This window comes from Phyllostomus hastatus, unplaced genomic scaffold (genome assembly GCF_019186645.2).
Source record: "Phyllostomus hastatus isolate PE091 unplaced genomic scaffold, TTU_PhHast_1.1 phas_contig_98, whole genome shotgun sequence".
Lineage (NCBI taxonomy): Eukaryota > Metazoa > Chordata > Mammalia > Chiroptera > Phyllostomidae > Phyllostomus > Phyllostomus hastatus.
Window position 1 is genome coordinate 3,617,637 of NW_025333999.1, and position 116,813 is coordinate 3,734,449.

At 55.2% G+C, this 116,813-nt stretch overlaps 2 protein-coding genes across 6 annotated transcripts; both read right to left on the reverse strand.

The window, feature by feature from the left end:
- Positions 1 to 576: 576 nt before the first annotated feature.
- Positions 577 to 93,226, reverse strand: NFIX (nuclear factor I X). Of its 5 annotated transcripts, none has more exons than XM_045852855.1 (11): positions 92,833 to 93,226; positions 65,060 to 65,591; positions 21,059 to 21,121; positions 20,722 to 20,796; positions 20,009 to 20,129; positions 18,726 to 18,862; positions 15,973 to 16,095; positions 13,927 to 14,102; positions 8,447 to 8,594; positions 6,274 to 6,365; positions 577 to 1,824 (listed from the first exon to the last, which is right to left on the reverse strand). In XM_045852855.1, the coding sequence occupies exons 1-11, from the start codon at positions 92,857 to 92,859 to the stop codon at positions 1,810 to 1,812; spliced, it is 1,509 nt and encodes a 502-aa protein (XP_045708811.1). In that variant the 5' UTR covers positions 92,860 to 93,226; the 3' UTR covers positions 577 to 1,809. The 5 variants fall into 5 exon arrangements, with proteins under 5 accessions (XP_045708811.1, XP_045708810.1, XP_045708812.1 ...); XM_045852854.1 differs by lacking the exon at positions 92,833 to 93,226 and adding an exon at positions 65,953 to 66,072; XM_045852856.1 differs by lacking the exons at positions 15,973 to 16,095; positions 92,833 to 93,226 and adding an exon at positions 65,953 to 66,071.
- Positions 93,227 to 105,013: 11,787 nt separating this feature from the next.
- Positions 105,014 to 107,112, reverse strand: DAND5 (DAN domain BMP antagonist family member 5). Its single transcript, XM_045853595.1, has 2 exons — positions 106,786 to 107,112; positions 105,014 to 105,259 (listed from the first exon to the last, which is right to left on the reverse strand). Exons 1-2 carry the CDS (start codon positions 107,110 to 107,112, stop codon positions 105,014 to 105,016), a joined length of 573 nt encoding a protein of 190 aa, XP_045709551.1.
- Between the last annotated feature and the right edge of the window lie 9,701 nt (positions 107,113 to 116,813).

Consider the following 116,813-nt stretch of genomic DNA (forward strand, 5'->3'; position numbering starts at 1 on the left):
CTTCCAGCTGGGGAGGAGGCGCCCTCCACTGGTCCCCTCGGCCCCAGGTGAGGGCCCTCTTCCCTTCCCCTCCTTCCCTTCCCTGGCCTGCTGGGGGCCAGCCTCACACACTAGATTCACAATAAATAAAACCCATAACCCACCCCTGCGGTGCAATGTTGGGTTGACTGACTTTCGGAGGATCCCGACCTGTGCTTTGTGTTTTCATACAATTAAGAAAGAGAGAAAGAGAGAGAGAGAGAGAGGCACAAGGACTTAGAAGGGGTCCAAGGAGGGTAGATGGAGGGAGGAGGGAGTAAGGCACAGAAAGACAAGCCAGAGGGGCCAAGTCACACCCGGGATCTGGGCTGGGTGTGTTCCTGCTCCCCTCCCTCCCAGGGGGGCTTCTGAAAACCCTCTGGACAGGCCCCCAACCTTCCCTTGGGGGAGGAGGGGGCTTCAGTGGAGGGGGGAGCTACTTCCTGTGGTGTGTTACCAAATTGTTCCCAAGTTGCTCAACTGGAGGAGGAGTTCCCAACTGCAACAGCAGAAGACCTGAACAATTAATGCCCCACCCCGAAATAAAGAGTAAAAACATTACAGCTGAAATCCAGAGAGAAGTGGCCACAGGGGTGGTGTGGTGGGGAAAGTGGGGGGGAGGACAGAGAAAGCTCCAAAACACATTTGAAAAAGGACGACACCCAACACCCTCCAAAGGAACTGAAAGTGGGCCAGCAGGACGCCTACCTAGCACAGGTGGCGGCTCTAGCCGAGGGCAGCGGCGGCTGCCCTTCCTCCTCGCTTGGCTCCAGGTCCCCTTTCTCCTCCACTCTCCCGGCCCGACCACAGCAGGGCTGTCTGCGTGAGGGGCAGGGACCGATGGGGTGGCACAAGGGCACCTGCATGCGGGCTGGGGCGTGGGGGTGACCTGGGGCCCGTCTCCCCTCACTTAGGCCATGGCAGGAGGGCAACCTTGCGGGCCTGCCTGTGGAGGGAGGGAAGTGTGGAGGGAGGGAAGAGGGGCCTGTCCCATGCTGGGACGGACCTTTGAGAGCATTCTTTTTCCTATGGACTGTACAGGGAGGTCTGGGGTCCCAGGGAACTACCCTTGCAGCTCAGGATGGGGTGGCAAAACACCCTCCATTCCAAGAACACGAAACTAGCTCCAGGGGAAGCCCCCTGCCCACAGCGAGTGGGGCTTCTAGCCCAAGGGTGGGGCAGGGGGACTCCGAGGCCACCCTGCCTCACCCGGTTCAGAGCAGTGGATGGAAGAAGCCAGAGGCAAGGCAGGGAGGACGGGCAGGCGGGGTCTGGAGGGGAGTGCCCTCTGGATCTGCACCCTTCGTCTTTACAAGCTAGTCCTCTGATCCCCCTAGTGAAGCTCTGGCCCCAGCCGAGGGTGGGGTTCTCCCAGGAAGGGCAAGGGTGGGGGACAGGCCCCTTCAGAACGGTGCTGGTTGCTTTGTTTGGGGATTTTGTTCCTTTCCCCAGAAGGCCAGGATGGGATGGGGGAGGAAGGAAGTTCTGCTGCATCCTTTCTTTCTTTCTGTCCTCTGCTTCTCAGTCCGTTTTGCATGTTTCTTTCTGCTTGGCTGCTGGTGCACAGCTCTAACGGGACCTCTTCTGAGGGCTCTCAGAGAACTGGGCTGCTTCGGGGGGCCTGCAGGGGTCCCTGGGCTGGAGGAGAGAAGGGCTGAGTGGCTGATGATGTCTAATTTTTGCTTTTCGGTGGGGCTGGGCTGGGGGATTTTTTTCCACGTCTCAAAATTTCTTCTCCCCCCGTTTGAGGAACCTCTTCTTTTCATTTTGTCATTTCTTTTGTCGATCTTATCAGAGGAACCAGGACTGAATCGGGACAAAAAAGAGGCAACATTGAGAACAGCAGGGGCAGGCCCCTCCTCACTCCCACCTGGCCCTGGGACTGTGGTACCCCGGGCCCCTGGAGGGTCCAGCCCCAGCAAAGCCAAGGACACCAACACTCCACCCAGAGGTACAGCCCCTTCTGTCAGTCTCTCCTATGGGAATCCTGTCCCTTGAGAGACCCTGCCCCCCAGTGCTAGCGTTCAGCTGGCCTTCCCTCGGGCACCATGCCCAGCGGGTAGGACCCCCGTGGCTGATGCTGGCACAATCATAGACCTGGGATCTGGCCATGTTTCCAATTGTTTAGGTTTTTGTGTGGGTCCTGGAGGGTGGGGAGGATGCCAGGCTGGAGCTTTTGTCCCTAGAGGGGTTTGGGGAGTGGGGTGGGGGTGGCCAGCTTCTTGCTGAGTTTTCTTTCTGTCTCTTTGGACTAAAAGCAAAAATTCCCGTCTGTATACCACAGCCAAGGTCCCACAGGCTGAAAGGCTGGCAAGAGAGGGACACCACATGGCTTCAGTCTCTAGCAGTGCTGGTGCTGGGGGAGGAGGCCAGCAGATACACACCCGCCTCCCTCACCCTCTACCCTTAAGGCATCGATTTTCAACCGCTGTGCTGCAAGAATGTGTAAAGCATGCAATACCTGACTAGTCAGGGACACTGACTTCTTTTCCCTTAGATTGTCAAATTAAAAAGAAATGACAATAGCCAATACAACAATAGCCATCCAGTGTGAATGAATCAAAATTATACCTATTTTTTGTCAGATTGGCAAAAAATATGCTTTTTGCTGTGCCGAAGAATTTCAGTAACTAGTTTATGTGTGCCATGAGATGAAAAAGGTTGAAAATCGCTGCCTTAAAGCTATAGCCCTGGAAAGGACCTCAGGCTCCCTAGGGCAGGTGTCGGTTCCCTCAGGGTGACAGCAGGGGGCGCCACATTCCCACAAAAGGGCCTTGGTAGCCAGGAGCACAAAACATACCCAGGGTGGACACCCCTTCCCCTCTCCCTATGGTGGGATACCTGGCAATGTCCTTCACCCAAGGCTCTGGCCCCACCTTGTGGCCAAAAGGTCGGATGTAGGGCATTCTCCTCCACATCTACAGTGCCTAGCTATGCCTGGTGGTACCCTTGGGGCAAAATGGGGGTTCCTGAAAACGCATATTGCCTCTCCCAGGCTCTGGGTTACAGACTCAGATATTCACAACTAACCACAGAGCACACACCAGGACCTGACTCATTCTACCCTTGCTCCTACCCTGCACAGATGCTAGGTAAAGAGAAGGTAAGCTGACCTGCCCAAGGCCACACAGCCCATGGCTGTGCTGGGACTCAAATGCCGGGGGCAGTTCAGAGTCGATGCTCCCAGCTGCTCCCTGACCTGCCTAGGGCCACTGCTAACTCGGCACAGTAAGGGCCTCGGGTGGCCACAGCAGCCAAGTTTTCAAAAGCAGCCAAAAATCCAGACAGAATTTCATGTGAAAATTTCCAGCACTATTGAAAACACTTGTCTTGGTCACACAGGTTAGGTTTGCAGGCCAGACCTGCCCCCGAGGCTCTGACTGGGGGGGTGCCCCCTGGGAGACGGAGACCTCGAGTTTTACAGTGAGAAAAGGTCTCAGAGATCACCCAGAACTCTCTTCGACAATGGGAACATTCTCTACTTGTGCTGCCGTAGAGAACGCAAGTACACACGGCTGCTAACCACTTGAAATGTGACTAGTGTAACTGAAGGACTAAATTTTTCTCTAGTTAATTTAAATTTAAACAGCCACCCATGGCCAGTGGCTATCTTACTGGATGGTGCAACTGGAGGACATTCGAAAATGTGGGGGCTGAGGGTGTCACAGTGACTGGGGCGCTATTGGTGTTTACTGGGTGGGCAGAGATGCTGAACTTCCTGCCACATGCTGCACAACATGCAGAGACGACCTGCCCAGAGTCCGACCCTATCAACTGACTAAAGGCCAAACAGGAGGCTCACGGGAGGGAGGGGGCAGGCGAGGCATGGGGGAAACCCAGGTCTGAGGCATCCCCAGTGTGGGCAGGGGCTGGGGCGGGGGTCAGCAGCCAGCCTTGGGCATTAGTCCTGGCCTTTGGAGGTATGGGACTGCCTGGGTGAGCCATCCCCCCAATACCCAGCTGCACCCCCACCCCCGCCCTCACATCAGCGCTCTCTGGGACTCCCTTCCCAGGAGAGGCTACACTGGAACCCTACACCACTGCCATAGCTGTGAGCCTGCCCCTCCCCTTCTCTGTGAGGGAAAAGGGGATCTGGGGATAAGCAGGACATGGAAGTCCTGCTCAGTCCCTCTGCCCTTAGCAGACCAAGCCAAAGCCCCAGGCTGGCCCCTTTAGGGTCTCCTGAGCTGCAGGGCAGCAGCAGGACTACCACCAGCGCTCAGACCGGTTGGTGGAGGGGCTCCCTCAGAGGAGGACGACTCCAATTCCAGGCCTGGAGTTAGGGACAAAGGCAGCTCCAACAGGGTCCCCAGCACCTCCCCACTGGTCCCAGGAACAGGGATCTGCTGCCAAGCATGGAGTGGCTTTTCTGCTCACCCCTCCCTGCTTCCTGAGCCAGGTCCAAAATTGATTAAAACTAAGTAAAAAGCGCTGCCCAGGGAATGACAAAATTGCAAAAATTCTCTTTTCTTCCCTCATTCTATTGTTCTCTCTCCATCTGGTGCTCCAGAGATCAGCTAAAGTCACTGGTTACTGTGGAAACCGACCCCCACTGTACCCCTGGCGCCCACCCACTGCAGCCTGCCTACCCCCAGGCCCAAGGGCTCTTGGCTAGGCTTGTCCAGCTCTGGTCCCCCCTTCATCCCCCACCGCTGTACACACCTGCCTGCTCCCGGCCAAGGCCCAGGCCCCTTTCAGGAACAACAGGAAGGAAAACTTTCCCAAACTTGCCTCAAACTCTGACTTGGCCCCAATGTCCAAGCAAAGTGAGCAGAGAAAGTGCAGAAGGGAAAGCACAGGGAGGCATGAGGAAAGCTCGTGGCTGTGGTCCCCGAGAGCAAGAGAGCATAGAGAGCAAGCAGGGAAACAGTCAGAGCTGCAGGCAGCCGGCTAGCGGCGGCAGGAGGGAGGGCGGGAGCGGGTGGGAGCGATGGAGCCTTGCAGCCTGGTGCCAGCCCAGAGCTGGGAGGGGAGGCCCGCCAGAGGTCCCTTCCTCTGGCACCCCCTCCCGTCCTCTGCCAGCAGGGCTCTCCCGGGCTCCCTGGCACAGAGAGGAGGGGGCTGGCTCCAGCCCCTGCTCGGAGCCATTGTTTTTCTTCTCAACACCCCCAAGTTCAAGTTCATCTGGGTGTTACATCATGTCTGGTTGCTCTTGGAAACCAGACGGGTCAGACGTGACTCTGGGGAAAGGGGGTGGGAAGCTGAAGGGGGCTGAAGTTCTCCTCCCTCCTCTCCTTCCCACCAGGGAGCTCTGAAGTTTGTAGTTTGACAAAGTTTTTGGCTTTTTGAGGGAGAGAAAGGAAAAGGAAAAAAACAAAACCTCAAACCACACATACAAAACTTCTATCCACTAACTTTCTCTGGACTCGGGCCTCAGGGCAGAGAGGGAGCGGGAGCTGAAAGAGGTGGCCCAGGGCTCTTGGGCTGAGGTGGATTTCCCCGGGGCTAAAACCAAGGCCCTGGGCTTACAGGGCTGTGTTTTTGTAAAAAGAACTTCTACACTATAAAAGCTGCCTCTGCCCTACGCCCGAGGAGGGTGCTCCCTGTGTCCCATGGGCCCTGGGCTCTGGAGGCTATTCCCAGCCTCTTGTGGGCAGGCACGGGAGAGGGGGGCCACATGTGCGTGTGTATAGATGCCTGTGCAAAGCAGTGTCCACAAGGAGCTGCAGTTGGTTGGTGTTTCCTTGTGAGACCTGGGGGCAGATGGGGGTGGGACTGGGGGCTGCAGAAGCTTGGCAGCCCTTCTAACAGGATTCATGGGGAGTTGGGAGAGGGGCTTCCAGGGGGTAACGGGACCTGTCCTGCCCTGCCAGTCTCTGGGCATGTGGCCCACCCAGCCAGCTCTGTCCCTCCTCCACCTTTTGCCCAGCCCACCCAAAACCAGGCAAGAGGGGAGAGCTGGAGACCAGGGCTCCCAGCAAAGCAGGAAGACAGCAACGAGGCAGATGCTGTCCTCCTCCTGACTGGGCTTGCGGCTTCTACCTTTGCTTCTACCAGCCCTGGCCCAGAGCACCTCTAGCCTTGGGTCCTCGGCCACCTTCCCCAGGGCCAAGGCTGTCAGAGCTAATCATCCAATTAGCGATTAACCAGGGGGCCTGGAGGCATCAGCCTGGGGAGGCAGGTTCCACTGGGTGTGCAAACTCCTGAGTCCTGCAGCCCTGCCCCAGCCCCTTCTCCCAGATAAACCCACAGATCTTGGCCTCTTCCCTGACCCCGAGGTGCCTGGTCCCCCTGTGCTCGCTTTCACACTCCTACCTGAGACTGCTGTGGGATGTTCAGAAAGTTGCCGTCCCGGGGTCCGATGCTGACAAACCGGTTGGCAGAGGAGGCGCCTGTCGTTGCGAATGCTGTGGGGAGTAGTAAAGAGAGAGGAAAACCCCCATGAGGCCTTGCAGCCCACCTTGGCACTGCCCTTCGGGGCTGCTGAGAGAGGGAGACACTGGGTTAGACCATGCCGCCCGGGCTGAGGCTGGCAGTGGGAAGGACAGTCCGCAGGGGCCCCTTCATCCTCTCACTCACCAGGAACTCTCACGTCCCCCACCCCCAGCAGTCTGCTTCAGCCAGGCCTCCTCTTTCCTGGCCAGGGGTGAGGGAGGGGCCCTGGAGGCTTCGGCTGAGGGGCTGAGGTCCCGCAGAGCCCGTACTTCCCCCTAACCAGGCACTGGGCAGGCCAGGGACAGTCCTCCTCCCGAAGCACCCAAGGCAGTAGTACCCTTGCTTTCCACTGGCCCCCTCAGGTCTGGAGAGAAGGGGGGCAGGAGGGTGGGAGCTCTGGGAGACTGGCCCCACTGTAGTTGGGGAAGACTGTCTCAGTTGGGCCACCTCTCCAACCAGAGTAGCTAGTTGGGTGCTGCCCATTTCCTACTGTGGACAGTGCCAAGGACTGGGCCAGTGGTTTGGGGAACTTGAAGGGGCCCAAGGGAGGGCAGGGCTGGATGGGATGGGGTTGGAGAGGGGTGCAGGCGTTGGCTGCTGGATAGGGCCTAGGGGTGACACGTCTCAGACGTTCTCTTCCTCTGACCGATGAGCGAGGTCCCAGGGTCCTGTGGTACCCAGGGCCTGCGATGGGCCACAGCACAGGGGGAGGTGGCTAGGGGGCTGGATAGAGGCCGGGGCTTGAGTGTATGGGGCAACTGAGGGGCAAATGGGCCAAACGCCCTCTGTGAACTCCTAGGGGCGAGAATGGGCCCTGAACCTTCAGGGAGGAGCGCATCCCCAGAGGGGACGAAGAGGGTCACAGACAGCCTGGGAGCCCCCCACCCCCTGCCCTGTACCCCATACACCCCAGGGACCCCATGCTCACCAGCTTCTGTCCAGAAGTGCCACCCTGCAGCCTGGTCCCCGTCTCCCACCCTGCCCACCTCCAGTGACCATGACCATGACTTAATGTCTTATGGCAGATGTAGATGGGAACGTGGCATGAAAAGGATGGAGAAGGGAAAAGAACTCAAACCATGAGAGAAGGCAAGACAGAGAGCGCAAGACGAAGAAAAGTGGTGAGATGGGCCACCCCTCCCACTGCGGCCCCAGAAGTCCTGGCCTGTGGCCTGCCAGCCCCCAGAGCACCGGAAGCGCTACCCATGCCCTGCCCAAAGACGGCACGCTGCCCACCCTCCACCTCTCCTGTCGCTCACGTCGGGTCTACCTTGGGCCTCCCAACTCAGATTTTTCTCTTCCCTTGGACAAAAGTTGCCATTGGTTAAAAAAAAAAAAGAGAGAGAGAGAGAGAAAGAGAGAAAGAGATGAAGTAAGCCAAGGTCCAGAGCCCTCCCTTGTCCTTGGAACATCCAACCTGGGGAAGGAATTGAGGGAAGGGGAGAGGGATGGGAGAAAAAAAAAAAAGAGGAACAACGAGAAACCAAATGTGAGACTGAAGGGGAGGGGTCAGGGGCTGGCCTGCTGCACTTTTAGAGGCCTGAATGAAGGGGGGGCAAGGCAAAAAGGGGATGGTGGTGGCGTCGCCTTGTGGTCACATTTAATTTTCTTGGTGTGGGGGGCACGACAAAACAACAACAAAAAATAAAAAAAACAAAACAAAAAAAAAAACGAAAAACGAAAAAAAAACAGCAATCAGGCATGTAGATGACATGGCGGTGCCTCCCTGTCCCTTCCCACCCTGGCCAGCACCCTGGCCTGCGCCCCACTGTGCTCCCCCTCCCGCCCCCAGGGGCCTGGGCCAGGGGCCCGGGCTGGGAGCAGTGGGCGGGCAGGGGGGCTTGTGGTGTGCTGGCTGGTGCAACTGAGGCCCAGGGGGCTGTGTTTGGGGGGATCAGCTTTGTTCTCATCTGGGCAGAAGGCTCTGTGGTGCTCTGGGTTGGGGAGGATTTGGTGATGGGGAGGGCGTGCGGGGCTTTTCTTTTTGCAGTGGAGACTGTTTGGATGAGCCAGGACACTGGGCTTTGTGGTTTCGGTTTCATCGTCCACTTACAAGGTGATGGAGGAGTCAAGGCGGCGCCGTCTGGGGCAGTGCTGGTGGATTTGGAATCAGGCATAGGAAGGGGCACAGGTCTGGCCACTGGAGGCGGCGGCGGTAGCAAAAATGACCCCGGGACTTTGCCCTGGCCGCTACCGTTGGGCTGCGAACAACATAAATAGAGTGACGCATGAAGGCACATCACACACAGACACACGCTCCCCTGCGCGGCCACGCCAGCTCGCTCCTGAGAGCAGGCGCTCCCGGCGGAAGGTGCAGAATAGGGTCCTCTCTCCTGGGGCACAGGGTGGATGAGGGTGGGAGGCCTCAATTTGGTCTCTCTGGTGTTTCTCTCTCTTTTTTTTTTTTTTTGTGTGTGTGTGTGTGGTCCTCCTTTGAAGTTGTGGGAGGAGGAAGGGGAGTAGAGTGTCCGATGGATGGTTTGTTATTTCTTAGGGAACGTGTTTTAGGTACCAAACATGCCACCTAGCCACAGAGCAGCTGCACCTGGAACTCGCACACTCCTGAAGACCTTTTCCTACAGCAGAAAAGATGCGTCAGCTTGCCCCTCCCCTGTGTTCCCACCAAACACACGCATGTCTCCCTCTGCAGATCCCTGAGGTGAGGACTGCCATCCTCTACCCCACATCATGGCCTGGAGGGGACGCTGAGGGCCTTGCCCTCAACTCCAGCAGCCTGAGGACACTGAGGTGCTGGTCTACTTGCTACAGAAGAACATGGGAGGAAAATCCATTTGCTGCCTCTCCAGTTACCACGAGGTTCTTCGAGCAGACCTCCTTGTACAATGCTCTCAGAAGCCCAGATGCTGGGTCACCAGATCCACTCCTTGCCCTTGATTCCCTCTCATGCCTCACACTCCTCTGTATGTCCTTACGTGCATCAGCCTTTGGGCTTCCTGGGATGTAGGCACCACAGGTGAGTCAAAGGTCCTGGCCTCTCGCAGGCACAATTTCACTGGAGAGACCTCCCTGGAGTTCTGGGCATGTACCTCCCCTTGCTCTGGGCAGTGTCTCTGAGGACCACCAGCACCCTGAGCTCAGCGGGGCTGGGCCAGAGCTCTTCGTCCTAAACTGGGTCCTCTCTCATGGAGCAAAGCTCTGCCTGACCAGCGAACCAGGGTTCTCCAAGGTGGGATGCCCCTGTGCTCCTCCTCCTCCTGGTAGGCCACTCCTGTGGGACCCGCACCACCAAGTCTGCAGGTGGCCCATCTTTCTGTCATCACTGGTTCTGCCTGGACTGTGACAATGAGACTCACAAGAAGTCTCCCTTGTGCTGACAGTGTGCTCCTCTGCTCCGCACCCTTGGCGCCCAGCTCTGTACCAGGCACTTTACTCCCGTTGTATCCAATCCGACAACGAATGTGTAAATCAGCAATTCTCGCTTGGGGGCCATTCTGCTCCCCAGGGGCACTGCCATATCTGGAAACATTTTGGTTAGCACAACTTCTGGGGGGATGCGACTGGCAGCTAGTGGGTGGAGACAGGGATGCTGCTCAACACCCTACAATGACCAAGATGGCTCCCCAGACGAAGGCTCATCTGTCCAAACAGTATCAGCACTGCAAGAGGGACACCCTGCTGCAAGGGGAGCTCTACGCCCCCTGTTCACAGCTGAGGAAACAGGCTCTGTGTGGCTGAGTGGTTTGTCCAAAGCCACCGGGCACTAACTGGCACAGCCTGAAGGTCACAGCGACGTCTGACTGCAGGGGTCCTATGGACTTCCTCCAGCAGGCTCAACGACCCTCTTCTCCAAATCCAAGTCCCACTCAATAGTGCTAATCCCAGTTTGACATGGCTGGATGCTCAGACTTCTGACCCCTGAAATCGTCCATAGCTCTCACTGCATCTGACATAAAATAGGATCTCCCCAGTTTGGCATTCAGGGCCCCCATGTTGGAGGCCAGATGGGTCTCCCAGCACTCGTGCCCTTATCCCTCCTCCCCCCAGGGACTCCCCCCCAGCAAAGCGCCTGGGGCTTCCAGATACACAGCCTGAGCAGCTGGGCGACACATGTTCACTGCAGAACCCGCCTAGAATGCCTTTTCCTATACCCGTCAAGGCCCGCTCACAAAACACTGTCCCCAATGTGGGGACCAGCCAAACTCCCTGAACCACCATCCATCTCTCTCTGCCTTGTTCTTCCAGGATGCTCTTGACCTCTACTGGAGACTTTAAAGCACACTGCCACCCACGGTCACCAGTGAGCCACAGAGCCACAGAGGGTCACCTCCATGTGGCTCAAGCCTACAGCATTCGAGTCCCACTGAGTCAAATCAACTAGTCCATCCTGACGCACTTTAGAACTACAGAGCCTCACGCCCCTGTAAGCCCTGGCCATTCTTTCCATCGTCCTTCACCTCTAAGGACCAGCTTGGGTCTGACATTGTCCCTCCAAGTGGTTCTCTGGACTTCATTCTTCTGGCCCATTCAGAGGCCCCTGACACAAGCAAGCCATGGCTGCTGGTCCCCATCTGTGTCCTGGGCAGGAGACCCTTTATGTCAAGTGTCATTTTAGAAACAGTCCCTTCAGTTCCAGGCACAGGCCAGAGGGGTTTCCAGTTCTGCGAGGTTGATGTTGAGATACAAGCAGCAACCACTCTCCCTCCTTTCCATGGCCTAACAGGTCACTGTCTCATTTTTCAATCAGGGCAGGAAACTCCACAGACCACAGCCTCACTCCTCTTCTCTGGGCCATCCTGAGCCCAGGGCCCCAGGAAGCTGAGATGCAGGGCCTTTCCGGGCAGCTCTGGCTCCCAGGGCAGCTTCTACCTCTTTCTAGTCCCCAGAGCCAGTCTGCACCCAGGAGGATCTAAATCACTAATCCCACCCGATAATGCTGATCCCAGTTTCATGTGGCTGGACATCAAAACCTACTTTTTTACAACATTTGATTTCTAGAAGCAAATTCCAACCAGGCTAGGTGTCTCTGCTCTGGTTGGGTTATAAGTTGAGGTTTTTAAAATCTCAAAGTGTGACTTTGCAGCAACTTAAAGCCTCGTGAGTTAAGAGCTAGAAGTGCATGCTAGTGACCGATGAAGAGGAGGGCCTGGCTGCTCCAGCGTTGGTGGTGGAGACTGAGCTAAAACCAGGCCTGCTGATGCCCCCTGAGCCCTGCGGCCTTTCCAATGCATTTGTCTGGTGGTCTCTTCTCTCTGCCAGAAACACAGCTAACGAGGCGTCCTCTTTCTGTTCTTCACATCTCTGAGAGGTGTTTCCATTCAGCCTCAGACTTTACTGATATGGTTCTCCTTAATCAGGGCCTTACACTGGGGTCCCAAGATAGGCCATAAGTGGCACCTGGGCACCCTTCTGCAAATCATCTGTAAAACTTTTGTATGCACATATTTTTCTAAAAAGATGATCTGTAACTTCGAACTCTCGTGGAAGTTACAAATTGACTCCTCTAGCTCTGGATCAGTGGTTCTCAAAGTGGTCCCCTGAACAGAAGCCACAGCAGCGCCTGGAACTTGGGGAGAAATACAGATTCTCAGGCCTACTGCAGACCTACTGAATCAGAATCAGGTGAGGCCCAGCCACCTGTGTGTTTGCAAGGCTTCCAGGTGACTCTGCATGCTAACTACTGCTCTGAACGTGGCCATGGAGCAAGTACAGCTTAGTGTGGGCCACCCCCTGCCACCAAGTCAGCTGCAGATCCGGGGCCTCTGGCGCTCTCCCCCTCCACAGCCTGGTGCTGTCTCTAGATGCCTCTCAGACAGTGGGCCAGCTGCAGCAGGCTCACCACAGACACCCCATCTTCTCTTGGGCACAACAGGTCACAAGAAGAAACTCAAAGAGGCTGCTCCCCAGCCGAGCCAGCCTCCCTGTTTAACCAGGGTAGCTGTTTCCTCCTACCTGCAGTGTTTGTCCACAGTCTACTTGGAGCAAGTACCTGTCTGGAGGAGAGAACCTTCTAGGCCAAGTGAGACCCTAATCTTGAGCAGTCAAGTCAAGGGAGAGTGTCAGGACCCAGCCGTCAGGATGCCAAGGGGTTGATTGGCTCTCTGGACTAAACTGCTCCCCCAGGTTGGTCTCATGGATTCCAAACCCCAGCTGCCTCTGTAGGTGAGAAGGCAGGCAAGGCAGGGTTCCAGGCCTCTCTGATCCACACTGTACAAGTCCCAAGGGGCCTGGGACATGGGCTGGCACTTCCCACAGACTCTGATGGCATCTCTGGAGAAAGTGCAGTAGCTGTCAGGGGTCACATCCACTTTTCCCTGAATGCCCCTAAAAGCAAACAGAGCTTGTCCAGAGAGGTGGGCAAGGCTCTGAGTGTGCTAAGGAACTACAGAGTCAGCAAAGAAACCCTTGAAGGGCACAGAGGGGAAGGAGCTGGAAAGCAGGAGGGAAAGCAGGAGGGAGGGAAGAGGGAGTGAGGAAGCCCCCCCGCTGCCCCACCAATAATACACCAGCACTCAGCAAACGCCCACGCTGTTCAGGGCACCTGCAGGCTGCCCGCTGCTTCCCCTGGGTGTGGTCTGGCATGGGTTTCTGATTTGCTTCCCTCGTCGTGGCCCTTTGAGCAACGTCCCCACCTAACCTCTGGACGGACTGGGGGACAGCAGCTGGACATTCTCATAATGCATCATGCTGCTGGGGCTCTGGAACCTTTCCAAAGGTTCAGAGACCATTGTTCCCAACCCAGAGTGGTCCCCCAGGGACTGAGGACCACTTTCCCACTGAAGAAGGGTTGTCTCTGGCCCACCAATGTCTGGGATAATTCCTTTGCTAAGCTACCCCACGATTCTGCTTGTCAGTGACCCAGGCTCTAGAGATCATTAACAAAGAAGGGCCATGTCCCCCCACACCCTCTACCCCTCACCCCCTGCAGAGCTCCATGGGAAACCAGTCTCTCCCAGGTTAAGGAGCAGGGCTGTGCTACAAAACCATAAGTAACCTGGAAACTCTTTGTTAAGAGTCCTGCCAACAGGAGTTTGAAGTCTGGAGATACTCCTGATCATCATGACTGGGGAGGGGGTGGTGCTGCTGGCTTCTAGCATGTGGGGGCCAGGGCTGTGGCTCAGCACCCCACAATGCCCAGGACAGCCTCACACCACGGAGAATGAACAGCCCCAAGTGGCGATAGGGCCATGGTTGGGAAACCTTGCCTAGAACCTACAAAATCCTCACAGCCCTGAGGCTGAAGAGGGGCATGAGGAGCTAAGGGGCTGGGCCTGGACTGAACAGCTCATGGGTGCACTCCTGGGGGAACAGAGACTGAAGACAGGGCAAGGTGCCCGAGCAAGGCGGGCCCTGCTGCTGCCTCCAGCTCTCCGGACTAGACCGTGATAGAGCGGCCCCGGCACAATACACAGGCCCCTACCCCAGACCGGAAAGCTAAGGTGTGCGCACTGCCGGCTCTCTGCTGCTCCAGTCCCAGGTGGGCTCCCGGCTCTTAGGCCCTCTCCCTGTAATCCTGACACAGACGGACAGACACAGAGATGAGCTGTGGTGGGGCTACTGGGCCTCTCGACTCACCTGTCCGGTGGCCTGGCCTGAGCCATCTGAGCACACAAACTGCACGAACTCCTTCAGCGAGTCCTGCCCGTGGTGGTGGTGGTAGCGGATGGTTGGGTGCGTGAAGTACGGGCTCGACTGCTGGATGATGGATGTGGAGGGGAAGTGCAACGCTGACGCCGTGGCCCGGGGGCTCCCTGCATGCATGTGGGCGGGAAGAGAGGACATCAGCGGACAGAAGATGAGGTAAACCACTGGTCAGGGCACTGAGGGTTCGCAGGAAAGGGAGAACAGGCAAGAGCAGGGCCAGGACCAGGGTAAGGAAAATGAGGGGCCGTCCTCTGAGTGGAAGTTGGGAGATAGTGCAAACCAACAGCAACAACAAAAAACCTTAGTCATCAAGGTAAATAACATTTCAATGCAATATTTTTAAAAATCCAGTTGGCGAATTTGGGCCTGTGCCCCACCAGCTGCTCTTCTTTGCAAACACAGTTTGATGGGGACCAAGGCCCGGTTCACAGTGTGACGAGCAAGGCAGGTCCTGCAAGCACAGCGTCGGCCTGGTCTTTTGTTTAAAATGTCGACATTTGCTCACTGTCTATTTTTTCTAAAGTTTTAATTTTTAAAAATAATGCATTAAAACACCACTAATTGTGACAACTGAGATTCTGGGTGCCCCCTTGCATTTTGCTCCTGAGGTGAGGGCTAGGGCATGGGTGGGGCCTGGAGAAGGGAGGAGACATGGGGGACTGGACTCGCACCTGTGCGGGACGGGCCTGTGACGTGCACGCAGAGCCGTGCATCTCCCGCATGTGGGTGGGCGGGCGCCAGGTCGCTGCTGCCCAGGCCCCATCGCATTCGCACATGCGTCCTTGTGCACGTGAGCTCACACACACAATTCGCGCCCCGGAGCAGGCCCCAGCCTTCCCCAGCCAGCCCTCTCCTGCCCGTCTGTTTCCAATCAGCTCGCTTTTGCTCTCGGTTTCATTAGGGGGCTGAGGAAACTTGGCTTCTCTCTGGAGTTCATAAAAGCTGAGTGGAGCTGGGCCGGCTGCCTCCCGCAGCAAACGGCCTGGGCTCCCTGCCCCCACCTTGAGGCCACCACACCCTGCCCCAGCGCAGGCTGCCTCTGGGCTCCCAGCCAGGAGGCCCCGAGGAGGAAGCCGGGAGGGCGAACCTTGCTGTTCTCTGTGTCCTATGGAAGGGCCCAGGAGATGGTGAGTGGACACAGGGCTGTGTCCAGAAAAAGTTCAAGCCTCTTTCTACCAGATGGGTGCCAGATGGGTGCCAAGGTGAGGGAGAAGGAAGTGAGGGAGTGGTGAGGCTGAGGACTCAGCTCCCACAACTTCCTGATTCTGTCCCCTCAGAAACGCAGAGGCGTTCTCCCTGCCCAGGGCCTTCTCTAGAGATTAAAGCCAGAGAGCCCCGACGTCAGCAGCCGGCTCTACTCCCGGAACAACAGCCTAGGTGCCACCGGGGGACCCCAGGTTTCTATGAGTGCTCTTGTCAATCTGTGCCCCATGCCAAGCTGGTCTGGTGCTGGGAAGCCAGACCCTGAGCATGGCCAGGAGCTGGGAAAGAATAGCTGAAAGGAGGGCAGAGGGAGAAGCCTAAGCTTTCCCAACCACAGCTGGCGCGGGGAGAAGAGAACTGGGCAGGCCTGAGGTCTCCGCAGTCAGAGGGCGAGTCAGAGGAGGCCTGAGGACAGGCCTGTGCACATGTCCACACACACAAGCACACTCCCCGCCACACATGTACGCACCCAGGTGCACACATGCAAGCACATAGCACACCTGCAAGCACGTTCACACACGTGCACGTGGGGAGTGAGAAGCAAGTGAGAGGATGCTTGAGGACAAGGTGAGGAGGCCCAGCGGCTGGCTGGTCCTTTGGCCGGTGCTGCTGTGGAGGGAGGGCCCATTCCCTTGCCCACCCGCTGCCGTACTGGAGCCCCCTCGGAGAGCTTGGGGCTGTCGCCCTGACGGACCCTGGCCCCTTCACCTGGCCAGCTGCCCCTCAGCGTTCCGCCACCTCCCCCATGTCCCCTTCTGGGCCCCCATTTCTCACCTGGTCTGACTCCAGCAAGCACAGGCAGCGGGTGGTGAGTGAAAGCCATGCGCGGGGAGCTGCCCTGAGAGGAGAGGGCACTGCAGAAGTCCAGCTTTCCTGACTTCTTTAGAGAAGCCGGGCCTGGGGGGAGGAATCAGCAACACAGTGCAGGTTTAGCTGGGCCAGGGCGGGAGCAGGGGAAGGCGGGAAGCCAGCAGCTCACTCATTCTCCTTGGCCCTCCCGGCTGCCCTTCCCCCACAGGGCTCCTCCTGCCTCCTGTGCCCCATGGGGCTGCATCTCAGGCCCTGCGTGCAGACCAGCCAGCCCCGAGTGCTTCCGAGAGGAGAGGAAAGTGAGGCACTTGGGGCTGCTGGGCAGGGGGTGAGTGGGGTCCATCTTGTCCCCTGATGAGCACACAGCAAGCTCATGGGGCACAGACGAAAGGGTGGGACACAGGGTCAGGGGGCCAGGCAGGGCACTGGGGGCAGGGCTGGCCAGGTGAGAGCTGCCTGGGCCAGGGGCCCCAAAGGCTGGACTGTCTCAGGATGGGATGTTTGAGGGCTTTGTTTTGCTCCTGGTGCCAGAACTTGAGTGGCATTTAGCAGGAGACAGGGGCACAGAGAACACCCCTCTAGAACCCTGATGCTGCCCACCAAGGTCATCTCAGTGCCCAGGGGGCACCACATCCAAACAACACTATGACCAAGCAGGGCCCCAGGGCTGAGTCCTCTGGAGGAGCTTGTCTGGTCCCTGGGCTGAGCCTCCGAGGCTGTGACCAGGCTGGGAGGGAGGGGTAAGGTGGAGTCGGAGCAGATCTCTGCAGCTGCCATCTTTGAGGCACAAATCAAGTCAGTTTGGGGGTGGGGGGCTAGGGGACTTCAGAACAGAGAAATAAGAGCCATTTAAACGGCATAGGGAAGAGGCGGGGGAAGGATGAACTCCCAGCCGCCGCCAGAAGAGGTGTTATCTGGCGGCAGCTGTGTGCCACCTGATAGCTGGCACAGTGTGGGGGGGGAGCACCCCCACCAGCTGTGCACAGCTGTCCCCTAGGCCGCACAGCACCTCCCCAGCTGTTCCCTGTCCTGCAGCTGGGCTGCTTAATTGGCGATTTGTCTCAGCACAGGGAAGCAACATAGAAAGGGGGCAAGGAAGAAAAGAGGAAAGCGAGGAAGCTGGGGTGCCACGGCAAGAGGATGTTGGAAGCTGTGCATGCGTGGCAGGACTGCCAGAAGGAGCAGAAATGGCAGGCTCTACACAGACAGCCAGGAAAGGAGAGAGCAGGAGCCTAGAGGGGAGGGCTCCTGGGGAACCACGTCTGGGCAGAGGGGCCTGGAGGCCACCAGCCATGGCGGATGCATCTGTAAGGCACATGAGGCCTTACAGAAGCGGTCACTTAACTGAGGCCCTGGCAGGGGTGTCTTCAGAGGCTTCTCAACTGCTTTTATGCCTCCCAAGGTTCCCCAGGGGAGCATCTGAGCTGTGCTGGCCCATGTCCCCCACCTGCCTCCAGGAAACTCTGGGAGGGGCACCCAAAGTCCTATGGAGTGATGTCCCACAAAGGCAAGCCTTAATGGTGATTAAGAGCCTGCTCCCTGAACCCAAGGCCTGGAGGAGAACCCTCCTTCCCTCTTCCCATCCTCCCCGCCTCCTGAGGAGCCCAGAGCAGAAGCAGATTCTGTGTCTGGACAGCACCTCCCCACCCTTTGGCTTTGTTTCTCCCCCAGCCCAGCCCCCTGCCCATCCACTTGGCCCTTCCCAGTAGGGTCACATCTGGAAAACACCAGGAAAAGTACCACTGGGTCAGACCTTCATCTTCCTGTGTTGGGAAACAAAGCCTCAGTCCCCAGGCTGGAGCACAACAGAGGTGCCCGGTGCACACCCCGCCCATGTGGGGTTGCACCCTCTACCCCAGATGCTCACTCTCTCAAGGACATGACACAGACTGCACCACCAGTGTGCCAGGCAGAAGTGCCCTGCAGCCAGCCTCCTCACACCTGCACACAAGTGCACACACACTCATGCACATCTTCTATCCCACCTGGGCTCTCCGGTCTACCCACGCCTCCTAGCAAGCCTGGAAGTGACGGTGGCTGGGTTCACCAGGAAGGGGGTGGCTAGAGGTGGCTGGGAGACCTAAAGACAATTCTGCTCACCCTTTGCCAGACTCCGCTCCTTTCTGGGAAGCCGAGCCCTTTAAGCCAGCAGTTTTCAGCTCAGGAAGAGTCTCTCCTCACCCCACCCAACGGACATTCAGCAGTGTCTGGAGACATTTTTGGCCATCACACCTGTCAGGGGCGTTGCGCACTAGCATCTAGTGAGTGGAGGCCAGGGCTGCTTCTCAACACTCTATAGTGCCCAGGACGCTCCACCACAGAAAGTGACCCGGCCCCATCTGTGTCAGCCATACCCAGTGTGAGAAACTGCTTTACACCATGAAGACCACAGAGCTGAGGCAACCTTTCTACAGAAATCCCAAGAGAAAAAGTCCAAGAAGGCTTTGAACAGGAGGCCACGGCCACCTGCAGGGCACCAGAGGCCTCTGCTTTCCTCCTGCCATGCCACTGGGTGCTGCTGCCCACTCGGTGACAGCCCAGCTCCTCGCCTCTGCTCCCTTCTTCAGCCTGGACTGCCCTCCTCTGGAAGATCAGGAGGCCAGAAGCCAGGCAGTACCAACAGTGGGGGCACCGGTGGGAGAACTGCCAGGTAAACTGTGGGGAAGAAGAGGTTCTGGGGTGCCCTTGTGCTGGGCCAGGCCCTGTGACACCCATACCTGCATCCACATCGTTGGGCCACCCGCTGGACTGGCTGCTGCCAGCTGCTGGGGAGCGGCCTGTCCCCGGATAGAAGACATCGTCAACAGGGCTCTCCATCTCGCTGTCATCGATGGACTTGGGGCGCTTGGTGGTGCTGGAAAAGGAGGAGAGGGAGCAGGTGGGCCAAGGGCAGGCATAGATATGGTGCTCAGGCTGAGTGAGCCTGCACCGAGGGCCTTCCATGTTGGGAGCAGTTGCCTGCTGACAGCAGTATTTCTGGGCACTCACTGGTGTCCACCTCCAGACCAGCCCTGCAACCCCTTGGGCCTGCCTGATCCTCCTCCTCCTTTATCACCTTCTTGGTCCTTGATACCATCATCTATTGAAGCTGCCCAAGTCAAAGAAGTGGGCAAAATCCTCAGCTACTTCCTGGGCCACACCTTCTATTTCCCATCAGCCCCCAGGGCTGGGTGAGGTGACTGAGGCGCTCACCAGGGAAAAAAACGCCAGGGAGCGCCACAAAACTCCACCATCAAAATATTGTAAGTGTGAAAATGGTATCACATTTTACTGTAATATTTAAACAAATCAGGATGAACACCAAAATCCTCACAATAAAGCACAACATCCAAGTCTTTTTAAAAAGGGATGAGATCCCACCCTGCCCTGTACAACTGGCCCTGACCAGGCCTTACTGTGTCCACCCTAGGACATCGCTGAATGACCGCACCCTTCCCTCTCTTCCACTCCCCCACCTCCAGGGCTCAGGCCCTCCTCCAGCCAGGTGGAGGGCCTCTGACTCGCTGTTGTTTCTCCCCACGCACATGGCTACTATAGGCGCTTTCTGAGCACACATCCCCAGCATCTCCTGCTTGAAATCATTCAGTGGGTTTTCAGTCTAAACACCTTCCTCTGGCCTCCGAAACCCTCCACGAGTGGTCCCGCCAGCCTGTGTAGCCTCGGCTGGGATGGAGGCTGCTCTGTCTTCCTGGAGTGTCCCCCCATGCCCTTCCCAGCACGCTGCAGGTCTGGGCCCTGGAGCCACATTCCCAAGGGAGAGGCCTTCTTGGATCCCCACTGGGAGCACCTTTCTTTAGGTCTGTGTTCCCAGGGCTGAGTGCCCACAGCAGGAACTTCGGGGAGTACAGGGTACAGTAGGCCCTGGCTGCCCTGGAGCCAGTGGCCTCAACAAGGGGTGACCTTTGAAGCACTCAGGGAGCTGTAATATAGCTGTTCACAACACCTGAGATGACCTGGAGGTAGGGGCAGGGAGGAGGGAGGCAAGGGGCGCAGGGCTTACCTGGTGGAAGGAGGGGAGGTGATGGACCGCCGCCCCAGGGTCACCTGGTTTATGTTGTAGTAGTTGGGACTCTCCAGGTCTGCCAGCGAGAAGTTGGGCCCTGATGCTGTTGCAACAGGAGCTGGGAAGAAGGGAGAAGATGATTAGTTTGGAAGGTGCAGGAGGCCCAGTGGAGTCTGTTTTGTTGCCATGAGCAGTGAAGCTCCCCAGAAGCCCCAGGGCACGATCCCTGTGCAGCCTGCTAGGGAAACCTCCTCCTGGCTGCTGGACATGAGCCCTTAGCTGTGATTTTTTTAAAAATATATTTTTATTTATTTATTTTTAGAGAGGGGGGAAGGAGGGAGAAAGAGAGGGAGAAAAACATCAATGTGTGGTGGCTTCTCACATGCCCCCAACTGGGAACCTGGCCCAGACATGTGCCCTGACTGGGAATTGAACTGGGGACCCTTTGGTTCAAAGGCCAGTGCTCAATCCACTGAGCCACACCAGCCAGGGCCTACTTGTGATTCTTTTCTTCCAAAGCACAGACTAGAAATGTGGCTCTCTGGACACCTCCGCTCCACTCAGCCTGGTGCCCATGAGGCAGGTGACGTCCCAGGAAGCCCTGTCTGCCCCCTTCCCCAGTAATACCCCATACCCCATCAGCAGGGGGCCACCTCCTCACCCCCATCCCTGCTGACTCAGCCTTGGCCAGGAAGAAAGAACTCACTTACTCTGTGATACTCTGACAAGCTCCGTCACATTCCAGACCCCGGAAGTCACAAAACAGTCCTGGAAACTTAAGTGCCCTGAGGAGGGAAAAGAGCTAGTGAGTGTGAATGAGTTGAAGCAAGGCCAGGAAGGCTGCCTGCCGGTTTCCTCAAAGTTCTCCCCACCTCCCCACTGCTCCCATGGAAGAAGTGGTATGCTCCAGGTGAGTCCCCTCCCCTCTAGCTGGCAGCCAAAGCTCAGTTAAGGGACAACTGAGTAAAGGGGAAAGAAATGGTGGAAGGCAGAGGAGGGCCTGGGGGGCAGGGCAGGCAGGAGGGCAGGTGGGCTGGGGGAACTGACCATTGGGCAGTGGTTTGATGTCCGCATCTCCTTGCTGGTTTGAACTATCTGATTGTCCGGATTCTGCAGGAGACACAAAGGGGAAGATGGGTCAAAACCAAAGTGCCCCACAAACAGCTACCTCTCCAGCCCTGTAAACACCTCCCCGCTCCAGGAGCAGCCCGGGGAGACTCCGGAGACCAGAAGAGGGAGAAGAAACTACCGTGGTGGGGATTCCTGGGCACCACAGGGTGTTGGGGAGCATCCCTGGCCTCCACCCACTAGATGCCAGTAGCACCCCAGTTGTGACAACCCAAACCATCTCCAGACACTGCGCAATGTACCCTGGCAACAGTCACCAGTGGGCAAACAGCACTGGCTGACAGGGCAAGAAGGGTACCTAGGAGAGAAGCCAGCGACCATTCTGCACAGCTGGGATGGACCCAAGGGTTCGCCATCTTCCACCCACCTCAAGTGCCCAGAGAAGCAGCCCCTTCCTTTCCTCACTTCATTAACTGGAGCCATTCCTGTCTTCCTGAGCCACCCCCACCTCACCTTTATGCTTACAGGCAGTGCCTGGCAACACGGAGAGGGGAGGTCTGCCCTGACGCTGTTGCCCGCTCTGTGCCAGCCTGTCTGGGCTGTCTCATGCCCCAGTGCCACAGCTGCTCGGAGGGAGCCCCGAAACAAGGGCCCATTGTGCAGTGGGAGCTCACAGAGGGCTGGGGGCAGGGTGGAGTGTGTGTGTGAATATTTTGCTGAGCTTGGGAAAGCCCCCCGCCCCCACCCCGTAGGTCCTCAAAGCTTTGTGTGCTAGGGCACAACGGGGACCTCCAGAATGCCTGCCTGGGCACGACAGCTGGTGATAGGGCAGCGGAGGGGGGCCTGGGCAGGATGTGGGGCAGGAGGAAGGCAGGCACTTGGTAAAGAATCAGCTGCTCGCGGGGGAACTACATGGGGGTGGCATTGGAAAACTGGGCACTAGTGCTGGCCAGGGCTGTGCCCCACTCTTTGGAGCCATCCTGCCTCCTGGTCTCACCCACCACCCTAAGATCAGCCTACTGACTGGGAATCTGCCCCCCACTGGCCTCACAGCTGAGATGCTCCCACTGGAGAGTTACCAGCAAGGAGGTTCCTAAAGGGCGACATGGGCCCCCACTGGAGCTGGCAGGCAGAACAGCAGCCTTCTCAGAGCAAAGGCCCCATCATGGCTCAAGCCGTTTCCTGGGCACCTGCCTCACTGTGGTCGGTGGGAAAGGATAGGCAGCCCCAGGATGGTTTCAGGCCCCACTTCCCCCATCCTTTACCTTGCCAGGTCTTTTTTTTTTTTTAATGCCAAAAAATAATAACAAATCTTGTCACAAATCAAGAAAATAGAGATTTAAAAGGAAATTGCTAATAGGCCCCCCTCAGCCCCTCCAGCCTGGGGTTCCTCCTGCGGCATGGCCGGGTACACTCACACACAGGGATGGCTGTGCCCAGCCCAGGCCACCCTTGGTTAGTGGCACTCTCTGCTCTGGAGAGAACTCACCAGACGTCCTCCTAAGTCCTGGGGAGGGCAACCTCTCTGTGCCATAGCATTTTGTCAGTGTGAATTTTCTGTCATTCTGCCACCTTAGGCCATTCCTGGCTTTCTAGGCCTGATTCAGGCCCCAGACAGGCCAAGAGAGAGCAGAGGAGGGGCCAAGGCAGCGGCGGCCCACCCTAGGGCTTCCTGGGGCCCCTGCTATGGGCCTGCTACCTCAGGGCCACTCTTTCCCTAATTACTAACTCAGGAAGGCCAGAGCCACAGGATGCCCTTGTGGAGCCCAGCAAGGGGCACACGCTCTAGCCTCTGCTGCCCCTGCCCCCACGGCCCCTACCAGCCCCACCTGTCTGAGGACCAGCTGAGTCACCGCCAAGCCCCCCAGGTCTGGGTCATTGAAGTGGGGGAGACAGAGGAGGCCCTGGATCCACCTGGTGGGGTTGGTCTGGGTCCCCGAAAATGGCCCGGTGGAGCTCGAAAGCTTTGCGCATGCACACGCCCAACCCAGGGACACAAAGGCGAGACAGAACCCGACAAAGAGACGGAGGTGAACCAGCGGCTGAGGCAGAGACAAATGGGGCTGCGGGAGAGCGCCACAAACAGGAAATCCTTCTAAACCAGGACACTGCCCCAAACGTTATTGCTGTTATTCCTGTTAGCTCCGTGGAGAGAAGCGAGCAGGAACGCTGATCAGCCGGGCGTCGCTGCTGCCACGCGCCTCCGGGCGCTGCTCCGGGCGCTGCTGGCAGCCATTTTAGCCCTTGGCAGCCATCTTACGCCTGGCGCCCCACAATGCCACCACCTCTGGCCGTGGCGGCGGGCTCCGCTCGGCTCCGGGACAAAAGGCAGAGATGCTGAAGATCTGGACCCAGGTTCGGAGGCACCGAAGCCAGCCCTGCAGCCGGGGCAGCTGCGGCCTGGGCCCCCACCCTCCTTCTCATCCAGCACCTCCGAATGGAAAGGACTGGGAGGGCTGAGGCCAGGGGCCTGGGGACACTGCACTCTGCTCAAAGCCCTGAAGCCCCCACGGGCCGTCCCCAGGCGCAAGGGCTCCACTAGTTTGTCAAGAATGGACCCCTGTCCCAACAGGACCACAGGGGATGGGAGCAGGCCTGTGTCTGTCGAGTCAGCTCTGACCGTGTCTTGGACAGATGGGGGAGGGGCTGGCAGGAGCTCAGCCAGCGCTGCAGGCTACTGGGCGGGCTAGCACGGGCTCTGGGGAGGGCGAGGAGACACCCTCCCCACCCAGAGGTGGGGGCCAGCTGGGCCAGCTTTCTTACACAAGGGGCTCTTTGGGAGCCATGCCCTGAAATCAGTGCCTGCTCTGGACAGCCACTGGGGAGCACACGACACCCCAGCACCTGACTCCCTTCTGTCTGGGCTCCCTGGGGGAGGGGATAACCCCAGGCCTCAGGACAGACAGGAGGAAGGCCCCAGGCCCCGCCTCCTGGCTGCTCAGCTTTTATCTGGCAGCATGGGGCTTATCAGAACCACCAGCTGAACAAACACACAAATCCACGGTTAGTGAGAGAAAACCCTCTGCCTGAACTCTTTATCTCCTGTTCGCAGGCCCCACGCACTGCCCCCTGCCAACAGCACAGGAGGAGACCTGGCTGCTACTTGGTGGGGGCTCCTCTCTCCACTGCCCCCCTTCTCCCCTCTCCCCTGACCCAGGACAGGGTGGCTCTCCTCCGGCAGTCCCTGCCAGGCAGGCGTGCATGAGTGAGCTCCTGCCACATGGGAGCCCCCCTCCAGTGTCTGCTTTCTCACTGGGGACAATGGGCCAGCTGGTGGCCTGCGGGCCAGTGGATAGGCAGGATGGTGTTGGCTGGCACAAGGCGGGCAGGTGCCTGGCTCCGTCTTTTATTCTTTCCTGCCCAGCCCACATCCCCAAGACTGTCATTCTGATTCCTCGGCCTTTCAGGGCCACATCCCCTGGCAGCCTTTCCAGCCTCGGCCTTCTTTCTGGCCTGGTCCTCAGAGTGATGGGAACCCTAAGCACATACCCCAGTTCAGGGCCACCGTGACAGAGGCCAGCACAGAATCCCAGACCCCCCTGCCTGACCCTGTCTTCAGAGACTACAGCTGCCCTAAATTCCTGGAGATACTGCACACAGGACAGGGGGACCAGGGGCACTGTCACCTCCCCTCAGCCCCAAGACAACACAACATTTTCCTCCTTGCTGTGCTGAGGACCAGAGAGCACCATCTGTACTCTAAGCATCCTCCCAAGATCCCCATCCTATGAGGCCTTCTCAAAACCAAATCCAGCCACTGTGCTTAAGGATGGATGCCTGGGTGGGCAGGCATCAGGGCCCCTGCCCCTGGGCCAGGTTTTGGGATGGAGAGAATTTTGGAGCCCACAGCTTGTTCTGGATGTTGCTAGAGGTCACGTAGGCTCTGCTGACTGTCCTCCATATGACCTCCTCTTGGGACCTGGGCTACTCCCCCGCATCCACACCTCTGAGGCAGAGGCCTCACCTACCAGTTGTGCCTGGGGATTCTGGTGGCCCAGAAAGCTCCCAGAAGTGAGGACTATGCAGGAGAAGGTGATGAATCTGAACTGCCTTGGGGTGGGCCCAAGTGGGCTCCCCAGAGCAAGGCTCTGAAACTAAAGGGACTGTTCCCCATTCACCTGCGCACGTCACTGGTCACCCCCTGTTCAATGGCTTGTGGACTGGCAGGCAACCCAGTTCAGGCACTCCAACCTGGGCGAGGCTCAGCTGATGGTTGGCAGTGTGGGTCCCTCTCTTCCTCAGGCCCCTCTGTAACCCCTGGAGCAGCAGCAGTGCCCCCCAGTGCTGTCTGTCTTACACCCCACCAGCTCTACCTTCTTAGCTCTTGAAGCTCCTGACTTCTTTCATTCAGCTCTTCGCCTTTCCCTCTGGAATCTGTTCTGTCTTGACTCCGCATCCCTCCCTCTGTCCTTCCTTCTCCTTTACTTCCCCCTCTCAAGCCCCATGTTCTATTCTGGTCCTTCCTGTTTGCACACGTGTGTGTATGTGTGCACACTCGTGTGCATGTTTCCAAGAGGGCTCTGCCTCTTCGTCAGAGTTCTGGAGGGGGAAGCTCCAGCTGCCAAGAGGAGCTGAGTGCTACACATGAACCCAACTGACAGCATGTTTTTATATATATATTTCCAGTCACAGGCGGGAAGATATTTACGGTTCCTCCTAGGTGAGGGAGGAATTCCTGTGCGCTGCAGCAAAGAACACTCTGCCTCAGCTCCCACCGGAGACAAACTCTGAGAAAAGGCCATATGTAACTCGCTGGCTGGCCGCCCCCATGGGCATCACTGATGGAGGGTGTTCCTCAGGGTTGAGAGGGGCACACGGACCTGGCTCAACCACATCCACACATGTGAACCGAAGCGTGTGCAAACACTTAGGTCAGCACAACTTGGAGGTGCTTCCAGCCACTTCCTGCTGTCCTACAGGGGTAGAGTGAGCGGTACACCCAGAGCTGTGTCCCACTGTGCCCAGTATACTCTGTGCTAAGGACCAGGCCAGACAGGAAACTCTTCCAGCCCTGCCCTGAGTGTGGTGGCCTTTGGGGGCTAGGAGGAGGGGCATCAGGGCCCACCTGTCCTTCCCCTGGCTCTCCCCAAGCCTGAGATTCAAGAAGGTGGGGTGTGCTCTGTTCTGGAGGTGCTGTCCTGTGAAGGGCCAATGCAACTCAGGAGCTGCTTGGCCCTCTCCAGTGTGGCACAGCCCCTCCCCCACTCCTCTGTGATTCCGGAGCGTCCAGGGCACGGGAAACCCAATCTCAAGGGGAGCCAGAGGCCTGGCCTGCAGCAATCAGAGCTGGAGAATATAACTATTGTGCCTCTTGAAACCTAAGTCTGAGAATCTGAGACACCCTGAGGAGGGAAGCAGGATGGATGGGGGGCTAGGGGGACGGGTCACAGAGGGGTTCTCCCCATCTCAGCAAACAGGAGACTGGGGACCAGGAAGTCCTTGAGAATGCAGGGCAGCCAGAGGGCAGAGGGGGGTGGGGCTCAACCTGGGCCAGGCCCAGGGGGCTTCTAGGTTCTTCCCCTTCTTCCTGCCACTCCTCACTTTACCTCCACAAGCCAGCTTGCATTGGCACAAGCCCTGGGGCCATCCTGAGGTTTCTCTCTCCTCTCTCGTCCCTAGATCCCGAGGTGGTTGGAGACAGGAGCCTGGCCTGAGCACAGCCCTGAAGCTGTGGGTGGGGGTAGGGCAGGGTAGGGACACGTGTCCACCCCTTATCACCCTCATCCCTCCTTTTCTCATTCTCTACTCATAGATCCCAAAGGGCTTAAGCCTTTGACTTGAGTCACTTGCACAGAGGAAGAGGGGATAAGTGACAGGGAAGAAGAGGCCCAGCTACACCTGCAGCACACAGGTAGTTTAGACCTGCTTTGGCTGTCCCTGGGGCCAGGGCTCAAAGAAGGCCATCGAGTGTGGGGTAGGTTTGAGACAGAAGATCAGGCCACAGAGACCTGGCAGGCCAGGGCCAGGGCCAGCATCTGGATGGGACATTCCACTCTCGGTCATTGACGCCAGCTGCTCTACCTTTTCTGCCTCAACCCAGTCCTGCAGTGAAGCTATGGGAAGGGAGGTGAAGGCGAGTCTGTGGGCTTATCTGGTGCCCAGAAGATCAGCAGAGTGGGTGGGCTCAGGTGGCTAGACTCAAGCAAGCAGCCCTAGGACCTCCAGGGCACTCCCCTGGTGTGAGCTGCTCAGCATTCTCTGCCCTGCACCTGCCAGGAGAAACTTCCTTAGTGCTGCCCCCAGCCCAGAGAGAACTCAAGATGGCACCTGGGCACTGAAGCCTGTGGGAACTGGGTACTCAGTTGCTTGTCCCCATGGGATGAAACAGTGGCCAGCAAAGGAGAGAGGAGGGACACACCTCAGTGCAGAGCAGAGCACCCAGCAGGTGGATAGAGGCCAGGCCAGCGTTAACAAATGAGTTCCCCCCACCCAAAGCAGCACTGGGAGATGCAGGTAGGCCTGCAGGAGACACAGTGCTGACCCCCAGCACCTTAGACGTCAGTGTTCCACGGCTGTCGGTGGAGTGACTAAGCAGACCCAGTGCCTAGCAGTACCACCATCCTGGGTGTTCCAGGGGTGCCCGGGGGGCTAGGGAGTCACCAGAGAAGTACTGACAGTGAAGCAGACACTATAGAAGCCCTAGATTATAATTTTCAGTGTCTGACACCAGAGACCCCAGCCAGTGAGCTGAGGGGCTCCCTCAGGGCCGTCTGCAAAGAGGGTCAGAGAGGTTGCTCTGCAAATAAAAGGCAGAACTGGACACCTTCTACAGGTGTGTCCCTCCACGGTGTCAGCTGCTGCAGTAAATGGTCTCAGGATGGTCACCATATTGAAAATGGTGGAGGAAAGGCAGGGAAAGAGAAGGCTGGAAGACAGGCAATGCCAACAGGGAAGGGGAGAAAATGCTTGTGCCTCTGGATTCTGAGGGTGTTGGGCCCAAGGCCCTGCCCATCCTAGCCCAGCCCTGAGGATAGAGAGCTAAGGACACCGTGAGCACAGGCACTGCCCCACCGGCAGCTGGGCACCTCTCCTGGCAGCACCTACTGGTGCCACAACTCAGCTGGCAAACAAAGCCAGCATTTCCAGCAGGGCCTGAGACCAGGAGTCATGTGATGGCCGAGTCCAGAAAAGTGGCTCCAAGCCCCTCAAGCTTCTGTCCCCTTCTCCAACCTGATGGATACAAAGTGACAGTGGAGAATACCCCCTATACCCCACATGCCAAAAAGACGGGAGCCCTGTGAAACAGGTGCCCATATCCAGTCTAGGGGCCTGCAGAGCTGTTCCCCCACCCCCACCCATTCTATTTCCAGCGCTGCCCTTGCTGGCCCTTTGAGCTGCTCAGGCCAGGCCAGGCTAGACAACCGCCCCCACCCCCAGCTGATCTTAGGACTATTAATAGTGTCCCCACCTCCTAGAGTTAGGCATCACCCACCCCCACCCCATAAATACACTTGCCCTTGGTCTAATTATTTGTAAAAGAGCAGAGGCCTCCAGATGCTAAGGTCAGCCCAGAATGAGAAGGGGGGAGGCAGAGGCTCTGGAGGCCACTTAAGTGACATGTCTGGGATCAGCAGGAGTTTGGAAAAAGGAAAGAAGGAAGCATTAAACTCCAGATCAAGAGATGGACAAAAAGACAAAATTATAACTATAAAATTTTATAGAGAGAATTATAAGAAGAAAAATTATAAGAGAGAGAGGGAGGGGCCAAGACAGAAAAATAGGGCTAAAGCAAAGCAGTTCAAAGAGAAAAGGCTGCAGTAGAAAGAATCAGAAGTAGAAGGTTCAAAGAGAAGCAAGGAAAGGGGGGAAAGTGGAGGGAGAAAGAGAAAGCAAAGGAGAAAATGACTGCTGAGAAAAAAACGCAAAAGGGGAAACTTCCCTAAAAATACTCAGGAGTGGCTTCATGAGCACAGCTTCTTGGGTTGCATCCAGCTGCCAGCATCTGTCCAGACAGGGCTCAGCAGGGCGAGGGGCTGGGGAGCCTAACAAGGCTCTGGGGATGAGAGGGCAGACAGAGCACCAGGACGAGGTGCAGAGGGGGAATGAAAAGAAGATGGGAGAAGAATTGCCCCACATGGAGGCAATTCACTCTCAGCCATGTGTTGGGGAAGGCCTCGCACTCCTCACCTGTGGAAAGGGCGCCGGGTGGGCCAGAGAATGGCAGGGATGAGGAAGGAGAACCCACCTACCTCCATTTATCCCACAGGGAAGTGGGAGCAGGCCAAGGCCACCTGCCTCCCATCGTCATGTGCTCTGACTTCCTCAACCCCCTAAGGGACGACACCCAACTCCCAGGCTGGGGACCCCAAAGGAGCACCCTCTACTGGGGACTTGGCTTGAAGGGGAAGACAGATTCTGGCTCACAGAAGAGCGATGAACACAAAGGGCACCACAACTGAATGCCTAGGTGGAGCCCTTCTCCTCCCTGGAGGCTGGGAGCCCAGCACCCCTTCCACCCAGATCCCACCCACACTGAGGGTCTCTAGCTGGGCCAGGGCTGGGGGAGTTGGGGACACTAGTTCTGCACAGCACAGGAGCCCCAAGGAGCTGGCCACGAGGCTTCCCAGGCTGGGGGCATCCTAGCCAGGAACCTGACCATCACTTCTTCGGGGTGAAGGCCTGTCTGTGTTTTTTTGCTACTGTATCCCTCACACCTCAAAGCACAGTTGGAATGGATAACAAGACTCTGAAGAGACCCTTCTACATCCTTCTTTCAACCATGGCTACACTGACCACCAAGGGGACAGAAGCACCAATTAGCTGACACCTCCCTGCTCCCAAGGAGAGAACATCTTTCCTGCAGATACAGCCCTTAACACTCATACCCAAGGAAGTGATGCGGAATTCTCGGTACTGCTAATCCTCCTGCAAAGCCCAGCTGGACCCATGCACAGGACCGGGCATACTGGCCCCCATGCCTGAGGGCTGGACTGACCAGAGGAAGGAACCAGAGTCTCCTTGCGAAGGGCAGGGCAGGGCAGCACTGTAGCAGGCCTGCTTTTCTCCTTGCCCTGAAGGCCTTAAGGCAGCCACTGTCCAGAGCTGTCCTGATGAGACAAGAGGAATTTGGACCTTTGACTCCAAATCTCCAGCTCTGAGCTCTGAGAACCCAGTCTGGGCCTAATGGGTGGGTGAGCAGGTGGCCTCCCAGGACACTGAAAAGCTCTGGGCATTGGAAAGAGCCCTGGACCTGGAATCAGGAGCCTGGAGTCTGATCTCAGGCCCTGCTGCTATTTGGCACCCAGCATATCTCCCAGGCCTCCTCTCATTCCCTGGGCAACACTACTCAGGCTTGCCTCAGACTGCAGGGTGAGAGGATACGAGGTGAGCAAGAATTTTTACGGAGAATGAGAAGTAACGGTTTTATACACCGTAAAGCGCCATACATATGGAAAACATGATGGGACAGGGAGCTACCAGGACCCTATATTTCAGCGCTGCTGCGATCCTGAGGAGCAGCCACGGGGCAGCTTCCAGAAGCCTGGACGCACAGAATATGGAGCCTGGCACCTGGTAGAAGGCAGCTACCCAGACTCGGGACTGGGACAATCCAGGCTGCTGAAGGGACGAAACGATATCCTCCAGGCTGGCAGGCCCCAAATTCCCCACTCACAACTCCCTGAAGGACCAAAGAGGGCTTCTTCCCAGGGAAGCTGGGCAGCGGGGCAACACGGGCCGCACCCCGAGGGAGCGCGCGCTGCATTCCCGGACGCCGTAGCTAGGTGGCGCAGCGAGTTAATGCTAGCTGCCTTCCGTCGGCTGCAGCGGGAGCGGGGGCGGCAAACCCGAATGCCGCCCTCCCGGATCTCCAGGGGCTTGGGTTCCCTCTGCACACCCACGAGGCCGGAGCAGTAAGGATGAGGACCCCGCCAGGCCCGGGCCACTCGGACCCTGGGTTGTACTGCCCGAGGCAGCGGCTCCCGTTGCTGCCGCTGCCAAGCACATCCCGTGATGTGAGGGCCGAGCTTCCCGTTCTCATTGATTAGGAACAGCTTGCGGTGCGGGGGCCGGATGGAAGGGGGCCGGGGAATGGCAAGCGAGGAGAAGCGGGAGGTGGGGGGGGCTGCCAGGTGCATACTTGCGGGTGGGGTGCAAACCAGTGAGCTTGGGCCCACCCTGAACAGCCGCCACCGCAGCTCGAGTCCCCCGCCTGCCTCCCCCAGGGCGGGGATGCCCTGGATGTGGGCTAGTCTGCGGCCGCTTGACCCCAGGAGTGTTCCCAACACGCCCACGAAGTCCCCACCTTTTGGCAGCACAGACCTGCCTTTGCGCTTCATACACGCTTGAAGAGGAAGATTCCCCCTTACCCCCACCCCCTCGTTCCTCTCAAAAAGTGAAAAACGGAGATTAAAAGTCAGAGATCAGGAACCAGAGAGAAGGAGAGAAATGGAGAAAAGTCAGAAAGAAAAAAAACACCAGCGCTCTCTGCAGTGGCGGCAGCAGTCGGGCAGGCACACCCTCCCCGGCGGGCACGGAGAAAGGCCCCTTTGTTCAGCAGGGAGGTTAGCTGAGGTGAGGCCGTCCCCCCACACCCCCTTGACCCTGGCCAATGCAGATTGCTTCTCAGGGCTCCGGACCGGACCTGACAGCTTCGCCGGCCCCCCAGTCCTTCTCCTAGTCCTCCTGCCAGCCGGTGAAGGGCTGCTCCCCAACCCTGCCTTGCCCAACGCCAAGGGTGACAGACGTAGGGCTGGGCTGGGCTCTTCCAAAGGGCCCCCTGGACGCCGGGCTGCTGGCCATTAGTGGTTTGCCCAGGCTGCTCTTAAGCTGAGGGGTTTGGGGAGCAGAGTCTGCACACAGCAGACAGCCCACAAAGGCATGGCCTGAGAGGGTGGCACGTGCTAGGAAGTGGTGCCCCAGGCGGCTGGCTGGCCACACCCCTCTTGCCCACAATGAGGCCCTGGGTGAATCCTGTACCCATTCCAGGCATGGCCCTTTCCAATACCCTCGGACTCTAGGCTAGGGGTGGCTCTATGGGGCTTCCTCAAATAGAGGGCTGGGCTCTGGTGTGGCAGTCGCCCTCAGATGAGAGGCAGGGCTTGACCTCACTTCTTGGCTCCCCAAAGAGGGGCCAGAGTGGGGTCATAAAGGGGGTCTGAGAACAGGTCCATCCCCAGAACCTGCCAAAACAGAGGACAAAGAGGGGGTGGGCAGGAGTGGGAGGGGAGAGATACTGAAAAGCATCCCCTTTGCTCTGCAGTACGTCCCACCCCCATTCGCACCTCACCCCCATTGCCCTCACTGGCTCACGTGAAGAGGAGAACTGAGGGATGGCAGTCCCTCAAGCACTGAGTCTGCCTTCTGCTGGCATCTCCACCCCTTCCACTAGTGGCTGCTGGCCACTCCTGCAGGGGTACCGTGTCCCCGGAGCCCTTGGACCTCGAAGGCAAAGCTTGGTGGCTTTACACTTGGTCAAAAAATGTACCCCACCCCCTACCACGTTTCCAACTCTTTCCAGCTCCCACTCTATGCACTGGAGAGCAGAAAATGTGGAATGGGGGGTTGAGTACCTGCTTCCCAGGAGACCCTAGCCTCCCCTAGAAGTAATAGAAAGAGAGAAGGAAGGAGGAGTGGGGTGTCGCCAACCTTGCTCTCCTCCAGCCTGGGAAGTGGAGGGAGGGGAGAAGGGAGAGGAGCAGCGGCAGCTGGAATCGCAGGGAGCCTAAATCCGTCCTGTCCAGCGGCACTGAACCGGCTGCAAGAAGCTGCAGCTCAGATACACAATGTCCTGCCAAACCCCAGGCTTTTAATTCAATTAAGGCAGGACAGACTTCCCAGATTTTTCTGTGTGTGAGTGCCTGTGAAAATCCTGATGTGTGTGGATCTTGGGAGCTGTGAGCATGTGTGCATGCGTGCACACATGTGGATGTGTGAATCCTGACTGGTGAGGGAGGAAGAAGAGAAGATGCAAATGCTGGAGGGAGGACAGAGGTGGGAAGACTCGGGAGAGTGGGTACCTAAATCTCCTGGGAAGGTCAAACTCCAGACCAGTGCTCTCAGCCTCCCCTGTCCCCCCCTCCACCACCATTCTCAGCAGTGGGGCTATCCTGTACATGGTAGGATTTGAGCATCTCTGGACTCAACCCACTAGATGCCAGTAGCATCATGCCCCCTCAGTGGAGACAACCAAAAATGTCCCCGCCATTGCCAAACGTCCCCTGAAGGCAGAACCCATTCTGGTGGTACCCTCTGTTCTGAGGCACCAGACGAAACCGCTTGTGCATTTACTGCTGGTGCCTCCCCTCACCTCTCCTGCGTTGGGCTTAAACTAAATCCCAGCGTGTTTGGCTTCCCAAGTGTCTCAGGTCTGGCTCTTTTCCCTGAGACATTCTCCCCACCCTACCCATCTGGCCAGAGGAGAACTAGAGCAACTCCTGTTCAGAGATGGTTTTATAAAGCAGCAAGGTGCTGGGAAATGTCTGGCCCCTTAGACAGGGGAAACAAAAGCTCAAAGCACCTAAAGTCATGAGCCTGAGGCCATACCCAGGTTCAGATGGAAGTCTGAGCTCTATATTGCTGAGTGCTGATGGAGCCCACAGGGGAGGCCAGGCTCTCCTGGGGACAGATCACTGCTCTGCTCAGCCGGAGGCCAGCAGAAGTGCCTGCACAGCTCTCTCTCCACCTGACCACCACTCCAGCTTGGGGGCTCCAGGGAAGCGGGAGCTGAGGACAGCTCAGCACTGATCCAGGCCAACTCCCTGCCCTGTGCCTAGAGTCACCTGTACTTGTCCTGGCAGGGGTGGGGGGACCCAGTTCCAGCAACCCTTCTCTCCTCAGGCCTGGGGAGCAAGCCTCTCTCCCTGGCCCTCCAGGAGCCCTGTGCAGCCCCTTTCTGGGAGCAGAGCCAAAAGATGGGAGAAGGATGTTTATAAGCTGCTAAAGGGAAAAAGAGAAAAGTGGGAGGTGGGGCAGAGAGGCCCAGGCCTCCAGGTAGTGTGGACTGGGGCCTCAGTGGGGAGACAGGGAGGGTCACTGCCTTCCCCAGGGAGCCCGACATCTGGTCTAAAACCAGGCGGGTGGCACCCCCTGCCCTGCCCTGCTGGACCACAGCCAGGCCTGACCATGCACACGCACGGGGCTCTACCCCGAGGTGCCCTCAAATGATAGTTTCTTGACATTCTCATCCTGACCCACATGACTCTGAGACACTACTGGTACTAGCCTGTCTTCCCCGCTCAGCCTGGAAAGGGCAGGCCAGGGAAGGGCACAGGGCCCTGGAGAGCAACGACTGGGGCTGGGGCGGCTGGGGCTGGGGCGGGGTGGCGACAGGAGTCAGGCTCCGGAGTGAAAGCTGAGGGCTCGGCACACAGCTAATGGGAGGCTGGCAGCAGCAAATTGTTGTTTACTTTTAATTAAGTAAACAATGTCGGCTTTCTGCCTCCTCCCCTGCCATCCTAGCCAGTAATTTGGAGGATGAGAATGGGGTTGTTTCCTTCTTCCTGCCTTCTTCCCTGCCTCCAAGCACTCCTGCTTGCTCCCTGCTCTACACAGCCGTGCAACTGGCAAATGCGGAGTGAGGCCCCACCCCAGGGATGGTGGGGACGGGAAGGTCCAGGCTGACATGCTGCCTGTTGGGCCCAACGGGCAGCAGGTTCCATGGTCGGGTTCCCCAGAGTGTGGCAAGGACCACCTTGCTCTGAGAATCTCTAGGCACTAGAGATGCAGTTCATTCTCTCTCTGCCGCTACCCACCACAGCCATCTCAGAAATCCAGGAAACGGGCAGTGGAAAATCTGAGCGGTGCAGCAGCAGAGCCCAAAGCTCCAGGTGAGGAAGAGATTTTCCCAGGAGTCAAAGAGGTCTCCCTCAGAGGTGCCCGGCGGGTGAAACCTTCTGGTCGGCTTGGTCAGGCCCATGGCCGGTGGTTCCACAGGATGGTTGCTCACTGAACCAGCCGGTACTCTCTGAGCCACTGGGCAGTTGGTACCGGCTTTCCTTGGAAGCAGGGTTGACTTCATGGCCTTTATTTCTGCCATTCCTGTCTTGAAAATTTTAATGTTTAACTGAGGGGCCCTGTATTTTCATTCTGCACTGGGCCACACAAATTCTGTAGGTGGTTCTGCTCAAAGGACCGAGTGAGAGGCAGGAGGAAAAGAAAGCCAGCTGCCTCCAACTGCTTGGGTCCTCAGCCTAGGGCGCCAGGCTCCCCCCCGTGGAGGGGCTGGAGAAAGGGGCTGAACCCTGAGTCTTGGGGAAGCTGAATTTCAAATGACTTCACATAGACGGACAGACAGACAGATGAGCTGACTAAAAAATGGGATCTCTGTGGACACAAAGGGCTCTTTGGCCCTTTCTCAGTGAGACTCAAAACGGGCCCACCTCTTCAAAAACCTCTGCGCAGTGGGTGCTCTGTGAGTGCCACAGAAGTGAGCGGAGGGGCAGGAGGGAATTCGCTCCATCCCCTCTGCAGCCTCTGCAGCCTCTGCCTCCCAGGGATCCAGCAGTCGGGCCCTGAGCCAACCCTTGCCCGGGTGCTTACTAGAGTCCTCTCCTCCCTGAGAGGCCGAGGAGTCTCTCCAAGGTGTGGGGCTGGGGGCAGCTGAGACTTTTGCAAGCCTTACCCCTCCCTCTGCCCCGGCAGCTCCTCCAGCCTCCTTCCCGAAGGGCGGGGACTGCGGCAGCAGAGCTGGCTGGGGCTGGATGCAATTTCAGCCGCAAGCAGGGCTCCCTGGCTGGAAGCAATTTTCTCATTAGGACCCCAGGCCTGCCTGCCTGCCTGTTGGTTCTCAGCCCTCACTCCCCTCCTGCGAAACCACACCCCACAGGCCTCCCCACAGACCACTCACACGCACAGGGAACAGCACGTGTACGAGCTGGAGGGGCGATGGTGGGATCACCGAAGTGGGGCCTGGTGCAGGAGAAGTGCTGGTGCAAAAGCCCCCACCGGTGAAACCACACGCAAGGTCAGGGCTGCTCACCCCGCTCCTAGCCGCCCATTTCGGGTTCCTATCTTCCTTGCGTGCCACAGGGAGATAGGATCCCCGACCCTAGGGTCGAGAAGGGAGGCTGGGTAACCCAGAACCCAGGGGATTACGACACCCCCAGGAGAAAACCCCAAGCGCTCTGCTGTCTCCAGCCCTTCCCCTTCTGGCTCAGCAGGGTCCCAGGCGAGCAGATGGGCTCTTAGGAGGCAATCCCCCTCCCCCATCCCCAAGGCTGCTCCGAGTGGAGGGTGGTCTCCAGCAAGGGAGGGAGAACCGAGGCCCTGTGAGGGGCGGCTCCACGCTCCGCAGACACATGTGGTTGGACTTAAAAAGCTATTAGTGAGCGAAGCGCTGGCGGGAGTGCGGCGGCCCTCGCACCAGGGGCGGAGGGAGGGCAGATGCCGAGGCGGTGAGCTCAGCACCTCCTGCTCCCTCCCTGGTGGGGCCCCGGACTCCTGGAGGACTCGGGGGACCCTCACTCAGCAGGAGAGTGGGGCAAGCCCTCGGAGGAGGGTAGGCAGGCTTCAGGCCTGGATGCTGGCACCCGAGTCCGGGAAGCACTGCTATCTGAGCGCTGGCTGAGGACTCTAGGCCAGTGGTGATGGTGACCTCTGTGGGCAGGGAGCAGGGGGCTTGGCTGGGTCCCCCAGAGGCAGAGACAGGTCCTTTCCTTCCACCCTCTTGGGGAAAAAGCTGGCCGGAGGTCCCCCAAAGGGTGTGTGATTGTTTGGCAGGGCTGGGGAGGGGGGATTATTAGGAGAGTGGGAGAGGGAAGAGAAAAGTGGACCCCACCCATCACGAGGCCAGAAAGACCGACAGAAAGTTTCCTAGAGCTGCCAGCTTGTAAAAAGTTCCTTTTCTTTCCAAATTATGAACTTTTTTAAAAAAATGAGAACGGGGAAAAAACCCAGAGCAGCAATCTAGGACTTCATCAGGACTGTGTGTGACCATGAGTGGCTGGTGACCAGAGGTGACAGGGTGTATCTGCAGACTTTCCAAAGTGTTCTACTCCAAAAGCCCAGCCTTCCCTCCCTGGGACTCCCTGCCTTCACCCTGCTCAGGTCCCCTTATTTTCAGGGATCTAACCCCCCTACCCCATGCCTAATGCAAAGACAGCACATCCCTGCTGTTACAGAGCTGGGTGGGTGCCAGGATGGGCAGAAGACACGGGGAGCAGGGCCAGGTCTGGGACTGGCAGGCCGCTTGCTAAGAACTCTTAGGAGGGGAAGGACTCACTGAGGTGCTGGCCTCTGTACCCCTAGGAGTAAGCTTTAGGCTCTGTGTCCCCCCCAACCCAGAACTTCAGGAAAATGCCCCGCCCAAAGCTCTTGAGGCCCTCTAAGCTCCTTGCCATCCATCCAGGTTACCTCTAGCCGCCTGCCCCCTCAGGGCGCAGAGCGAAAGTGGGAGCCAGAGTTACACAGTGCCTCCGCTGTGTGGCAGGCAGGAGCTGGGTGTTTGGGAGACATTTCATCTGCCTGACAGCCCTATAGGGTGGCTGTTATTTTCTCCATTTTTATGGATGAGAACACTGAGGCTTGGTGAAACAGAACAGATCAGCCAGAGCCCTGATGGAAAAACTCCACTTCCCCAGTGATGGCTCCACAGCCCCAGGGGCTGGACTTCTAGGGCTTTCCCTTCTTGGCCCAGGTCCACGGACAGGAGAGATGGGAGCTGTGGGAGGACCCTGGGCAGGGCAGCAAAGCAGGGACAGCTCTGAGCCCCAAGGAGTCTGCCTGTGGGGGAGGAGCTGACCATGGAGCCAGAGCCCCGATTGCGCTCAGGAAACACGCAAAGAATGCAGCTGGCAGCGGGCCAGTGGGCTAGGACCACAAAGAGGCCTTTGTTTTAGGAGGTGTCCAGGGAGTGGATGGACAGAACAGCAGAGGTGGGGGCAGTACCCCTTGGGGTAGGACTGGGGATGGCAGCGGTGCCTGTGCTGTCCCCACACACTCCCCTTCCATTTGCCGCCCCACTCCTGGCCCCTAGTAGGTTCTCCTGTCAGGCCCCAGACTCCAGGGGAGGGAGCCCTAGGGGACAGGTTCCCCCTCTCAGCTCCTGACCTCCCTCACCTTGGGAGGTTTGCTCTGTCCCAGACCCACCTTTCTTCCAGACCCCAGGAGTCACTTCCCTGACAATACAATGCTGTAGTTCCTAGGAGCCCCACTGACCTTCTCCTCTGACTCCACTCCCCCCTGCACTGGCTGGGGGTTTCCGAGTGAGGCTGGGGGGCTGAGGATGGTGAAGGTGCTCCCTGACCCTGCTCCCCTAGCCATCCCTCCTTCACACCAAGAAGCAGGAGGGGGAGGCCTTGGAACACATTCCCTCCTCCCTGCTCTGCAGTTGCAGGGTTTCTTCGGCCCCCTCTTGGCATCTGGAAAAGTTTGGGAAACTTAGGGAAAAAAAAACTTTTTTTTTTCTGAAGAGTGTGTCTCTTGCTCCCCAGCCTTGCCAGGGAGTCATAGCCAAGTGAAAGAAGAAAGGAGGAGTCTGGGAGAGTGGGGCCCAGAGTGGAAAGTCAGAAAAGCAGCAGAACAGGCAGAGAAAATGGGGAGCAGCACCCTGGGGTGCCCCATCAGCCAGCCTAACCCCCAGCTGGGTTTTCTGGGCCTACCAGTATCTCCAGCTGGGAAGAAAGACTCCCCCCCACAATAAAATGACGGCAAGCCCACTCAGGAGCACCTGTCCTTCTGCAGCCACCTGCTTCAGAGTCCCAGCAGCACTCTGCTCAATGCCTTCTGAGGTCTGCCCCAGGCCAGACACCGTGCACTGTGGCTGTGGCTCCCACAGGAGGAGGATGGGTCTCGTGTCTTAGGATGAGCAACCAGAGGCAGGAACAGTGACTCCCAGTGGGGACAGAGGAGGAGCAGGGGGACTCTGGGCCTGCGGGGTTTCCACCTGGGATCCCATCTCCCTGTGAGCAGGATGAAGGCAACACGGGCCTCCAAGGGGCCAGGCAGGACAGGGACAGGGATTAGTGTCCCTGTGCCCAGCGCACTCCCTCCTCTGGTGTGTGTGTGAGAAGGGGGCAGGGGCTGCCCCCAGGAGCACAGAGTGCCCTGAAGGGGGACAAGGCTGAGATGGCCTACAGCTTGGGCTGCTCAAGGATATATTTTAAGCAGAATTCTGGGTCTATCCCAAGAAAGGGTCGCCTGTGACACATGGCTGTTTCTGTAGAGGACCCAGACCATCTTGCCTAAGTCAGGAGGGTGCCCCCCACCCTGACATGGATGTGACCAGGATATCCTCAGGTGCCCACCCCTGTGCTGCTGGCATGCACGGCTCAGTGGGGTTCACGCCCCACCTGGAGGGCTCCCCTCTGAGCTTCCACCCAGGCAGCCAGCAGTGCCCCTGTCTCCTCAGCAGCACCTGGGAACTGCTTGGAAAAGGAGATACCTCTGGGGAGGGCCGAGAATCTTTGTGGTAGGTAACAAGCCCTCCAGGGAACTCTAGTGTGAGCTCTGGCATGAGAACCACTGGCCCAGGGGGAGGCTCCTGACTGGGACAGAAAAGGCGAGGAGGAGAGAAAAAGAGGATGTGAAGATGGGGGATGGGGCAGGCAGTGACAAGGGCAGCACCACCTGGGCACAAGGGGGCATTTGGTCTTAAATCCTACAGGCAGAATGGAAAGCAAAGGAAAGACAGACAGAAGGAAGTGGGAGAGGAGAGGAGGGGACAGTGGGCAGGAAAGGGTCTGGGGAGGGGGCAGGAGGGCTGGTGTGCTGGGGAGGGGGCTGCATGCTGTGAACGGCTCCGGCTCCTCTGCAGCCTGGAGCCGGGGAGCCACCCCGCCCCCTCCAGGCACCTGCTAAGGCAGCAGCAGCGGGTTGTGTTTCTTTAACCCCTGGGGCCTGTTGACACAGATTAGTATCGCTGGTCAGGGGTCAATAGGGAAGGCTCTTGAGGTCAAGACCTGAACAACTGGAGTTGTAATGAGCCACGTGGGGAAGAGGCCCAGGGAGAGGAGAGGGTGAAGGGGGCGGAGGAGGAGGGCCTGGCTGGGCGTAGAAGGCGGCTGTCACAAGAAGGGGGGCCACGGGGCCTCCAGCTCGCCTGGGGAAGCTGCCCGGCTTGGAGCTTGGAGAAAATGGGTGTGAGAGAGATTCAGCACTAAGAGGATGGAGTGAAGGAGACCAGGAGGTGAAGGATGGCCTCAACTGACCACTGACTCCACCTCTCTCCATCCTGCGAGTGTGCACACCCCTGCTCCTCCCTGGGCTGCAATGGGGTGGCTGGAGTGGCACTGCACCCACCTGAGCTGCTTGCTCTGATCCACCTGGCAGAGCCTGAGCTAGGTGATTCATTTGGAGCCCGAGTGGGGCTGGGGGCGCGGGCATTGTCCCACTCCCTGGTGAGACTGCTTCAGCCCCACCTTCTGCAACAGGATCTAAGGCAAGGCATCCACCCAAGCCTGGGGCATCTGCTCTCCAGCTCCTCTGCTCACCTCCACCCTGGCCACCGGAAGGTCCCGGAGGTACACAAGCTGCTCAGGGCCAGCCTACTCTCCTGGCCAAAAACACTGGGCCCTGGAGGCTGCCCTGGGGCTACCTCCAGAGGGGCTGGTCTGGGTAGGAGGAGAGAACAACCCATCTGTGCTTAGGGGAGCGAAGAAGAACAGCAAGAAACCAGGTGATGTGAGACCTGCTCTTCACCTATCTCCGTTAAAGGGGGCTGGGTTCCCTCAGAAGCACCTCCGGAGCTCCTGCAGTCCTGCAACATACGCCTCCTTTTATGGCTCCTGGGGGGCATGGGGAGCAAATGCAAAGACACCACCACCCTAGGGCCCAGAGGGTGGTGGGAGGCACACTGCACACTGTGTCTGTTTGTAGGTCTGCATGGGCACCAGGGTGGGCACACACAGATCTGTGACATTCAGGAAAAGCCGGTGCCTTAACATTAATTGGACACATTTGGTAAGCACCTATTACCTACCAGATGCCGCAAATACAGAACCAGAGAAGCTGCCCTGGGCAGCTCTCCCTGCAATTGGAAGCAGGGTGCATAACAGACAAACTGTAAGGCCCCCCGAGGAGGGCTGGGCTGCGGGGACAAGAAGTGAGGTGGGGAGAATTCTGCACCAAGTGGGGAGTGACAGCCGGGCTGGGGTGGGAAAGATGGAGGTGTTTGGACAAAGCGGAAAAGAGAAAGGCAGACTGGAGACAAATGTGAACAGGAGCCCGGAGTCACAGAACAGCACAGCACACCCAGGGCCTGCGGGGAGTTCTGTGTGCTCGAATACACGGTGCTGGGGTGTAAGGGGAGATGCGGCTGGAGCGGTTGGCAGAGGCCTGACTGGGAGAGACCCTGGGAGACAGCACCTCTGGGAGAGGGTGGGACCAGCTGCCCATTTGAAGGTGGTGACAAAACTTCAGAGAAGGGCAGTTCCTCTCCTGGGTGTTATGCTCGAGAGAATCAAAGACATCCATCTGCATAAATACTTGCACACAAATGTTCCCACCAGCACTAGTCACAATGATCAAAAAGTGGAAACAACCCAAGGGTCATCAACAGGGGGATGAAGGAATAAAAGGTGGCCCATCCATACAGTGGACTATTGCTAAGTCATAAAGAGGAATGATGGTCTCATATGTGCTACAGCGTGGAAACACTATGCTCAGAGAGAGAAGCCAGTCACAAAAGGCACACGGTGTATAATTCCATTGATATGAAATATCCAGAACAGGAAAATCGGTAGACAGCAGATTAGTGGTTGCCAGGAGCTGGGAGGAAGGAGGAATTGGGACAAACTGCTAATAGGTATGGGTTTTTTGTTTGTTTGTTTGTTTGTTTGTTTTGTGGAGAAGGAGGGTTTGATGGAACTCTTCTGGAATTAATGGTAATGGTTTCACAGCACTGTGAATGCACTAAATGCCCGTGAATCATACACTTTAAAATGGTGAATTTCATTATGTGAATTATATCCCAATAAAAATGAATCCAGAAGAGAGGAGAAAAAACTGAATTCAGAAAATAAGAGTGATGGTGAAGAGGCAGGGATGCTTTGAAGCCAGCACAGGGCCACATTAGTTTGGTTGTAAGGGCTAATGAATTTGGGCAGCTGGTAACTTGTCCAACTGAGACAAGTCATGGAATGGAGAGAAAAGAGGGGATCTGGGAGTGTAGTGAGCTCACTTATGGACACAGGGCAGGGTACGAACTAGATGTCGGTCTAGAAAGAAGGGTTTGGAGGAACCAGACCAGAGATAAGCCAGGGAATCATCAGTGAGGGGCAGATGTGCATGGAGGAGCCAGGCCCCCGGGCGGCATCTCCCTAATGCATGGCCTCCAGCAAGATTCTTCTGTCTACCAGGTTTCCATGTATAACCTGAGGGTTATAACAGCACCGAGTTCATTAGACTGCTGTGGGCTCAAGAGAGATGGGGCTCAGTGACATTCACAAGTAGCATCACCGATCCCAGGTGAGAGCACAGGAGGAGAAGAGGAGAGAGAGCAGATCCTGGCGAAACCAATTTTTATAGGGCAGATGGAGCAAGAGCACTGGGCAAGGCACATGGAAAGAAAGATAGGCAGAGAGAGTGGCCTCTCTTCCACGGATCTGGAGACCAACTGAACCACAGGCAATTGCAGACGGAAAGCCAGGCCTGGGACAGCAAGCCAAGTGACAAGCTCCTGGGTCCTTGATCAGGGACCACGTGATGCGGGGGAAGCAAGATTCTCATCCTCAGAGCCTCCTAATCCTACACTTCCACCCTCCTTGCCCCGAGCAGCAGCCCTGCCCACGGTGCTGGGCCCCAGAGCTCAACACATGGCACCACTCAGTGGTTTCTGGCACCGGAGAGGAATTTATTTCCTGGACGAAGCAGCCAAAATTGTTCTGCACCTTTGTTCGCGAGCATGGTGTAGTCGGAGCCGACATTTTCTAACGGGGCCAGGGAAGAGCAACTCAAAATGGATTCAGGGAGGGTGTCGGCTGAGGAGAAGCTGAAAGAACTATTCCACCATCTGATGGTGGGAAAACAGATGTGGCTGAGTTTATGAAGTCTAGTATACCAGGGTTTTTAGTGAGTTTGCTGTATGTCAAATCCTGGGATAGGTAAGCCACCTGACGTGTAAAAAGGAGCCAGTCTAAGACAACAATTCTTACTTAAAAAAAAAAAAAAAGAAAGAAAGAAAAGAATGGGGATGGCTTTGTAGACAGAGACAGCCTCGCGTCCAGGGGAAAATGGGCTCCCATTCCTGGGTGGTGGACCAGCGCGGCTCCTAGGAATCCAGGGTGAGCAGCTGACGCTGGGTGAGAGGCACAGTTCCTTCCACAACCCACTTCTCAGGGTCTAAGCAGGGCGATGGGCCCACTGAGCCTTTCCAGCCCTTGTAACAGCCAACCCTGAGCCACTATGATGCTCGGTGGCTCCTTTTCTGATGTTCAGCTTGGCCCCTGAAGGGTCTGAGCCTTGGGCATTCTCTTCGTCAGGGCCTGTGATTTAGGCCAAGACAATGTCCCAGGAGAAGGAGAACCGGCCATCCCAGGGCCCCCAGAAGCCATTCCTCTCCTTCCCCTCCCTCCTTCTTCTCTTCCCTTTCTCTCTGCTCCTGACATTCACGCACTGAGACGTGCACAGACACAAAAAAGACACCCTTGTGCACGGGGATCCGTGCAGAATCGCCGCCTCGCAGCCTATTTACAGACATTTTACCAAACAAAACATCAACTCCCAATGTTTGACAGGAGGCCCCTCCCCTCTTGTCAGGAGATCCCTCCTAAAGGGGGTTCCCTGCGAGGAGCAGCAAAAACCTCAGGAAGGGCAGAAGGAAGAAAAGGAGCGCGTAAGAGGCAGGAGAAGGTAAAATTACATGGTTGGAGCTGTCAAGGCAAGGAAAAGGGGGGTAAAGCAAAGTGACTCCACTATTAGGGACTCGGTGTGAAACCTGGAATTCACAACAGCCGAAAATCACTGCATTTCGTCTGTGGAAAACAGAGACACAGCAGCCTGAGGGCTGGGAGGGTATCAGAGGCCACCCCACACTCAGCCCGCACACCAGCAGCACGTATACCCTGAGATACGGGACTGACTGCCTGCCCCCACCTTGCCCAGCCCTAGAGTCCACTCCCCACTGTGCCTCCTAGATGGCCACCCAGCCTTCTCTCCCAAGGGCACCTAGGATGGGGCCAAAGGTGAAAAGAAAGTGGGAAGGAGCAGCAGTGCCGGCCCAGAGCAGTGAAGCATTAGTGGACAGGCAGGAACGGTGGGGCAAGGCTTCCTGGGCCCCTCCAGGAAAGCGCACACCAAGGTTCCTTGACAAGGCCTCTGCCCTGCTCAGCTCGGTGCCTCTTGGAGTAGAGGCCAGACCAGATGTGCGCTCTGGAGAAGCCAGGGTGCGGCCGGTGCCCTTGCAGGATGGGAGTGGGGGGTGAAAGCCCTTCTTATCCCTGCACACCTTCCTCCTGACTCCAGGCACCCAAAGGGGCCTATGAGGCTGGAGCTGAGGGAGAGGGTCTGAGCCCTTCACTCCCAGATGCCACTGAGGGCAAAGAGGACATGGGCAGGTGGGGGGGTTGGTAGGGAAGCAAGGGCCAGGAAGGGGAAGGTCTGCCAGAAAAAAGGGAGGGGAGTGGACCGCAGTGTCTGTGGCCCGCAGTCCCCTGACACCTGCGCCGAGATCAACATGCTGGGGTTGCCGGCGGGGGGTGCCTGTTCTTCTACCTCCCCAGCAACAGGCCTGCTGAGCACCCCGGCTGAGATCTCCAGACACAGCCCCAGGGAGTCACCGGGCCCTCCTTGGGCCTGCACTGCCCTTTTCCTTTTTTTCCTCTGCTGTGGTCAGGCCTCCCCCTGTGACACCCTGACGCTGCAGCCTGACCATTCTTGGCTATGAGGGACCATCCCTTTTGTTGTAGGACAGCAGCACCCTTGGCCTCAGCACACTAGACACCAACAGTGACCCCCCCCAAAGCAGTGACAACCGAAAGTGTCTCCAGACATCACCAGAAGTCCCCTGGGGGCAGAATCACCTCCACTGAGAAACCCTGTGCTCTAAGGTCCCCATGCCCTCTTCCCCCAGAGCACGTCACCCAGAGCTCTGGGCTGGTGCCGACACAGACCGGGAGCTCCTGTTCGTCCACACAAACCAGCGGCCACTGGTGGCTGCAGAGCCGCATCAGAAGACAGCCACTACCCCACCGTGACACGTGCCACCCTGTCTCTTCCATTCTGTGCAGGGAAGGCCTGTCCCTTCAACACGAGGCCTGAGGCTCAGGGGATCCTGGCCCCCCCTGCCCTCCCTGCCTTCAGCCCTGCTGACCTCCTGTGTCATGCCAGAGCCAGTGTGGGATCCCAGCCCGACTCCCCGACCAGGGCCAGCTCAGACCCCGGGGAAGGGCGGTGGTCCCTGCATTATATCAAAACACGGTGCTTTTAATAGCAGCTTCCTGTGGGGCTGGACTCCCCCACTTCTCGCCTCTCACTCAGCCCCACTCCTGGCGGTGCAGCCATAGTGAGCGCCCTGTAATTACAGCAATTGTAATCTCTTTTACTAACAGGTAGATTAATAGTGAGGCAGGTTCACAAAGAGCTCCAGAAAAGGGCTACTCAGCTGCGGAGCGGGCAGGAAGGGCCTGACGCTCCACAGCAAGCGCGTACCTGACAGCGACACTCACTCGGGGCCCCAGTGGCCCAGGGCCTGGCGTCCGTCTGTGGAGGTGCCCTGGGGTGACCTGAGTACTCAGTGGGCGACATGGCGGGGGTGAGTAACTGCGCTCTCCCTGGGCTTCCATGTCCTTGTGGGAGTAACAGGAGTTTGAACCTTGTCAGCCTCTAAGTTTCCTCTAACATCCTCAGCATGTGATTTGCACTGACATTTACGCACACACCCAACCCACACTCGTACACACACACTCACAGGGTAACACAGGCCGAACGCCTGCAGCGGACGAGAACGGACCAGGCTTCGTAAGCACATTTGTCCCACCCATGACAGGCCCTCTAGGGGCTGGAGGCTGTTCTCCCATGCCCCAGTCTGCCGTCTCTCTTGACCCGCACAACCCCTCCAACTGCTGCACCCCACCAGCTTCCCACTGGGCCTCAGGGGTCGGGTGTGGCTCCCACCTCACAAGGCCTGACGACGGTTAATTTCTGGGCAAGATGCAGCATCAAGTAGACGGGGTGGGAGACAAGGGGCGCCAGAGACCTGAGACACCGCAGACTTCATGGGCTCAAAAGATGTAGAAAATGAGGTGAGGCCAGTGTCCAAGGTGAACTAGGGCATGTGTGTGCACCAGTGGATGGGTGGGTGTAAGGGTACGAGGGAGCCGGTGGAGATGGAGCCCAGAGAGCACAGCTCACTCACACACGCATGCCTGACGGACTTGGGAGGCGGCAGTCCTGGCTGGCCCTGGGGTGAGCTGCTCTGGGGCAGTGTGTGCGTACAGAGTGAGTCTGAAGACCAGAGGGAGAAAGAGAAGGAGAGAGGGAGCGGGTTGCCCTCCTTTAGTCTCCCCTTCAGTCATATGAGGACATGCACCTCCCCAGGTGGACCTTGGGTCCTGTAGGAAACAGAAGGTAAGCAGGCAGCAGCTGAGGGCCTCGGGGGTCGGCCTCAGGGGTCGACCTCAGGAGTTGGCAGAAGCTGCTTCCTCAGGAACTCTCTGGACAAGTGCTGGCAGCCATCGCAGGCTCGCACCTCAGCAATGGCGCTGGGTGCTACAGCCGTCAAGACACCATGGCCAGCAGCGGCTCATTTCCAGGCACTACCTGGCTTCCCCGCCAGCTCCTGGCCTGAGGGAACCAACACTGCCATGCAGGGGCATGGGGCCAAGGACCCCTCCCCTTCTAGCAGTGCTCACACAGACAGGTCTGGGAGGGAGAACCTCAGATTCACATAAAACTGCAGGTTTGGGGCTGCAAGTGTGCAGGTGAGTCCAAGATTAGCTCTTACCGAGGATGGCAGCAAGTGTCCACCAGAGGACATGGGAGCCGATGCAACGGACATCCACCTATGATGTGGATGGGAGTGTGGGCTCCTAAGAAGCACATCCCTATGTGACATGTACACGATGGGTAAGTGATGAGTGCAAATAATGGTACTGTCTCTCTGGGGCCCTGGCATGAACTGGGTACAGTTGGGGATGTGGCAAGACAGGCCCTCGAGTGCTGTCTGAAGGCATCACATTTCCAGATGGCAACTTAACAGTACATATGAAGAGTCTTCAAAAGAACCTATACCCTGCCCTGGCCAGTGTGACTCCGTTGGTTGGAGTGTCATCCCGTAACTGAAAAATTGCGGGTTTGATTCCCGGTCCGTGTCGGTTCGTTCCCTGGTCCGGCGCATATGGGAAGGCAACCAATTGACGCTTTTCTCTCGCATTTCTCGACGTTTCTCTTGCTCCCTTCCTCTCTCTCTGGAAGCACTGAAAAATTGACCTTGGGTGAGGATTAAAAAGAAAAAGAAAATAAAAGAAGAGTCTACACCTTTTGCCTGGTAATTCAACTGCTGGAGAGCCTTGTCTGAAGTTCATAAACAGAGCTGCAAAGCTTAGTGCACCAGGATGTCTGTGCCGGCAGAATTTACAACTCAGAGGCTTCCACGGACGAGGGATTCCGCTAACTCTGGCATGCCAAAGTCTCATGCAGCTGTTTAGAAAGCATGTTTGTATTTTTAAAAAATAGGTACTATTACCTTTACAATAAAACATAATTTATCATTTCCAAAATGAAAAGAGGGGATAGAAGTCATCATAAATTTCAAGAATTAGGACCAGAGCAACTAATAGGAAAAGGTGTTTAGTAAAAAAAAAAAAATTAGTTTTGAAAAATTACGGTGTGGTAGAATACACAATGATGTTAAAATTTAAAAGTACAACCCCAAAGTGTTTATATCATAAAATCCAACATTTTAAAAATAAAACATGTGCCCTGGCCGAGTGGCCCAGTCAGTTGGAACGCTGCCCTGTACACCCACGGGCTGCGGTTCCGTTCCCGGGCGGGGCACGTACAGGAGGCAGCTGATCCAGGCTTTTCTCTGTCTCTCTCTCCCTCCTTCCTCTCTCACTAAAAAATAAATCAATAAAAACATCCTCGGGTGAGGATGAAATATATATATGTATAAAAACGCAACAAAGATTAATAGTGGTGCCTGGCCAGTGAGACTCAGTTGGCTGGAGCGTCGTCCTGTAACCAAAAGGTTGCGAACTTGCTTCCCAGTCAGGGCACATGCCGAGGGCACAGACTCGGGAGAATCCCCAGTTCGGGGCCCATACAAGAGGCAATGGGCTGGTGTTTCTCTCTCGCATCAGTGTTTCTCTGTCTCCTTTCCTCCACCTCTAAAAGCAATGAAAAATTGTCCTCGGGTGAGGATTTTAAAAAATGTTTTTAAATTAATAGTGGTTAAGTGGTAGAATTTTGATGAGTTTTATATATCCCTCTAGATCTTGTGCTTATTTGGTATTTTTATGATGATATAAATGTGCACTAGTCTCATGGTAAAAAAAAAATACCTTTTTAAAAACAGTGGCTGGAGGAGAGACTCCATATGTGACTTCCCAACCACAGAAGAATGTCTGAAGGCGATGGCAGACCACAGTCTGCGGGGCCAGCCATGTCCCGAGAGCCAGGCAGACTTCAGCCTCCACAACGCTCACGCTCAAGTGGACTCCCAGCCAAACGACAGAGAGCAGCAGGGGAGCTGACACCCCCAAACCACGGTCACGCTGTAGCACATCACACTCCCGCAGGCCGCTCTGGAGACTGAGCACCGGGCTGCATGGGACCAGGGGGACTTCGGAGGGGGAATCGGCTTTCCAAGCAAGTCCAGGGCAGGCATGGGGCCTGAGGAATGAGCTTCAGGAGCAGAGAGGAAGTGGCTGGCTGGAGTGTCTTAAGGTGGAAAGGGGAGAGCTGGGAATTCGATCAAAAACTAACAAGACTGACTCTAAGGTCTGAGGCAAGTGAAGGGGTACCAACAGCAAAACAGACGTTGGGATTGGTGCAGAGACGTGGCTGTGTGGGTGCAAGTGTGCGAGAAACGCGCTGCTCGCATTCCTTTAATAATTCATTGTTAAGAACCAAATCCAGCCACGAGAGCTGCGAGTACATGTACCAGCTGGGGGACGGCAGCCATCTTCGATGTGGGAGGCCCAGGCCAGAGGGGTCCCCCGGAGAGAGAGGGCAGGAAGAGCCAGCCACACGTCTGCCGCCTGCATCCACAGGAGGAACCTGAAGGCCAGGGCTTCTGGGAAAAGGGAAGGGGGCCAGGGCAGCCTCAGAGCAAAAGGCAAACAATCCTGACTGCCCCTGGCTGCTCCCTGCCAGCCCACGTCTCAGGGCATCTGTTAGGCTAGCGGGGAGGGGAGCATCTGACATGGGAGGAGATCCCTTGAAGAATGAATTTGGGGGGACACAGGCTGTGTCTGTAGAGGACGTGAGCTGGAGGGTCCGTGTGCTATGAGGCCAGAAATAGGGACACCCCTTCTGTCTAGCAGGGCCAGCCAAAGAGACAGAGGGAAGGGCTGGATGAGGGTAGGCGGGCTGCACCATGGCCAGTGGTCCCCCCAGCAAAGGCCCCTTTAACGCAGGGCCAGGGAGTAGAGGAAGGGGCCAGGAAGGGTGCTGCTCTTTCCCCATTTTCCTGACACCTCATTCCCATAAAGGGGAAAAGAATATTTTTGCAAAACCAAGTCCCTTTCAACCCATTAACGCGTAGCTTCTCACTTGCAAACCACATCCCTCCCAGCCTTCCAGAAGCTTCCACCACTCCTCATCTGTCAGGATTCTCCCTGTGCCATACCCACTCAGAAAGCACACCAGCCACTCTCTCCTGCCTTCACTCCCGCTTTCCTTCAGCCCGATTTCTGATTTTTATGAAATTTCATGCCTTTGCATTCGCTCAAGGATGGGCCTTTTGCTGCTTCCCATCTGAAGGTAATTCAGTATTCAAAATGGATTTATAGGGTTGTATACAACTATATGCTGGGTGAGAGACAGATGCAAAGGCGGATAAAACACAGTCTTAGTTACAAGATTCCAGCTTAGTGAGAGAAACCTACAAAAGTAAACCCAGAGTGTCACCGAGGAGCAAAAGGATCCCCTGCCAAGCCCTAGGGCCACCTTGCATTGAAACGGGACCTCACCCAGTGGACTACTCACTTCTGCCGCAGACTCTCCAGAGGGGCCTATCTCAAGAGGAGACACGTCAAGACAGGACTTGCCACCATGGGAATGCCACCCTGTCCTAGGGAGGGCGCACTGAGGAGGCCAGCACATGCCTCTGCCTACCGTCCAGAAACCAGGGAGTGGGGGCTCTGGCTTACCAGGGGCGTCCCCGCAGCCGGAGTGCTTTGTTGGAGGGGAACACAATCCAAGAGGCCTTGCCAAGCCAGGCTGGCATCTGAGTAATTATATTAATGAATCTCTAAGTTACAAAATCTAGTATTAGATGGTGGCTTCAGGACCATCATCCTCAGTTACTGTCCCACGTGGCTGGGAACACTCCTGGGCAGCAGCACGGCTTGAACAGACTGTGTGCGTGTATGTGTGTGTGTGTGTGTGTGTGTGAGAGAGAGAGAGAGAGAGAGAGAGAGAGAGAGAGAGAGAGCGCGTTGTTTAATTTAAAAGAAATGCATGTTTTTGAAACTGTGCCCGGAGATCTGTGCCGGGCCCACTCTATAAACCACAACACCATAAATAAGTGAGAGAAATCTGGCCCGTCCTCGGGGCAGGGGCCTCTCATTTGGCCCCGTCTCTCGGGCTGGCAGTCCCCCGAGGGTCACTACTTCGAGGAGCAGTGGCCTTTGTGTTCAAAGCCAGCGCTGCTCCCCACCGAGTTCCCCTTGGCGCAGCAGCGGGGCCTCGCCTGCAGACCCGTGGGCCTGCCTCCCCATCCGTGCTCATTAGCTGTCTCTATCCCAAGTCCAAACTCAAAAGTTGGGCTTCACACACACAAGGGGCAGCCTGAGGCCCGGCTGATCCTCCTGCTCTGGCCAGCTACCCAGTGCAGACCAGACTGTCACACCGCCATGTTGGCCATTGTCTGAGGCCCTGTCCCAGGCAGCAGAAACGATGACCCATTTGGCCACACTATGCCTGTGGTTAGATCCAGAGGGTGCCAAGCAAACTGCAGCCATGTAATAAACTAAACAGACACTAAACAAAGGCGAGTAAGAAAGTGTTTGCTATAGGTTCACAATTACATTTCATGTTTGCCTCACACAATGTAATCGACTACAAATGACATCAGGTAGCTTAGAACCCAGATTTCTGCACACTCCGTATGCCAGAATGGGATTCAGCTCCTTCATCTATACCATTTGTGAAGTCGCTTTGGGTGGCAGAGTCCTACCCTGGTTGCTGGGTCTGGGAGATGGGCTTTCATGGACTGGTGCATCCAGAGGTCCCCATGGGCCCAGGGGCCGAAGTGGTCTGCTCACTGTGTAGTGACACAGGAGGAGGTAGCCTGAAAGGTGGGAGAAATGGGCAGGTCTTGTTTCTTGAAAATTATCTGGTAGGTAACAAGGGATCGCTGTTTAATGATTTTTCCACTATTTTTTTTAAGGAAATGGGCAAAAATCCACACCAGTGCCATGCTGCCTGGCAGGGCTCAGCACTATCTTAGGTTTGAAGGGCTTCCAAGCTTTGAGAAGGAGGAAGACTCTCTCAGAAGCCCCATGGTTCCCTAGAAAAGGTCCCTCAGGCCCAGAACTCCACATGCAACCAATTAAAGCACAGAAAAGAGCGGCAAGAAACCCAGAGACGAGGCCAGGAGACCACTCTGCTAGTCAGGGGAGCACGGCCGTCTTGAGGAGACATGTGCAGGTTCTGCTCACCCCACTTTCCAAGGCAGGGCCTCTCAGTCTTGTCACTAGTGACGTTTGGGCCAGATGATTCCCTGTGGAGGGACTGTCCTATGCATTGGCCTGAACTCACTGGATGCCAACAGCACCCTCCCCTGGTTCTGACAACCAGAAGTGTCTATGGACATTGCCAAAGGTTCCCAGGGGAACCAACAGCTCCTGTTTGAAAACTGATGTCTGTGGCGACCAACTGTCTGGTTTGCCAGAGACAGAGGGTTTTGGGGAAGAGAGACTTTCAGTGCTGAAACCAGGAAACTCCTGGGCAAAATAGGATGAGCTGGTCATCCATCCTCCCTCTTTCCCTATTAACTTCAGCTGCCAACAGACCTCATCTCCTCCTCTCCCCTCAGGGGTGAGAAGAGTAGCAGCTTCACCGCCCTATCTGAAGCCACCTCTCATATACCTACAAAGATCACACCCCACCCATAGCTTCATTGTTTTGTAACCCTCGCCCGAGGAAATGTTTATTGATTTTTTTAAAGACTTTATTTATTTTTAGAGAGAGGGGAAGGGAGGGAGAAAGAGAGAGAGAAACATCAATGTGTGGTTGCCTCTTACATGGCCCCCACTTGGGACCTGGTCTGCAACCCAGGCATATGCCCTGACTGGGAATCGAACTGGTGACCCTTTGGTTCACAGCCCATGCTCAATCCACTGAGCTACACCAGCCAGGGCCTTGTTTATTGATTTTTTTTTTTAAGAAGAGAGAAGGCAGGGTGAGAGAGAGAGATATATCGATAGGTTGCCTCCCATGTGCACCCTGATCTATGCACCCCGATCAGGGATGGAACCCTCAACCTAAGGTATGTGCCCTGCTTTTTGGTGTACGGGACGACGCTCCAACCAACTGAGCCACCCAGCCAGGGCTCCACCCCATAACTTCTTCATCCAAAAAAATTATCCTTGTCTCCTCCCTCTCCCCGGCGCCATTTCCCAGAGCCATGATTTCCATGCGGCTCTCTCAGGCGCGCGCCAGATTGCTCACATATTTCTTATATTACTAAGGCCGAAGTTGGCCTGAAACCTCTGGTAGGGGAAGTGGCCCCACCCTGGGGAGGCCATGACTGGGGTGCAGAACTTTGGTCTGCCCATGTTCCACTCCCCTTCAGCAAGTGGTCCCAGAGCTGTGGAGAGGTCACCTGGAAGAGGAAAGGGCAGAGAGATCATTTGTCTCCCCTGTTCTCCCTGACAGAGGGCTGAGTCTCAGGTGACCTGCTACACGTGGGGAGGGGACCTGAGATCCCCAAACAAGGAGATGAAAGAAAATGGAATTTTGAGTCCTAGCTCTGGTTGAACACCTGAGAGTAGATGGCCCTTCTCACCCGCCTGTCTTCCACCCAGGGGCCCCACCCCACTCAGCTCCAGGCTCAGCAGCTCCCATCCAAGCTTTCAATCCATTCACCTCCTCCCTTTAAAGGCCTCTCTTCACTTGGTCCCCCAGGGAGTGTTCTTGTTACTATAGAAACAATGATGCCCTGTGGCCAGGTGAGGCTGCAGGTCCCTCCTGCTACTCCCTAACTAGGTACCCTGCCTACCTACGTCATCACTTAGAAATTTATAGCCCAGCACTTGGTATTTATAAGGTGGCTCTGGTGTGACCACAGATTCAGTACAGGGCTGGTGGCTATTTATAGCCGGAGGATATATACTTATTATACCCCCTTCTCCCATAATCTGGGCCACATGTTATATAACTGCCATTATGCAATAATGCCCATTATATAATAATTATGCACTAATGGGGATATAATCTGCAGACATAATAAGAACACACTCCCAAGTGCTGCACTCGGTCGGCCTCCTGCAGGCCGCCTCCAGGGATCTCCTGATCTCTCCGCACACTACACCCAGGCCAGAAGAGTCACCAGGTGTCACCCTACTCTCGCCTATCATCTGTAGCCTCCCCTAGACCTGCAAACCCAACTGCAAAGCTCTCTCCAGATTCCTTCTCCCTGCCCCTGGCCTGGAGAGAACCCTCCTTTCCCTGCCATAGCTTTAAGTCCAACACAAAGAACTATGATGGGATAAATCCTGGGAGGCTGAGAGACACTTCACCCCCATTTTAAGAAACGAAACAAGCGGCCCTGGCCAGGTGGCTCCATTGGTTGGAGCGTTGTCCCGTACACCGAATGGCTGCCTGTTTGATCTCTGGTCAGGCACATACCTAGGCTTTAGGCTTGATCCTCGGTCGGGGTGTGTATGGAAGGGAACCAGTCAATGTTTTTCTCTCTTGCTCTCCCCCTTCCTCTCTGTCTGAACTCAATAAACATATCCTTAGGTGAGGATTTAAAAATAACAATAAAAAAGAAAGGAAACCAGCAGCAACCATTCCTAGAAGGAACCTGTAAAGTCTAGAAAAGCCTTGAGCCCTGGCTGGTGTGGCTCAGTGGATTGAGTGCCAGACTGAGAACCAAAGGGTCGCCGGTTCCATTCTCAGTCAGAGCACAGGCCTGGGTTGTGGGCCAGGTCCCTGGTAGGGAGTATGCGACAGGAACCACACACTGATGTTCCTCTACCTCTCTTTCTCCCTCCCTTCCCCTTTGTCTAAAAATAAAATAAATAAAATCTTTAAAACGAAAAGAAAAGAAAAGAAAAGAAAAGGCTTGGGACTTTAGGTCAGTCGGTGGAGGGTCAGCCCTATGGAAACAGCTGGGAAACTGGCTCCAGAGGTGAGTGGACGGGGTCAGGCAAGCCTAGCGAAGCCAAGCAGCTGCTTCTCAGCGCCTCTTTTTCCCTCAACACCTCCTCACCCCACTCCATGGTGGCCAGACCTTTGGTAGGGTCTCAGCACAGGCTGAGGCTTGAGCCCTCATGTCCACTGTCCGAATCACACCATTACACTGCCAGCAGGAACGCCCCAGAGCACTCCTGGCCACTCAGACACCAGCACACACTCTGCTAGCCACCCTGCTCCTAGGAAGGACAAGCAGCAACTGTCGCCTCAAGGGAAAAGAGGACAGGAACATCAGCTCTGCACCTCGGGTGATGGGGACACAGGTGGAATGGGCAGGGGAAAGTTAAGACCATAGCAGCACTGGATGGAGCCCATTCAATCAGCCCAAACATATCATCTGCTCTTAAAGTAGATATCTCTATATATTTAAGTCATTTAATATATGAGTTGATGGGAAAAGTTAGAAGAACTTACACAGGTTAGGGAAATAAGTTTCTCTCTGGAGCAGGAGGATGTTTTGGGGAGCCTGTGTCTCTTACATTTCTCTATCGTTTGAAGTTTTAAAAATAGTGTGTGGTACTACAGTAACTTGAACAATACATCATTTAAAAAGAGAAGCTGAGGCTTGGACGACATTTCTGGTCTCTGCATCCCATGCAGAAACAAGTGCCAGCTGCTCTTTGGGGTCTGGGGTAGGCTGGATAAGGTCACTGCCTCGACAAACAGGCTTGAGTCGGCTGAGTAGCAGATCCTCTGTTCCAGTGCCCGGATCAGCAGCCCTGGCGCATGGAGACCACGATGCAAGACATTAGGAGGGATGTTCAGTGAAAGACTCGGAGGGGGATCCTGATTCCCTAGGTGGAAGAGGAGCCCCCAGTGGCTTCGGCCCAAGGTCCTGCTTCCCAGAAAGGGGAAAACAGTACGGGAAATGCAAGGGAACAGCCAGGGCTCAGAGGTTCTGGCGCCATGTGAAAAAGGTAAGTGAAGTCCTAAACTGGAGGAGAGGCAAGATGTGAACGGGCAACATGCTGTCTGCATCCCTCTGTTTCTTCCAGCCAGAGCGTCGCAGCTGGGGCAATTCTGTCCCCAGGGACATTTGAAAATGTTTGGAGATATTTTAGTTGTCACACCTGAGGTAGAGGGTTGCAACTGGCATCTCATGGATCGAGATCAGAGAGGTCGCTAAGCATCCTGCAATGCACAGGATGGTCCCCATGACACCGAATGATTGGGCCCATAAGTCAATAGTGCCATGACTGGGAAATGCTGCTCTATGGGAGCTGCTATCAATGGTTAAGAGGTTAAGTCACTGTCTTATTAGCCACAGAAACAGGAAAATCTGTAGCCACGAGCTAGCCTCTCCATAGCCCAGCCCCTCAGCACGTTGGGAGAGTTTTTATGCATACGGCCCCAAAGTTTGCAAACTTTAAGAAAGGGGCATGGGTGAGAGTCTATGTGGAGAAGCATACAAGGCAATGAAGAACAGACTACTGCAAAAGTTCCATCAATCGACTGGTTAATTAGGGTAATTACATGCATTTTTATTTCAAACCACAATTCTGAGTAGACTCCCAGGAAAAGTGTGTCAGAACAAGGATCAGGGATCTCAGGATCCAGCTGAGCCCACCTGGCCCCACACCTAGACTTCCTGCACACTCTGCCTGCCTTCCCCCACGCTCTGGGGTGGGAGCCAAGAAGCTGAGCTGGCCACAGCATGGTGGGCTTTCAGTCGACTGGCCCTGTCCACACTATTATGCTGCCTTTCAAGTGGGAGACAGGGGGCTGGTGGTGGTGAGGGAGGCCACTGTCAAGGACAGGCCAGGTGCCCTCTCTCTGTCTCCATCCCAACTGCTCAGCCAGCTGGGGGAGCCCTTGAGCTGAGCCCCAGGCTGGGCTCAGCCCCTCCATCATAGCTCCTATGGAGCAAAAGAGACCATGGGGACCCACAAGGCCTTCTCCTTTGAAACTCGGCCATGGCCAGCAATCCCAGTGAAGTTCAAAAGCGGCAAGGTCTGTGGAGGAAAGCTGAGTTGCTCAGTGACCTGAAACCTGGGGGTTTCTGCTGGAACTCATGGTGTGACCCGAGTGACTTGACATCTCTGTACCTGGGTTCCCTTCTCTGTACAGTGGGGATGATAAGACCTGCCTTGCACATATCACTCAACCGTTGTGAGGAGGGACCGAGCTCCCGGCAGGCTGAAGAGGCTCAGCCAGCTAACAAAAATGAGTGAATTTTTCCTGTCTTTCAAGGTGTGGTTCAAGCAGGTCATCTCCCAGGAAGACTCCCAGGTCCCCGTGGTGTGGTTCAGTGACTCCTCACTGCACACAGAGACCCCTGTGAGTGCCGCCTGAGCACGCACACACGCAGCTGGGAGCACGGGTTTGAAACTAGAATTGGTGCGAGTATCGGGGTGGTTAACACACGGACAAGACTTAACACGGTGCCTCCACCATGCGGGGCCTTTGATGAAAGACTAGAGTTAAAGCAGGACATGGAGACCAAGGACATGCCCCCTCCTCCTTTGACAGGGGACAACAAGCTGGTGCGAGCCTGGACAAATGGGGGCCCCTTAAGTTAGTGGATGTCCCCAAATCATAACAGCAACAATGGCCCTGACCCTGGAGTGGTGGCATGCCAGATCATCATTCAGACATCAAAAGTGAAACTAGAACACCCCCCACCAGTAGACAGGCCACCGGGGCTGGTGGGGGGAGGGGAGGACAGTCACCTGGGAGACAGGCTCACAAAAGGCAACCTCAAAATATCAAAGAAAAACAAATCCCCTGAAGGTGAGAAAATCAAGTATCAGACACCCACATGGACAAAGGAAGGAACCCAAACACCCAGGGTGGCGAGGCCCACCCCAGCTCAGCCTCCCCACCACAGCCCTTCTGCCTGACCGGACCCTCCTGTAATGCCAACAGCCCTTCAGCTCAAACATGCTTAAAATGGCGACGGTGGCCTGTGGGACCAGGCGCTTGCCGTGCTGTTTTCCACGGTGCCCTCAGTGCCAAGAAAAACCTATCATCAGAAATGCCATCGGCTATATTTATCTATCTCTCAGCCCCCCAGCCTCCTCTTCCCGTCTGCCAGCCAGGCCCGGCGGAGCCCCCCTCACCCAGTGGGCACACTTCCCTGTTGTTGACGCCCGTGACCACCTGCCCAAGCCTCGATCTCCAGCACTCTCTCCCCAAGCCCGTGCAATCAGGCCTCCCCACGGGCATGACAGCCTTCTCACTGGTACATCAGAGCACGCCCACACGTGCCTCAGGTACCCACCGGACAGGCACTGGTCTGGTGTTTCAGCCCCAAACCACCGGCAGAGCTGGCCCCCCACCTCCTTTCAGCGCGTCAGGTCTCGGCAGAACTGGCCTGCTCTCAAAGCCCTCTACAAGCCACAGGCTGGGTCCTCCGGGAGGGGTGCCCACACTGCAGGGTCCCACCAACTGGTCACCATGGAGAGACAAGACAGAAGGCATGGGGTGAGAGAGCAAGGCTGGGGGGTGGGGGCTCACACCAGGCCTGTGGGCACCATTGCAGCTGGACGCCCGGCTGGCTGCTGGGTAGATCTCACACCCCTGCACTTCATTCCCTGGTGGGAAGTGGGGAACTCCAGTCCCTATTTCAAGGCGCTATGAATTTTAGAGGAGTGTGCATGCTAAAAGGACACCCACCCCCTTCCCATCCAATCAAGAGGAAAATGACAGAACCTGGAATGATGAAGAGAAAATGACAACGTCGAGGTTCAGGTTCGGAACTATTCAGTTCCTATGACTGTGACCAGGCCTCTGCCAGGGGACCGTCGTTCGGCATCTCAGACCTTTCCCTACCCAAGCAGTGGCACTCTAACCTGACCCTTCCCACCTTCAGGCCCAGCACAGAACAACAGAACATTTGAAGGTGAATCAATGACTGTATCCTAACTGCGCCCCCACATGCACCTCCTCCTTGCACTTGAGGGGGGATGCCCCCACTTCCCACTCCAGCCCCGTCCCCAGAAGGCCGCCCCTTGCCTCCGAGCCCCCAACTCAGAAAGGAGTTCCAGGGAGCCGACCCCTCTGAAAATGAAGCAACCCAAATAAAAATTTTAAAACCCAGCAGCTCTTTCTCTCCTGCCCCCTCCCCCTCCACCGGCAAATGAAAACAAACAAGAAATCAAAGAGGCCTTTTGTGCGAGCACCGCGCTGACACGGCTGGGGCCTTTGAAAGGACTTTTGAATCGGACACTGAAGGATAAAATAACTGAAGCGTGGCAGCTCCTGAGACAGGGGGGTGGTGGGACTGATGGGGCAAAGAGAAAAAGGGGTAGGGAGGGAGCCACCTTCCTCCCTGGGCAGAAAGGGGGATGTTCAGCTGTGCCCTCTCCCCAGCTGCTATGAGACGCCAGAACAGAGGGAGGCCGTGGCACAACCCTCTGGCCCACCCTTCCTCGGCACCCCAGGTCTCTGCAACACTAGAAGGTTGCCCAGATGGGCCCTGCCTCCTTCTTCACATCCCAGTGAGAGCCGCCCCGGAGGAAGCTCTGCGGGGTCTTCCCTACCCTGCAGCGTGGATCCGGGCAGGTCAAGCCTGCAGGATGGCGCCTCTCACATGTCATCGTGAGGCCTTCACCCAAACCCTGTGGCCACATGCAGGAGTCTCTCATTCTTAGAAGGGCCTCGTTCATAGTAAGTTCACCAAGTGCGTATTTCACGAAAAAGGGAAATGTGACCGTCTTTGGCAGTGCCAAAAAGTAAAACCCTCAGGAAGTCCTTCTGCAGGTCTGGCCCCAACACTCCTGCCACAGAGTTGCCCATTTCCTCCGGGTTGGCTGTGGAGCACAGCTGGTCAACACGCCCCAGCTTACAGGTCCCCTCCAGTTTATGCATGGCCCGCACTCTGCCAGCTTAAGCTCAGACAAGGGTGGTTCTTTTCTTCCTTAAACTACAGCTTCTAACTCAGCCAGCTGAGTGAGCACTCCACCAAGACATCCTGTGCATTGCAGCCAGCGAGGGACCTCTGACTGGGTGGGTGGTGGACATACAATAGACAAAGGGAGGGGAGCAGATAGATGGTCAAGCGAGTTCCACGGTGAGACCAAGCTCAAGGACAGGGTCTGGGCATTTCTGATCTCCTCTTTGGGATCACAGTGCCTCTAAGGTCAGCCTGAGCCCCGTCACCTTTCCACTCCATTCAGAGCCAGGCACCCCATGACACCGTACCAGAGCAAAGGCAGCCTGGGCTGGCTTCACAGGTGTGTGACCTAGGCAGTTGCACGGGCCCCATGCTTGGTGTAATTAATGCTCTAACTATTGTCGCACTGCAATTCCTAATCACTTTGAACCAGGAGCCCCACGTTTTCATTTTGCATGGGGTCCCAAAGATTACGTAGCTGGAAGGCCCTGTAAGTCTTGTAGCAGCTGCCATTGGGATCTGACCTCACTCCCTGCAGTTTCTGTGTTCAGAAGGGAATGCTCCAGTTTAAGAAGACCTCCAGGTGACCAAAAAGGCGAGGGTGAGGGTACGCAAGAAGCTGTGTCAAATGCGGGAGCCTGAGAGAATAGCAAGTTTAGCCTGGAGCAGAATCAGCTTCCTGAGGAGAGAGGTAGAAAGGAATCTTGAGAGCTGCCTTCAGCATTTGAAAGGCTGTGTGTCACACCTGGGTTGTCCCTTAAGACAGAGAAATAAGACCTATAGGTAAAGGCAAGAGGAAGACAGCCTTGGGCTCACGACATCATAACAGTAACTGCGGCAGTCATCCGCCGCTTGCCTGCACTGCGGCCTCCTCGGAGTTAGGTGAACAGAAGAATTTTACAACCAAAGCTGAACAGTAGTGATATCTCTTCCAGGGTGTTCTATGGGGTTAAGAGTACTCCGCTTCCTTGCTCACTTTATGAATCTGGTTCCTGGGCCTGCAGTCTCGGCTGGCCCTGGCACCAGATGGCGCTGCCTCAAAGACGAAGACCAGTGGCATTTCTGGGCCTTGAAAAAGGAGGCAGTGGGTGAGGTGGCACAGTGACCACAGCGGGGGTTAGCTCCACCCCCCAGAGGGCAGCTGGTTCTCCTGTGGCCCTTCCCACGCCTTCACACTAAAGCCACCAGACTGGCCGAGCGTCCAGCAAAGGCCCGGGGCAGCATCGCTGGCATCAGCCATATCTTGGCATGGCTGACGTGGCCAAGCAGCGGCCTCCACTACTGAGGGAGGACGAAGACCAGCAGCCTTCCCTCAGCACCCCAAACCTATGCTCACAGCAAAGTGCCAAGCCCTGAAGCCGAGAGCGAAAACCAGGGATATGTTATACCTGGGAAGGACAACCTTGCACTTGAAAAAGTTCACTTAGACAAATCCTCAGGTGCTAATCCATTTGCTTCTACAGGTAAGGCCTTGAGGTGAGGAGGGAGGCAGAATCTCCTCTCATGGCAGTGTACTGACCGACCCAGGGGAGCAGAGGCTGCAGAGTCCAGCCGGGAAAGCCTTCCAAGATGAATGATGGGGCTCCTTCACCAACAACCCAAAAACTGCCGGGAAAGAAACCAAGATGAAGGAGGAAGAAGAGGAGGAGGAGGATCACCTAGAGATTATGAGTCTGGAAAGACAGATCAACCCACTGCAATGCATACACCTGATCTGGATCCCGATCCAGACAGACAAACAAACTCGGGAGATAATGAGGGAAAAGTGAATGCCGACTATCTGACCGCACTAAAGAAATTGCTGATTATTTTTAGGTGTGATGGTGGTATTATGGTTATGTTTTTCAAGAATCCTTTTCTTTAGAGACATGTACAGAAATATTTACAGATGAAAAGCTACAACGCCTGGATTTTCTTCTAAACAACCCAGCGTGGGTTGGCAGTGGGGGGTATGAATAAATAGAGAACGGCCGTAAGCCGGCCACTGTTGGCACTGGTGTTGTAGGTTCTGTCTACACGTGAACTTCTCTGTGATGAAAGAGCTGAGATAAAGAAAGGAGCCGCCACCCAAATGCCTGGACTTCGAGGGCCTCCACAGTGACCCGCAGGAAGGATCTGACGGGGAGAAGCTGACATTTCTGTTCAATAAAGCATTTTACTACTTTCAGATTGCTTTTCTTTCCTAGGTCAGAGCCTAGGTTAGCAAAGGTCGAAGATGCCGCCGGTTCACCTTCAGATCCCTGAAGCTTTGAGACAGTCTACCAGCGCTTCCAGACCAGCTCAGCCCTCCTTCCTCACAGAAGCAGAGACCTCCTGGCCCCACGTTCCTCTCCACCTCTGGCCACCTGTCCTGGGAGTCCCTCCTTAGATGGCAGGACATCGTCGGGAATGCACCTCCTCCCGGTGGTGGTGCTCTCTGACCCTGCTCCACTGCAGCTTCCCCTCCTAAGTGGGGCAGACAAATGGCAAGACTCCTTCCCAGCAGGAAGACTGCCCTCATGGAGGCCACAACACACTGACAGTCCTTTGGACCCGTATTCTGGAAGCAGAGCTCCTGACATCCCACTGTGTCCTTTCCTGCCTCCCAGCCATGCTACCTCTTTTCTTTTACTTTTTTATCCTCACCCGAAGACATGATTATTGATTTCAGAGAGAGAAGAAGGGAGGGAGAGGGGGCGGGGGAAAACATCGATGCGAAAGAGAAACATCGGTCCGTTGCCTTCTGCACATCCTGACCAGGGAACGAACCCGCAGCCCGGGGCGCCTGCCCTGACTGGGAGTCAGCCCTGTGACCTTTCTGTGCACAAGACAATGCTAACCGACTGAGTCACCAGGCCAGGGCAACGATGCCACCTCCTGAAGCTTCACGTGGGGCAGAGCCAGGGCTCAAGAAGGCCACAAATGACAACGGCACCTAGAGGCAAAGCCACCCCCCACCCCCACGCTTTCCACCAAGTCAAGTTGGCTCGTCATCAAACCTGGCACCATTGGCTCAGCCCAGATCGGGTTCTTCAGCCCAGTTTTAAGGAAAGAAAACACTTCTTTTAGAGTCCAAAGTAACTCTTGTCTGAGCTCTTGCCACCCTCCCCCGCCCAGTTTATGCCGGGAGGAAGGAGCACAGCTGCGGGTGTGAGCATGGAGGCTGTGCTGTCAGACTGACACCCTTTGGGGGCTCAGCCAGAAGACATTTCCTAGCGAACTGGGGTCGCTTGGAGAGGCCGAGCCTGCTCCACGCCACCCCGAGACCACCTCCCCAAGTCCCAATGGTGGCCCATGCCGCACCAACTCACCCCACTCTTTCAGTAAGGCACACTTGAATTAAAGCAATTCCAGCAAGAAAAGCCTTCGCTGAAATTCTCTGGAGTCCAGGAACCTGAATTATAGACAAATTATGAAAAGCACTCAGTTCTCCACTCAGCTTTTGTTGAGGAACTCAGCCAGGACAGAGGTGGCCACGCTGCATGCGGTGGGGCAGGGATTCACTCATATTCCTGCGCTAATGACCTCATTACAGCTAGGGGTGGGCAGGGGCACCTCTCTTCTCCCGACATCTGCCTGGTTAGTTCAGGAGCCAGAGTGCTGGCCAGGAAACAATCTCTTTCCTCACACAAACTTCATCCTACCTCAGCCCCATCCATGCTGGCAGCAATCAAGAATTTGGCCTAAAAGAAAAGAGGCCAGGAAAACAGCCCAGCTCCAGGGACCCATGTAGAGAGCGAGGTAGGAGGAAACCAGCTCGGAAGGAAGATAAGTATTGATTTCTGTCTTCGAGAGCCTATTTCTAAACTCGAAAGGCACCGAATCCCCTTGTGGAGGAGCTACCTGACAGACACAAGTTCAAGGCTCCAGGCCTTCCCCAAGCCACCACCAACACCACCAGACAGACACACACCCACCCCACTCTGACTTGCTGTGTAGACAGAGAATGAGGGGGTAACTTTCTAAATTTTCTTTAGTCTTTTTTCAAAAGAAAAAGGACAAACAAGGGGGAAGACTGCAAGTTGGTGACTCTCCGTGAGGGTTCACAATAGTCTCACAGAGACAGGTACGGCCTAGCAAGACCCACAGAGGGAGGCAGAGTGGGGAGGAGAGTCCACTATCTCCACCCAACGACTGAAGCCATCTCTCAGAACAAGAGAAAATGAGCAAGAAGAGAGGCCTCAAATACCACCTTTTCCTCCCCAGAGTTCTCCAACATATAACTCTCAGTCAAGGTTACATTCCTGACACAATGCTGAAAAGTCCCTCGAATTTCATCTCTGCATTAAATTATACCTCTCCTCCCAACTTCCCAAACAGGCAAGCGGGTGACCACAGCAGAAAAGTGAGTTGCTTTTCTTTTTTGTGAATGAACAGGAAGGAAGACACACATGCTTGCCTTGAAAGGAAAGAACACTCACTAGAGTTGCAGTGAAGCCACATTCTCTTACATTCGCATAAAGAGAGAAAGAAGGAAAACAAGGGGAAAAAATACTGGAATGGTGGAAAGAAAAACACACACACACAGAGAAAGGTTTGGTAGCCCTCTCATTACAAGTTGGTTGGGCATAATGTAAACACACTTCTGCCTTGCTTAATCACAGAGTGCCGCCCATTTAGGTTTCAAAGGCGGCAGTAAATTGGGCGTAGCTGAGTGGAGGCTAAAAATTAACCAGCCATCTCTGTTTCAATTTGTAAGAAAACAAAAGCGGAAAGAAATTATAAAAAGGGAAAGGAAAGGGAGAGGGGAAAAAAGGAACAGAGGAGGAAAACTGAACCACCCTGACCCAAAATGCCGAGTAAAATTGGAAAAGCAAAGAGAACTGGAACTACTTGGAACACAAAAGGAAAAGGAAATTTTATAGTTTTTTTTTGACTGTTTGCTTCCTTAAGACCTCTTCCCCGCTCCCTGCCATGCTTGCGACCCAGAGCACCTCATTGTCCCTCAGCAGAGGTGGGTGCCGTGCATGGGCTGTGGGCACCCATCTTGGGGTCTGGCACCTCAGTGGGAAAGAAACACAGTGAAAAGGAAGAGCATAAGGAATCTCACACTCCTTTTTACTTTCTATGAAATCAAATGACTTTCTTACTTTCTGACAACCAAACCCCAGCCCCAGTGGCTCCTGCCTGGGCATGTGGGCCCCAGAGTCAGCCCACCTCTGTCTTCCCTCCTCTTTTCTATTCATTCTGTCTCATACCCGGAGGTTTTACACGCCCCTCTCCACCGAACTGCTGCCCAGCCCGCTTGTGCCAAATCCCCAGAACTTGAGGGAAAACAGTAGGAAAGCCAGCACCTGCCCCCTAATACTTCTTCTGACTTATTTTAGATCAGAGCAATGAGTGATTTTTTTGGAGGGTGGTCGTGGTAGCATTCATCATGAACTCTCATCATCGTGGGTAATTCTGGGATATCATGGCCCCGGTCCTAAGATCTGCAATGTCTTTTGAGTAGGATGGGTCCTCCAAAGATGGAGATGCACAAAAATCGGGAATATGGCATGGGAGCCAAGAAGGAAGAATAGAGAGGGTGGAAGGCAACACAGGAGAAGGAAAAGTGAACATCAAAAGTGCTGCAGGCCTCGGCAGGAGGGGCGCCCAGGGTGGGCCCATTAGGTGTGTCAGTTGGACAGAAGAGGAACAATAAACAGGACAAATGCCAGCAAATGAAATAAAATGGGGTGTGGGGGGGGGTGCTGAGAATGACCTACCCGGAGTGTGGACAAAGTAAGCCAGATAAAGATCCAGTTCTTTGATTGTGACTCCAATGTGATGTGGCTGGACGCACAGGCCGGGGTTCGAGCACTGGGGCGACTTGTAGAGTCGCTCCCCATCAGTACTTTCCAGGGGGATCCCCTTAAACAAAATCACCATGACCAGGTCCAGCCGCCACACCTTGTCGGCCTGGCGCAGGCAGTCAATCCGCCGGATCTTGCCCTTCTGGTCGGGGTTGGAGAGCACGCAGCAGGGGGGCTTCTTGCCTGTGATGGTCAGCACAAAGTCCTCCCGGAACTCGGGCCGGATGTCTTTGCGCAGCTTGGCCAGCAGCCGGGATGCCCACTTCTGCTTGATCTCGGGTTTCTCGCCCAGCAGCTCGTCCTTCACCGCTCGCTCCTCGTCCTTCGACATCCGCTTCTCGTGCTTTTTGAAGTACTTGCGCTTCCGCGCCTGCAGGTTGAACCAGGTGTAGGAGAAGGCGCGGACGTGAGGCAGCAGCGCCTCGATGAACGGGTGGAACTCATCCTGCAGGCGGCAAGCCGGGAGCATGCGGGGCGAGGGAGGACGGGAGGAGGGGGAGACGGGGTTAGAGGGAAAAAGAGAAGGAGAAGAGAAGCGTTAGACGGGGACACAGAAGAAATCCCCTTTTCCTCCTCCTCCCACCCACGACAATTTCCTCTTGCGATTGTTCTAGGAAAGTGTGGTCTGGAGGCACCGCCAGCCCAGCCAGCCGCTTGCTCCCATCTCAGCCTCGGCAGCCAGACAGAGGCACCCGAAGCCTGAACACACACCTATTCTCTCTCTCTCTCTCTCTCTCTCTCTCTCTCACTCACTCACGCGCGCACACACACACAAGCGCGCACAGACAACGTTGCCGTCCACACACACACGCTGCTGGTATCCCGGCCAGGCTCTGTCGCGCCCATGACATCTCCATGTTCTATCGCAGCCTCGAACTCGTGTCAGCTCGCCCTGACGCGGCGTCCGGTCTGCACGGGCGCCGGTGCACGCAAGCTCGGGGCGTGTGGGTGCCGCCTCGCTCCCCAGCACCGGTCGGGTTTTGGCCACCCCCAAGAAGACAGAATATGACATCCGCCAGCGAGCGAGTGAGGAACCGGTTTTGACTCCCCTCCCCAGCCTGTTTCCATTCTCTTTTCTCCCGCTCCAATCGGAAGGTCCACCCCAGCATTTTTAAAAATCAGATCTAAATCCTAAATATGTGATTCCAGCTTTGTTATCGACACCGACACTAATGTTAATCACAGTCATAAGGAACAAAACACTTCTTGTTAGCACAAATAAGGTGGTTGTCTCTACCACATTAGGGTTAAAAGCTACGCCGGGCATCCTGCGCGCCGTCCCCACTGACCCCTTCACCCTCTTCCCGCTCAGTCAGGTGACAGAGGGCTGGGCTCTCGCTTTGGGTTTTTTTGTTTGTTTGTTTGCTTGTTTGCAGTTTAAATAATAATTGATTTCTGTTTACAAAAATAAAACTGGAAAAAAATAAATAATTACCATTGATCTGAAGCACCCGGCAAAGCCCAACGCCCGATTCTGAGCTTCTGGACTCAACAGAGTTGTGAGTTGGGGGCGGGTGGGGGGAGGGGGGAGAAGGAGGAGCAGGGGAGGAAGGTAAATGTTTTAAAGGGGGTTATTATTGGTGTTCTGGGGAATAGGGGCCGGGCTTGGGTGGATTCTCAAACCCTTCCCCCTCCCCCCCACGCTCCATTGCACAGAAGGGGGAAATTAATATATTTTTTTGAAAAGGAGCAAAAAGAAAGAAAGGTCAGGGATAGCAAGCAGAGAGAGGGAACGAACCGGTTGCCACACACGCCAGGTAAACAAAAGCAAACACAAAATATTTTTTCAATTTCACCCCATGTGCATCCTCCTCCAGTTTAAAATAAAAAGAAAGGAAAGGAAAATATACAAAAATTAAGAATCAAAACCTACCTCCCAACACCCCCTCCCCAACCCATAACACACCCTACCTACCCCACCCCCGTGCAAAACAAAACAAAAACAAAAACCAGGAGAGGGAAAAGCGGCAGCTGAAGAAAAAGGCTTTCGGCTTTGGCAGCCGCACAGGGGTGTAAACTTGGAGCTGCCTCCCTCCGCCTCTGAGCCCGATCGCAGGCAAAGAGGGAGCTCGCAGATTCCCGGGGAAGGGGACGAGTTCGGACCGGCTGCAGACAGTCGCTGGCAGGCGCCTGCGAGAGAGGGAGCGAGGGCGGAGGGAAGAAGAGGGAGAGAGGCCGAGGGAGGATGGAGATGGGATGGGGCTGCGTGTGTGTGCTGGTTGGGTTTCGGATTTTTTTCTGCTTCTTTTCTCTTTCTCTCTCAAACTCCCTCTCTCTCTCCCCTTTCATGCTCAATCCCCATCCATTTGCTCTTGCCAAAGCCAGTAAAAGGGGGGGAGGGATGGAGAGAGAGAGAGAGAGAGTAGGAGAGAAGGATCCACCTATTTGGCAATGAGACATCCTCCAGCAGCCAATGGCTGCGTCCAAGGGGAGGAGGGAACCGAGCGAGCTGGGAGGGTGGGGAGAGCCCCCGGCAGTTGGAGACCAAAAACAATTTGCCCAATCGACAAGTTCACGTCTAATGAACAAGCAAAGTCCAGCAGTTATGAATTTTTCATTCCAGGCTCCCACTCGGGTCCATTTGGCAGCGGCCACCAGCAAATTTGGAGGGGGTGGGGTGGGGGCTAGGATGGAGGAAGACTCAGAATTTTTTTCTTTTTTTTAAGCCAGAAAAATAAATAAATAAAGGCCTGACTCCGGGCAGGCTGGCGGGCGGGAGCCCCAGAAGGCCTTGGAGAAAGCAGCTGCGCCTTCTCTCTGTGTTTTGGTTTCAGTCTCTTTCTCTTGAGCCTGGTATGCTCTCTCTTTTTCTGGTTCTATTTCTTTTTTTATTTATGGAGTGCACAGGGACTCGTGGAAGTTTTCCTCCCCGGTCATACACACAAGCGGTGCTATGAATAGAAAGAGAAGAAAGAGAGCTCGGAAAGTGTCGATGCCAGAAGCACTTCCAGGGCAGGGACCTGGCGGCCAGGGTGCGGCCACCGGAGCCACCTCTCCGTCCTGGGGCTGCCACTCTCAGGAGCACTCCCAGACCGGGCTGCCCCACCAGCACCCTGCAGTCCACCTCCCCAGCCCCCAGTGAGCTCGGCTGTCTCCCTGGGCCCACACCCAGCCACGCAAGCTCCATTAGAGATGCCAACGCAATGCAGCTCGGCTGGAGAAACGGCAACAGTTTATGAAAATAGCCTCCTGTCACAGCGCTCTGCTGACGCTGACGAGCACTCCGTGCAGCCACAAACACAACAGCCAACCCCAAGAAGTGACAAAGGCAGGAAGATGGACACTACTTCCCAACACAGCCACTGAGTCCTGCTGCCTCCTCCCACCTCCATCTAGATGCTTTCTCCAGCTCTGTCCCCTTCACTTGACCCGTGCTTCGTGTTTCTTGGTTGGAGGAGGGGGAACACTGTCACCCACCCCCAAGTCAATTCATACGATAGGCCCAAAGCATAGGGAGCAAAGTGCAAGAGCATAAAATGAGAAAACTACACGACAGAAAGAGAGCTAAGAAAGGAAACAACAGAGCAGAAAGGAAAGGGCTCCTTGGGGAAAAGTGAAACAACCTTAGGGAAACTAAGTCATAGTAAAAAGGGCCTCTCAGAGGGCTCCCATGTCTGTGCTATCCTCCCAGGCAAGGCTGAAGGTAGTCAGTGGCCGTGGCCGAGGGCCTCTCCTCGGGGTTCTCTCTGGGAGGAGCTGCTAAGCAGCCATGTCTTAAGGCCTTGGAAAAGCAGTAAGAGCAGACAGTTATTAAAGAAAGTAGACACAGATAGAGAACACACACAGGGAGAGACTGACCCTGCTCTAAACCGTCCCTACAGCTGCCCTCTCCCAGGGCAAGACTCAGCCCTCAGCTGGCAACAGAAAAAAGGTCACTGCTCACTCCTACCCTTTCTTCCCCATCTGAAACCCTGTGCTCAGTGGCCTTTATGCTCTGAGGAAAGGTTCCCGGAAGAACGTGGGGAGTGTGCCGAAACAAACACGCACACAGCCCCCTGGGCTGTTGCTGAACCTGGACAATGGGAAAGGTGCCACCCAGGACCTGGGACCCAAGTCTGGGCCCCGATTGTGTGGTGTGAGCTCAGTGCTGACCCCGACTGACCAACAGTTAGAGGGGAGAGAGCTGCAGGCAGGTGTCATTGCGGACAGGCCTCTTAGGTTGGGATTCAGTAATTGATGTCATGTTAATAACTGGCTTTGGTCCAACTAGCCAAAGATGTTAGCTGAGTGACATAAGATACTCTCCACCTTATGAAAGAATCTTACTTTCTAAAGTCAAGAGGAGACAACAAGCGAGTTGATGTTTGGTGCAGGGTGTTTTTCTGGTATTTTGATTTACACTGAATATTAGCCACCAAACAGGAAGTGGCCAACGCAAGCCACCTGGAGAATTCGGCCGTGTTCAGTCTCATAGACCACAATGTGGGGTGGAAGAGACACGCTGAACATGGTTGATTCTGAATCTGGTGGCACAGCTGGGTAGGTGGTGGGAAGATGTCAAATGGAAGTACCCACGTGAAAGTTAGGAAAACAGGAGGAGATCGGTGTTTGGCTCCTGGATGGAGGGAAGGGTCAAAGGTCGATGGAGAGACTGGACTGAGAAGTAGCTCAGGAGGGCCAGTGGGGTGCCTCAGTGGGGCCTCAGGGACCCACACAGAGCCCACTGTGCCCCCTCAACCCTCCCGTAACTGGAGGAGCAACAGGGACGTAGAACAATCATCAATTGTCCTTCTGCCAGTGGCCTTAACCTCGAAGGTGGGCAGAGAGGATTCCCAGGCAGTGCTCTTCCCTCACCCTGAGCCCTGAGGGTGGAAGAGCAGCCAGGCTATTCGAAGGCTTAGGGAGGGAGGTCAGAAGGTTTCCCTCTCTCTCTCTTCTGTGGGCACACACAGAGAAGAATCTCACTCAGGTTCCATTAGAAACACTTGGCACACCCCCCTTCCCCCCACCCCTGCAGCCCCCTCTGCTGCATGCCACTGGTGGCTGCTTTAGGCCCTGGACACGCCCCTCAGGAATGCCAGACAAAAGAGGACTGTCCCCCTTTTGTTAAGAAAGTGGAGACTCCTGTTGGAAGATTACCTGTCCCAGACCCAGACTCCTTCCCTGCTGCCCTCCTGCCACCCCTTCCCCCCTGCAAGGAGCTCACGCTCTCAGTTCCCTGCCCCAGCCCAGAGTCAAGACAAAAATCCCTCCAATAATTCCAGGCTCTTCAGGGAGTTCAAGGGTTCAGGGGATGGAGGGAGCAAGGGGACAGCCGGGCCCTGGAGGAGAAGGACAGGGGAAGGGGGAATGGAGTGGGAGAGAAAACAGCCAAAACCCGAGGAGAAATGAAACCAGTGATTCTGGGTGACAGTAGTGAGGAGGTGGAAATTAAAGACGGCAAGGGGGAAACGTAAAGGGAAAGCAGGAAAATTTGGGGGTATTTTCCCCATTTAAAAGAAAAATCTAAAAGCCAGGTACAAGACTTTAAAAACTCACATGGGCTTTACAGAGAGCATTTTTTCTGCCTTTGTAAGAGAAAGGCCTCTCTTGGTATTGTTGAGTATATAGAATTTGATTTTTTAAAAAACAGCAACAGTTTTCACTGAAACATTTCTAAAATACCCATGCTGGTCTTAGCCACCCCTCAGAGAAGTGTGCCGGACAGGGAAGGACTGAGCAGGCCACCGAGAGAGAGGGTGAAAAACAGAGAAAGAAACAAAGCCTAGAGAGAGAATACCAAGCTGGGCCTGAAACTGCAGAGAGAGAAGGACAAAGATGGAGGGAAAATGAGCAAGGAGAAAAAACAAGGGCTCTGGGACAGAAGAAAAAAAAAAGCTGAGGAAAATGACTGCTTCTGTCTCAAGAAAGTGAAACATGTGGTTTTCCAAAACTCCACAAAACAAACGAGGCCTTGTAGATTATTTAAGGGAAAATAGAAAAATACATACAGAACCTCACTCACATATACGGTATTCAAAAGTCTTCGAGGAAACAAAATAATTTGCCCAGCCTGAGATGGGCTTCTTAACCGGCCCATACAGGCCAGCAGTGAGACATCTAGAAGCACAAGAAGTTATATCTTTAAAGGCAGGGCCACTGTCTCGAGGTCTCTTTATCTTTTAAAAAATCCTATTTATCCACATCCTGCTTGCTTTAAGGCCTAGATTTATTTTTTTAGACCCTGGACACTGCTAATTATACATATATCTCCATGCTAATTTGGATAACTATGCACAGTTAGTGCAGATAACTGACAAAGCCCACACAGAATTACCAGATATTTCAGTATCCATTTTATTCCCGCGTATCGGCAGCCTGGGTGAAAAAGGACGCAGGAAATTCTGAAAGGCCACAAACAGAACCCCAGTTAGTCTACTCTAGCCTGCCCAATTCCTGGCATTTTATAATTCAACCTTGGCCCAAACCAAAAAAGCAGACTTTGACTTCGTATCTCTGAGGTCTCCCACCCTGTCCCACAGAAGAAGGGACACCAGAAGGCAGGGGCAGAGATGGAGAGAGAAACCGTAGGCAGAAAAAGGAAGGGGCCCGGGGCTGCTTGTCCTAGAGGTGGGTGGGGCCTCCCCTCTCCCGGGGCCAGGCTGGAAGAGGTTCCTCAGCCAGAGTAAAATCATCCAAGAGTCTGGAAATCCAGGCATGGAAACCAGAAATGCACACTGCGAGGAGGCCCGGAGAATTTGGACAAAGCGGGTTTTTGGCTGCCTTGGGCCTGTTTTTCTCTGCTCAGAAAAGGCAGCCCCAGCACGCACGGGTTTTCAGCGTTCCCATGCAGGCTGAAAGGATTTGCCCCACACCCCAGTGCTGGGTCTAGGACAGGGACTGCCTCAGAATCAGGCTGCACACTCCTCTCCCATAAAACTGTCCACCCCCCCTTCCCTTCCTTTTCTCCTCCTGACTACAAACCGGGAGCGGTGGTCTGGGATCTGGCCAACAGGCAGCCTCATTCTGGCTCTGAACACTACCCTTCTCCAGGCACATCTCCCCTCACCCTCCTGGCATGGAATGAAATAGGGTAGGAACAGGGGACTGGGGGAGACGATCTATTCTCTCTAGTGCAACTGGAAATTGTTTACTTTCATCCTCTACAGGGAATGGGAAACAAAAAACCCTAGTCTTTAATTCATTATTTAACTTGAAACTTCCTTGTGTCACCGCATACAAGTAAAAGCTGGGAAGGCCAGAGCCCTCTCCTCCAGCCAGGGGTGGGGGTGGCCACACGGGGGTGAGGACTTCCGCAGATTGTGCGGGACAGATGACGGCCCCGAGGGCTTCCAGAGGCAAGGGCAGTGCAGAGCCTGAGCCTCACCTACCTCCTTGGCCCGGAACGAGTCAGTCCACAGTGGCCAAGGGCCAGGGGTGTAGGGAGAACTCCACAGGCTAGCTTCACAGGTGCCTCCAAAGAAGAACTACAAAACTGACCAAAGGCCCGGGAAGGGGAGACTAGCACGTAAAGATGAGGTCTGCGCCCAGAATACCATGTACATATCTGCAGGGCAAGAGAGAGGACCAGAGCAAAAGGCAAAATGTTGAAAACTCACCGGAGGCCCAGCTGCCAACTGCCAAACCCAGAAAAGGCTTGGGGATTATCCAGGAAAGATGTTCCTCTCCCTCCCCCCACCACCACTCCCCCACCTCTGAGACTCCTCCCGAGACCTCCCCAGGGCCTTGCCCGAGCTCCGCCACTATCTACTGTGATACCCCTTTGCTTTGCTGGGTTTACTCCCTGGCCACAGGAGAGATCCCCACCACAGGAGAGTAGGCCCTGGTGAGAAAGGAGAGTTTCTCTCAGCCCTGGTGCCATCGCCCAGGCTGCATTCCCTGCACCCTTAGCCCAGAGAGAGCCTCTTCCTTGCCGTTGCTTCGGCAACCTGCAGCGCCCAGAGCCCTGGGCGGAGAGCTGGGTGGTCGGGATGAGAACAGCCCCGGGTTTCCACAGCTCCAGGATTCCGGAGAGCTGGGAGGGCTCTGGCTGGGCAAATGGCTTCCCCAAAATGTACAATTTTAAAAGTTGGAAGACATTTTTCAGTCCCTCAAAACGTATTGCTCCCCACAACTATTTTATTATCAGGATCATTGCCAAGGAAACCAGAGAATCCTCGCACTCCTGGTGTCTAGCCTCCGAGGAGGCTGGCACCGGGGTGCCCGAGGCGCAGGACCGTGCCTACCTCTCTGCCACAATCCGTTCCTCCGGCTCCCTTTCTCTCTCCCCCTCTCTCCCCCTCCGCGTCCTCCAGCTCCAACACAAACTGTTTGCACGGGAAGTCTCCCTCTATGACCCGATTCAGCACACACAAGAGAAAACTGTGGGCGACAGACCCAACGTCCTAACGAACTTGAGTTAATTAATGCTAAGGAAGAAAAGAGGCGCCTTCGCTCTGTTGAATCACGGTTCACTAGCCCTTTCAGTTTGCTGTGGGTGGAGGAAAAAAAAAGAGGCTTTTTGGTTCAAATATTTTTGGGGGGCGAAGGGAAAACAAAAACACCGCAGAAGGGCTGCGGAGGGCGAAGCTGTCAGTACCTGCCTGCTGGGAGGAGCAGAGGCGAGGGCAGCGGGCAGCGGAATCCTCCCCCAGCTTCTGGCCTGAACTGCTGTGGTAGGAAGGCCCAGAAGGGGGAAAGAAGAGTGAGGGGATTATCGGTTGATTTCAGGCCTATTCAAATAAATTGCTCCAAAAATTAATCTGTCAGACTATTAGAAACTATATATTTTTTAAAGCCCAAACCCAACAACTCGACTTGAGCAGAGCCGTGAAATGTTTTAACAGTGCAGAAAACCAAAGTATGGATGGCACGCATACAAGAAATTTAAGTGTGCAGGAAAAAAAAGAAGAGGTGGCAATAGGGGGGCAGGAGAACAGCTGCAATTTTGCTTTCCAGATGTTGACAGCAAAATGTAATTGGCAAGAAACTTCCTCCTTACCACGTTTTATCCTTTGGTCCTAAGATGGTAAAATCCTACAGCCAGGCCTTCGCCTGCAGTTGGTCTGCAGGAACTCCGCACGGCACACGTGGATGGGTCAGGGAGCCTCGTGGGCCATACTCATAGGAGTTTTATTATCAGCCCACTAATTTTTACAAGCCCTTCCAACATCCCTTAGCAGGAAGATCTGAGCAAAGCAAGCTGGAAGACAGTCTTATTTAAATTATTATTATTTATTATTATTTAGTAATGCACAGCCTTTACTTTTGAGGCTGAGCCTCCCTTCTTTTTTAAAATAAACTTTTTAACCGAAGTGTGGAACATATAAAAAAGAGCGCACAGTTCTAAGTCTGCTGCACGATACATTTTCACAAAGCGAACACACCTGGGTAACCCCACCCAGGTTAAGAAATAAAACATTTTCAAAACGCTGAGTGGGCCTTGAGATTTTAAGCTATAAAGTTGTCGCAATTTATATGCCTTAGAAATAGCTCCCGCCCGCACCAGAAGTGTCACATTTGTGCACCATGTACACGCACATATTGTAAAGCACGGTGAACAACTCCTGTGACCCCCTGAAAAGGAGTAGCGAAAAGAAGCCCCTGGCCGCCTCCCTGCTGCAGAGGGGTTCCTGTGCCTCTCGCTGTGCCTACCCAACTCCGGTGCCGTCAGCAGGCGAACCAACTGCGCGGCGGGGTTAGCAGGCTAGCAAGGTCTGTAGGCAGGGAAGGACAAGCAGGGATCACCGAGCTGAAAACCAGCCGGCAACAGGCAGGACCAGGGGCCTCGATGTGTGTGATATGTGTGCGTCATGAGGGAAAGGGCCCCCCCCCCAAGACTCGGGGGTTCCTGAATGAGAACCAGTCAGGGCAAACCACTCTCAGTCCCGTCCGTGAAAGCCTTGCCCCGGAGGAAGGGGGTGGCAGCGGCAAGAGGGGGCCAGGAGGGTGAGGGTCCTGGGCTGTGGCTGGGCTGCAGCAGGAAGGCAGGCCCGGCCCTGTGGCATCTGCCTCCCCCTTCCCTGGCTCCAGCCCCAGCTGGCTCCCCACCTCACTTTCACTGGCACTAAATTTACTTTGTAATTTTAAAATTAAATTTTAAAAAAAGCAGAAAAGAGAAAGCACTTCAAGGCAAAATACCTCCCACAATATCTCTTGGGGGGAGTTGCTTATGTAAAAAGACGAATGCAAAGGATCACTAAAAAGTCTAAGCACCGAATAACAAGGAAAATAAAAGAGAAACACATTTAATTAAAAACACCTGAAGCAAATAAATAAATAACTCCCTCTGCAAGGCAAAGGCACTGCACAGCCACTGGCACAGTGTCACCACCCCTGCCCCCATTTCTTCCCCACTTTCCCGTCTCTCACAGGCAGCGAGGTCTCCCCCAGCACCACGGAAGCCCCTTCCCCTTTCTAGCTGTCCACCCCACCCTGGGGGGAAGGGCCAGGGCAGTCTTTTAGTGGCCCACCAGCCCGGAGCAAACCTCTGCGACCCTGACAAAGAGCCCCTTTCTCCATTTCCCAGGCCGGGCCAGTGAAAGCCCTGGACCCTGCTCTCCTGCTCCAAATCTAGGCCCCAAGGCGGTGGCACTCCCCTGGGGCTGGACGCCAGGCCCATCCTAAGTGGGCTCTCTCCTCTGCCAAGGAGGGTCTTGAGGACCACATTTTCTTTTCCTATTTCGTATGGAGCTGGGAAGAAAAAACTGTTCAGCTTGATTAAAAAGTATGATGTGGGATCTGAGCTCTCTGAGCCTGTGATCTTTAGAGACACTTGATTACTTGATCCTTTTTTGGGGGGGCGGGGTGCCAAGTAGGCGTGGAGATCCCCCCACCGGAATGACTCTCCCACCAGCCCACCGCCTGGGAAACGCGCCCTCGGCTGGCACCGGGGTACCAGAACCCAACTCCTTTCTTCCTTTCTTTCTTTTTTAAATCGCTCTAGTGCAAACCAGGCAGTGGGTCAGGGCCCACAGGCGGGGGAGGGGAGAGGAGAGGGTTGTTTCTGAAAGAGGGTGAAAAAGGAAAGCGGGGCTCCAAGTCCGGGAGGAGAACGAGAACGCCGCCGCAAGTTTCCCGGCTTATGCCAGTTTGGGGATTTGCGAATCAGACCGGAGCGGAGGGGAAGGCTGGTGAGAAAAAAAGCCTGCATTAAAACTAACCCGTTCTGCCTAAAAGCGCACTTTCCACTCCTAAATAAGACAATGCCGAAGGGAGAGGAAAGACAAGTTATTTCTCACTCTTTAATTATTCCAATGCTTAGCATTATTTTTTTTAAAACCACACACATTAGCCAATGATATATTCTAACCCTCAACAAAGCTGGTATTTTTCTCTGATTACAGACTTTGCCGTGGCAAACCCGGGCTCCGACGACAGAGGCAGCGCAGAAACGCACTTCTAAATGAGACACGATTTTATTAAAATCATAACAATCCTTGCAATTCTACAGTGCCTTTCCAACAGCGGAGTCCTGGGTGCCCCATGCCCGGCTCTCCCGGGAACCAGCGACCGAGAGCCCAGCAAAGAGGCAGGAAAGACTTGCCAGCTCCACGGCGTGCCACGGGCACGTATTTTTCTTTCTTTTTTTAACAGCCTGTTTCCACCATTCAGCCTCCGTCTCACGCTTTTTTTTTAAGTCACAAAACTCCTTTAAATTTTTAAAATGTTGTTTTAAAGAAGGAAAAGATGACCCAAAATAAAAAGGGGGGACAGGAGCGAAGTGTGGTCGGGGGAGTTGCCGCTAGCAGGGGCTGCCTCCGCGCCAGGCTCGGAGCACAGGGGGAGCCCACTCCCGTCTCCTCCCCCCAGCAGCTGGGGCAGGGTGAGTCATCTGTACGTGGAAAAGGGAAAGGACCTAACACTACCAACACGGATTTAAGTAATTTAGGTGACAGAAGTCAGGTTTATGACTGGTTTCCAAGGGAGCTAGCTGGGAGGCCTCTGGGTGCTTTCTCCGAAAGGCCAGGGGCTGCAAGAACTCCGGGGGAGCTGTGGAGGACGTCAGGGGGACACTAGGCTCCTCTTCCAACAGGTTAAGTCGGTGGGCATGGGCGCACTGGGCAAATGCACTTTTCCATCTTCTCCCCCGCCTGCCGAGGAAGCGCTGCAAAGTGGCTGATGGCGATCGGTGGGGAGGCCTCAGTGCCCCCCAGAGAAGCCTGCCCTGAGAGGGAAGACCATGTTGACCAGAAGGGATCTGGGGGAAATTATAAAAAAAAAAAAGTTTCTTGGAAGCTGCGCAACTCCTGCGGCCTGAAGGCAGAGGACAGGGAAAGGGAAAGCGCATTTTCTGCCACTTAGTCACATCTCTTCCCCATGCTCGTTGGAGGCCAAACGCCCCCAAACCCAGCCAACCCTCCAAACAAACAAAAATCTCCCCTGGTAAATTTCCCCGCCCTTATTCCCCAAAACGAGGCAGCCTGGGGATAAATGAAGAGGCTCCTTCTAAGCCTGGGATCTGGAGGAGGGATGCACACAGTGCAGGGGAAAGGTGGGACCCTCTCCCAACCGACGTGCCCGAGTTCCCCTCAGATTCCGAGGCATTAACACCCGAAGGTCCCCGGAGTAGCCACAGAATAACAGGGCTCATTAACATCAATTTCATTTTCAAAGCCCTCTGGCGCATTATCGTCAGATACCAGGGTGAGCACAGGAGGAGGAAAACCAAGGCAAAGGCGCCCACGAAACTGGGGACTGAACCGGCCTAGAGGCCAAAGGCCCCGCTCTTGTTGAGCCACTTCTAGCAGTGGGCTTTGACGCGGCAAAAGTCCAGCACCCCACAACACAAGTCAGGGCAGCCATCAACACCTACATGGAGTCCCCTGTGGGTGAAGTCCCCTTTGGGGGGTCACGGTGAGGGCGGAGCTGGGGTACTGCCGGTACTGCCAGTGCCTGCGTAGTGCGGGCTTTGAAAGACGCTAGGAGGGACTAATCCTCCCCCAGGGCCTACGGAGCAGCAATGTTCTGCGGTCTCGCCTGTCCCCGAAGTTCTTTCATACGCTTTACCCACGTCCCCTCACTTGCCCAAGGGGAGTGGTCCTCACTCCCGGACCAATGCCTGAAGCACCTTTCCGCATCAGGGGCCTGGATGCGTCACTTCCCGGCTTTTGCCTCTCTCAACGTGCATTCCTGACTTTGCGCTGAGCCTGCTTATGGGGGCTTATGGGCCCGCTTATGGTGCACCATGGTGCACCAGGGCCCCAAAGCCCCCACCGTCCGCACCTTTGAGGCCATGCTGTTCTCTCCCACCCTGTGGTTTAAGGTGCAAGTGACCAAAGACTCTCAGCGCCCATGCTCTGCAGGGGGAAAGCACACAGTCCTCCCACTGTCTGAGCCCAGGAAAGGTCTCCTCACGATCCGCACTCACCCATGCTCCTCTCCAGGCCTGAGACAATTTCAGCCAGTCTGGGAAATACCACCCACAAAAAAACACCCGGGAGGTGAAAGGAGCCCACAGGCAGCGGGCACCCGCCAACCAGTGCTCGTAGGGGCTAGCATACAGAGCGTGGGCAGCACGTCTCTGCCAGAGTTTGCACAGGCACATGAGGTGATGCACAAGTAGACTGGAGAAGCTTTGGAGCCTTTAAAGGGGACAAGAAGGGAGGCAGGAGGACCATCCAACTTTCTTTAGCCAGGTTGGGGCATCAAAGCACAACGGTTGGGGAGTGGGGCCATCTAGAGCATCCTGGGAACACCCCCACCTCCACTCAGTGATGTGCTTCTATTTTAAGATATCTCACACCCCTTCAAAACCCACCCACATTTGCTTTCTGAGGTCCATGGAGTGTACAGGGAACCGGCCTCCATGCCCAGGGCGCACCTGAGGGGAAGGCCAGAAGGGCTAGTAGCTCATAGCCTGAGCTGCCAAGCTGTACTCAGGGGTGCAAATGGAAGTTCCACCCTCGAAGGGGGGGACATTAAATGGCCTCTTTGTGGAGAGAATTGTGGACCGTCACTCAGGATTAATTTAAGCAGCAACAGCAAACATACACCAAAAAGCAAGTATCGCTGCCAGCACCCACCCCCGCCATTGTGCCTTGGGGAGGGCTGTGGAACTCCTCAGTGTGGCTCAGCCTTCCGTGGGGGAGGGTCTCCGGCCTTTAAGAACTTGGAGCATCCACAGTTGGAGGGGAAAGGCTGCTCCCCACTCGTCCCATGTTCCCGCTGGGTGAAATGGGTTTTGCAGATCTGAGATAAAGCCGAGTGGGGGTGGTAAAAATCCAAGTACAGATGAAGCGGGAATGGGGGAAGGTTCTTACATATAAATATATATATTAAAGTATAAATTTCTGATATAAATATAGCACATTCAGGGGCACTACTGGGCAGCTCTGGAATAGCTCACCTGCACCCCAAGGGCATTTGTGGAAACGGGTGTTCTAAAGGAAACGGGGGCAGTGGGAATCAGGCCTCGGCTTCCTCTCCTCCCCAACAATCTGAATATGGCTTTGGAGCCAGGTGCCCAAGGCAGCCTGGCAGGTGTGCGACTCACGTGAATCACACGCATGTGCAGGCTGGGGAGGTGCATGTCTACGTGGGCCTGGAGCCACATGCGTGGGCACTGGAAGTTCTTTCAGCCTCACCGACCCACCTGAGCCTGGGACCCCCATGAGGGTATAGGGGCAGTACACGTACTGAACCCAGAATGGGTGCAAGCAGGAGAGAGGGTGGACGCATGTGCTTACACTTGGACCCCCATCTGATGTCAGGCGAGGGCGTGTTTATAGGCATGTGTGCTCCCCAGCCCTCCCACTAGGCTGTCAGACCTGGGTGTGCATATAAGCTGGAGGTTCCTGGGGTCCCTGTCTGGGGTACCAGCCAGGGGTGTGCTGGCAACCCCTGACCGAGCCACTGTACAAGAGCATGCTTATGTGTTTGCTCATGCCCCAGTGCCCACTGGGGTGTCAGACATGGGTGTGCACGCAGCTGGGTGCCCAATGGGGCACTTGCGCGTGCTTTAGGAGTGGCCACGTGTGCTAGAGCCACCATCGTGGCTGGGCCGAGCCCGGATCTAGCCTGAGCGGGCCAGGGGGCAGGGCCTGCCATTCAGCTCCTCAGCGGATAGGTGGATATTGTTGGAACCGTGTTGGTTTTGGCCCAGGCGGCTCTAATGGGGGAAGCCCCGGGGAGCAGGCGGAGGTGGAACAAAGAAGGAAAAAGTGAGGGAAGGCGGACATCAGAGGAGGAGGAGGAAGCACCCTGGAATGCGGAGGGCCCTGGGGAGTAGGCTTGGGGAATAGGGGTGCAGAGCCAGGAGGCTCCAGGCTCAGACCCTGGCTTGGGACTTAAGACCTGCCTGGCAGCCCATGGCTACTAGTCCCTCTTCACCTACCCCCACCCTCTGTGGACAAGGACAGAGCTTTTGAAAACCCAGAACTTCTCTGCGTTCCAGGACCCTAGCCCCAGCCAATGGGCTCTGACACATGGAATCTCACAAGACTGCACAGGCTGCAGCCACTGCAGGCTACAAGGAGCCAAGTAACATTTGGGGTGGAGGGCATGGCTCAAATTTCCTCAGCCTAAGTTAGGCGGTTTGAGGCCCCTACCCACATTTCTTGGCTGGGCTGCTTAGAACCTCAGTTTTTCCAATCTGGAGAATGGGAAGGGAATTCCCATGGGGAAGGCCAGGCGAGGGAGCCTCAGGTGGATAGGAGTAGGTTGAAAAGCAGGATGACCTGTTTGAGTCTTGCTTGCCCCTGGGGGCCTGACTGAGTAATTCCTGCCATCCCAGTTCCAGCCCCAAGACCTTGGCACTTGACCCCATGGCCTCTGTTCCTCATCTGTAAAACGGGTTACTCATACCTGCCTCGTATTGGGATGGATGCAGGAGGTCTCGTGCACCCGCCTGCTGCCCTGGCATAATTGCTCTGGAGTTGGTAGCTGTTATTTTTATTGTGAGGAGTCTATGGCTCTGACAAGCTGTGACGCTTGGTGTGATCATGTGAGGCTGGCTGTGTGTGCAACTGTGCCGCTGTGTGTGTGCGCGTGTGTGACAGGTTGTGTGTGAGACTGTGCGTGGACGACAGATTGTGCCGGTGTGCGGCAATGCCTGTGACAGGCTGTCACTGTATGACAGACTGCGGGTGGTGGGGTGTTGCGAGTACCGACTGTGAGTGGAGATGAGGCAGAGTGTGGGGCTGGGCCGGGGGACCCCCACAAACCTATTTTGGTGAAGGTCTGGCTGACAGTGAGACGGAGGTTTTTGGAGGCTGGTGGGGGGCAGTCCAATGTCCTGTGGGGCCTTGGCCTTTCCACTGTGTTCAGCGGGACCCTACCTGCTTGCAAACCTCCGATGGTGACAGGTCAGGGACCCTATGATACAGCTTCACCTTCACCCACTGTGTCAGCTCAGGTGCCCACCCACAGCTTCAGCCTGGGTTTGTGGGATCCCAGGAGGGTCATCAGTGACCTCCGGGCATGATGGACCCCAGGCCTGGCTGGCTTCGGGGAGGGGCACACCCCGAGCCTGTTTCCCACACTTTCCCTGAGCTCCAGACCTAGGCAGGGCTAGTGAGACCAGGAAAAGGAGGGATTTGGGAAAGCAAGAAAAGCCTGGGGAGAGAAGGCAAGGAAACCAGACATTTCACTGAGTGCTCTGGAGAAGCCAGAGCTGCTTGAGGTCAGGGCCTCCGGTGGGGTGGATGCACATCAGGGCAGCGAGGTGGGGACCGGCAGCCACGCGGGCAGACAGTGGGGGCCCTGCTTGTGCAGGCCCCACGTTCAGCACCTGGAAAAGCTCAGGGACATGCTCCACAAGTCAGTCCTGGCAGAGGGAGGAGAGAACCCACGCACTCTCCTAACCCAGCGATTTTCAACCCGTGCACCGCAAGAATTTTTAAAGCATGCAACACCTGACTATTTAGTCACGGGCACTGACCTCTTTTCCCTGAGATTGTCAAATTTAAAAAATGACAACAGACAATACAATAGCTGTCTGCTATGAGAATCAAAAGTATACATATTTTTGTCAGGTTGGCAAAAATACACACTTTTTGGTGTGCTGAAGAATTTTAGTAATTAGTTTGTGTGTGCCACAAAATGGAAAAGGTTGAAAACTGCTGTCCTAATCAATGTGGAATTCTACTTTGTACACCACTCAGGCCCACTTCCTTCTACAACTAGAGAAACTAAGGCCGGGAGAGGGAAGGGAGCCTTCTGAGCACCCACTCGTGCCCAGGAGACCTAAGAATATAGGTCTCCAGGCTCTCAGAAACCTCACCAGCTGGAAAAATCCCAAAGCCCATGGGCCAGGGGCAGCACCCTGGGAAACCCGCCTTCCCCTTGGTGTGCCAATGTTTGTGCTGTGTGTGTTAGGGTATGTGCTCTGGTCCGCAGCTGTTGTGTGCCTGTGTGCAAGCCACAGCATGATGTGTGTGTCCCTCTGTCGGAGCGGGCCTCTGTGTGTCTGTGTGTCCGTTTAGGGCCAGCTCCTGCCGCTAAGAGAGGAGAGGCATCAAGCACCCCGCCCCCCCCGAAAGTGTGTCTTTGATACTTGCAGCCTCGGCAGCGAAAAGCAAGTTTCCACAGGGCCGTCTTGGGCTGAGGCCAGGCCGTCCTCAAATAACATTTGAAGTTACTTAGCAAACTTTGTTTAGTGCCGAGAGAGGCGCAGGCAGTGGGCTGGGGTGGGGGGGGGCAGTAAACCGGTTCCTCCAAAGGCCCTCTGGGGCACAAGTGCCCAATATGGGGCTTGGTTTCCCACCTTAGCTCTAGGGAGGGGAGCAGGAATCTTGAAGCCTTGGAAGGAACTTGAAGGAGAAGGGGTCGGGGCATCCCACCAATGTAGCCTCCCTCTGGAGGCCCAGGTCCTGGGCTGGAGCAGAAATGCCCACCCTGGCCTCCTGGGGGCCCAGAGACTGACACCGGGCCCCCAGAGCCCATCAGAAATGGGAGGGTCCACCCCTTCTCTGCTACCCCTTTTCTGCAACCCCCTCTGCCAACCTCAGGGTGGGTGGTACAGACTGGCTTGGAGCATGTGTTCCCCTCCAGACACACACACACAGTACCCAGAACTCCTGGTGCCCACATGCCTGGCTCCCAAGCTCTCACTCCCAGGCAGCAGAGAAGGCTGGAGAGCCAGCAATAGCAATGGCGGAAGGTTTGGAAATGGAGTTGGCACTTATGGGAGGGGGCAGGGGAGGAGATGCCAAAATGGTGAGCCATTACAAAGAAAGAGAGGGAGGGAGGAAGCAAGCAAGAAGATGGGAGCCAGGCAGGCATCGTCACCAAGCTCCCGGCTGCAAAGGGGCAGTGGAAAAAGCAGCCCCGGGCCCTTCCAGTGATCGGGCATGGGGGACAAGTCCCAGGTGGCATGGGACAGACAGGGGCCAGGAAGCACCCAGCACTCCCCAACCCCCACCCAAGCTTCGAAATGGAGACTGGCAGCAGCAGCCGCTCGGCTCTGCCCGGGCATGGGGTGGGGGTGGCAGGCAGGCAGGGCGCCAAACCAAATGCCACCAGCCTGGGCATGGTTGTTGCCAGCCGACAATGCTGACCCCACTAGCCCCAGTCCAGAGCCCTCACGCCTGGAGCTTTGGGGTTGGAGAAAGATGGGGGCCAAGCAGGAATCCGGGGTCCAGCGGACAAAGCCAGATCTCCTCAAGCTGTGGGCAGGTCCCCAAGACCCTACAAAGATGGCGCCGCCTGGCACTGCCAGGGTGACAGGCTTCGGTAAAAATAAACCAGCCCGCCCCGAGGGAGCTAAATCGAGGGGCCCAGGTGGAAGTGCCACTCTAGGCCGCCAGCTGCCCCTGCCCCACCCCCAAGCTCGGAGTGGCAGGATTGAGAATGCCCGGTGCCCGTCGAGGCCCAGTTTCTGCACAGGAGAGGCCCCGGCCATCTTGTCCCTAAGTGCTGGGCAGGCAGCGTAGGTTCTATCCACAGTGTGGAGAACGGGTGGCCTCATGCTGCCGCAGAAACAGGCCACGCGTTCTGGACAGATGATGGACCGATCGTGCTAGGCCACATACCCTTCACCTCCAGACTGCCTCTCTGAGAGGGAAAAGGGCCTGTGTTTGAGCTGTGGCAGAGCAATGTTGAATTGAAAGCCAGCCTCACAGACCACCTCTGCTAAAACCGCAACTGCCTAGCATGTCCGCGGGTCCTGCTTTCTTCTCCCCACACATGTATTGCTGTCTTGAGTACTGGACCATCTCTTGTTTATCGGGTTCACTGTCTCCCCTCCCACCTTGGCTGATTTTGCTCCCTACTGAGGCCCCAGGGCCCAGAACAGAGCCTGACACCTAGGAGGTGCTTGGCAAATATTTGCCGAAGGAATGCACAGGCCCCTGGCTACACCCCCAGCACATGCGCTCCGGCTGGGTGCCCAGCAAAGTGTGGGACAGGGTGTTGGGCCCCGCAGGGGTGAAGACAAGCCTGGTCAGTGGGGGTACAGAGGGGGTGAGATGACCATGCACTCTCATTCTGAGAGCTGGACAGAAGGCCTAAACGTCAGAGCAGTAAGGAGGGTTCAATGTCTGACAGCTGGGGCAGCTCCAATGGGGGCACACAGGGCCAGAGATTTAAAGGCTGGAGAATAAGCTGCACTTCTTTCTCATCAGTGGGAGATAGGATGGTGGTGATCAGAGAAGGGGCCCAGGCTCCACCACCTCTTAGCCCTCGACCCTGGCACTGGATGCCTCTTCTCTGACTGTTTGTCATCTATAAAATCAAGCACTTACATCACATAAAGCACTGTTTTTAGAGCACTTTTCTGTAAACCAACTTCTCTAATCCTTACCACAACCCTATAAGAGAAGAAACCGAGGCTCAGACGGGTTGAGTAATTTGTCCAAGGTCCCACAGCCAGTGAGAAGCAAAGCCAGGTTTCAAACCCAGGAAGTTGGCTTAGGGTTCCCACTCGCCTAACGATGTGCAAATGTTCCAAATGTCAAAAGTGCCAAAGTGGAGAACCCCTGCCCTAACGTACTGTCAGACGCCCACAGCAACACCCACAGGCCCAGCTCACCTTCCCGTGGAAGGGCACTCTTAGCACGGGGGACAGCAGAGTGGGCACACAGCACCCTTTAATGGTCACTCAGGTTTTTAGGATAAACACTCATTTTGTTATTATCCTACAGGCTTCCTCCCTGTATAATTCTGCCAGCCATCTTCCTTCACTCTTTGTCCAGAGTCAGAGGCCACAGGATCAGTTGGACAGTCAGTACTGTTGAGTATAAGTCTTGAGTTAGCCTCACTCCCACCCCAAACTGTTCCCCCAGCTGCCGGGAACAGGACGGTGAGAGCAGGGCCCCCGGCCACTGGGCCTGCCGCTGACCCCACTGCTGAGGCCAGAGGCCGGAGTGTCTTCATCAGGGTGACATGTGGCCTCCCAGTTTTCGACAAACCAGTGCAGGGATTCAGAGCTTCAAATTCTACCAGGAGAGGTCGGGCTGGTTGAATCTGCTGCTCAGAAAGAGCCAGGGGCGCACAGGCCAACAGGAGCTGTGAGGAGGGCATGTCTCACCTCTCAGGCACCATTTCCTAGCAAGGCCAGATGTGGCCCAGGTGTGAACTTGTGTGTGAGTGTGACCCTCGTCCCTGTGTGCTGGGGCAACATAGGGCTGTGTACACACCACACCGTTTGTGCCTGGACCTGGGTCCTGGCGAGCAAGACTGTGTGAGACGCTGTGTCAGCTGGCCTTCTATGTGTGTGTGATGGGCGTCGGGGTTAGCTCTGCCCATGTGTGCATCACTGTGTGTCTGACGACAGAGCAGGGCTGACTTTCCCCACTTCAGCACGGCCGATATCTGGGGCCGGATCACTCTCTGTGGCGGGGCGTCCTGGGCACCGCGGGGTGTTGAGCAGCAGCCCTGGCCTCCACCCACTAGGTGCCAGTGCGCAAAACCCCCTCCAAGTGTCTGGAGACAACCAAAAATGTCTCCAGACACTGCCAAGTGTGTGCGTCTCTCTGCGCGCCTCAGAGTGTGTTGCTGCGCGCATGTATGCGTGGGCTCCTGTGTGTCTGGTGGGGGTGGGGCGGACCAGCGCCGCTGTGTGTGTTTCAGGGGGTCTAACAGCGTTGCTGCACGCTCGTGCCGTGTGCTTCTCACTGAGTATGGGGCTGCACACTCCTCTGCATCTGACAGTGGCAGTGAGTGTGTCTGTGCTGGGTGTCTCACAGCATGCTATTGTGTGGCCATGTGTGCCTGCGGGTCTGCGCCCCTAGGTGTGCTCCTGCACCAACATGCTCAGGTGTGGCAGGTGTCTCTAGGTGTCTGTGTTCTAAGAGGAGCACCTTTGTGTGGGGACGCCCGTGTCTGTGTGTGCCTGATTCAGGGAGGTGTGCTGTGCAAGGGTGTGCTGTGCCTGCGTGTGACAGCACGGTTCTTTGTGCCTGTGTGTGCTGGTGAGAGAGCGTGACTTGGTGTGAGATGGACCTGAAATAAACCCCAAGGCAATTTGACCAAAGCCCATATTCAGACAGACCCTCCTGGATGATTTGGCCCCTACCCCCAGCTACTGCTGCTTCCTGAGGCCAAGGAGGTGGGGTGTGCCTCTGCGCTGCCCCTGCCTCTGGCTCAGCTCCCTCTAATCCTGGTGGGGACAGACCCCCGCACATCCTTTGCCCGATCTGTGCTAAGAAGGCTGGCACCAGACTGTCAGCCAAAGGGGGCAGAGTCCTCAGTGGTGGTGGTGGCACTGCCCCCTGCCCGCTGCTGGCCACCACCCCCAGCTCCCTTCAGGGTGAAGCCCAGTGGGGGGAGAGCTCCCTAGTGCAACCCTGCCTTCCGATTGGCTACAAAGCGCCGCAGTGCCCGCCACCCGCCTCCCCCTCCCTGGCTGGCGCAGCCACATCAGTAGTGGTGGCAAACGCAGCTCAGAGTTCTGGGCACAGCTGCGCCTCACAGAGGCCTGCCAGCCCCACCAGAAGCCAGACACCCCAGCTCCGTGCCCCCCGACCCCTCCCCACATGCCTGTTTGCCTGTCCAGCCAGGCCACACAGTCACCCTGGCCGCTGCACCCTCAGGATGCCAGGCCTGGTCCCCCCAGCCCCCTCACCCACCAGACCTGTGCTCCCTTGACCAAGCCCACTCTGGAGGGCCCAGGTCCCTGCACACAGCCACTCCCACCCTCAGAGGGGCTCTTCAAAAGGGGGAAGCAGCGAGGGGCGGCAGGGAGAGGGGGAGCTAGCCCTTCTTCTTTTAGTGAGCGCGCCCAGAGCTGGAGCCAAAAATCGAGGAGGAGAGATATTCAGACAGAGCCAAGAAGCGTTTGGCAGGAGGAGAGAGAGAGCGGGAGAGAGGGAGCAGGAGGAGGGGAGGAGAGAGGGAGGAAAGAGAGAGGGGGAAGAAAGGGGGGCCTCAGTTTCCAAATCCATGCTCTTGGAGCCTTGGAGGGACAGCCTGGGGTGTGGGGCCCAGGACAGACCTGGCTATGGGGGTAGTGGGCTCAGGCCTGAGAGACAGCTGGACACCCCAGCTGGCCAGGCCAGGACGGACACAGGCAGAAGCCAAGATCAATGCACACCAACAGACAGAGGGAGGCCTGTGGGCGGCCCAAACACACACCCGCACCTCACCACACAACGGGCTTCTGTCCATGCCGGGCCAGGGGCACGGGCGGGGCCCACAGCAGGGCCACCATGGCTGCCCAACCTCCTGGGAAGCCATGGAAAGGCCGGCGTGCTCCCAGCTGCTGCCCTGGCCACCACAGTGGGCATTTCACACTATGTTGAGAGGCCAAGAAAGGCCAGGGAGAGGCACTCGTGTGGTGAGAACACACACTGATGGTCACAGGGACAAGCCCAGGATGCACAGGGCTGTGGGGGCAATACTCATAGGCACACACATCCACACGTGAGCCACACAGGCCCACACAGATGGGTCGACACGCATGGTAAGGCACAGGGATACACCCCCTTGCGGTGTGGCCGGACACCCAGTGGACACAATGAGTTGTCCAGGGACACACCACACAGTGGCACCATGATACAAAGACCACATCAGGCGCCTGACATGCACAGTGACACACACCTCTGTCACCCAAACACACAGAGACAGAGTTTGGGGTGACCCTCAGACAAGCAGCACCCAGTGACAAACACCTGGAGGCACAGGGACATTGGAAAGGGACCTACGCAGACACATAGCCATTCACCAGAAAATGGTGGCTCTCAGGCCCAAGATGCTGATGAACATGCTCAAATCTGGGAGAACCCAGGTAGCCACTCACAGCCAGCCCCCTGTCCCTTCGCCTCCACAACCCGACCTTTCAGGCAGGAAAGGAAAGGCACTGCTTCCCCCGACCTAGCTGAAGCCCTGCTCCCGGCGTTGTATCACAAGGAAGCACAGACATCCCGGACTCCTCCTGTCTTGGCCTAGCGGGAGGAAAGTGCAAGACCCCAGATTCTTCGTGCTTCGAAAGCAGAGGATGGGGACCAAGTGGATAAAAGGCTAGGCTCCCAGTGGGCTGGATGTGAAGGCCAGCAGTCAGACACGGAGTGCCAGGGGGACTTAGCCACAGCCACGTCTGCCCGCCACCCCTGCGCACACCCACGATGCCCACTGGACCCTGAGGAGCACTCACACATGGCCCCACACATGCATCTTGTCCCCACGATGTATGCTGGTGACAAGGACCCGCTGCAAATGCAGAAACGGCTTTGGAGCCATGCAGGTATCCCTGAAGCCACGATTAGGACCTACCCTCATCTCCGGGCTCTTTGTCCCATTCACATTTATGTGCATACACACTCCTGCACACTCCGCACGAGGTCCCAGAAACCAGACCCAAAGCGGGCCTGGGTGCTATCAAGACCTACATTAGGGAAAAGACCAAGGCTACTAGAGCCCCCAAGAAAGGCACCTGGTCCCCACAGGCCTTGTCTCTCTCCACCTGCCCCATGCTCCCCCACCATCCTTGCCTTGTACCACCACTGCCCTCTGCTTGGCGTACAGGACCCCAACAGAAGGAAAACTGCTAGGCCATGAATGGGCCTCCCTCCTTCCAAACTCTTCTCTTGCTTCCTCCTCCAGGTAGTTCACTTAGATTTCTATGTTTGAGAGGTGTTCAACCTTGCCTCAACCCCACTGAAGCAAATTTTCCTCAGTTTGGAAGGCCTGGCGTGGTCTAATCATGGTAACCAAATGACTACAAGTCATTGTTTCTTGAGCACATGCCACCTACGAGCCCGAGCCTAATCACAGCCTGAATGTTAGGCACTATTATTGCCCAGTTTACAGACCAGGAAAATCCTGCGCTTCAGGTCACAGGATTAGAAGATACAGTGCTGGCGCTCAAATCCTGCACTGTCTTATGGTAAAGCCCAGCTCTCAACCTCTGCTCCCACATCTTCCATCCGAGAGCCCTTGAGGCCACACAAGACATTCCTAGCTGGGCCAGGACCCCTGACTCCAGCTCCCAGGAAGAGGGGAGCACCCTGTTCCCCATTAACCCAGCATAGCCCTCAGCTCCGAGCTCGACCCAGCCTCAAAACATCTAACGGAGCCCAATGCAGGCCCAAGTGTCCTGCCACATCCCAGCTCATGATGCACACACCTCCCACCCTGGCCGTGGGCATGAAGCAGGCAGGGCCAGAGCTGGAGAAAAAATATGCCATAAAAAGGAGGCTCCAGGTGGGTGCAGCACGGGAAGCAACAGCATCACAGGGACAGAAAGGTGGCCACGGAGACCCAGCGAGAGAGCTGCAGGGGCACATCAGGGAGGCCCCAGCCCATAGCCCTCCCCTAGAATGACTGTGAGCATGGCTTCACAGAAACAGGGGTACATAAACATTCTGCTGCTTGTGTGACTATGTGGCAGGAAATGCCGGCAAGCATGTATGTCTGAGGGTACATGCATGTCTGTGTACACACCTGGGTGAGCCAACAGCATTGCGAAAAGCTGTATGTCCATCCATCCATCCATCTTGCGTCTGTGTGAGCAAGTGTGGGGGTGAACAAACACTTGAGTCAGCCTGTGTCTGAGTGTGTCTAGGAGGTATCGCCATGTGTCTGTAAGTCGACATCAATACACACGTTCCATTTTGAGGAATGTGCGTGTTTACATGTGTGTTGGGCAGGGAGGGAACACAGGTCCACCATCTCCCATGTCTGTATGTTTGCCAATGGCCATGTGTCTGGACATCAATGTGAACATGTCATTTATGTCCCCTTCTTGGCAGTAGCGGCAGTGTACATGTGTGTGACCGCATTCTGGTGTGCATCTCAGTTTATTTGGAGGGGGAGTCCCATCCATCCGCTTCCCCCCACTGAGCACTCAGGTCTGCGGCTCTAGTGGGCTCAAGCAGCTCCAGCGAGCACCCCGCCCAGCCGCCCTGGATTTCGATGCTTTTTCCAGAAGGAGATTTCCCCCCCAATCCTTCCCCCTCGCCCACAGTGCCTTTCCCTGCCAGGGCCCCGCTGCTCCAAGCTCGTTCCTGCTCAATCATTTATTGACTTTAAAATCGAAGCCAATTCTGGTTTGAAAAAAAGGGAGAGAGAGAGATGGAGGCCAGAGAGAGGCAGAGAGTCCGAGATGTGGGGTGGAGGGGAGCAGAGATGGGGCCAGAATCAGAGACAGACAGGAGGAGATGGGGACAGTCGAAGGTGGAGAAGGACAGAGACAGAGAGAGAGAGACAGCGAGAGAGAGACAGAAACAGTCTGGCAAGACAAACTATGGAAGCAGAAAAATTTATAAAAACAGAGCTCTGAATCCAAGAGATGTAGCTCTCAGGAGGGGCAGACTCCGCTGACCCATGGAGAGTAGCCGCCCACCCAGACTGACTGCTGTGCCCCCCAGCCACCCTGGCACGCTCGCAGCCTGGGCCTGTGACGGGGCAGCACTCTGGCTCCCTTCTGGAGTGTCACAAAGTCAAGCCCTGGCGGTTACCCTGAGTCTGGGGGCTGCCCCAGCCATCTTCCTGGACTTGTCCCGGTGGATCTGCTGGCAATTCTTTCCCAAGGTACTGCGAAATCTGAGGGCCCAGAATCTCACCCGAGCCTCAGGGGGCAGGCCAGGCAGCTGGACTGGCAGCAGGTGGGCAAGGAGCTGCTGGGGTGTGGGGTCTTGGTCCCACTAGTCCCTAGACACCAGCCATGCAGGCCATCCACGCATAGCCCCAAAGGTGGCCACGGCTCAGACCCACCTAGGTGGGCAGGATCGTCGCGTGGGAAGCCCAAGATGAGGCGCAGACGTGGGGGTTCCCATGCTGCCACAGTGGTCAGAATGCCCACTCACACCTGCATGCAAATTGCGATACACATGTGTGATGAATGTGTACCTCACTGACACATACTCACACCTGTACAGGAAAACCTGCTCCCTCGGCGCCCCCACACACGTCCATGCCACACAGGCCTGCCTATGGCCAACCCCCAGGGGCCACACGCAGACCACAAGATTGAGGCACACACATACTTGCATCTGCTGATACAAGAGAGTGGCATGGCCATGGCTGACACCCATCCCACACATACCCTCTTGCCCTGCACTACACACCAGACCTGCACAGCGCCATGTTCACGTGGACTCCCACTCCCAACAGTGGGCACACTTGGCTCACGGCTAGCAAGACTCAGACCCGCAGAGGGGACAATTGGGACCCCAGGCCTGGTCTAGAGATTCTCCACACACGCAGGTCCTGCTGGTAGGCACCGCTGAGCAGCCCCCAGGTGCACCATCTGCGGAGTCATTGTTACCAGTGTAGGCCTGGCCCTGCAGGCAGCGCTGCCGAGGCTGTTGTGGGACTCTGGTCAGCTCCTCCTGTGCCCTCCCGGAGCTTAGGGCCACCGACTGCGGAGGGTGAGGTAGCAGTGCAGGCGTCCCCGGAGCCTTTGCCTCCGCGGAGCCGAGCGCGGCTCAGGGAACTTCGCTGGAGGCGGGATGCGCTCTGCCGCGCGTCAAGGTCGGCACTGTTCTGCCCGCCTTTGGCCCGACGGCGTGGTCGCAGCACTGTCGGCGGCGTCCAGGGCTGCCTCCCGCCCTCTCGCCTCTGGGTGGCGGGACGGTATTCCCCCGGCCCGCCTGTTCATCGCGCGGCAGCCCGGGAAGCGGGGGCCGGAAAGTTTGTGCCGAGAAAAGTTTGGAGGGGGGCCGGCGGCGACGGCGGCGTCCAGGGTCGGTGCAGAGGCGCGGCCCCGGCTGGCAGCGGGCCCATCCCTCCCTCTCCTCCCCTCCCCTGCCCCTCCGAAATTTGGGAGCCCCGCCATTTTCTTAACCCCGCTCCCATGTGAAGCCTGAACAAAGACTTTGGGGAGACGCCCGGACCGCTCGACCCGCCCCGGGCACCCCGGCCCAACACAGGGGCCGCTGCCACGCATGCCGGCTGCTGCCACCTTCTCGAAAGGCTGCACCCGCCCCTGGGATCACCACCGGACCCAGTCCCTAATCCGCGCGGGCGGGACCACCCCCTGCCACTCTTTCACCCCTTCAAACACTGCCAGAGGCCATGCTGTTCAGGTGCCACCACAGTCGCCCACAGGTCGGCGGGAGTCCCGTTGCCCACCGCACCCCAGCCGAGCGCGCGCGCACACACACACACTCACACGCACTCCCGATCCAGGGCAGCGCCACGCACGCAGCTGGCCACCCCCGAAGACCCCAACAAGGATCTGTCCGTGGCCAGGTTCGCACGCGCACAGTGGCGCCCGCACGCGTGCCCCGACTCCCCACAACACGGCTTGCACCCCTCCGCCGCCCGCGGGCTCACTCCCCCAGCCACCGCGCGCCCCCTCGGCTCGCCCGCCCGCCTGCCCGCCTGCGCTGCCGGCCGGCCTCCTGCGCCCGCTTCCCTCCCCGGTCGCGCGGGGCGGCGGCCGGTACCTGGGTGAGGCAGTACGGGGAGTACATAGCTGGGCGCCCGGGCGAGAGCGCGGCGGCCGGCCGCGGCGAGGGGAGGCCCGGCAGGCGGTGGCCGAGCTCGGACTCCGGCTCGGCTACTCCGGCCTCCGCCGCGCGGCGCCCGCCCGGCCCACGGCCCCGCGCTCGGCCCGGCGCCGCTCTGCGCTCGCCGTTCGCAGGCTCGGCCCCGCCGGCTCCGGGGCCGCCGCCGCCGCCGCCGCCGCGCTCGCCGCTGCCTCTCGCGTCCGCCGCCGCCGCCGCTGCGCGTCTACTCCATGCCGCCGCCGCTCGGCCGGTCACCCTCGCCCGCCGCCGCCGCCGCCGCCGCTTCGCTGTGAAAGTGAAAGTTTAGACAAAGTTTGGAAGCGGCGCACTCCGGGGAGAGGGAGCTGGCGGGCGGGCGGGAGGAGGGGCGCGGGGAGGGGCGGGCGGGCGGGGAGCAGCGGCCGGCGCGCGCGCACACACACACACATACACGCACGCACACACAAGCGCACACACATGCAAGCACACACACTCGCGGGGGCGCACACCGCCACGGCCACCCCGACACGTGCTGGCCCGCGTTCCAACGCAGACACACGCTGACACACCACGGGTCTCAGACCCCACCGCACATGTCACGTACAGAACGCATTACCACACGTTCCACGTTCAGACAACAAAGCACACGCAGACATCTACGAACACACAGCATGCACACACGCCCGGGTGCACCATCCACACGCGCGAGCAAACACACACACCAAGATTAGGAATCCAACCCAGGACCCACACACTGACAGGCACACAGGCCCCCCCATCACACGATGGTACTGGCACACACGCATTACAACAAGAAGCCATGTTTAGACACCCAGATACAGACAGATACACGCCAACATGGGCCTCACACACACACACACACACATACACACATCAGGGCCTGCTGACAGGTTTGGATTCATGCTGACACATTGATGCAGGCATGATCACACAGCCACACCTTGCCATGCCACAGACGCTCAACTCCTATACATGGACACACATAGCACGAACACAAAGCCACGCCAAAATATCTTGGTAGTTGTGACAATACAGAGGACACACCCAGGTACGCAAAATGACACTGACAAAAGGGAGATGCACACCATCACACAAATACACACTGTCAGACACCTGGACGACACCTGGACATGCAGGCCAGACAGCACCAGGACCGCACTGACCCTGTTACAGAGAGAAGAGATACAAAGTGTCATTGCTACAAAGTGACATTTACAACACACACACAACACACACCTGATGCCCAGATGTACCCTGAGCCTCCAGCATGCTAACAATCTTGACAGCCAGTCGCCTGGCAATGCCCCTCAAAGAATCGCCCAACCCTGCACACGGGTGCCACAAATGCACCCCAGCTCCTTCCACACACACAGCACACACTCACACTTGGCTCAGATCATGGACACGCACAGATCTCCCAGGGGCTGCGCAGCCCATTCCACAGGGGCAGAAGGGGGCATGAAGGCCTCAGGTATATGAACACCCCCCCCCGTGAGGCTCCAGTCCCTCATGCAGGCCCCTGCCCCCCATTTCCAGAACAGAAAGGACCTGGGGGAGAGATGGTGCTGAGGTCCCTGGCATCGGGGCATGGGGAGCCCTTGGGTGACCCCTGCAGTGGGTGGGGAAGTGGTGCTGCAACCCCCAGGCAGCTCTTGCTGAGACAAAGCTCCCTCCTGCTGCCAGGTGCAGCCAGCACCTTCTTGCCCTCCCGGGCCAAGAAGCTGTGGCAATACTCAGCTATGCATTGTCTGTTAGAGGGGTGTTGGTGCCCAGGTGTGGGTGTGTGTGTATGTGTGTGTGTGTGCAGGGCCGGCTGTGTGGGGGCACAAGGGTGTGTGTGCATGTGTGTAAAAATGTCCCTCTGGGAATGCTCCCGGTCACGTGTGACCATTGAGGCAGGGTGGCTGTAGTTGTGTCCTCAGATGTCTGGGTGGGTCTGGGTGTCCTCTGGAGGAAAAGAGACATCAACCAGTGGACATCCAGGAGCCCTGTGTGGACCAGCGTTGTGCAGTGGTGACATGGGTCTGGCTGTGTGTCTGGGAGGTGTCTGTGAGTCAGAGAGGGTGAGCATCTGTCAGGCCCTGTGCTGAGCATTGGGGACATAGTGGGGACCAAGACAAAAGACCAGTCCCAGGGAGGCTGACATTCTAGTGGGAGTCAAGTGCAGCGGGGTCTGGGTTTGACAGGAAGTTCTGGTGTTGGGGCACCAGGGGGGACATGTGTGTTTCAATGCACAAAGCTGATCGCTGCGTGTGCTTTAGTTCTGAGGGTCTTTCTGTCAGAAAGTGTCAGTGTGTGTGACAAACCTGTGTGTGTGTGGCAGGGAGGTGCGTCTCTGTGTGCCCTGGAGTGCATGTGACCAAGTGGGCAAGTAAGTGTGGGTGATCCTAGTGGGTCTGTCTGCATTCAGGGACTGTGTGGCAGGAAACGACTGTGGATAACTGGAGGGTCTCTCTGTGGGGCGAGCCCCGTGGGTCTGGGCAGTGACGAGGGTCTGTGTGTGTGTAGGAGAGCGCCTGTCGGGAAGGGCGGCTCTCTGTCTGTCAGAGATGTCAGTCTGAGTCCGACAGGCGGTGCCGTGTGTGCGACTAGGGCTGTGTGTGCACGTGTGTGTCAGGAAGGGGGGTCTCTGTGTGCCTGCGGGTGTGTCTGAGCACTGTGTGTCTGTCAGTCCGTGTTTGGGGGGCTCTTTTCTGGGATCCCGAGTTCTGACCCAGCCTCCCCCGCTGCGCCGCTGACGCAAGGCCTTGGCGGATGGAATTGATACGTCCTTAAAAATTCAAGGGCTTCTCGTAAACAGAAACTTTTAACACCGTTTAAAGTTTCAGGGCCGTCGCTGCTGCAGCCGCTGCAGGAGGAGGGGGAGGGGGAGGGGCACAGGGGAGGGGCTGCAGGGGGCTCCAAGGGGGACAGGGCGGGGCTACATGGGGGACAGAGGAGGGGTGCAGAGAGGGAACTGGAGACTGTGAGGGGCTTCAGAAAGGGGACAAGGAAAGTGGTTTGGGGATTAAGGGGGGATGGTAACCTGGATGTTTCCGGAAAGGAGCAGTTAGGGGATGTGTTGGGGAATGGGGCGGGAGGGAAGAGAGGAGGAAAAGGCAGGGGACGGGTATAAAAGGGCAGGGGGCGGGCTTTGAGAAGGCTCAGGAGAGGCTGGAATGTCTGGGGGAAGGTGCTGAGGCTATGTGGGCCCGGAAGAGTTTTGGAGCACCAGGAGGGGAGTTAGATGGCTAGGGGAAGAGGCCGAGGACAGGTCTGGGGTGGTTGCCGGGCCTGTGTGAAGGGGACACTGGATCAGTGTGGGCTGGTAGAGGGGTTGAGGGGGACCAGTGGGAGAAGTCTGGGGAGTGGGAAGAAATGGTGGAGGGGTATGGGACGTCTGGGACTATAATGTGTCTGGGGGCTTGGGGGAACCTCAAGCCAGATTGGACCCTCCTTGGCCCTCTGCAAATGGCCATGGGGGGGACACATCCCTCCAAAGCCCCTCACCTTGGGCCCCTTCTCACCCCACCTGCCTTCCTAGCCTCCCAGCCCTGTCCATCAGCATCCACAGACGGGGGGGGGGGGGGCGCGGGGCTGTGGTCTGCCCACCCCCTCACCCTCCTGATCCCACATCTGGCCCCCAATCTGGGCTCTGCTTGAACCTGAATCCCATTCCCAATTCATATACACACACTCACACCACACTCCACTCTCACACACACATACACACCCAATCCTTCCTTCCTCACACCTCCCCACACAGTAGTCAACCCTCTATTCACAGACACACACAACACCATTCTTCCATTCAGACACACACACACAACACCAGGCCTTCTATTCAGACACACACATAGATATACAATATCCAATACACACACAGGACACTCCTTCTCTCTCATACACCACACCCATTCTTTCCTCCACACGCAGTTTCACACTACAACACACACATACTCTTCCTCACATGCTCACACACCACATCCATTCATGTTCACATAAACAAATACTTGCCCATGTTCATGCACATGTCTGCACTCAGAATTCTCTCCATACCCGAAGACCCCCTCCATACCCACAACACACCCTTTCACACACATCCGCTCTGCTCCTCCCTCCACAGCTGCCTTCGGGGAGAATTTTCGCTGGGAGGCTGTGCTGCAGGATACCCATGCACCCCATTCCCTCCTCCCCAGAGCTCAGGCCTTGGGGCACACCTGGCCCTTGAGAAATCATGGGGGAAGGGACACTGCCAGAGGGCTGGGCACAGCTGGGATGCCACAGCTGGAATCCCCCACATTCCTTCATGCAGGGCTGCCCACCTGGCTGCGGCTGGCAGCAGGTGTGTTCTTCCAGTGCAGGTGTGTGGGGGGTGGAAGTGGGAGGAGGAGCGAGAACCAGGCCTATGGTACCACCTGGCCAGGATGCTGGGGGTGGGGGTGGTCACGGAAATATCTGGGCTCTGGCAGCCATGTTCTTGGCCATTGAAGGTGGGGGTCAGGTGTTGCTGGGCCCCAGGTCAGCTGGGCCCCAGGTCAGCTGGGCAGACGTCTTGGGGGAGGCAGCAAACATCTGGCACACAGGATAAGTGAAGAGCCAGGCTGTGGGTACTGTCAGAGGAGTGGTGGTGACGGGGAGTCAGGTGCTCCAGGGCCCTCCCAGCAAGACTAGGATCACCAGTCCCCAAGGGGACCCAGTGCCTTCCCTGACCAGATTGGAAGTATGGTCTGTGCCCAGGTCTGGGGTCCTAGCCTTGCTCTTCCTGCCCCAACCCAGGGCTGACAACCCCCAGTGGAATCTGAGCCCAAGGAGTTACAGTCCCCACTCGAAAGGCACATGCAGCCAGGCACCCCAGGCCACATCACACACACACAAAATCACAAAGACACACGTACATTTTCCTCCTCCTCTGGGGTGTCAAATAAAATGCCATAACCACACAGAGACACTGGATCACCCAAAGATGCTGTCTCACACCTTTCTAGAGCAGCACACAGACACACACAGCTGCATAGATCTTCCCAGGGCCACACACAGAGTGACCCCAATAGCACACCAGTCACACACTAAGACCCCCACCACCACATAGACCCTCCCAGAGACTCAGATATACAATGACTCACAAAGACACACCCAGATGCGCCCAGACAGTTACATGGACTCCTAGAATCCCACACTGAGACTAGTTACAGATACACACAAGGCCACACACAGCCACATAGGGACACAAAATCCCACGTAGGACAGACCCACTGGGTCACACTCACAGGTGCCTTCAAAATCCTCCATAGGTGTGACACACATCAAGTTGTATAAGGTTGTACAGGCGATACACATACATGTGGACATGCAAATCACTCACGGTCACAGCCACACACATCTGGTCACGTGACACGCAAAGGCACAGGCAAGCATCCCTGAATCACTACTGGGGACACATGCCAGCCAGCAGCTGCACTCAAGGCCCCACAGGCACACACTCCCATGCTCCCCCCGGGGGCACAGCCTCGCCAGGGCAGAGGGCAGGAGAGCAGCAAGGCCTCTGGTGGGTGGCGCTCATCTGGAGGCATAGGGAAGAAACTGGGGAAACATTTCATTTGCAGCAAGCAGGAGACCCACCCCACCCGCCCGGGAAACCTGGCCCTGGCTCCTGAATGGGGCCTCTGTGCGCTGCCACTGCCCAGCCATTCCAGGGAGTGCATATTGGGGGGTGAGCCAGCTGCCCCATGTCCCCAGCTAAGCCTCAGGGGCCACCCAGCCACACGCCAGGGCTCAGGATGGAGTCCCCCAGTCCAGAGTAGACTTTTGCCACCCCAACCCCACTGCATGTGGAGGCCAATCCCCAAACCCAAGCTGCACAGGGAAGACAGAGGGGCAAAGCCTTGCCCCCATGGCTGGATCTCCAGGTCTCCCTGTCTAAGACTGAAGTGCGCCTCCAAGAAAGGCAGCTGCTAATCCCATGCCACAAGGCCTCTCACTCCAGCGGGAGAGTAGGACGGCAAGGCTGTACAGGCGACACAGCTGAGGCTACGGTCATGTAGTTGGACTCCCTGTGCGGCCTGGGGGTGAGGGTGGGGCAGTTACAAACCCATGGCTCATGTCAGCACACATGCTCACTGTCACACACATAGTGTCATTGTCACCCTATTGATCACACAGCCACGCACACAGCCACTCTGTCTTATCTTCTGTCACACTGTCACATACAGCCACACTGTTATACATGCTGTTATACACAGCCATGCCATCACACCTTCAACCACACACAGAACCACACTCACACCTTCAGCCAGTACACCGTCACATCCTCAGCTATGCTGTCATCCACAGAAATACTGTTATACTCCCTATGATTCCGGTCACCACACACCTTCAGCCACACAGTCTCACACATCTTCACAGTGAACCTGACACGCTTACCCTCACACTGTACCAGTAGCACACTGATCAGCAGAGGCACACTGACATATTCTGTCCCGGTGCCCCTGCAGCTGCACTGGCCGTGCTGCCACACAGAGCCACTGCTCCGCTCAGCCACATGGAGAGGAAGCAGATCTGATCGCTTCATCTGCATGGTGTGGCACACAGCTATCCCCAGATCAACGTTTGAGCCAAACTAGTCCCTCCAATTACACAACACACCCTCACTGTCATGCGTCACAAAGCAGAGAGCCAGCAGGTAAGGCTCCTGCAGAACTGCCCCAAGATACTCTGATGACACATGCTCAGGGTATCACTGTTGCAGATGACAGGCACACACCTCACACGGCCACACACCGCCCATAGTCCCCGGACAGAGCTACAGAGAAACAATGGGTGACAGACACACCACCACTCCAAGTACATCCTGTCACAACAGGCGCTCTCCCTGGTGCCTGTCACAACATTGAGACAGCCCCTTAGCTGTCCCAACAGGCAGCCAGGCACTTAACATGGCCCCCACAATAGTCACTAGGACACCCCCAGCCCCCAGTTGTAGAGACGGGGACAGGCCCATGCTGACACCCCACTCCCTGCTGCAGTTGGTACATGGAGAGCAGCGGGGTTGGGGAAGCGGCTAATGGACGTGCAGCTGTCAGCAGTGGGTGCCAGCCCCCACCTCATGAATATTCATCAGATGGGGCTCTCCTGAACCTGTGGGGAGTTGGAGGTCCCAGGCAGCTGGGCACCCCCTTCTGTGCCAGGAGGCCCTCAAGTGAGGGGGGGCTCAGCCAGACCCCAGCAGTCCTCAGAACCTACTCCGAGTCCTACACATAAGCACACCCGAGTTTGTAAGAACCCCCCCACACAAACAGTAGCTACAAAAACTCACAACTACATACACACACCCCATGCATGCACACATAAGCACACAATCAAATAAATTCACAATCACAAACACACAAGCACACCCAAACCATAGACACCATCTCTCTCTCTCTGTCTCTCCAACACCCACCCCTCAGCCATGCAAACACGGACACACAGTCACATGAACTCACAAGCACACAATCACACACATACACACCCCAGGCATGCAAACACATGGGCACATGACCACAAACATACATATACCATCATACCCAAGCTACATGCATCATTATACATAGGCATGAACATATACATACACACACATTTCCACGCACACAGGCATACGGTCACCCCCAAAATGGAACCAACTACTTAAAAAATTTTATTGATCTGAGAGAAAAAACATCGACTCCTTGTTCCACCCACTCAAGCATTCATTGGTTGATTTCCGCATGTGCCTTGACCCTGACTGGGGATGGAACGCACCACGCTGGCATACACTGACATATTGGGAGGATGCTCCAACCAACGCGGCCAAGGCTAGAACCAACTACTTCTCATAAAACACCCCCACCCCCGTATGCAAACATTGACCCACAAATTCGCACACAGCCCCACTGACTCTCAGATGTCCTCACACTCAAACACCCTAAAGAGCACCTTCACTCACCATCTCACACGCACACACTACAATCTTATTCTGCCCATCCTTGACGGTTTACAGAAGGGGAAACAGGCCATGAGGGGATGAAGGCCCCATGAAGGAGGATGTCCCTTCTGACTCAAGACATAGGCTGCAGCCGGGCGCCCCCTGCCGGCCTGGCTACTCCAAGAGCGCGCGGGGAGGCGGCGTGCGGAGCGGGCACGCGCCTGACGTAACCATGGCATCCTCTTGGCACGCGCGGCCCGGGCGGGGAGGGCGGGGCGGGCGCGTTGCCATGGCGCCGAAGGGCCGCGTGAATGGGGCATTGTTTGCGGCGGCGCCCAGGCCTAGCTGTCCCGGACCCACCCGGACCCACCCGAGCCAGCAGAGACTGCGAGAGACAGAGATAGGGAGAGACAAAGATGGAGAGAGACGACAGAGGGAGGGACGAGAGATGGGAGCGACAGAGTTGTAGATGGAGAAAGAAAGGCACTTAAAAGCCAAGAGGAGGAGACAGAGAAGTGAGAGAGACCTGTGAGATGAAGAGAAATGCACCAATGAGGAAGCACGGACAGAGGGACAGAACCGAGGAAAGACAGAGGCGGGAATTAAGATGGAAGACGAAAGGTGGGATGGGAGATAGGGCAGGACCAGCCAGCCAACAACCACGAAGCCTACTGTGCCTTCACTTACTTGGCAATGGGACTAGGCAGAGGACCAGGACCCCGAGACAAAGTCAGAGATACTGAGAGATAGGAGGAGACCCAACCATACAAAACTCAGCAAGACGGAGGGTCAGAGGTACCAGGAAAGGAATGGAAGAAGTACACCGAGTGTCTCTGGTCCCACCTACCTCCATCCTTCTTCCACTCCCCTCTGGACAACGTGCAGCCCCCAGTATGATACTCTTAGAAGGCACACCTCTGTCCTACACATCTTCACACACCCACTGACAAGACATAGTCGACACAGGGACCTAGTCTTGGGGACACTGTCCCAGACACTCCGAGACACCCTTGTGGACCCAGTGACATCTACAGATACACCCACAGATACCCAGTGACACAGGCATGTTCAGCTGGACACACCCATATGACAGGGACTTCTATTTTATACCAGAGGGCCACAGGTATAGATACAGCCCCATAGATGTACTGTCACATGAGGACCCTGCCAGACATGTGGTCACAGTCACACATGGCCACACACCACACAGGTTCACACTCCACAAAACACTGCCATATGTGGCCACCCCAGACATACGGTGCACTCTCACACCTGCCCACCCATCAACACCGTCCCATGACACACACGCTCTTTCCTGCATTTGACTCAACGACTTGGCACCTTGGCCCCTGGCCCAGACTCAGTGGTCTATGGGGATGCTGGGTCCAGTTGTCCATGTTTGACAGACATCAGTCACAAGCCCCGATGGGAAGGGGAGGGGAGGGAGGTGAAGCACCGCCTCCTTCCTCCTCAAAGGGCTGGGTCAAACCAGGCCAGGGTGGTCCCCAACTCCTGCCTTGGTCAGCTGGGCCCAAATCTGGACCAAGGGTGTCCCCTGGTGGCCATTTGTGGTCTCTGCACCCACCCGGTCAGGGGTGGGGGGCGGGGCAGGCGGGGAGCCCAGTGGCCCAACCTGAATGGAAGGGCAGAGAGGACAGGCCCAAGCTCAGCACCCAGAGCCCCAGATACTGGAAGCCAGGGTCGGTTAGCTAGATTCCAAATCCCAGAATCCAGAATCCAAATCTAGATTCCTGGATACCAAGATCTATAATCCAGATACAAGAACTGGGGACCCAGAATCTAAATGTCCAAAATCCAGAACCCTAAAGTATAGATCCTGTCTTCAGAATTTAGAATTGAAGACCTAGAATCCAGATCCAAGAACCCGGAGCCCAGAATTCCCCTCAGCCAGCCCCTTGCCTTCCCAGAGCCCCCAGATGATGAGAGCAGGACAGCAGACGTTGGTGAGGGCAGGAGCAGACTAAAGGGGCAGGAGAGACGCCCTGCAGTGACCACGCAGAGCCTCTCCCAGCTGCCGCCCCTCTGCGTTAACACACATGCATGCACGCACGCTTCAACAGTCTCTCATAGGGCCCCACACGCCCAAATAGATAGCCTGTGACCATCAGACGCACAGCACCACATGCTCGGAGGCATACACACAGCAACACACATACCCCCTGACCCTATCACCCAAAGACACCTGGACCTGCCATTGCTCCTCTCCCAGCGTGCAGACACACGTCTTTTGTGTCCACATGATCTCGGAGCTGCCTGCCCCCAGCCATCCCATCAAATTCAAACACATGACCACCGTACCCAGAGACACAGAAACACCCAGATTCCCAACCCTGCATCCAGACATGCTCACAGAATTGTGCAGGCTGACAGGCACACACACATACACACACACAAACTCCCCTAGACGAGGAGAAGCCCCACGACTTGGCAGCCACACAGCCCCTGGGAACAGGACCCCTGGGACAGGGCTCACCGCACACCCCCATGCCCACCCCAGCCCTCCCCATCCTGGCCGGCTGGCGGGCTTTAATACAGATGCCAAACTCATAATTGTAACTGAGGGTGACAGGGTCACCTTGAGCCCCAGATGCTCACGCAGTGACAGATGGCGTTGGCAAACCTGATTAGCAGCCCCTGTGCCAGCGCCTGTGGCACCTGCATCCCCGCCCCTCCCCTGCTCCCTCAGCACTCATTACCCACCCATTAATGGGCCTGGAGAGTAGGGGTGGGAGGCCGGTTGGCACTGCCCGGGGGGGTAGGGACACACGGGGCCCCCCTGGCACCAAGGTTCCCAGCTGGCTCCCCGGCTGGCAGGAGGTGGGCACAGCTGATGGGGGTAGAAGAAGGTGTCTCATATGCCTGCCAGAGAGAGGGGTGCCCACGGTGCCAAGGCTGAGCTACCCATTCAGATACTGCCTGAGGTTTGGCACAGCACCCTGGAGGGAGAGTACACCCCTGCCCCATGGGCCACTCATGACCTCCCCCCATCCCATCCCAGGACCTTGGTGCAGGGCCTTGGGAGCTGCCTGCCTGGCCTGTTCCCACCCCTCTGTGCTGGCCTGTGAGGGCAGAGGTCATGGGCTCCCACGCCCCACTGGCCCATCTGTTTCCTCGTGTCCCCTCCTCCTGCTCCCCTCACCTGGGGCCTTCCTTCCTGAGGCAGGAAGAGGGCTGAGGGGGGCCTTGGCCGCCCCCCCCCGCCCTGCGCTCCGGGGAGCATTTGGAGGCAACCCTGACAGCGCCACATGTCCCTGCGTCTGTGCCAGACGGGCCCATCTGCTAGGGCCCTGGTTCCAGACGCCCAAAGCCAGGCTGCCCTGGTCCACTGCAGACCCTGTTCCCAACTGGGGAGGGGGCACTGCCCCCCGTGCCCCACCCCCCGCCCCCTGCCCACACTCTGCAGGGCCACCCACTCCCGGGGAACTCCGGTTGGAGGAACAAACACACACAAACACACACGATGCACAACTGGGCTCAGCCAGCCTTTATGGTTCCTGCAGAATGCCACACTGGGTGTGGGGCTGTGTGGAGACTTGGGGGGTGGCTGGAGCACGTGGGTCCTGCATCTGACTCAGGGAGCCCAGGTTTCCCCCAAGAGCTACATCTGCCTTCCTGTCCTGGTTTCTTGGAGTCCCTAGGGCAGGGTTGTCACCGGGTCTCCGGGTCTGGGTGGGTCCCATCTGTCATCCCTGCAGTTGGGGGTGCACCTTTGACTCATTCTGTGAGAAGAAGTCTAGCCTGGTGGTTGAAAAGAGGTATCACACTGCCTTGGTTTCAAAAGCTCTCTCTGCCACATACTGTTGTATGACCCTGAGCTAGAGGCTTTGCCTCTTAGGGCCTCTGTTTCCTTTCCTGTACAATGGGGTGATACCTGCATGTCATTGGGCAGCTCTGAGGATGACACAAGTAAGTACATGTCAAACACTAAGAGCTGGGCCTGGCCAACACTGAGTGCCTAACAAGTGTGTGCTGTCTCTGAGTGGTCCGCCTCTATGGCTGGACCTGCGTCTGGTGTCCCTGGGAGCAGGGTGAGGACTCAGAAAGCCCATCTGGCTTTCCCTGCATCCTTGGTTTCTTTGACCCAGTGTACATAACCCAGGTCGGCGTCTTTCTCAGCCTGACTCCCCACAGCTCTCCGAGGGGCGTGCATCTGTGTGTCAGTCCGTGATGCTCAGCTCACACCTTCGGGCTGCACCGACATCTCTCGACCAGCAATGTGGATGTCTTCACCCGCTGACGAGAGACTGGGCTGCCCACCCAACACCACAGGAACACGGCTGCCCAGCGCCTTTGAGTGGGCACACAGCTGTTGCAGAGGACATGTGGGGCAGAGTCCACGCCAGGGACGTAGAGTGAGGAGCAGTGGCCAAAGCAGAGGTGATTACGGAGACGCATGGTCATGCATCCCGGCTGGGAGAGCACCTGGGGCCAGAGACAGAGAGACAGGTCAAGGGCACTGGAGTCTGAGGCTAGAGTAGTGAAAATAATCGCCGATCCACTTCCACCCCACCTTGAAAAGCATGGTTGCCTGGGCTCAAAGCCTGACTGCCATCTGCTGGCTATGTGACTTGGGGTAAATTGCTCAACCTCTCTGGCCCTCAGTTTCTTTGCCTGTGAAATTATCAAAGTTCAATGGGTCAAGGGGTGGGTGGTAGGGAGTGGAACACTCTAGACCTTTCAAAGGAGAGGATTAATACAGAGAAGGGCTGAGGAACAGCAGGAAGGGGTAGCATTACAGGAACCTGGGGGGGATTACAGAGAAAGCCTTTAGCCTATGACCTGGCACACAGTCAGTGCTCAAAAGATGTTATTCCCTCCTATGGTCCCCTCCTACTAAGTGGATCTATCAACTCACCTTCTAATCCTGGCCCTTCTCTATTAAAATTGTGCCCTCCCACCTCTGCCCTCTGCCCCCACCTTCCCCCTCACTTCGCCCCAGCCACCCCAGCCTCTTGCTCCGAATTACAAAGAAATCAGCAGTAAAGGCAGACTTCGGTACACCTGACTTCAAAGCCTGAGCCATGAACAACACATGACATGAATTCCTATAGCCTTTATGGAGCACCAGCTGAATGCATCTGTGAGAGTGCTGCCCATACCCCTCTCATTCAGGCTGCCCAGGAGAGTTAGGACACATTCCACTATCGTTCATCATTCAACAAACACGGAGCTCCCACTGTGTGCCTGGCTCTGCTCTCAGGCCTGGGGATGAGGATACAGAGGGAATAAGGCATAAAAATTCCCTCCCTGCTGGAACAGACATTCTACTGAGGAAGACAGGAAAAGTGCAATTACAGAATCAATTTCACTTTCTAGGTGATGATGTGTGCTACAGTGAGAAATAAAGCAGAAAAAGGGGCAATGGGGTGACAGGTGCTGCATTTTTAAACCACATTTGAGTAAAAACCTGCAGGAGGTGGAAGAAGCAGCCCTAGAATGTCAGGTGGGGAGGGGGAGTGCTAAAGGCAAAGGAACAGCCAATGGGATACAACGCTGGTGTCTTGGAGAAAGTAAGAAGACAGGTATGGCAGAGGCAACATGGGCAAGGGGGAGATGGGAGGTGGTGAGAGCAGGGAAGGGACAGCCAGATGGTGCAGGGCCTTGTGGGCTGCAGGAAGAACTTGGGCTTTTGCTCTGGGTGAGGTGGGAGCCATGGAAGGTTCTGAGCAAAGGAAGGACCTGACTCAGGAGCTCCCAGATGTCTTCTGCCACTAAATGGAAAAATAGACTTGGGGGACAGGGTAGTGTTAGCAGAAGCCGGGAAACCAGGATAAGGGCAACTGCTTTGGCCGTGGTGGGAGAAACTTAACCCCCATTTTGTAAGGGAGGAAACTGAGGATCAGAGACAGGTAAAGAACACAGGGCTTGATTCCAAATCTGGCGCCGCAGCCTGAGCTCCCTGCCAACGCTGAGACCCAGCTCTCACCTTCCCCCATCCACATACTCACCTGAGTGAAGGGCACAGCCTTGCACATCTCCTGGGCCACTTCCTGCGGGTTCAGTGGGAGAGACATGGTGGCAGCCACCTGCTGCCTACGCTGCAGCCCACCTGTCCCCATATGCCCAGTTTTCTGCAGGTCCAAGAAAGCCTTCCAGCTGCTGAGGGCAGAGGATGGTACTGGGGAGACCAGGGCCCCTTGGCCCAGAGTTTGGGTCTGATTGGCAGCAGCTGCGGGCTGGGGTGGGGGACCCTGGGGTCCAGGCCTCCCCAAGCCTCTGGGTAGCCAGGCTCCACTGAGCAGGCTCAGGAGAGTGGTCAGCTGGCTGAGGAGCATCTGCCTGTCTGTTGGGGACTGGGCTCAGGGTTTCAGGCAGTTGACCCTGCTGTCTGGTGAGTGCAGTCTGTGCCTACAAGACCCACTTTTAATGGCCTGCCCCCCACCTGGACAGCCTGGGAGGCACCTCTGCAAACTCCAGAGTAAACCCAGACCTGCTAGGTTCCCACCCCTCCCCCCAGCCTGGCAGGGGAGCTGGGGGCTGGGGCTGCTGGTGTGTGGGCTGGGGGACCAAGAAAGGCAGGTGTAGAGACAGGGGCTTGGGACATAATGCCAAAGTCCCTGAGGGATCTGTACCAGGTTTTGGGGGTGGGGGCATTCATCCATTTAGCAAAACCAGGCTTTGAAGTCAAGCTACTCAGGTTTCAATCCCAGCATTGCAACTTCCTGGCTGGGCAACCTTGGTCCATTCCCTTAACCACTCTGGGCCTCAGCTTCCTCTTCTGGAATATGGAGATAATACCAGTCCCTACCTGTAGGGTTGTTCGGAGGACTCAAGGAGATAATTTATGTGAGGAGTTTAAAATAGAGGCTGGTATACAGTAGCACCATGTAGTAGCTACGATTAACATTATTGCTGTTGGTTTTCCTTTAGCACCCGCTAGAAGCGGTACGTAATTCTGAGCCCTGAAGATACAGGCGGACAAAACAGAAAGTGGCTCCTCCCTGTCTTATGTTGTAGAGCAGAAAACGGACAAGATAAATAAGATGATTTCAGGGTCTTAAATGGTAAGGAAATATTAAAAAGGTCTGAAGGTGTTTTGGCGGGCTGCAGGTGTGGGAGGGGTCTCAGCTCCCTGGGTGGTCAGGAAAGGCCTCCCTGAGGAGGTAACATTTTTGCAGAGCCCTGAGAGTGTCACAGGCAAAGCAAACAGCCTCGTGGGGAGTGAGAGATTGGAGTGTTTGAAGCACATAGGGTTGGGAGTTCCAGGCTTTGGGGCTCCGAAAGCATCGGGGGGGCCCGGCCGGTCTCTGGCACCTCTGTGGCCCACATCTCGCACCCAGGTGAGGCACTGCAGGCCGTGGGCCGTGGGAAGCGGCAGGGCAGGTCCTTCCCGCGCACCAAGAGCTGTTCAGGTGGTGGGGCGCGCTCGCCCTCTGGCGGCGGCTCTTGGGACTTCGTGCCCGGCTCTCGGGACTGGCATCATAAACCCCCCACCAGGTGCGGAAGCACCTCTCATTAGTCCTGCTACATCTGAGCTCCTGAGCGTCCCCTAACCTGTCCTATCGCTGTCCTCTAGACCCAGGTAACGGCAGTTCCGTCCTACCAGGTACCAGAGCCCCAAACTTTGGAGCATCCTTGACCCCTCAGTTTCTCTGACCCCTGTGCTCCCTAATTTGAAATGACAGCAAGTTCTGTCTGCCTCAAAATCTACCAAGAAAAAAAAAATCTACCCAGAATCTGCCTACTCCTCACTCCCTCCTTGGCCCCCCATCTGGACACAGCCCGGCCTCTATTTTCTCCCACTTGAACCACTATAGTCCCTCTGCCCTGGTCCCACAGCTCCCACCCCCAAATTCTGTCCCCGCCACAGCAGCCAGAAGTTGCCCTGAGTCCGGGCATGTCCATCTTCTGCTCAGAACCCTCCAGGGCTCCCACCTTACTCAGGATAACAGCTGAAGTCCTCACTGCAGCCCACCAGGGCTCACACTGTCTGCGCACCTCCCTACCTTCGTCTTTCCCCACTCTCGCCCCCTCAAGCCACATGGGTCTCCTCAATGTTTCCCCAACTCACCAGGAATAAGCCCCATAATACTGCTCGGCTGTACATGGCTGCACATGCTCTTATAGTTTCAACACGGAAAGATACCCAAGAAAAATGAAGTTAAAAATTTTTCAGAACACAGTGTCTATTATATACCCTGACCTTTTAGGGGAGGGGAATAAGAATTTACAGACACAGTTTATTCGATTTGAATGTTAAAAAGAAACAACATTATTTTCCTGTTGTAGGGACGTGAAAATGGGTGGATGAAACAGGCAGTGAAAGGGGAAGCTTCACTTTCAAGTTTAAAATTGTTTTAATCATGGATAAAGAAACAAAAAAGGGGGGAAGCACTAATGAAAGCAATTTATACCTTTTTTTCTGCTCCTTGCCCTTGAAGTGAATTATTTTGGGCATTCAAATAAGTATAGATAAAAATATAACAAAACCTGCTGTACTAATTACCCCAACCAGGAAATAAAGACTACAGATTTGAAAGAAACTCGCTCTATACTTGTCCCTAACCCCTGAATTTGCCATTGTAATCCCTGTGACTGTATCCATTCACAAAAGATACATAAGATTGTTTTGTGTATTTTAAATTTAATATGCATGGTATCGTACTGTACAGAGTCTAACTTTCACCTGCACTCTACTTCGTGCTCTGGCCTTTTCACTGTGGAAGAGTATTCCACTGTACATACACACCCTAACTTTATCCATTATCCAAATTTTAACTATCACATTCCTGCAAAGAATGTTTTGAAACATGACTCTTTTCCACCTGGATTTTTACACTGACTCCATATCAGTGGCTCACATTCCTGGCTGCACATGAGCGTCACCTCTAAGTGGGGAATTGTTGTCCAGACCCTGCTCCAGACCAATTATGCTGGAATCTCTAGGGATGGGCCAAATGCATAGTGTTTTTATTTTTTAAATATTTTATTTATTTATTTTTAGAGAGAGGGGAAGGGCGGTGGAAAGAGGGAAATATCAATGTGTGGTTGCCTTTCGCGCACCCCTACTGGGGAACTGGCTCGCATCCCAGGCATGTGCCCTGACTGGGAATCCACCCTGCAACCCTTTGGTTTGCAGGCCAGCACCCAGTCCACTGAGCCACACCAGCCAGGGTTGCATAGTGTTTTTAAAAAGCATCCCCCAAGGCCTTGACCAGTGTGACTCAGTTGGTTGGGTGCACTCCCACAAAGCGAAACATCACCAGTTCAATTCCAGTCAGGGCACATGCCTAGGTTTCAGGTTCTGTCCCTAGTCCCGGTTCCAGAGCGAGTGAGAGGCAACCAATCTATGTTCCTCTCTCACATTGATATTTCTCTCCCTCCATTTCTCCCTCCCTTCTCCTCTAATAAAAAATATTAAGCACCCCAGGGTTGCTTTGAACACCTGGGCTATGTTATTATACACAGCAGCAGGTCTCAAACTTGAGGCTGCCTCAGGGTTGCCTGGAGGGCTCCCACACAGGGCCCACCCATAACATATCAGAGTCTGCGATGGAGCCTGAGACCCTGCATCTCTAACAAGTTCCCAGGTGGTGGTGCTGGTGCTGCTGGCTGGACACCACTCTTTGAGAATCATGACATAGAGTGCCTTTGTTCTTTTTTCACATCTGTGTAGTATTCCTTCCTGTGAATATTCAGTCATTTCTTTAACAAGTCCTCTATTCTTGGATATTTAGGTTACTTTCCATCTTTGGCTACAAGAAAAACAATCCCCTACAATAGAATATCATTCAGCTATAACAACCAATGAAGTACTACATTGCATTAATTTGCTAGGGCTGCCATAATAAAGTAGCTGGGGGGCTTTAACAACAGCATAAAGACGGTGGGGGGGAGGCTTTTAGCAACAGAAATTTATTGTCTCATGGCTCTGGAGACTAGAAGCCCAAGATCAAGTTGTCAGCAAAATTGGTTTCTTCTGAAGCCTCTCTCTTTGCTTATAGATGGCCATCTTTTATTATTATTATTTTATTTATTGATGAAAGAGAGAGTGGAACATCAATTTGTTATTCCATTTACTTACGCATTCATTGATTGCTTCTTGTATCTTCCCTGACTGGGGATCGAATGCACAACCTTGGTGTATCAGGATGATGCTCTAACCAACTGAGCCACCCAGAGATGGTCATCTTCTCCCTGTGTCTTTACACATGGTGTTTCCTCTGTGTGTGTCTGTGTCCAACTTCCCTCTTTTTTTATAAGGACATCAGTCATGCTGGATTGGGGCTCACCCTAATGACCTCATTTTAATTCAATTACTTCTTTAAAGACCCCATTTCTAAATACGGTCATATTCTGAGGTGAGCACTGAGGGTTTGCATTTTAACACATGAATTTTAGGGGGACACAACTCAGTCTGTAACAAGCACTGATACATTTAGTTACCACATGGATGAACCTCAGAAACATACTAAATAAAAGAAATCTAGACACAAATGGTCACATATTGTATGACTCCATTTATATGAAATGTACAAAATTGGCAAATCCATAGAGATGGAGACTATATTAGTGGCTTCCAGGGACTAAAGGCAGGGGGAATTGTAGTGACTGCTAAAGGGTATGAAGTTTCCTTTTGGAGTGATGAAAATGTTCCAGAATTAGATAAAAGTGGTGGCGGCTGTACAACATTGGAAATGTACTAAGTGCCACTGAATTTTTCCCTTTAAAATGATTAATTTTAGCCTTACTGGTGTAACTCAGTGGATTGAGCATGGACCTGGGAACCAAAGGGTCGCCAGTTCCATTCCCACTCAGGGCACATGTCTGGGCTGCAGGCCAGGTCCCCAGTAGGGGGTGTGCAAGAGGCAACCACACATTGATATTTCTATCCCTCTCTCCTTCCCTTCCCCTCTCTCTAAAATTAAATAAATAAATACATCACATTTGAAAAATGATTAATTTAGGCCCTGGCTGGCGTAGCTCAGTGGATTGAGCACGGGCTGTGAACCAAAGTGTCGCAGGTTCGATTCCCAGCCAGGGTACATGCCTGGGTTGCAGGCTATAACCCCCAGCAACCACACATTGATGTTTCTCTCTCTCTCTCTCTCTCTCTCTCTCTGTCTCCCTCCCTTCCCTCTCTAAAAATAAATAAATAAAATCTTAAAAAAAAAGAAAAATGATTAATTTTATGTGTGTGGATTTTACTTCAATCTAAGGCCAGCCCTCAGAAGCCCCTCTCCAATGACCACTTGGTACTGGCTGTGAGTCCAGCCCTGGCCAGCAGCTGAAACTCATCCCAGGCTAGTTGTTTTTTTTTTTATTGTTATTCAAGTACAGTTTTCTGCCTTTTACCCCCATCCCAGCCCACCCCCCGCCCCCAGACTAGTTTGACATTAGAGTGCCTTCTCTTAATCTCTAGGCTGGTGCTTCTCAACGTGGTTCCCAAATTTCCTGATCTGGGAGAAACCAGCAGCTCAGAAGTGCCCCACTTGACTGTCCATCAGGCCCATTCCAAACACTTTCTCCCTCTTTCACCTCCATTATAATTACTTCTGTGTCTCACCCAAAGACTGGGTCAGGGACAATCTCTACCTCATTTCCTGCATCTTCCAAGATCCAAGGAGTCCAGGAGGTGACCACACAGTTAAATCTGAACAACAAGAAGCCTTCCCTGGCCAGGTAGCTCAGTTGGTTAGAACATTGTTTGGATACACCAAGATTTCGGGTTTCTTCCCCAGTCAGGGCACATGCAAGAAGCAACCAATGAACACATAAATAAGTCGAACAACAAATTGATGTTTCTCCTCTCTCAAAAAAAAATCAATAATAAAAAGAACATCCACCCCACCATGTGAAGATCCTGAGAGAAAGTTCGAGGCATGGTAATAGCAAAGGTAGTTAATGCAAAGTCCCCACAGGTCAGGGACCACACGGCAGCATGGCCCCTTCTATTTCCTAATGGGCCTTTCTATTTCTACATGTCAACCCACTCATTGCCTTTTCTGCTCAGCAACCAGAGGAGAATCATAAGTCATATCCATCACACCACTGCTCAAAGGCCTCCTGTGGCTCCCCATGGCCCTCAGAATAGAACTAGAACCCCTCTTCACGTCCTGTGCCTGCATGGCTGGCCCCTGCCGGACACTCTTCACCTCACCTCCTCCCTCAACTTGTTTCATTCACTGGACCTCAGCCACAGACCTCGAACACATCTGTCCCGCAGCAAAACCTGAGGAAGGCCTGAGATTTGTTGAGCACTCCAGGAAAACTTTCCCATGGGCAGATGGGGACACAGACAGGGAGGCTCACTGCAGCATCATTTCTGCACTTAAAACAAAAAAAAATTGAAAACAAATGCCCATCAAACAGCCTGGTGGAATAATTATAGTTTATTCATACTATGGACAATATCAAGCAGATATTTTTTTCCAAACTTTCTTTTTTACCACTGAGCACAGTAAGGACTACATTTTATTTACATGCCTTGACAAAAGTGACCTTAACAATCCTTTGATTGACAAGGTCTCTGACCCCTCCCCTGGAACCTAAACAACCTTTGTGACTGACTTGACCAATAGAATACAGCAGAAATGATGTCATGTGACTTCCAAGACTCAGTCATAAAAATGCCTGCACTTCAGCCTTGTTTCCTTGGGACCCAGCTGTCATGTTGTAAGGAAACTCAAACTGCCCATTTGAAGAGACCAATGTAGATATTCCATCTGATAGCTCAGCTGAGGCTCCAGCCTGCATCAATCTCGAGACATGAATGAACAAAGATGCCTTCTGATTAGTCTGGAGGACAGGTGTCAAGTCACTCAACTTAGAATTCTTCCCAGCTAGGGCTGCAGGCAACACGGAACAGAGACGAGCCATCTCCACTGTGTCCTGCCCACATCCCTGATCCACACCATCCATGAACATAATAAAAGTGGTTGTTTAGGGAAGGTTTGTTAGCATATAATTGCAACTGGAAGACTAGTATATACATACATGTATATATGACAGAAAGTAAAGTTTTACCAAACAGTACTTACCCTTAATACATGTGATGCACTCTATTTTTATTCTATTTTTCCCATTAAATAACCACTGTACACATGTTCATAGCAGCATTATTCACAATTAGCAAAAGGTGAAAGCAGCTCGAATGTCCATCAATGAATGCATGGATCAACATAATATAGTAAATGCATGATGTAATATTATTCACCCTTCAAAAGGAAGGACATCTTGACACATGCTACAGTGTGGATGAACTTGAGTACATCATGCTAAGTGAAATAAACCAGTCAGAGATGAACAAATACTGTAAGATTCCACTTATATGAGGTCCCAAGAGGAGTCAAATTCACAGACACAAGAAGTAGAATGGTGGGTGTCAGGGGCTGGGGGAGGGAAGATGGGGAGTTAGGGTTGTACAGGGACAGAGTTGCTGTTCTGTCAGACGACAAAGTCCCGGAGATGGATGGCAGTGGTGATTGCACAATGATGTGAATATGCTCAATGCCACTGAAGAGGATGCTTAAAAATGGCTACGGTGGTAAGTTTTGTGTGTTTTGTAACAATTTTTTTAAATAAATAATTTTTAAATATAATATTTTTCTATGAAGCATTCTTCCCTTAATTGAAAACCTGGAAATAAATAAGTGCTGGTTGTAACTTACCTCATTGATTTCCTGAATCAATAAAGGGCCCCATGACTCACCATGTGAAAAATAGGGAAAAGCACATGGAAACATGGAAAGCATAAGGTTAAGGGAGAAAAGTTGCAAACTAATGCCTTCAGGATAGCATTTATGTACAATGTTTAAAAATATATATTGTATATTGTTTCCACACACTCCAGATAAGTAATGAATGTATAAAGGTTGGTCCTGGAAGAACAGACTAATTTCAAAATAATTGTTAATCCTTAGAAGGGTGGGGAAGGAAAGGGGCAGCATTTGCAGATGAACGTGTTACTGTCACTGGATGCTTTCATAGTAGGGGGAAAGTTTTATAAAAAGCAATAAAAAAAAAAGATTTGAAGCAATAGAGCCAGAGTGTTGATACAGGGTGGGACAAAGTTGGTTCATAGTTGTGGGTACATGAAAGAGTTCATTCTTGTATCATTAATTATTATTTTATTTTCCATATTAACTATAAAACTGCTTTTGCCCCACTCTGTATTTAACTTGAGTGATGACATAAGTGACTGTACTCATCTGTTCTTGTGAAATAATTTATTAACACCATCAATAACAATGTGTAAAACAAGTCTCTAGGATACATAAGAAACTAAAACAAGTTGAAGGGTACTCAGACAGGAAAGAAGAGGACAGGTGACAGGTGGGAGTAAGGCTGCCCACTGTAACCCTTTATGTTGCTTGTATCTGCAATTTTAAATTGTGAAATAGGGTAAGTCTACAGGAAAGTGGACAACCCACACAGTTAATTACAGCTTAAACACTAATTATAACTCAAGCATCACTGTAGCCCGGATCAAGAAATAATATGGACCCCTGACTTGTATGGCTCCACGGGTTGGGCATCATCCAGCAAAGCAAATGGTTGCTGGCTGATTCCGTGTCAGGGCACATTTGCATATCAATGTTTCTCTCCTTCTCTTTCTCCCTCCCTTCCCTTCTAAAAATAAATAAATAAAACCTTGTATTTTTAAAAGATTTTACTTATTTATTTTTAGAGGGGAAGGGAGAAAGAGAGGGAAATATCAATGTGTGGTTGTTTCTTGCATGCCCCTACTGGGGACCTGACCTGCAAACCAGGCATGTGCCCTGACTGGGAATCAAATGGGCGACCCCTTGCTTCATGGGCTGGTGCTCAATCCACTGAGCCACATCAGCCAGGGAAAAATATTTTTTAAAATAAGAAATAATATGAAATAAAGTCTACACAGAGAAAAGTAAACAGAATGGGTTGTCCAGTTCAATAGCCTGTTGCAAAGTGACACTCCTCCATGTGACCACCACCTAGATGCCCCCTCATTCCCACCAAAGGCATCCTATCCTGACTAATAGAGTGAAAAGGAATCTTTTGGTCCTGCCTCATTGTTGCATATGATGTCTATGAGACTCATCCACATAACTGTAAGCAGTTGTAATTTCTGCTCTTGCATTCCTGTGTAGTATTCTGTTGGCCAAAACATCAAAACTTAGGTATCTTTTCTATTGCAGAACATGGGTGAAATGACACTGAATACCCACAGGAGAGAATCCAGCCTGGGACGGATATGTGTGATTTTGTAGTACTGCTGTGACCTGCAAATATTCTCATCCAGGCTTCCTGGCTCACTGAGCAAACTGCAATTCCTCCTTCCTTTCTTTTCTTCTTTCTTTCTTTCTTTTTGGCAATGAAGTACACATAATATTTACAATTTTAACCATTTTTAAGTGTACTACTTAGTGGCATTGAGCACACTCATTTGCAACGTCTTGCAACTATCACCACCATTCATCTCCAGAACTGTCATTTTCCCAAACTGAAACCCTGTCCCTCTTAAACACTAACTCCTCATCCCGCCCCCCCAATCCCTGGCACCCACCATGAATTTGACTGCTCTAGGGACCTCCTATGAATGGAATCATACAACATAAGCCCTTTTGTGACTGGCTCATTTCATTCAGCGTAATGCCTTCCAGGTTCATCCATACTGTAGCATGAGTCAGAATGTCCTTCCTTTTTAAGGCTGAAATCCTTTTTTAAAAATAGTGTTTGGGATGGAGACTTCAGTGGGGCTGGTCCTCTGTGAAAACCCAGGGTGTGGCCCACCAAGGGAGACCCACCCACAGGGACCCAAACACCCAGGGGGCCAGTGGCACTAAAAAAAAAAGGCCTTGGCTGCTGTGGCTCCCTGGATTGAGCAGGGCAGGAGAACCATAGCAACGCCAGTTTGATGTGAGATGCAACCACTCAATGTACCTCTCACACATGATGTTTCTCTCCCTTTCCATCTCTCTAAAAATAAATAAATAAATAAATAAATAAATAAATAAATAACTTTTCAAAAAAGGTTAATTTCTGGACCATGATC

What these genes read in the sequence shown, in the direction of transcription:
- NFIX (XM_045852854.1), bottom strand. Translation starts at nt 66,003, where the DNA reads ATGGAGATGTCATGGGCGCGACAGAGCCTGGCCGGGATACCAGCAGCG. An exon ending in TTACTTTGTCCACACTCCGG is followed by an intron (nt 21,122 to 65,059) that starts GTAGGTCATTCT and finishes TGTCTCCTGCAG; the next exon opens with AATCCGGACAATCAGATAGT. An exon ending in CTTGACTCCTCCATCACCTT is followed by an intron (nt 6,366 to 8,446) that starts GTAAGTGGACGA and finishes TACTCCCCACAG; the next exon opens with CATTCGCAACGACAGGCGCC.
- DAND5 (XM_045853595.1), bottom strand. Translation starts at nt 107,112, where the DNA reads ATGCTCCTCAGCCAGCTGACCACTCTCCTGAGCCTGCTCAGTGGAGCC. An exon ending in AGGCTGTGCCCTTCACTCAG is followed by an intron (nt 105,260 to 106,785) that starts GTGAGTATGTGG and finishes CTCTGGCCCCAG; the next exon opens with GTGCTCTCCCAGCCGGGATG.